This window comes from Leuresthes tenuis, unplaced genomic scaffold, assembly GCF_036924035.1.
Source record: "Leuresthes tenuis unplaced genomic scaffold, fLeuTen1.0.hap1 SCAF_5, whole genome shotgun sequence".
Lineage (NCBI taxonomy): Eukaryota > Metazoa > Chordata > Actinopteri > Atheriniformes > Atherinopsidae > Leuresthes > Leuresthes tenuis.
The window spans coordinates 12343602-12455159 of NW_027325359.1; the positions used below are offsets into that span (position 1 = coordinate 12343602).

Genomic DNA, 111558 nt, shown 5'->3' on the forward strand with positions numbered 1-111558 from the left:
AAACAACTCATTAAACAGCACTCTCTACCGCCGTCATTAAAGAACCAAATGAGGGAACATTGTTTGGGCGAATAGTGTTCCACCTATAGAGTTGAGTTACAGAGGTGTGTAGAATATAAGCCAAAGAGTGCTCTGACATTTCAGGATGTTCAGGTAGCACAGGGTGACCCAACATCTTACTGAGACACTTTGTGTTCAAAGTAATGAAATGTTATGTAATATATATCGCTGATATCACATATATTCTTTAAGTTGCCAGTGTCATTCTATTTACAAAGTTGATTGCAAGCAGTTGGTTCAATGGTCTCATGGCAGAGATGGTTACAAAATGTGTATTGAAAGTCTGGGATAGTTTCTTTTTTACTTTTAGTGAGATTGTGTGTAGTTCTTATAAGTAGTCTGTGTCTCACTTGCAGTACACAACAGTCAGAACACTCTTTATTTGGAGAATCAGAATTCCTCATGGTCAAGTTAAAGCTGAAGGCTGCTCATAAGGAAGCCAATTCAGCATGAGACAGTTTACACTTTCTCAACCACAGAAAGTCCTTGTAGCAACATGGTCATGTTCCGTTCCAAAACGGCCCAAGCTGAAGCACCCTGTGGCAACGTGGACTGTCTTATGTGGGCTGAGTCTGTGTAAATGTGCGATGCAGAACTAACATGGTGTAAAAATCCATGGCCTAGCTCTCACTTGGACATATTTTGAATGTTTTAAGTTTGAGTTGTTTGAGATGGCAAGAGATTCACTCTTCTCATGCTCCCTCTGAGTAGCTTTTAGCTTTAGCTTCCCTATCAGGAACCCTTCTGATTCTTCAAACTGAGAGCGCTCTGACTGCGGTCTTTGCAGGTACTTCACTAACTGCTTGTTGGTTGGAGGTGTGATGGTGAAACACGGCTGTCATTCTTACAACTTAAGTTTATTCTAATAAATTTCTCTTTATTCTAATCATTTTCAGTTCACTTTTGCTTTCGTTTGCTGTTCACTTTCACTTGTCTTCACTCTTTGATGAGTTTTGGTCATTTAAAACAACTTGGTTCGGTTGACCAAAATAGAATGGCTTGCTGAAGAATGAATCTTTTACCATGAATTAGATGGCCTCTCTCTCTTGTTTCGGAGGGGGAGAAGCCTCACTCCATCTTTGAGCAACAAATGCTTCTTTCAGGCAAGAAAGAAACCTCCAACTAAAATAAATTACTTGGGAAGGCAGTTTTGTGTAGCCTCTGCCAGGCAGACAATGCAGCCAAGCACTGATTTAGCAAAGCATCCCCTTTGAAATGTTGAATCATGGGTTTCACATTTTATCATCTGGGTAGTTTCAACACATAAGATACAGTAGGTTTACACATGAGCTTTAGAAGAGCTGGTAGATGGTTTGTATTTGCACTGGACTGAGGATGCAGGCTAGTTGTTCAGCTATTTTTTTACTTACTGTTTTCTGTTTGTTAACAATCTATAGACAGATCTGAGAATAGTGTTGATTTCTTCATTTAAATCTCTTCAATCAAATAAGTGTATTGCTCAAAAATGTGGATCCATTTCTTTAACTTTAGCCTCCTCTTAGGCCTTTGTAGATCAAGCTGTTATGAAACATTGGTTACAGAATCCTGGTGAGACCCAAATGCAAGTATCAAGATGGTCCAAAAAAGTTTGGTAAGAGTTTTTTTAACTAAAAAAAAAATTAAAAAAAAATCTCCGGACCCCAAAACAGAGCATTTGGCTTAAATAAAAGTGTTGTACTCTTTATGCACTGCTCTACGGGGAGTTCATTGAGTTTAATAAGACTAAAGTGGGAAGGAGGGCAGGTCTCATCTCACAACACTCTCACACAACACACTGGCACACAGAGGCCCTCGGCATCAGCCAAGTAGCCTGCGTTCCATTGGCCGGAGTCTCCTCTCTGTTGCCCTGCAGCCTGAGCTTTGCCAGAGCCCTGCGTTGACTTGCACAGCACCCTCAGTAGAACTCAATAAAGCCATGAGCCTCTTGTGTCATCCCTACCAGTTGTACACAAGGCTGAGAGTGTAGTGTTGCATATGTGTGCCGAGGCAGGCCTGTTTTATCTCCAGTGCCCATGTTACAGCCATCCCGTATGGGTAAACCTAAAAACATCCAGCTGTGTGAGCTTGGAAATCAAGAAGGCTTTCTGAGGATGAAACCGCAGCAGCTTGCAGCTTGTTTTTATCAAACAGCTTGCTCCACTGAAACAACCACTACAAATCGAGCTCACTGTGCTGCAGTATGCAGAGTGGGCAGCAGATGGCAGTTCTTACTCAAGTGAGAAAAAAATTCAGCGCGAGATTGTATGTGATGAACAACTGACAAGCATATTAAGGGGAAGCTGGTTTTCATATGGATGCCAGTTCACAAGAATAATTAGAACTGAACTGAAAGTGACAAGAGCTATATTCAAAGCACTATAGACATGACTGAGAATTCAACGACACCTACAAAGGAAGATGTGGTCAGACAATTATACGCAACACCACAATGATTAATCACAGCCCAGCCTGTCAGCGTCAAACCCATCTGAAAAAATGAGTCAAGTGCTATTGATCATGCCCGTTTTGGGTTTAACTTGCACTCACAGTTTATCAGATGGAGCTAATTGGGAACATATTCAGTCTGAGGTCCTGAGAGATCTGTCTGTCAGGAGTCACATTCCTCCTCCGATTTTCTGATAGCCCATAGCGCCTGCAGTCTGGATGGAGGACAGGCTGTGGGAGTAGATTTTGGAGGGTGGGGTTGTGGGGGTTTGGTATGGCAGCTCATTCAGATCTGGATAGGTGAGTAATAAGCATGTATCCTTAAACTCTCGCCGGGCATGTCGCTCTGACTGGATTAAAGATGTGCTGAGGATTTATTAGGCAGAAAACCTCTGGGGCCCTAGAAAAACTCCATGACTGAGCTGCCTCCATCTTGACTTTTCTCCCAGCTAATATTTTCTCTTTAATATCACGCAATGCACTATTCCATCCATTTTTACTCTTAGTATTTCAAGTTTTCCACCCTTTCATTGTCCACTCCACCATGTATATATGTTTTTAGATTAAGTTTGTGAGTATGATGTTCACTGCTTTGGCCTTGAGGATATAGATTAAGGATATAGCACAGTGGAGAACAAAATGAGCTATTCAAAAACTCAAAAACAATCCCATACTATATACTACATACTATATATAACATTCAAGTGAAAGGATGTGTCTGATCAAGTTGTACGACTGTATGACTGTAAAAGACCCCCTGAAGAATGATAAGTGTAATTTTTGTAGTTGGGCAGATGCAATTTTACATATTATTTGATGGGAATTTCCATGAAAAGTTAACATTTTCATAAGTATATCTTTGTTGTTGTTGTTAATTAGATATCTTTGTAATTCATTATTGAGAAATTTTATCAATCAAATTAGTAAAAGTTCAGGATTTCTCCCGAGACTGTGGTACAGTGGAAATGTAAATGTAAATTTAAAATGTTAATTGAATCTACAAGTACCGCTTGTTTAGAATAGATAAAATATGATAATATTTGCTTGCTGGATGATACAATGCTTGCATGAGTAGCAGACGAGCTTAGTTTAGAACAAAGACTTGAGGAGGGGGTAAACCGTTATCCTGTTTGTCCAAAGTAATAATAAACAAAGAAACAAAGAAATCTCATCCTGTCAATTTTTCTAAAGTTTAGATTACCATCTTATATTATCTTGCTTAATTTGTTGTTGTAAAAATGAGAATTTAGTGCTTTATCGGCATATAATTTCTTCTTGTCCGAGTTAAGCTAAGCTAGCCAGCTGCTGGCTGAGGCCTCTCTTTGGGCCTTATATAAACGAGAAAGATTTATCAACCATTTCCCTTATCTCTAACGCTAAATCTAATAAAGCGGATAAGAGAATTTCCAATATGTTAAAACATCCCTTTAAGCATGGAATATAAGTCAGGATACTTTGTTATATTCCTTCGCAGCTTCTCACAGTTTTCCTTTTCCAAAATCTGTTCTCCTGGTTTGTGATGAATCTTTTCTGCTATATGTCAACATTTGGGAATGTTTGGCACAGATTTGTATCACAAATGCACATAGAGATATTCCCTGTCTTTTTTAAATGTTATCTTTTTAAGTAATATCATTGTATTGATTGATTATGATATCCTACAGACTCAATTTGAAGTTTGTCATGGCTAAGATTCTTCAGATCTGTGATGCTGGTACAATAAATCTGTTTGGAGACAAGCTACGGTATGTTTTTTTGTTTCTTTGGCAATAAGTCATTTTCCCCTCTAAAATGATCTCCATATGTTTAGCGTTCCTGGCTTCTGATGAACCAACAACACATTGCACACGAGGCTCTAGGAATGGATTAGACATGCAGGAATATTGTGGATTTTTTTTTAATGTAGTTGCATGCTGAGATCACATAAAATGGATTAGATTGAACAATCGCAAGAATGATGTGTTTTATAACTCCAGAACCTCTGACTTGTGTTTTCATGGATGAATGGTCAAGAAAATGAAGCAACATGACACATGAAAACAGTTTAGACAGTTCAGTGCAATCATGAGTGAGTGGATATGGTTATACAGGTCAAAGATGATGGGAGAGTGGATTGTTATAAAGAGTAAACTCGATAAAAAGACTATTTTCATAAGTAAGAAACTTGTGATTTATGCTTTTTTACAAGTGGATACTTCGGTAATCTTGCAGTTATTAACATTTTAGTGATTGATTGCTGTGATTTCTTCTCAGTCAGCCAACAGTCTTCATTTTCTCATTAAAACACAACAGCAGCACGTTTGATATGTCCCTCTAGACCCAATATTGCCTTGACAGTAGGTGACCCCTTGCACTGAGTATCATGGAGACCCCATAAGTTCAGACTATTCAGATGAGCATAAAAAGGAACTCCTGGTGTAAATCTAAATCTGACACATAACTCCTTCTCATCAGACATCAGTGAAAAGCCAGACCTTTACCAGGAAGCAGACCGTGGCGGTACATTTCTCTTTCAAGCAATCAGTGATGGAAACTCCAATTAAGGTAGTGGAAAAAGGTGGCTACTGCTTTTAAAACATCAGTGCAGATGTTCAGGTAAGTGACCATGCGGCAAACCTTGGCTACACAAGGCTACTGCCTCAGTGCAATTTCCGTCTCTAATTGGACTTCCCACGCGATGCCTGCTTCCAATCACTGCAGAGAGCCAACGTATGCAGACACACTGGCAGGACGGTGGACCACAGACGAACAGACTCTGGAGAACTTAAAGAGAGAAAATTGACCAGAGATGGATTTTAAATGATTAATTTACAGGCTGCTTTTGTCAGTGGTCAAAAGATTAAAAATATTCCACAGCAAGTAAAAGTCCTGCATTCATGATCTTACTGAATTATTAGTACAGGAGTATTGCCAGCAGCATACTTGTAACCATTATTTTCATATAGAAGCCGGCCAGGATGTGATCAAATAAGAATGCCGACTTTGTGTCTTGGGTAGCTTAATCTATAATAATGCGCCTTTTAAATAACCTAATTTTGTTTAATCGACTACTTTTATCAATCATTTCTCCATTTGTTTTGATTACTTATTAATTGTTTGAAGGGGAGTAAAGAAAACTTTTGATGATACCATTTCCTAGGTGTGACTACATAAGCTGTATGTATTGGTTTTACCTTACAGTCAGTTGAATATTTGGGGATAGTGGCACGTGATTGGCCGAAAAATGATCCATTCAATCACTCCATTATCACTCTGTCCTATCTATTACACGCAAAATGATTAGCAGTCAAAACGTGTAATTTGCAAAGCGAGTAAAGGTTCTCACTTTACGGTATGCTGTGGGAAAAAGGCAATGTGACGTGTTGTGAAAATGAAGTATAAAGTAGCATACGAAGGACGAACTTGAGCTAACTGTATATTCACGTGAATAAATGCCCATTGGCTTTTCACCACCAACTTTGATCTATATAAAGAATGGATTAAATGATAAAAAGACACTTTTCTGAACAGTGTCTATGGTGATATCACCCACTATAACGTACAATATTTGAGACTCATCAATTGTCTACACCTGCTGTTCCACATCTTGCTCTAATGTAGAAATTCTGGCATTGCCATCCTTAGTTCAGAATTTCTCTCTTCCTTTGGATTCCTTCTCTTTGGGAGCTTGCCTCACCTGGAACCAATCTGTAACACAATCAAAGTGTCCTAACATGAAAGCTCAGTTCCTTCCTTTGATAGTCCATTTCTCTCCACACTTGTTCCTTTCTCCCCTCCCTGGTTGCGCCAACAGCCACGTCTGGAAAAAATTCTGCTTAAAATAGAGACTCAGTCACTAAGGATTATGCAAATTTCCTTGAAACAATTCACTGGTGCTCTGCTTTTTGCTTCTACAGACAACAGAATGGTTTCTTTGTCTAAAAATAAGCTGTGCATAAAGGAAAAAAAACGAAAAAAAAACACAGCCTCGCTTGTTGAGAAATTGAAAACACTGCTGTGAAGGCCTTAAGAAAACTAAGGTGATAAAATTGAACTTGGAGAACAATAAACTTGCACTAACCATTCCAGTGTCGTTTACAACTGTGATCTTGTGACTTCGCAAATGAACTGTATTCATCAAAACAAAAAGGATGCATGAAAAGTGGACACAATTGTGTAATTATCTTCTTTTTTAATGGTTGTTTTTGCTACTTAGTTCTTGGATTGCACTCTTCCACTCAAAGCTTTATTTGCAGCTTCTAGATGAGTTGATATTTACAGTTTGCATGCTGCCTCCTCATCAGCCATCCCTCTCCGCTCCACAGTGCGTCCAGGATCGCAGCATGATTAAACTCTAATAGCAGCCTTTTGAGAAGTCCGGGGGGATTTACTCCTGAGTCAACATGCCAGACCCCATTTCCTCCTCACTCACAGCTGCTTCTCAACACCCTCACAGCTCAAGCAATGGCAGCTCTCCACATGGAACTTGTATAGATTGAGAAAAACCCTGGGAGTGACCCAGCATAATGCCTTAGATACACATGGGAAACTGTGCCAATAAATGCCGTCCTTCTAAGTAATATCAAATAATCAATCAAATAAGTCAATGGCAGTTTCATCAGTAGAAAATGGAGAACAAAAAACACATGATCTCAAGGATTTAGTTTGATTCTTCAAGCCAAAAATGTCAAAAACAAATGGATGAATATAAAAATATCATATGAAAATATGTGTGGCTAATTTGAATGTTCACCCCTTATTCATATCACTGCTACTCTCGAAAGCTAAGAAAAGATTCTTATTTCAAAAGAATCAATTCAATTCTTTAATATTCTAAGCACTTTTACAGTTTCCAAATAACAAAAAGGAAAAGGGCCTAAAACAAATGGTTAATCATCTTGCTTGGAGATAGATGATTACATAGTGACATTATGGAGAAAGTTTGTCAAAGTTTTGTAAAGGATTTGTAGAAGAGTCTTTTGGCCCTGTGATGGACTGGCGACCTGTCCAGGGTGTACGCCGCCTCTCGCCCAATGATCGCTGGGATAGGCTCCAGCCCCCCCCGCGACCCGACCGACGGATGAAGCGGGTATAGAAAATGGATGGATGGATGATTCTTTTAGCTTTTCTGGCTTCTACCTCTGTTAGATTTTTGGGGCATCCTTCATACACTGCTTCTTACAGGTGAGGCAACAGATTTTCAGTGATGTTTTGGTCAACCTCCAGCTTGCAACTATTGAAAAGGGATTTTGATCAATTTTGTTTGGTATCATTATCCTCTTGTAGAAAAAAAAAAGCTTTTCATCTTCAGCTTTTCTAAAATGGTCTGATGTTTACTGTCAGAATTAATGGTATTTAACTGAATTCATTATTCTGTTCACAAGTTGAAGTTCCCCATAATTAAATTAACATTAGGGTAAGACAGTGGCATTGTTGTGTATTCTGAATTAACTCCATTAACTCCGTCTTTTGTATACTGTCTTGGCAGCTGATTAGCTGCAGCATGGGGAGGATAATTCTAGTTCTGACATTTTTGTTTCTGTTGTTCCGATTATCTTTCTCATTAATTAGATCCATGAAATATTCCAAAAGGCAAATTGTGTTGCTTTTTTTTTTAGGAAACCTAAAAAGGCATATAAGCCACAGGTGACTTGAGTGGGGGATGACAAAAACTATGTTACCCTTCCACTAATCAATCATTATAACTCATGCCTAATCATATCATAACCTATCTATGGAGAGAAATACTATGAGGTACTGGAAGGGACTTCCTCATTAAAGGAAAGGGGAAAGAGATGACATATACATGCATAACTACACACATACAAGCACACAAGTGGATATACACCTAAGAAAAAACACATCTGAAGCGATAAAGAAATAAGAACAGCTGAAATATTTTTCTGGTTATACTCCAGACATCTGATGACACCCTGCATTACACTGCGTGAGCATTGCCCTAAAAAGTTACTTAAGGTCTGAGATCTTTGGGAAAGGTCTCTATTATTGTTTTTACACAGTAGCATGTTTAAACTTTTCTTTTAGTCACAGGTAAACCTGCTAAAACAAACCAATTCAACCCCCTATCATTTACAAAAGAAGTGTGTTTACCCTCAATGCTCTCAGGGCTACAATGGACACAGAACTAGAGTTATGTCCAGTAGCTACTATTGCCTTCTACAGGGTAAGACAAAGCCACAAGATGAGAGTATGGGATTTCATTGTATCCTACATGATGTGTTGGACCATAGTTTCTAATTAAAATCGTATTCTCAGATAATTGGGCTTGTTTATCATTTTTGCTGGACATCAGAGTCAGCCCCCACACAGCGAACTGAGAGTGAGCTGTCTGCTGTCTTGCAAAGATATAACTGATAACATGATCTCTCTCTTTCATTTATTTTTCTGAGAGTCGCTGTTGTCAGTTTTAGAGCCTAAACGTAAAACACTGAGACTGTGCTCTGCCATGGGGCATCTGTTCAAGCCAAAATTAACTATAGCTCTAACCAAGTAGTTCAGATTTCTAATCCTAGTTTGGTTATAATGGCATATGTGGATGATGATGCTCTGAAGCACTCATTTGAGATGTATGTCCCTCGTGTTCTTTGCAGGAAAATTTCTTTGTTGTGGGTCATATTCATGGATAAGAGTGAACAACCTATGATTGTGTCATATGTGTTTCTGTCAAAAAAATCAAATAAAATCAACTATGATCCTATTCCAGCCACAAGTGCAGTCAGGAAAATTAGTGTTTTCATTCATTGTGTTCCCATTAGCGCCAATCAGAGCTGGACCCAATAAACACTACTACAGATTGATTCTAAACACGATTGAATGCTGATTAAATACTTTCCCATTACACTCAAAAGCCAAGAGCTTCAATATACTTGAGATTCTAACCTTCAGCATGATGCTCCTTTTCCCTTTAAAACTTTACAGAACAAAAATAGTACACCAGTCTTACTTAGATTTTTTTAAAGAACCTTTCCCCTTCAACTTCATTACTTTTGAAGATCAGTTCATTTTCAAAGATATTGATAATTTAACAGGTATTAGTGCTTTGCATGTTAGATCGAGCTCTTTGCTTTGAAAAAAGGTTTCAACAAGGTAATGGAAATATATTGAATCAATCCAAAGGCTTGTACTGCATGTGCCAACCTCTGATCCTTGCATCCAATTGTCATGTTGCCAGAAAGATGTGATTCAGCTGACCTCAAAAGATTTTCATATTCTTCAGTTACTTTGTATTGTTGTACTGTCATATCACACAGGATCTTTTGCAGCTTTTGCTCACACACATCAAAGTAAAAAGTAAAAAATATCTTCTGCACTCTCCCGTTGTACTGATATGGGGATTATTCCTTGAGTGCAATATTCATTAGCATGATTTTGCATGAATGAGCAGGGGAAAATTAAGGTGTTTGATCCAGATTCAGGATGGTGCTTTCCCAAGCTGAAGCTGAGAACTAAGACGCCTGTCATAGTGCTAACATTTCAGACATCTTGTTTTGAAACTTCCCACGAACAACAACACAGCAACCGTTATCCACCATCCAGTGGTCCGGACAATGTATGCTTCTCCTCCATGTGACTTTAATTGAATGATTAGATGTAACTCAATAAGCAATCGAAGGGCAGTGCGCGTGAGTTTGAGGCGTAAAGCAAAAGAGCACTGCTGAGTGGCCCCTTTGTCCATGACCCTCCATCATCGCTGTTACCTTTCAGCCTGAATCACGAGGGCTGATCGGCCTTTGGCCAGCACCTCCGTATGGACCCCTCCACTCTAATTTTCTTGGCCACCAATTTCAGGAACCACGCAGTTTACAGGTTTAGAGCTTGGGCTTGCCATGTCTTGTGTTTGCCATGTGAGTCACTATCTTTAGACAGGAATTAGCCACACAAAAACATCCCAATCATTATTGTCTGCGAGCAAAACTTCCACAAATCCCAATACATCAAGTTTCAGGGCTTTCTTCCATCAGCTAAGGCATCCCACTTCACTAAATGTTTTCAACAAGTCTAAGAAAAAAAACTTTGAATAATAAAAAAAAAACATCAGTTATACAAGATTGTGCAATCAATCTGAATTGTAACATTTCATCCCAGCGTAAAATGCAACCAGTACCAGTGGGCCCATTATCCCCCACGTTCACACAGCTGTTTATTATCAGTCTGCAACAGTTCACATTTGACTGCAAATGGTTGGCATAATAATAAAGAAAATTGAAATGTCACATTCCAGAGCTTGACTATGAGGCAATGAAATACTTCCATAAATTACCTAAAATCTGCTAATTCTCAAAGTAAATCAAAATCTCCACAGCTGAAGTCTGTAAAAGATGGCTCATTACAAAACTAAAGAGATGAGAGCCCTCATTTGGATTAGAAAGTCCAGGCTGACAATATGAATATAAAAGAAAATCTTTTGTTCGAAAATTGTTGGCACCTTTGAGAAGCTGAACTGAGGAGGCAATCTTGGCAACTTTGCTGTCAAGCTTTGTAAATATAATTGCGACAGACTCCTGGATGCAATGATGACTACTGCAGACTAATAAGACTCCATCTGAACCCAAAAATCACAGGTCAGGCACAATATGATATATTTTATTACTAATACTGTAAATTTATTAACTTATGTGTATATATTTATATATAATGCACAGATTGTCAAAAAGTCACTCAAGTAGAATATTCTCAGTAATGTGGTATTATATCTAATACTCAAATTACATATCTTCACAACATAAAAATAAATTGTATGGAAATATCATTTTATAGGAAAGTAGGGGAATAAATGATAAAGAAATCCTTTGTCAGTGCATATCTTTGGTTTCAACACTAGCACATCCCTGATTAAGTTATTCTTGCAGATCTATAACTTCACTTTGTTTTTTTTCACAGACCTTCAAACCATGAGCAAATAATCAAACCGGCACAACGGACAAAGATAAGTCTTTGTTTGAGGTGGCAGTGATCGGATGTATCATTACAGAGATGGTGACATGGGCCAGGCTGTGAACTAACATTGTCCTGTGGCGCTTCTGCAGGGATGAGTGGGACTCTGAGTCTCTGCAGCTGTTTGAAAGAGGACAAGGCGGCTGTTCAACAAGTGTCCTCCGAAATTAAGTGAGGAGCATGACTCTGATTAGATACCATGTGAAAGACCCTCTTTCTTGTCTCAATGAGAACATTCTTGACAATTAGGAGGATGAGTACAGCTCTGTTTGTCTCTCGGAGGCGACCTTGTCTGTTGGGTCAGAGACTACCTGGGAGTCTGAGATGCACAACAACCATGTGACACATCTGGATGTGGCTCTGCAGTGCCAATATTAACAAATGGCAGGTGGGGAGCCACTGAAAGAGTTTAATCAGGTTACTAATCATAAAATGTAAAAGAGTACAACAACTACAGAGAATACTATTGTTACTGTTTAATCCAGTTACAAATGATGAGCGGCAAAGAACTAGAAAAGTTCAGATTGTTTCTTGCAGGAAGAAACCTTTTGGATTATTATTTCTTACTTCCTCGGGACAGAAATGTTTGGTGGGCTAGTGTAGCTTCAAATATAGTTTGAGTTTGGGGCTTTACGCTCAGCTAGAGACCAAATCAAGAACATAAACGGGAACATCTTTTATGGTACAACCACAAAACCAAATCCGGATATTGCCTCTTGGGATGCTAAGCATTTCGAAACGCCAAACTCTGGCAAAACAAGTGAAAGAATCAGAGAGAATGCAAGCAAAGGAATGTCAACCACAAGGGCTGCAAGCACAACTCGAGGCCAGTGATAATTTATAGTTAGGAAAGCGATAGAAAAAAATCTGCATTTCTGATCAAATTCATAAGATCATCTCATCATACCATCTTAGTGGGACCTCCCCGTTTACACTTCAGGGTCTTTAGCTTTGGCATTGCTGGTGCATCTGTCCAGTCTGAAATAGCTCAACTATTTTAACTACAGCTGGCATTATCGTGTATCATGTTTTTGGCCCCTACTGGATGCATCAGCGCCATGATTCAGTTCTCATGTTTTGCAGGTGTAATGTCTAATGGATAGACTGATCCACTGAAAGTATCACTTTCCCAATCATCAGGTGAAAATGTTTTTCAAAGCCATTTATAAAAAAGCTGGAGACAGAAAATAGAATTAAATAAATAGATATGCAATATACATGGAAATATTTTTTTCATTTTACATAATATTTAACATAAAGTCTAAACTCTTTTTTGAAAAGCTCGAGTTGTAATATATCCAGTACTTTTTTATGTGACTGAATTAAAAGCAAACTGCTAAATTCACTGCATTTACCCTTTGAGGAGCACCGACTGAAAAACTTGGAAGTTTCAACCCTTGAGTGTTATTGGGGGCTATTACAAGACAATTGTCCTTTTTTTTACTTTTCACTTTGGATTTTTTTAACTTAGAGAAAGTTTGACTGCTTCTGGCTCATCCCTGATTGGTCAGAGCCGCTGACATCACCTAATGTGAAGTAGCCTGACTCTTGCTGACTGGCTGGACTTGCTCACGTGACTTTATTCTATTGCAATGGCATGTGGGGGTGTGCAAGTGATCAAACATGGTAACTTACACTACAAAGAGTAAAGTATTAATTAGTACATTTCAGATCGTAACAAGCACAATTATCTTTCACCATCATCTTGATGAACCTGGACACATCAACAATAATGTGTTCCACACATATTCCCACAATATTCATCTTTCAGTGATGAATATGATAAATATACCTCTTTAACATCACCATGTTACAATCACTGCACAGCATCACAGAGCTCCTAGCATGGCTTTAGACTCTCAGACCCAGTTCTTATAGGTAACGACAATGATCGGGTCAAGTTATAGAGGGTCATGCTGGAGGAGGTGGCTGGATTGGTCTCTCAGTCAACAACATTGTCCTCCTGATCAACCTCCTTTAAAGCGAGCTCTCTATTGGATTAAAGATGGCCTGAGGGGAGAATGGGCAGAGGTAATCTGAACAGAGAGGAGAGGGGGGTCATCCAACTGTTTCAAGTGAAAGTGGAATTTTCGGGCATCTGTGTTTGTTTGTAATTGGGTATGTTTGGGCCTGAGTCTAACATCCTGAAGGCCCTTAGGGGTAGGGCAGAGGTTAGTCATCGCAGCCCCAGTGTGCACTCTGCTCATGTCTAAAATCGGCCTGTGTTCATTCTGCTGTTGTTGAGCATCCTTATATTACAAAAGTAGTACCATCAGGCTTGAGTATAATGTAGTTTCCCTGACTCTCTCCTCCTGTAATCCCTTGGATGAGTATTCAAAGCCTGTTGGGTGTGAAGATGTCAGCACAGTGTTGCTTGCAGAGATAAAAGGAACAAAAAGGTTTCTGATGACAGTTTCTCTTCTCGCCTTCTTACAGAGATTGGATTTGGTGAAGCTGGCCCTCCATTTTGCTTAGACATGTCAGGCTCTCCTCAGCAACTTGGAAGTAAAATGTGGACATCATGCTGCCTGTGCAATATGCTAAAATTCCATAACTGCGATTTGAAATAAAAAACATACGATTTTCAACCGATATTAAAATCTCAAACAATGTTTTGAAATAAAACACTGAAAGCAGATCTCCAGATTTATTGAAATTTCAGTATGCCGCAGACTGACACCGAATAGCACGGCGCTCCAGGAAGTGCCTCCTATGGTCCACCTCTGAAACTTGTTGGGTGAAAGGTTATTCCTGAGACAGTGCCAGCTCATCTGAGGGTCTCTCTTTTCCCCTAAAAGCAAAACACCCGAGGGTAGAAAGGTGGGCTAGTCTGGCCACCCCGAGCCGACTCCCCAGGATCTTGGCAGGGAGGCATAAAGCCCAGGATCAAGGCTCCCCCCGTGCACAAATACAGACGGGGTCGTGGGTCATCTTGGGAGCTCACACAAGGCTTTCATCCCATAGAAGCTCATTTCAAGGGAATGTGGCTCTTTCTCTATCTAGATAGGAGTCCTCCCTGAGCCCCGTGTGGCGGCACTGAACCCAGGATTGACAGACTTGTTCTCGCAGACCCATTTGTTTTGTTTTGACCCTGCATCTCTGTGCACATCGCTTTGGCTGCTCCAGACATTGCTGTGGGAAGATCAGGCTGGGTCAGCACACACATGGTATTGTGTTACAATCCAAACACTTGCTAAAACTGTATCAAAGAGGCAGAAAAAGGAAGAACGGGAAGAAAAAAAATCAGTGTTGCATTATTTTTAGCTATTACCTTGGATGGTCTTGAAATGGCAGCAGTAGCCGATATATGTAGATACATGACTTTATTAAAAAATGAAGATAACTCTTACACAAAGATGACTAAAGTATATTTATAATGAGCTGGAGCTCTTGGTGGAGTACAATTCCTGGTGTTTTTTTTTCTTTGCCTCTATAAACACATGCCATATGTAATTACGTAATAACATTGTGTAGATACATTGCAAGCTATGCTACATCTAATTAAATAAACTCCCCTCTTTTCTTGCGCAAATAAGATACAACCACATAGTCAAAATGGATACTCTTGTTACACTCAATTATAACAATTTAGACTGATCTGAAAGAGAGGAAGTGTAATGAGTCTTCAGGGTAAAAGCACAAAAGAGTCAGCCTGTTCAAGAGTGCCTGAGCTACATGAAAAAATTAAAACAAGCACATGGAAATGCAATAGGTGCTATTTTCAGACCCAAAGCATTTGACTTGCATTAGGGTGGCCTTGAGTATGAGTCACTGAATGAAACAGTCAGGAGGGACATGAAGCAGCTAGAATCCACTGCTAAATGTGTGCTGAAATAGTTTAGAAGCAGATATGAACACAGTAGTTTGAGTATTGAGGTTGTAAATTGTGGTATAAGAAATATTTGTGGCCGTCTTTCATAATGATTTGTTAATGAAGCACATCTCCAGACTAACATCAAAATAATAGGCATCAGTTCAATCGCTGAACTCATGGCCAAGATGACCACTAGCTGTCACCAAATAGTGGGCAATATAAGGATATGAACAGTAATGCAGGGATGTCTCTTTCTTTCTTCTTTCGGGGTATATCAGTATCCCGTGTTTGTGTTTGAGACAGTGCCAGGTTTTTGGTGCCACTTGCAGCACGTGTCCAAAAGTGTTCAACCTCGTTCTTTGAAGTCTTCCATATGTCTTGCATTGGAACAATCAAAACAAACTGCTTCAATTTTGCGTTATTAGAGTGGGACACCTCCCTGAATATGTTAACCCTGCAGGGCGATGAATAAGTTCCACATTCAAGTTTCCAAATGTAAAGTGTGAGTTCTACTGCAAGTCCAATTCTCTGTAATATTGATGTTTTTTTTTTTCGTCTATCGTATCCATCGAGCAGTTTTGTTTTTAAGGGTCTGGGATTGGATTGCGAGGCAGCCATGGCTCAGCTGGTAGATCGGTTGTCCTCCAGCCATATGACAAAAAAAATTAAACATCATAATGAAAGCAATTATTCGAAGCCTACCAGGTCTTAGAATTGGGTAAATATAAGCTCAGCTGAATAAAGAGACGTACATAATTATTTGGAATATTGAACAAAAACTATGCTAAAATCTAGGAGTGTGTAAGAGACTATGTGAGTACACATGATTAAGAAGTGTGTGGAACCACCCTCAGCAGCAGTAACATGAAGTGACTCTTTTCCACATGGCATTATCAGTCTCTCACATTGCTGTGAAGGAATTCTGACCCAGTCTTCTTTAAAACATCGCTTTAGTTCATTGAGGTGTGTGGACATGCGTTTATACACATCTCTCTGTGGGTCCCACCACGGCATTTCTATCAGTTTGAGGTCTGAACTTCTGGGCCATTGCAACACCTTGATTCTTCTATTTTTTTAGACATTCTGTCATAGATTTCCTGATTTGTTTGGGATCATTGTCCTTTAGCATGAACCAGTTTCAACAAAGTTTTAGCTGTCAGACAGATGGCCTCACACTTGACTCTAGAATATTTGGGTATACAGAGGAGTTTATGGTCTACTCAGAGACTGCAAGGTGCCCAGGGCCTGTGGCTGCAAAACAAGCCCAGAATAATCACCCCTTCACCACCGTACTTGACAGTTTGTGTGAGGTGTCTGTGCTGATGTTCTGTGCTTGGTTTTCACTAAAGGTGGTTCATTATGACTAAAGATATCCAGTTTGATCAACTGTCTGTCATTGTTCCAGGTGTTATGGCTTGTTCAGAAGCGACTTAAACTTAAGCTGTGCTGCTATGTTCCTTTTGTAGAAAATTGTTTTTTTTTTGTTGATGTTTTTGGTAATTTCTCTGTCTGAGTATCCCAGGATTTGACTGTGGAGTGAACTTGCTGGAATGTCCACTTATGGGAAAGTTGTCAACTGTTGTAAATGTTTTCCACTTGTGATTATTCTTCCTCCCTGTAGAATGATCGACTCATAATGGTTATGAAATGGCCTTTATAACCCTTCCCAGATTGATGGGCAGCAACAATTGCTTCTCTAAGCTGCTGATGTCTTTTCTCCTTGGTGTCTGAATGCTCCAGACCAGAAAGCTGCCAAAACGTCAGCTTATATATAGTTTTTAAGACGTGCTGACACCTGCTTATGATCAATTAAGTTAATTTGATTAGCAGCCCCTGGCTGCTACTTACCCTCCTTATTTCTATGGAAACATTAAGGCTTTTCTGCACATTGGCTTAATTCTTGCTTAACACATAATGACATGGTCTAATTTGTCATGTGTTGTTCATCTGAGGTTGCATCTACCTAATTTTAAGAACCTGTAAGAACCAGGGGATTTTTTTTCATCATGCCCTGATACATGAAAAATAGAACGAGAGCATGTTTTTTTTTAATTGTTTTTCATTACTTAAATGATCATTTGACCACAAAATATTTCTTGGGCAGCTGTGTGTCATTTTAACATTTAGTTCTTCCATGCTCAAAAGAGCTCACATGGCTCAGAGCTGACGGAGAGTTTAGATAAAAGGGAAGTTCTCTGTCATATTAAAGGTTAGGATTTGGTCATGCAAGTGAGGAAAATGATTATATGGCTTATATCAAATCAAAGGTAGTCCAAAATGGGAAAACAAGCAAGTGAAACCATTAGGAGCACGTCTAAGCAGAAAATCGAATGCATGATTAGAAAAAAAACATTTTGTGGCTCACAACAAATCAGGAATGCTCTGCAGCATGCAGATGTGTAAGCTTCGGTCAACGATAAAAAAAAAACAGGACTTCATAACACGAAACTCTGATGATTCACCACAAGATGCACAGTGCACTGCGGAGCTTCAGAGACATAAAGGTTGTAGTTCGATGAGTTTAGTGAAGCCACAGGAACATTCTGCTCACATAGTCATACAAACACATCAAAACTCAACAGCAAACAATCCTAAACACACGGTCGGATCAAGTAAGAGTCTTTCAGGGTGAAGATGAAAAATGTCCACATCTGTCAGAGTCAATCAGTTTATCTTAATCCACTCGAGCTGCAGTCATCCTGTTGAGGCCAGACTACAGGCAGAAGGACCTCCCAACATGTAGGAGGTGGCTGCAATGAACCTAAATCCTAAAGTCGGGATGCAATATGTTAAAAGAGTTTTACCCTCCACACATTTCTTCATATGTAGAAAAATACAAAGTTTCTCTGGGTCTAAATGTTTTTCTCTGAATGTTTAAATCATAAATGTAGGTCACTGTTGTATTCCACTGAAACAGAGAAGCAGCCTCAATCTTCTGTTTCTTGACTCTGACGTAAGTAGAACTTTCATATGTTGTGTTCTTGTTAATTATTGACAAGAATAAGCTGCAACGGTAGCAAAGAAAGCTATGATTATTTACTAATATGAACAGTATTTCTGTCAATCGTCTGGTAATTTGTTTGTCTATAAATGGCAGAAAATTATGAAAATACTAAGAACACATGATGACATCTTCAAATTGAACTTACTCTCTGACAGAAAGTCCAATACCCCAAAACATCAATCTAATTACACCAAAAAAAACACAACTACTTACTGATTTTTAGCCAAAGATTTTAACAGTTGTTTTTGCAATGACTTTTCCAAAAAATTAAGAATCTCCCAAAGCCCACTAATATGTCTTCAAGTGGCTTGTTAGCTGTCCTACATAAAAAAAGTGCTGATCATTATGCTGGAGCTGATGGATATTCTTTTTTTTCCTTGGCAAATTGCTGAAACTATAACTTTGGTGACAAGTGAGTATTTAAGTCATCAGTTTGTCATTTGACCTGGAGATGATGAATGGGTAATGAATAATGGTAACCTTTTATCTTTAGCACCCAGCACCGCACACTTGACAAGTCCTCGGTTACACAGACAACCACATGCTCAAAGCCATTTCTAATTGCATCATTGTTTTCATTAACAGAAACTCAAACTGCCAAATACTCCAAGTGACGTCTAAGGGTGCAACTATCTAAAATTACTGAATAAAAAGTCTGGGATTTTTGTTATGAAATTGAAAAAAAAAAAATCTTTTTACAGCTCAACGAGTCTAAATGTTTCAGATCATGAAAGAAAGTGCTTTCAATATAGATATAAAATGGTTTCCTTATGCCGATTAAGAACATCAACTGTATGTGTCTGCGTTACGTGTTGACTGCCGCAGCAATGATGGATGGAGCTTTTCTCCATGAGCTTTACTGCATGTCTCCACTCGTGGGTTAACTATCCAGATATAGAGCTGAGAGATGAAGGCACAGCATCCCCTCTGTCTGCTCCAACTTGGTCCTGTTTATTGAATTATACATCAGTACAACCGCTGCCTCTTTTTTCTCTCCCCTCATCTCTGCTTAATTTGATCAGAGAATCTGCTGATGCAGTGTGTGCCCGGCTCATGTGAAACCAATTTAAAACTACACATAAAAATCTGTCCTTTTTGCTCTTGAACACACACACAAAGGGCATGATGCGCCGTTTGTAAGATATCAGAGACCCCTCTCTTGTAAAAATGTGCTTGTACAAATCTCAGCATGGAACAGCAGCTGTCCCCTCATCCAAGGGCTGAGAGTCCTCTCAGATTCAGCCGAGCGGCGCGCAGGGCAATGCGACACTGGTTGTGAGTCACTTTTGTAAAATGCGTGTGCTTTAAAAGAGCCTGCATATGTATACACTTGCAAATAAATATTGTGGCAGCATCACCAAGTCTCATCATCTTGTCACCGTGGCAACACATCAACAGTTTTGTGGATTGAACAAGCACCTCGAAAATTACAACCACAGTTGTAACAGATGTGGTGCAGTGCATCTCATTAACATGGGAAAGCGACTCTGCATTAAACAAAAATTTCATTTTCTTCAAAGAAATGTACCCACTCTTGTGTGATGGATTCTTCAAACACTGATTTGTCTTGACACGCAGAATCAATCTCGTTTGAAAACTGGAACGATTCGATTCGCCTGATGCATTCCTTACAAAATACATCTTCTACCTAACTGGAAGATCAAAAAATCTCAGATATGGAAATGTACAAGTTCTGAATAAAGATATCTTCTGCTCCACTGCAAAGTCTGTCTGGAAACACAAAGTTTCAACATCATGCTGGACGCTTATTGGCTTTGCCATTGATTGCCAGTAATGGAAGAAGTGATCAGAATCTTTAAAGTATGAGCGGCTCAGTTCCTCTGGTTATTGTACAACATTTCTAGATTATGAAAACCGAAGCATCGTTATGTAAACCGGATTTTAATTGTGTAGCTGCTGCGGCTGATTTGAACTATACTTAATATACAATTTTAGAAACAAGTACAGCAGACAAATCGCAGTAATTAGAAGAACCATTCTAACGCACAAAAACTATTTCAGTTTGCTGAGATCCTTTGAACGTTTAATGTAAGGAAATCATGTGAGAACTTTAGAGGGAAAATAAATCACTGTTTGCGTGATTTTGCATGAAGTCAAATGTGACCCTGTTCACTAACAGCTTGATGTCATAAGCCAGAGAAAAAAGTGCTTTAATCTTAACTTAAAAAAAAATTTGGCTTGAAAATAACTCGCAAATTTCTCTTAAAATGAAAGGAGTTCGAGTATAAAGATTTAAAATGGATTTATTCAAGTATAATGAAAGTACAATTGTACTTAAAGGTTTTCCTTGAGTAAATATCCCTTTTCACTGTTGTTACCAAGCAATAAGGAAAAAATAACAAACGCTGTCTCCTGTGTACATTTCACACTCAGGTATCAGGCGAGCACAGAGAGGCTTTGTGTGAATGCCTGCATGCACATCTCTGCAAAGTTAATTTCAAACATCTGAGGGTGAAAAAAAAAACAAGCAAAATACACTTTTGAGCAGAAAGGGATTTTAGTCTCCAGTCAGGGAAGACAAGAGAAGAAAAAGTTACTGTGGCCATAAGACGCAGAGAAATGCCACCCCTAAATGACTGACTGAATAACAGCAGAAGACAAGATCCTCAGCTGTGATATGCCAGGCTTGACTGTGTTTTCTCAGCTGGATTATGAATTCCCAACATTCCTCTAATTACTACAAAATCCCAACCAGGAGGTATCAGAAGAAACACGCGCATTCAAGTCAAACTACGCTCTCAGTTAACCAAGTTGTTGTTCTGGCTGCTGTCACGTGTACCTGCCAGTAGAGTCATACAGCAATCTGCGCCAGAAAACCTTTCCACAAACACGAGCTTAAAAAGAAAAAGCAACACACGCACACACACACACGCACACATCCACCCACTCACCCACCCACACACACACAAAACAATCAAGTTCCCAATAAGTGCAACAACACTTTGCGGGTTACATTTTTCCCATCGCTCTTTCCCAGCATTCCCACAGTCAAACTTAATATGCCACTGAGGCACAGCAGTCCAACCTAAAGCCTTTTCTGCAGACCTTTACCACCCTGCCACGCCTGCACAGGAGCTAAAGAAGCTTTCAGTGCCAACATGAACCCCAGAGGCTCTGAGCTGCAGCATCAGCGCAGCCCCTCAGCAGTGAATACCTGGTCATGGTTCCCGCTGGAAATTAAACAGACGAGTCACCATTTAGTGGAGTGTACTTCGAATGGGTGATGAATATCTGCGACATCCGAGGCTTTAGCCCGTGGCAGTGGAGTAGTTTACATTAAGGGAGGCTCCAAAGTGCATTGCTCTGAATGAGAACTCATTCCTTTTGTTCAGCTGCGTGACAGCTTTTAAGTTTCAGTTACTTTATCGTGACACCAGTATCTTAGAGCATTTTCAATGGAAGCATTAAAAAGAATTAAAAAGAAAACAAAGTTTAGAACAAAAGGTTGCCAAACACCTTCAACTTCGCTGTCTCACTTCTGTTCTTGTGTCTGACACATTCACAACAATCTTTGCACTTTCTTTCCTTCACACCTTCAAAGGCTAAAAATGGCAGGATAACGTCTGGCATTAAAAACTGAAACTATTACACAGGGAAATTATTCAGGAGTCAAACAAACTTTTTTGAAAACAAACTGAGCATAAATGGGGTTAAATGCTGAATCAATTAAAAACCCATCTGTCAGCTACAGATCTGGGAAGCTTTGTCTGCCTGATGTATCAGTCAGATACTGACAATAATACTCATAGGCAGATAATTGCTGCTATTAGTTCAAATACTTGTTAACTGCTGATAATCATGTCCTCTTAGCTTTATTCAAAATAAAAAATGCAAAGCTGCGCTGAGACATCCAGTGTACAACATTAAGGAGGGTTTTAATTCCACCTCCAATTAAAAGCCACAGCATAAACAAAAATGATTTAATGACTGAAGAAAAAAAACAAAACAAAAGAGAACAAGATGGAAAACCAAAGTCAGACTTAAAAACGTCATGCTGGAAATAGCTTTTCTTTTTTTTTCTTCAACTGGAGACGTTTTACCAATAAACCAATAAAAGATGGAGTCATGAGTCTCGTTAACGAATACCTGCACAGCCAGGGAGGTGCCCCAGGTACAAGAGACTGCACCAAAAAGGCTGCGCGTGCGTTTTCGAACACGCTCCAATATGTCAAAATGTTGCTGGAAGATTAGGCCAATTGCTTTACTTATTTATTTTTCTTCCTTTTTAAGGTCTTTATTGGACGGGCCCGATCCACAATAACAGTCCACACCTCAAAACGCAGCTTGTTCATTTCATCCCGCCTGGCTGTCTCATTGTTATCTGTCGAATTTTGCACGAAATATAATCCTCCTCGTGGCTGAGGTGGGCTGCAGTGGCCGTCGTCACGCTGAGTAAACCAGACACGAGCTACGTCTATGTCTCGTGCTCTAATTAATGCTCAGTTTTAGAAAGACAGAACGAAAGAAATAACGAAAGAAAGAAAAAGACAGAAAGAAAGATTCAAACTCTAAGGAATTTTGTTCGATCAATTAAAAATAAAATTGAGTCAAATAATACATATTAAAATTATTATTATTATTGTTGTTGTTGGTCTCATTAACCAGTCTTCTATTGGCAAATAAGTATGCACATTAGGGGTAAGATTCAACAGGGATTCAAGATTTATTTCCCTCATTTAGCAATTTGAACTGTTAATTGATATTAAGCCATTATCTCCAAATTTCAGTAATGTCCTAAAAAATTAGTCTATACACGGGCGTGATTTGATACAACTTATCCAATTTGACCACCGACCGACATGAAGGCCTATCTTGTTTCCTGTAAAAGCTTTTCACCGCTTAAATCCATGGCATTAATGCCAAGAAAGGGGCGAATTGCCGGCCGATTTGCAGCAGAGTAAGAGGCCAAGTTTTTCAGCGAGCATTATGGGCTTAATGGTTTATTATTGATTCAATATTGAGAAGGGAAAGTTGAATGAAGCGCTGCCACTGTAAGAGGACACCATGCCCACCCCGACAGACTCTTCACATCAGGTTCTGGTCAGGCGGTTAGTGTTTGGTTTAATACAGTCTTTAAAGTAAATACACATACAAAATATTTGAAGAATATTCAAGCTCAGTGTCGACCGACTTTGGGCGCTATTGCTCCGGGTTTCTGGATTGATCCTCATATTTACGTGTACTTTCTCTGCACATAGGCTACAGGGATCAAAGATAACAGAAATGCGATTTTACACAAATACCGTGTAATGGCCAAGCGTGGTCCCCTTTGGCAGAGTGGGGAACAATGCTTTAAAGCTTGAAATGACGAATAACCGTCTCTCCAAAAGTCAGAGGTTAGGGTCTTAAGCCATGTAACAGTAGGTATCAAAGCCGTTATATTCATCCTCTAATTACATTAATGTCATGTGTTGTGTCTCCCGCGTGTTTACCAAAAAAGCTTTCCCCCCTTCTGAGCTTGACCTCCCATTTCTACTGGCTGCATAATAGCGCAGGCTGAAGCTCGGTGTGGGCCTACTTCAGACGTGCGTAGAGCCTGAAGGTCGGAGTGCTGCGTGTGCGTGTGTCAGATACACTGTAGGCTTCTGAGGCGGCATCAGATTCAGCAAGGCATTTCTCTTTACCCCGACAAACCTTCAGGGGGCTTTTAGCATTTGTTCGGTCTGAGGTCTCTGGAAAACATCTGATTCATTTTTTAACCAGTCCCAGATGCAGCAGTGTTGAGAGTGTGTGCGCCTGAGCGCGGCACCGTGGTTCTGTCAGTGCATGAGAATTAGGGGAGAATATCTGCTGTCTCGGCTAGGGGAGGGAAAGAAGAAGCGTGTGGATTTTTTTATAATAACTTTTTAGGTATGAACGCAGATACGTGCGTCTCATACTGCGATATGACATCGATGGATTCTTATTATAGTGCATCTACTGCGCAGGGTAGAGATCACCAAGCGAGCCCTTTCAGGACTTTCCCGAGCACTGAAACGAAATACAGCCCCACTTTCATTCCGGGTAAAGGGCAGGCATACGGAGAGAAGTGTCGGAGTCCTTTCCAGCCCGAGTGCCAGTCATTGGATGGCGCTGAGGAGAGCACATTTAACAAATACCAGCTCTTCATGCAGCGACCGACCTGCAAAACTCCACCCGAAGGCAGCAAGCTGCACCCGGACAGCGGACACAACGGGACGCTCATTCCCTGCTACGGTGAGTGCGCACAAAGACTGCAAAAGCCAGAGTATAGGCCGTAGGTTTCAGGGAAAGACACGCGAGACATTTGCAAGCAGTGATGGGAATTTAGAATACTGCGTAATTTATGATGTGAGAGTTAGTGATCTGTCAACGAAGAGAGGCGAAAGCATCAGGACCGGCGCGGCAGCTCAGCGGACTTTTCCGGCTTAAATTAATTTGTGATGTAACACTGTGTGGTAGGTCAGCGTGACGTGGGACGGGGAAAAAGACATTGGTCCGATAAGATCCAGTTATTTTCACACTCAGAAAGAGTTTCCCAACCGAGAACATGTCATTCTCTTAAAACTCCGAATTTTTTTAGAAAAATAAAACCATCAGAAGTTTTTAGTTAATTATTGGTGGGCAGCGTTTTATTTTCACTTATTATCACATTGCTTCATGTGCGCAATCTGATTGGAATGGATTCATAAGGCTATTTTAGGATGTCTAAAAAAAGGATGTCTGACCACTTGTGTTTACTGTCATATTGTGTTAAACTGAAGCATTGTTTTCTTTTTTTCCCATTGCACGATACATTTAGACTTCAAATTAATCCCCGATGAAGCCGCTGCATCATCACACTGACACTGCTGCAGCCTTTTTTTTTTTCTCTCATCATTTGAGCTCTCCATCACTGATGAATAACATTTTGTGGAGAGTGATTTTATTTTCTAAACGTCGCGTGTCACTGGGGCTCGTCGCCGCGCAGACACAAGGAAAGCAAGACCTAAAATCAGAAAAGTACCCAAAGGATGTTCCAGGCGTCGCGCTAATTATCTTTCTGGAATTTACATTCTCTTTGAGCAAGGATATAGGGAAAAGTGAGACTAATTCATCGTGTATTAGAGAATCCTCTTGAATTTATTGCGCAAAGCCTCACAGGCCAAAACAAATGACAATTTATGGGCCGTAAAAGTCTACACTGGTCAATTAAACAGGCCAACTGAATGTGAAATTTCAGAGACTGTCTGAAAGACCCCGTTTAAAAAAGAAAGCTTTCAAGATTTGCAGACTCTTGACAAAGAGATGGACTAGTGTGTAACACGAAGTCGTTTTAAGAAAACATTTTATTTAGTTATCTCCCTTATATGAAGCGGGGCTTTAAAATGAAAGACAAAACCTTCTTATAAAACAGACGAAAGACGATTCAAGTGACCTTTTTTGGTGCATTTATTATGAGAAAAGGTCGAAAGGGCAAATGGGACTTAAAATACACTACTTGTACACTACTTAGAAACTGCATCAAATCGCCTAATTATATATGCATATACGTTTTAATTTTTTTGCCGTTGGTGACCTGATTCAATTCTAGATGTTTATCATGATCTTACAGACGAAATCGTCTGCTGTGCTGAAATTGTACATAATTGTAACGTAGCGTTTGATATACATTCATTTGGCCATTTGTACAGATAGCCTTAAAAAAATGCTTGACATAAACAAGCGGAAATACAAAAAGAACGTCGTGTATCTAAGAAGGTACTATTTAAAAGGCTGCACATTGCAACAAAAGACATAGAGTGCAAGTGATTTTTGTGCAGTAGCCAGTCCCAAAGTCAGCCAAAATACATGAAGTGCTAAGTACTTTGTTTTCTGAGAAACAACTGTACTCGCTCTTTGTTTCGCTCTGAGCTGCCACTTTCTGCGCCTCCAACACATACAGCACCCCTGCGCTCAAGTGGGTCGATTTGGCAAGTGCATTGACAGAACCGTTTAAACACCATCATTAAATGCAACATGCCTCCCTTGAGGAAGAGCTGTGCAATGTTATTATTGAAAATGTTGCAGCCAGATGAAGGCATCGTGGCTCTAGGGAGGATGCTTTGGGGTCCTGCCAAAGCCTCAGGCGTCAACAGGGTTGTGCTGTTATGTGTGGTCCTCAATGGGAGATATATTGCTTAATGCTGATGCTTTATCTCCATCACGATGACAAAAGTCATCTCATGCCCGCAGGGGAATTTTTCTGTGGCAAGCTACAACTACAATGGTGTTCACATGGCAACCCAACATGTTGTTGCATTTCACTCCAGTATACTGCATGAAAAAGTGTTCTCATAGAAAAAATAATAATAAAAAAAAAATTGTGAACACTCATATTAAAGGTATATTATGGTGAAAAAAAAAAAGCCAAGTTTAAGATGTAGATTTACTGCACAGAATCCTTTAAGGTTCTCTATTATGTCATAAGATACATTTATAAAAGGTTGCATGAGTTGAATAAGCTCAATTCCACACTTCTAAAGCAGGGCACTTAGAAAATGTCCAACGCAACTCAGTATGATTCACTTAACAAAATTTCATCATTTAACACCTGAAATTTTGTGTCTTGAACAGTGTTTCGCTGCTTTGAGTTGATACAATTCATTCTCAGTTTCCTGTAGAAAGTTTATCAAAAACTTGCCTCAGAAAGCTTAAATCAACTCATTGTTGCTCATCTGTGGTTCAGACTGGTGGTTAAGTGCATTTAGATGCATGTTAATTTATCTGACGGTCCCACAAATGAGACAAGGACAGGGCTGTCTACCTGCGCACGCAGCATGGAATGAAATAAATGCCCCTGGAGCTGATCAAGAGCGAAGGAATGCAGGTCAGCACTGCAGGAGAGGTCTAGATTAATGTAAGGCAGATGTGCATTACTGGCTCCTATGGTTATTATTCATACTCCCCAAACATCAGATCTCCGAAGCTACAGAGTCCCCGAGATGACAAAGTGGGACTGGTTTACATAACCTCGTCTCAACAATACCTTGTACAAATAAGCGGGGAGTCAGAAATGGACAACGAGATTGGGAAATGATTTGAGAGACTCCGGAGAAATGAAACGGTTTCTGGGAAAGCCTCACATGTGCGACTATGACTGTTTATGTGCAAGTTCTTTACTGAACTCACTGCCGAATCTTAGTTCGTTTTCTATTGTGAACTTTGATCCTGACTGAGTGGTGCAGCTTGCAGACTATGTAAGAGCAGAATTCTCTAAATTCAAGAGCACAAACGGCAAAGTACAGGTTAAACGCTGGCTGCAATGTATCCTTTTCATCTTCTCACAAAATAACCACAGCAGATTATACATTCAGAAAATACAACAACCAAGTGTCAATCTTTGAGCTTTCAAACAACCCCTCCCTCCTCAGCGGGATATTGAGCATCCTGTGATATGTTAAACATTTTCTCAGCCTACGAAAACCAAAACACAACCTCAAAAAGTCCTGGCAGTGCTTTAAAAAGCCTCCTGTCAAAATATAGTGCTATAAGTACATGTTAAAAAGCTTAGGGAAGTGATGTCACAAGATATGCATGTGCTGATGACTAACACATTGTGTAGATGTTAACAAAAGCAATGTGGTGACACCTGTGATCATACCAGTGTGTGTCTGTGAATCAGAATAAATTAGAATATGCAATGTGTGCATGCTTCAAAGGGGAAATTCCTCACTTGTTTTCAAAAGATGAGGTTGGTGTAAACGTGTGGCTCATGGGGTAAAATAAAAATAAACATTCTGTTCATATGTGTCCCTGTACTCTCTTTAGCTGTTTTTGTCAGGGCTTCTACTTTCAGACACCTCTGTTGGAGGGGAACGTGACTACCTGACATCTGCAAAAGGAGCAGAATGTTGATTTAAACTTTTTAACCAGTCGGCACGCATTTTGACTGGTGCCTTTGGTGTTGTGGGCGGTTCTGCAGCGTTACCTTTATATTTTCTTTGGTGCTTATTGGTAGACCATCGGCTAAATCTGACCTCAAGAGTCTGTGCAAACATGTGGCCACATGGTACTCCGTTTGATCGAAAAGGGATAAAAGCTTGGAAACTACCGGACAAGGCAAAGATACGGTGGTCACTTTTAGGACAATGATTAACAACCGTTCCTTTTCTCTTTTCAGCTTGTTTTAAGCACAGGGACATAACTCATTTTACTTGAAATATATCATATGTCAAATGAAAGCCTCACAGATTTTCTTTAGCTCTGTCTATGACTTCAAATGTGATTCCAATCTGACTTGGACAGTACAAATTAATTTGAGGCAACTGAAAGCTATGGAGAGGTTATTTCTGTTTCATTACATCATAAGTTTATATTCTACACCAGCACTTTATTTCGTTCCTTACTCTTTGTCGCAATTAAAAACTCTTTTTTAAATCTATAATTTTTCAAAATAATAAAGAGCGTAAGATATTGATATATGAAATACAATCACTGCATTAAAAACATTTGCCTTACAAATTCTCTCAATCCTGATATTGTGAAGTTAATGCTTTAAACATGGACTATTTCTCGATTGATATACGATGACATGAATACTATTTTATCGAGATGTTCTACATTTTTCCCTCAAGGAAAAAAAAAGAAGCTTCCTCCCCAAAAAAACCCATAACCCAACCAGAACTATTTTTGTGCACTTTGATATGAGACAGCCGCAGCCCAAGGTATTATGACAGTAGTGAGGTCATGATCGTGTCAATTTCTCAGGAGCTGAGGCTGAGCAGAAAGATTTTTCTGTTTCCCAGGAAATCTGCATTCTTGCATGAGCCGTTGGCATAGATCTCACCTCAGGAACATCTGGGAGCCTCCCTTCCACTGAGGAAACAACAGTCAACATCAGGTCTTAGACCGAGCTGCGAAAAATATGCTACAGCTCAAAGCATATCTGTGCACCAAAACTGAGTGTACATTAATTGTACAATTAATTAACCTGTTGACAACCAAACCTAATGGAATATTTGCCCTTAATTTACTCCATATAAGGCGCGATGCATGAAGAGAAATTGTGGCATTCGGTTGTCGGCTTAAAGTGTCTTGAGAAAAAATTTCAGAGCACTCTGTTTAAAAGCATTCCCTTCCCTATTTAGTGTTTGGTCATTAACCCTTCCCCAGGTTACTAATTTATAGTGTTTCTTTTATTTGGCTTCACTTGACCCTCCCCGTCCTATTCCATAAAAACCGAGAGGGTGCCCTGTTGCTTTACAACCAGTTAAATTACACTTTGATGTTTTCTCTCTGTTTTCAGCAGTGATTAAATTGCTGACCCTAGTAAACATCTGACCCCGGCTAACTGAAGCGGTCTGCAGCTTGTCACAGGGAAGCTGGCAGATTACAGGATAAGTTGGTCATATTTGGTACGCTGATGAATGCTGAAACAAGAACAACTGTCAAAAACACATTCCTCTGAATGCCAAAAAAATTCAGAGCCAACGCAGTGGAATCTTGGCTCCCAAAAGAAAGCAGTGTGTGAAGGCTGTGTTTTCCAGAGCAGCATGCAGAAAAGACAGCTCAGCATGCGGGAAAATTTTAAGATGTTTGTGGCAAACTAATCTGTGTGGTTAGAGTGACAGAGAGAAGAAAGATGAGTTTTGAATAGACAAAGAATGTTGAAATGTTGATAAGTGCAGATTCCAGTTTTAAATATGAAGATAAAGCCAGAGTAAAACTGAATACCTCAGGGGAAAAATGTACTTATTAGCTAACTTGCTAAATTGATACGTGTTTGACATATATAAGTTAAAGCCAGCAGCCAGTTACCTTAATATGAAGAACAGTAACATTAGCAATAGTTTAAACCCTAAAAACACTTTTTAAGGAGGACATGTTTTTTGTTGATTTTCGTCGTTTTTTCCCCTATGCTCTTCAGTGTACTAGATAGCTTTTTATGTATATGCTTAAGTTGCGAAGTCTACACTGAAAGGAGCTAGGCTACTATCTCCCACTAAAGAAATATCTCTTGAACCATCTGAAAGGCTATGTTTGTAGCCTGGGCTTTTCCAATGTTACGTCTCTATATCACCATGAAACACATCTGCACAATGCCTAGTTGGCGGCCACTTTAGGACACTTTTAAAAAAAGAATAAGTGGCTGATTCGCAGTCCACCATTTCTTACAACTAATCACAGCAGACTGGGCCTTTAAGGAGGGGGGCCCTAACGAGACTGGAGCTAAACTGGTGGGTTCCAGACAGAAGGTGACATGAGGTGTTGCAGCAATGTAAAGTATGGGAAAATAAGGGAGATTTTAAACAATAAATCATGTAAACTAGGTGTGTAAAGATTAATTGATACATATCAGGACCCAGTTTTTACATTAAAACACATAATAACATCGGTACACAGATCCTGAGTTTAAGAAAATGTACCATACATTGATCAATGGCCTGAGTCTACAGTTTAAAGTTGGTCATCTGAGATTTTGCTGTAGATCTTACACAGGACAATCACGCACTGTTACTGTACACACAATAAAAGTGCGTAATTGTGTGTGTATCCCTAATGCCCTCCTTACAGTGGTGAAAGTGTCTTTCACCACCGTCGTTGCTTGTGATGTAAAAACAAATACAATGCCCAATAACCAATGCTGAAACAGCTTAAAAGACACTAACAAATATAGTGTCTCGAAAATTATTTGGAATCTATAAAAGGGATGGTAGACTGGACAAAGGACTGTAGTGCCATGGCACGAGGAAGCCATACTTGCTAATACAGGTGGAACAGATAAAAAGAAAGCAGAGGGAAGAAAACCAACATAAGACATGAACACACACTTTTTTTGAGAGGGACGCTTTGGTGAGATGACACGCACAGACATTAAAGCTCTGGCAACTATACAAAACTAGACAGAATTTACCTGACAATTATATGCCAGACTTGTACATGGGAATCACATTTTTTTCCCTGTGCTATGAGATACCAGACATACTTTTAATTTACCGTTTTCTTTTTAAATTATGTATCAAATGTAAAATACTGAAAGTTAGAAAGATAACTGAATCCTTCTCTTAAACCAATGCTGTATAGTTCTGTTTAAAAATTTATCATCACATCAAATATATATATCAGATACATATGTAATCATGGTAAAAAGGGCAGATACGCACCCCTAATGTCAACCGATTACTGTAATTCTGGCAGAGCATCCAACAACAACCACTCTTCAAGGTATGAAGTAGAATGTGCAGTTTGCAAATTAAATTCATATATGTCTTTTAGTTACTAAAGTATATGTCTTGCAAGAGAACCAATAACAACAAATTTAGTGGTCTAAAGATTCCCCCTTCAAAGTTGCTGTTATTGGCCAGTGGCCTTTGAGCAGCACAATGAATTTAGTCTTTCTTTTTCTCAAGTCTTAAATTTTACTGTAAAGATAAAGCTATAGCAACCTTTAAGTAATAGATCAAATTTTATAATGATGCAGTTAAAGTAAACAATGATAAGAACTTATTTAGCATTGTTCCAATGTCCATTTCTAGAGTTTTTTTAACCGATGAGCACTGAGATGTCCCAGTTTTTGATACACAAGCTCTTCACAGTGTGTTCACATTTTTAAATATTGGATTTTCCACATATCTTATTGCTAATTCTTACCTTTGCAAGCATAAATCTATCATTACTATTAATGCTAAAGTTTATCAATTTTAGGGTGTAAAGTTTGATTGCATCTAATTTATTTACAAAGAAATTTACTATTAGTTAGCCACATAATTTGATTGATAACAAGACACCGAGGCCTAATCCACTAGTTAGGAAATACAAAAACCTTTGGTTATTGAAGAAACGAGTCACAATATGACAGAAATCTGCATTCAGTTTGATCAAGTGGTCAGTTACAGATGAATAATGAAAGCGGACTGATGATAAACAAATGTGGTTCATTAATCTTTACAACAAGAAGCAACTTAACTGTGAGCATGACAACAATGCATTTGCTGAGGTACCTAAACTAGTAGCACTACCCCCTTATGATATACAGCTCCTTACAGGTGAGTTTGTGCTAACCTGTTTCTTGGCAGGGACCAACGATATCCTGTAGTCTCCACAGGCTGCCTGACAGAGCAACGGTCCAGCACAAAACTATAAAGTTAAAGCTGTAAAAGTGAGAGTTCTTGGACTGTTCCCACTGTTTTCAGTCTTCAAAGTTACACTGAGCAAACCGGCTGCTCATAGATTCACATTTTCTACACTCACATGGGAGACGACAGACATGAGATCTTCTAATCTAAGTTCTCGTAAGAACTCAAATATGTGCATTTCCCAAAATGGTAAACTGTTGCAATCAGTGCAGACGACTGAATAAATGTTAACAACGAGAATGAGAATCTTAAACATTACAATGCACCATCCAGCTCTTTCCACAGCCTCTCATCTGTGCACCCATCTGCACCCTCAGACTCACAGGATATGTGCCTTGCTCAGGGGCATAACTGGATTTTCTCTCACAGATGCAAATGCCAGGCACGAACCTGAACTTGATCTGTCTTACTTTACGAACACTGCAGCCATGCTTCTGCCCAGGGGTGGACTGAAATTATTGCACAGTGCATGAGGATAAGAGGCCAGCTCAGGGGTTGGTGATTTCAGAACATCTGCCTGCGCTGAGACAGTAAAAAAACCTCTGACAGGTAGGCCACGTCGATATGAGGTCATGAACTCCAGCTGGGCGAGCTGTGTTGTTCCATTAGTGTCTCAGTTGGGGCAAGTGTGAGCCAGAGAGCAGGGGAGGGTTGCTACAGCTTTAAGAGAATGACTATTGACATTTCATTGAGGGACACTCTAGCCAACAGCGTACTAATCTATGAAAACAAACATGCATGTTGCAGACAGCCTCCGCCTAGCTTCATCACTCTCAAACTATTCAGCAATCAACCACTAAAAAACTTGGCCCAAAAACCTATAAATGCCAAAAAGTACAAGCTTTCTTTTCTTGGATGCCCTCAGAGAGAGACAAGAGGACATTACAGCATTAAGCAAAATAAAAATATAAAGTGACTAATTCGAATGCGTGCACATAAGTGCATGGCTGTCAAATTGATAATCCCAGAGTGTTAAAACTACAAGACAAATTTAGTGCAACTAAAGTAATGCCAGCGTTGCACAAGACTCTGCAATCTGTTTATGTGGAGGAGACCATTATGCTCTAGTTTTAGGCCAAATGCTTTTAGAGCAGGATGCTCTTCGTGCTCATTCGCATGAAAGGCAAACAGAGGCTGACCGAGCTCACTGTTCTCACTGGCCCGCGACCAGAGCCCCTCAGATTATTTATTCACACGGCTGTTTGTTTATTGAAGGAGAAAGGAACAGCTTTCTTCATCTCCACGGTAGAAACAAAAAAGACAGCATGCACACAGGAACAGAGCGAGGTCTGTCACAAAATGGACGCCCTCAAAATTGAAGGTGACAAACACAATGTTGTTTACATCTGAGGGGCAAGGCTGAGGGGTGAGAGTGGTCGCCCCTCCTATACACAAGACCCACGATACACGGCTCGAGATGGAGCAGATTTCGTGCTCAAATTTCAGGTGGCGTGATTGAGAGATGTTAGGGAGAGGGCTTTGCAGGTTGTGTCACAGGTCATACCAATGAGCTGTGACACATCTTTCAAACAAATGTTATTCCTGTGACTTTTAGACTTGCAACTCACACACAAGACTTAAGAGCCTTAAAATAAAACATTACAGAGATGACGTAAGCTCAAAGTAAATGCCATTTCATGGGGAGGTTGTAATGTGATGATGAGCAGACACCCTTCCTGACTTAAAAGTGAGGTACCACAGTTTTACTCAGACTCATTAAAAAAAAAAAGCATTGCTCTGCTGAGAGTGGTAACTATAAGTACAAGAGTACTATTGACAGCATGCCATGCTTTTTATTCAGCTCGGATTTGGTCAGAGAGTTAGATGGGATTTCTTCTTTGAAAATGATGTTAGTACAGTAAAAATATGACTTGTTTTATAAGTAAAGCCACACTCCAGCAAGGCTTGTCATGGTTTTTGCAAGCTTCATATGAAAATCACTTCGATACAACATATTTATTTTGTTAGGACCACTATGTTATATCTATTTTGTAGATCTGGAGCACTGTGTAGCTGGATTTACAGGAGTTTTCTGGAAACTCAACACTGTACTTTCAACTGTAGAGATACATCTAAAAATCCAAACTGATCCTATATTTGCAAAGCAAAATGGACTCATTCCTTTTAGTATACGCCAAACTCCAAAAGGCCTGGGTTATTGTTGTCATAGCATCTTCACTATGCTACCATTCTTCCAAACATCGCTCCTTATTTGTAATTCAGAGTTGGTTGAAAATTGAAGATCTAATGGAAAATAAACTGAACTTCAAACATGAACTTCGTATGGCTTCCCTTTTTATAGGAACTCACTTTGACTCCTAACCTTAAACACCTCTCCCTCCATCTTAATCCCATACACACAGGAAAAGACAGCCTGACTGAGTCTGAGTTGCCCTCAAGTGTAGACCCTCCTGGGATGGAAGGCAGCTACCTGAACCTAAAGGAACCTGGCGTGAAGGGGCCAAGCGAGCGTCCAGGGTCAGACCTTTCCAGCCCTCTGGACAAAAGTGAGGCTGAGAGCAACAAAGGCAAGAAGAGACGCAATCGTACCACATTCACCAGCTACCAGCTAGAGGAGCTGGAGAAAGTTTTCCAGAAGACACACTACCCAGATGTTTACGCCCGTGAGCAGCTGGCACTGAGGACAGATCTGACAGAGGCTCGTGTTCAGGTGAGAATATAGAAATCACACCAGGTTACAACTGAGATAGCACTGAGCCCAGTCACCGTGAATAAATGCAGCCACGTTTTATTTCTCTAGAAACCACCATCACGTGACATCTCAATGTTTCTCATGAAAAACAGCCTAATATCTCTTCAACCTCATCTCATGGTGACACCGAGAGCAGAACTCAGATTTTTTGAAAGACTGTATTTTACACCAAATGATGATCTATAACTAATTAAGCAGTTTTTTACCTTTAACATACTCAGTTTTTTTTATTTAAATGTGACTCAACAATGAGTGAGAATGAAAGTCTAATAAAAAAAAAAGTAAAAACAAAAGAAGTTAAAGAAACATTGATGTCACACAGAAATACAGTTTACTGGATGATGATCAATGATCACATCCATCTGCTAACTCTGCATGAGTTTAAGAATATTTTAGGATTAGACTCTAAACTCTCTAATAGACCGATCTAATCTCTAACAAGGTAAGTCATATCTTATGGGTTAAAATAAATAACTTGTTACAGTAGTTAGTAGGAGGCTCAGACTAGCTTTGTCATCATGCATACAATAACAAAAATGATTCTGATGATTCTGATCATGTCAAACTATGCTGGCTTGATGTTAAAATTAACCTTCACATGTTATAAATAGTTTGGTCCTGTTCTTCAAAGTAAAAATACATGTCTCATTATGACTCATTTGCCAAAAAAAAAAATGGTTTCATCATTTCTTCAGTGTTTGACAGTGCTTGTGTGCTCAGTTGTATTAGAACAATTGTTCAAGTTTGCATGCTAATAATCACTCGGGGACCAAACAGAAAAGGCTGGGGATAACACTAGCATATTGACAAAGACTGTTAGAAGAAGACAGCAAGGCCTATTGTTCTGAATCTCTCTTTCTGCGTGCCAGTTTTAGATCAGAGTGGGATGGGTGGGACTAAGGGAATACTCTGCTCTTAGCACTTACATGGTGCAGACTCTGCAAGAGGGTCAGAGGCCAAGGGTTTCTCTCCAGCACTACCATGTTTAAACTACTTCACCGCACAACTCTGGAGGCACGGAAGGAAAACACATGGAAAGCCATCAAAGCTATTTGGCATGGATATAAAAGACACTCTGAGATGCCACTTTCAATTTCCACGCATAGTCTGAGACATAGTCAGGGACAGAGAACCTGGCCTGGTCCTTGTGGTGGTACAGTAAAATAAGTACATTCATGGAGTGTTCACACAGACCCATCTATTCCCCAGATGAATATAATTAACTTTTTCAACTGACAAGCACACAGCAAAGTCACTGTGAGGTTTGACCCAAACTTCTAAAATTCAGACCCCAAATATGTGTGCAATCAAGACTGAACCCCACAACTTCATCTGAAGGTTCATCGAGACAAAGTCCAGGGATATCCCATTTTTGCATACTGAGGGGCACTTGAAGATTGAGCTATTGTAGAGTCCTTTTCATCTTCAAAAAAACAGCAACTGAAATCCAGGCTACAGATGTTTTCAGCTAAAATGCCAACATTAAGGTCTTACAGTTTAATTCTCAGTTTGATGATGAATGTCTTCATAAAGTCTGGCTGTAGCTGTCCATAATCGCACCAGTGACTTCTGTTGCCACTAGTTTATTTAGCACAATTAGCTCTTAGCCTCAGACTTGAACTTCGCCATGCTGCCTACTTTTTTATGGAAGAGGGGGTTGTGTGCGAGCGAGCCCGTCTATCAATCGCAGTGAACCTGGATGACAGAGATGAGGTGAGACGGCTGGACTTCAAAGCTGCTTTTGGAGCTATGGACTGTGCCCTCCCTCTCTCCCTCTTCCTCCTTCCATGCCTGCTGGCTCTGGAGCATAAATAAAGCTCTATAATGGCTCTGTAAGCTGCATTTTGCTGTCAGCGTCTTTAGCAATTACTGTATCACCGCCAAACGCTTTGAGCTACAAGAGCACTGAGCCACCTTCCTTGCAGATGTCTGCTAAATAATATAAACAAGAGTAATATGTGTTTGCAGTCTGTGAACTTCATCCTCTTGGACATCATGTGCACGATGGACCATTGTGGTTCATTATGAGAAATATAATAAATATCATTCTTGTAAATTGGAGATCTGCCTGTGCAAAGACACCAGTGGCCTTCCTTTCTCAAGTATGCATACATTTTATAAGTCAGGGAATAGGAGGCTCAGAGCAGCAAAGGACATGTCTGACTTCATAATTCCTCGAATTATCTCTCTGGCAAAGTATTTGGCTTGGGTCTCATTCTCACTGCTGTTCAAAGGAAAAGCTACGAAGAGCAGTGAAACATTACACACTATGTACTGAGAAACTAAGGCATGGGGAATATATGTGCTCAGACATGGTGTGCTTGTTTATAAAATGGTCCCAGTGAGTGTTTTTGAGGGTCCAGGGTTAAAATACGGCATTTGTTAGTGAGTGACTTTAAAATCTGTATATGATATTATAAATGTGTGTGTTTTCTGTGCATATCCTGTGTGTGTGTATGTGGACGCCCAGTCCGCTGCTCTCGTCTGCACGCCTTCAAAAGGTCAGAGGGGTTAGCTGCGGAAAGCCAAGGGCTTAGGCGTCAGGAAATTAAACATGAAATGAAAACAAGCTCCAGTTTGAACATTCTCCCATCTCACTTTCCAATATCCCCACTTCCCCTCACTGACTTAAAAGGGAGGTGGGAGGAGAGGGACACAGAGAGAGGGGTCGGCGTATGTAGGTGGGGGTGTTGAGGGACAGAAGAGGCTGAGCTTCAACAGAGGAGTGGGAGTATGACGCCGAGATTAAGATGAGAAGAGGAGCGAAGCTATCTTGATTCGTCACGATTAAGATGACTGCTCGGTTACTGATAGAAGTTTATATCTTAAAAGGAGAGGAGAGCTTTGAAATGCTTTTGACATCTGAGCCCTGAGACCAAACGATCATTGGACAGCACATACTGTTGTTTTGACTACATCCTCTCAACAAGTCTCACAAACATCTAAGTGAAGTTGTCACTGTATTTCCTGATCTAAGTGATCACAAATGCAACAGTGACACTTTATAAAAAATATTGGAAGCTATTGGAACATAGAGTTATATTGAATCACAATATTGTGGTGAAAAGCCAGAATATGCCAAAAAAAAAGTCTAATAGAGTTTTAAAGTTTGGTTGGTGATGCAGAAATTTAGCAAGAAAGTGTAACGTCCAGCTGCCATATGTTTGGCTTGGGAAACAGAGGCATTATATGGGTGAAGTGATGGGTGGGGGCGTTAATAACCTTTTTTACTATCATGCAGGAGATTAAAAATGTTTCATCCAGATGGTTTGCTGGATGGAGTCTGGAGGGCTTTAAGGAATTGTTGTTAAATTAAGTATTTTTCAAGGATTGCCAGACATTTTTGGTGCTGAATTCTGTTAATCAAATTATTCTTCATTTGAGGCCAAAGCTGGGTGAACACTAACCTCTCAGGTCTTCTAATCTTTTTGTAGCTAATTCTTGATCTATATTTAGATTTATTACTTAATGAAGCTTGAATATTGCCCCTCACTTATAAGTCGCTTTGAATAAAAGCTGCTGCTGCATGCGGACATGTAAATGTAACTCTAAGCAAGCTCAATTAATCCAATCAGGGCCTTAATGTTATAATTTGAAAACCTGTGATGTTATGAGCTCATGTAACCAAAGACCCACCAAAGGAAAGACAAGAAAAACCTTAAACAATAATAGACCCCCAAATCCTCAGAGGGAGCATAACATAGACTCAGAGTCCCCCTCTAAATATATGATATAATCCAAAGGGCAACAACCCTTCACCTTGACATTGGGGTCCAGCAACAGCCTCAGATATCAGTTTACCACTTTGCAAGGGTAAGCTGTCCTTTAATCTCACCAGCTGACCCGAGGAATGTCAGAGTCAGACGACGTCTCTTTACGTCAGCTTCTCGTAAACATAGGAGCAACAGCTATTTTAACAATAAATGGTCTTTTCTTTGAAAATGAACCAACTAGTAGTTTCAAGTGTCCACAGAAATATCAGCTTTGTGTGCGGACTGGAGCCTTCATTGCTGGTCTAGTCAATTTTGATAAAAATCCCCTGGCATAAGAAAACAATTTGAAAAAAATGAAGAATGGGGGTATTCCATCATGCGTATCTTACAAATTGACATATTTGGATGATACTACTACTCAATTCTGTTGCTAATCTTTACTGTGTTTATGGGAGAAATGGTGAGAGCAAGACGCAAGGGGCGAGGAGATTTGAAGGGAATGACTGAGGGGAAATTGCAAGCCAGGGACTGTGAAAACCACAAGCTGATTGGGCTGGGAATCAACCCACAATCCAAGTTCAAACCCCTGTGTCGAAGAGGGATCGCTCTCACTAGTCTCTTTGAAGAAGCTCCCCCCTTCTCTCTCCGGAGGATAAGATTCAGACAACCAACAAACAGATACAGATAAACATGTGGAGACTATCTACTTTTTTACTCTTGCATGGAGATGTGAAAAAATTCTCTGGAAAAAAAAAATGACTCTATTATAAGAGTTGGATCTTATTTCTAAAAATAAAAATAAAGAAACATAACAACCATTCTATTTAGGAATCACAGTTCTATTGTTTTTAAGTCTTGCGTAAGTTATTGTGCAACTCTGCTACAATTATTTCCTATCCTTACATCACTACTGTCTTGTGGACTACAGTTTCGAAGCCTTACGTTGGGCTTTTAGATTGAGAATTTCGGAGCCAGCTGTGTTTTGCAAGAGAACTCGTAGGTACCGAGTAAGTCCATTACATTCACCTGTCACTCATTGCCAATCATTAATATGAATTAAATGGGTGGATGTAGGAAATTTCCCCCACTATACAGTTGTCATTAAGAGACAGATGATTAGCTTCAGAGAGCAGACAACATGGGGGTCTGTGGGTACTAACTTGCTTTTTGGAGCCAACCTCTAGTGGCCAATCAAGGAACTGCAGTTTTTGGTTCTTGCTTGGAGCATGTTTGACCTTTACCATTTACAAACCACCTTGGTGTCCAAATATCAATATTAAACCATTTATACATCAATGAAGTATTTAGGGTAGAACTTAAACAAGAGTAATGGCTCTTGTTAGGGAAATTTTATTAACTAGATGTTAGTTGTTAAGGTAGAGAGATAGATATGTCGTGAGCACAGTGGACAGAAATGACGATATTATGCAGAAAATCCCAGATTTCTATAACACATATTACTAACAAGAATACCAGCATTTAGTGGGAAATCCTCTCTGGCTGTATACATTTCTGCTCATAGCACACTATTATTTCATAGCCTACCTTTCAGTCATGCTCTTCATAGTTAAGAACAAGTGAGTATATAGCGTAATATGGTGTATATGGTGTAAATAGCCTGCACTTGGTCTATCAGCAGGTCACTGAAAGCACCATCTCTGAAAAGCAGCCTGTCCATCCTCCTGATTTCATAAATATATATATATCTACATATATATCTTGGTCAAAAGTTCAACATTTGTTTCAGGGATTATGAAGAGGGATTCCCCTCTATGTCCCACTGTGCTGACATGTGGGAGAGAGCACACCTTTCTTAGAGTGATTTATGAATGGCTGCAGGCCCAGATGTGGATCTGTCGACGCTGGCAGCCCGAAGGGAGGCAGACGCCTTTGTATCAAAGGGAGGAGCTGAAACATGCAGCACCAGGGGAGACTCACCATTTTCACATCAATAGCTCAGTGTGGACGGCACTTTAAAGGCATGTCAAGTCTTAAAACTAGGGCCTTGAGTTTCATGTGGAGCAGAATTTATTTGCTTCGGTATCCTCAGTTTATATGGTTCAGTTTCTTACTTTGACTTGCTGAGCGAGAGGATGGCCCCCTTTTCTACAGAGTTCTTGGAGTTGCATGTGATATGAGGGCGGTGATAGCCATGTTTAGCGATTACGTTAAAGTTTTTTTCCATAAAGACTGGTCTGTACTATGAGGTATCCTTTCTTATGTACTGTTTTCTTTGCAGGTGTGGTTTCAGAATCGTAGAGCCAAGTGGAGAAAGAGAGAGCGTTTTGGCCAGATGCAACAGGTCCGCACGCACTTCTCAACTGCTTACGAACTGCCTCTACTCACTCGGCCTGAGAACTATGCACAGGTAAAGATTAAGTGGTAGTCTGGTCATTGGGTACTACAGGTGCTTGTGATCGGAAACATCGAATCATAAAATATTTATGTGCAGACATGGTGAAGTAGCCAAAAGGATTCATCATTAAACCCACGACTTCTGGTGTTGTTTTCTGCCACATCCGGCAGAAAACATAACATTTTATCACCTTCATTAGCCTTGTTTGCAACAGCTGCTTATTTCTGTATTCAGGGTTTATTGTACTTTGGAACTTTCATTTTTATCGGGTGTAATTTTTCAAGCCACCCAAAGAATGTAAATTTACCAATGCCTGAGGACTTATACCGCTCATTAGCTGCTGAATGTTCCAGAGTTCATCACTTTGTATTTAGCTGTCTGCCTTCCATGTGGTGCCGATTGAGGGGTTCTGAATCCATATTCAGGACTTTTGCTTTGTTCTGAACAGAGCAGCATAGGGTGGCTGAAAACACAGCTGACGTCAGTGAAAATGCCACAGAACAGTAGTATTGACGGTGTTGAACTGGCCAGCTTTGCATTTCTCACTACAATTATTCCAGCTAATATTTGTCTTTATCATGTTTTAAAATGTGTATCTACACTCGTGACTCTTCTGAACTTGTTACTATGCTGGGATTTTTACCTTAACTGGAGTGAAAAATGTTTGCTGACAAAGACAGGTGTCACCGTAAAAAAACAGATCTTTTAGAACAATCAATGTCTACTTTTTGTTGATGGGGACAACCATGTAACTAAAAACGTGTGTCTTATGGTCTACTGGGATCTGGTCCTCCATGCAACAAGTACCTTCTGTCTTTCACAGATCCTCTGTGATTTGGTGCTTGTTAGATACTCTTAAAAGTACTAAGTTTAGAGCCCTTCTGTACTAGAACAACAAGCTTCAAGTCACTGTAGATACAAGCACCCATGCAGAGAAGTTTTCATTTTGTTTTCAGGTTGTAAAGTGATAGAATTTAGAATGACAAAATCAGTTATTGTCACTTTAACTAGAATCCCTGTTCTTCTCCAGATCCAGAACCCTTCGTGGATTGGGAGCAGCAGCGGAGCATCTCCAGTGCCAGGCTGCGTTGTTCCTTGCGACTCCGTCCCCTCCTGCATGCCTCCTCACCCTCATGGTCCTGGAGGTGTCTCTGACTTCCTGGGTGTGCCCAGTCCAGGGAGCAGCCACATGGGACAGACACATATGGGCAGCCTGTTTGGGGGTGCTGGGATCAGCGGGGGAATCAATGGCTATGATCTCAATGTTGATCCAGACCGCAAGTCCTCCAGCATAGCTGCGCTGCGTATGAAGGCCAAGGAACACAGTGCAGCCATCTCCTGGGCTACATGATGTCCCAGCGCAGTTCCACCCTGCCCCCATTTGGCCCCATCTCTGCAGCGGCCATCAACAAGCACTGAGGGGGAGGAAGGGGTTTTCCCTGAGAGCACTAATGATAACACAGGTCAAATGAACAGGGAGAGACTGTAGAGATAAGAGAGGCCATAAGAGCGGCCAATGAAAGCAAGATAGCTGTGACTATGACAATCAGCAGATGCTGAAAGTGAGAAAAATACCGAGATGTGACTTAGATGAGGGTGTTACTTAGAAGTTCATCCTCGATTCCTTGATCTCTCAGGTCTCACTGAAAAGTGGGGTTTACACCCCAAGAAACTGGGTAACATTCAAAATGGTTAAAGTTTTCAGAAAAAAAAACAAAACACACACATATGGTTTACTAAATATCTTCAAAAGTGAATGTATCAATCCTGTGCCAAAACCACCCATTTCATAAAGAATCCTCATTCACAGCAATAAGCATGAATCACATCATTTTCATGCTCCATCACGTGTTCATGTCACCCATCCAGCCACACTCATATCATTATGTGACTGCCGCTCTCACTCTTCTCTCACACTGTATAACTCAGTTTAAATACCTTTGTAAACAATATTTGCATTTTGTAGGCGGTCTTAAAACAAGTCCACTTTCTGTGAGCAATCCCAGTCGCACACAAAGGGCTGAGAGTTTACTTTGTGTCAATTTCTATTGTGAACTACAGTTATGATAGAAAACAATCATTTTGTCCAAACCTGCTGTGGGTAGTTCATGTCCCTGCCAAGAAGGACAGAGGTATATTGCAATAAATGAAACTAATCTAGCGAAAACAGATATGGCGTACCAATTTGGTCTGGGTAGCTGACAGGCGGTAGATTGGCAGTAATTTCAAACCATCTTGTCACTTCCCCTCCTAGGGCTGCATCCACAGGTTTCCCAGCTAGGCTGAGGCTTCAGGTTACAGGAAACAGTGCCTCCAAGGGCAGACACGGTCCAGCAATGCACAGCAGCAACCTTCAACAGCAACTAACCATGCCAGCTTTAATCAACAACCAACAGGAGTAGACAAACTTAATTAGCATCAACGTGAGTCATCCTAACTTGTGAACAGCACAGTATATCATGGGGTACACGGTGAGAACATTCTGAGCACATGCTGAAATAATCAGTTCATCATTAGACGTTGGTCCAGCAGAGCATTTGTCGCTTGCTCACAGAATCTGCGGACGACTGCGGGCCAAATCAGTGGCCCTCTTAAACAGTGTGCTGTAATGTTTGAGTAATTTGAAGACATCCGAGTCGGACTACAGGAATTTGGTGAGCATGTCCTGTGATTGCAGGGGTATCTTTGTGTGTGTTACCCCCGCCTGCAGAGGTTTGTCACCAGAGCTGGGCTCCAGGCTGAGGCTAGAGACAGGCTTCATTAGTCTTTTGGCTGATCTTTCTATGACGCCTGCTGAACTACATATTAGTTTTCCTTCCTGTGTGTGGATGATGGCAGAAAAAAACAACCGTGATGTCTGCTAACATCTCATTGCCAAAAAAAATCCAAAGGCATTTAGTTTCTTGCAATATAAGATAACAACAACAACAACAAAAAAAACCCCAAAACAGCTACATTCATGGAGTGGAATTTTTCTTTGAGAAACTACTTCGATGAATGCTTATAAGGACAGCTAACCAGTTTTCTTTTCAGCCATTATCGTAGCTCTCTGGAATTAAAAAGTTCTTCACATTGAAACGATATAAGGTTTAATTGAAGTGCTTTCCAGGCGTTATGATTTCTTCGACACTTATAAGTTTACATAATCTACACGTGGGGTTTTACTGGCTGTGATCAAATGTTGGAAAATGAAAAGAAAAAGTCAAAGTCACAAAGTCACAAAAATGACCGAAGAGCCAAAACATCAACATAAAAATGTCCAATTAAAAACAGCATGTACGGCAAAATGAAGTAATGCCTTCAAGATTTCAAATGTGACTTCTTATTTTATCATGTTGACTGTGTGTCTCTGGTCTTTCCTCAGTACTCCTCTGCTCTGCAGCTCCATTTAAGTTGATACTACTGAAATAAAGCAATTTAAATTCCATGTGTATAATGCTATGTTGTATGAATGTGAACAATATCTATGATATTGTTCCTCTGCTTGTAAATTTGTTTAGCTTTTTATGTCAAATATTGGACCTCCGGAGATAAACCAATGTATTACAGTAATAATGAAAGAAATGTAAAGTTCTGTGTGCTATTTTCAAAAGTAGCTTTTGACTTTTACCAAGAAAATTGTTTTCTAATTTTCATTTTTATGGCTTTAAGCAGCTTTTTTGTATATTAATCAAGTACTTCTACTATTGATTGTGCCAAATCATGCAATAACTTATTGCACTTGTGTCTTTTGATATTTGCTGGGACAGCTGTCTCTTTCCTGAAGTCTCAGGTGGGGAAGCATTTAGTCCCAGTAGTCAAGAACTGTCTCCTATGTCCGTCCATATTTAGTATTGCGAACAGCATCAACGAGGTCTCCTCAGGTGTTGTACTTTGTTTATACAAAATTAACTTGTTGTTTGCATCGATGGTGGTTTTGAGTCGATTTTGAAATAAATGGATCTCCAGCGGTTGAATGAGTATGGATAATTTTGTTTTTGATGGGTCCAAACACTTATTTTCAAACTTATGGAATCTTATACGATTAGAGAGATTTCTGTCAAAGCATGAATATTTGGGTCCATTCTTCTTCCTGTTCTAAACTGGTTGGGCTCATGTGAAAAAACAATGGATTAGAAATATTTACAGTGACAGCTCGTTAGTAACTTATTCTGGGACAGTATCAATCAAATCTGATTAAAGCACACACGCAGTACTTTGACTACATCATAATGTACCACTGTGATCACTCACTGTACATTTCAACATCCAAGAATCAGTGTCATTTTGTCTTTTCACATTTCTAAGTGTCACACTGCCTAATTTCCACGATGAGTAGTGTATATGTAATGTAAACTAGTTTTTCTAGATAGATCTTTCACTGGATATTCTTTAAGACGTCTTACTTACATCTCGTTGACTTTCAAATAAATTAACAGCAGGTATGCATGAAATAAGGAGTGCTCTCAGATTAGGAAGCTTCTGCTGCTGGTCAAGAAAGAGTCTGCCACCTAAGCCCACGTAGAACCAAAAACGAGCAGTAAGAGGCAGATTATAGGCAGCCACTTATTTACAACCCGCTTTCCCGATATCTTATTCTCAACAGAACATGGAAAACATGTCAAATTTTAAAACACATCTAAAAACAGTTAGGAAGGGGCAAGCTTTACAACTGTGTAGAGAAGATTGTCTCTTTTAACGACAGTCTGGGAACTGAAGAGACCAGTAGTTGGACCTTTGGTACTAGAATGTTGTCTCATTCCTCTACCAAAGGTCTCAAAACAGAATTCTAGCAGCACAACAGTCCTGGTTGTCTTATTTTGCATATCACAATGCACCAAACATTTCTAGTTGGTGAAAGGCCTGGACTGCACCCATACTCATCTTATATTAAGCCATGCTGTTGTAATAGATCCTGGGGCACAGATCTTTTGATGATATTGTGTATTGTAGATGATAAAATATTCAAAGTGGTTATTTTGAAATTGCTCCACAATTTGTAGACACAGTTTTAGCAGGTTACTGACCCTCTGCTCATCTTTACTTCTGAAAGATTGCCCCTCTCCGAGGCCCTTTTTCTACACCCAGTCCTGTTGCTGACTTGTTGTCAATTATCTAATTGGTTGCAACATGTTCCTCCTGCTGTTTCTTTTTACTACCACCGACTTTTACAGCGTTTTGTCTAAACTTTTCTTTTTATACATGCCTCTGCCATTCAAATTCAAATCAAATATTTTTCAGGAAACTGTAGAATGTCTCACTTTCAACAGTTGACCTGTTTTCCATATTTTATTGTGATAAAAATATTGTTTTATGAAATTTTAACATTTAAAACAGCATCCCAACCTAGTTGGAATTGAGGTTATACTTTTCAAATAAGCTCATTCAAAAAGAGTAAGTATCTCGAATATATTATTTATAGAATTTTTCATTGGTTGTGTGGTAAAGAGAAAAGAAAAGGTGCTGATGATTATGGATGTGAACTATAACTTCAGATACAATCCGTCTGTGAACTGCTTACTAATAAAGACCAAAGAACATAGACGGGTGTTGTATCCAGATGTGGAGAGACTAATACAATTAAAGTATTCAAGCAAACTATATAAAACCCTTAGAATGATCATTTAATTGAGATGAAAGTGTGTGTGTACACATGGATGTAGGTATTAATATGTGAGTCCATTGTTTTTCTCATATCAGCAGCTTCAATGGGTTGCTCTGTCCTAGCTATTAGGCCCAAAGTTAGGCCTAACAATGCCATTACATACCTTTAGGTGGTCTTTGGGTAACAATGTGGCAGCACCTGGGTACCAGAAAACTCAGATGTAATACAGTCCACAAGTTGATTTCACACAGATGTTCTATGTTTTAACAATACACACTAGCAGAACAAAACAGCCCCTAGAAAAAAAACATTTCAATAAACATTTAAAAATCTCTTCCCCTACAGTGAAAAAACAGTCACTCCACCCCTTGTTTTATCCCCTACAGAAAGCACAGCCACATAGGATGGCTCATAGTTTAAGACAAAGAAAAGGCATGGCTAAGAATAAATAAGCTAATTCACATCATACCAGAAATGTCATCATGCAAACATTATTTTATGTTTTTCAACCATTTGTGCAGGCTCCAAGCAACAAATTGTCTTTCCCACAGTTGTGCAAGAGTTTAAGTGTAATTAATGATGACCGTAGGAGAATGACAAAGCTCTAAAGAAGTTGTTGTCACCTCCAGTTCAACTAGAAGAACAGAGGATTCTTTCAAGCAGGAATAACACGTCTCTGTATCAGATTTTGATGATGACACCTCTCATTCACTGAATGGGGTGAGCTCATGTGTTGCCAAACTCAACTGTGGGCCTTTTGCTTGGCTTTGCCAGTGAAGCCTGCTGTGGAAAGTGTAGAACAGTTTGGCTTTTCAAGTGACAGCCCAGGTGGCGGCCAAACAAATTCCCTGACTGATCATGTGACTTATTGTTGCCAAATGTCAGGGCTGCCAAAACATTGACTGTTATCACATCCCACTCATGTGAGTTCCGCCTTAAAGATGCAGTGTGTAACAAAAAGAAAGAGCTATGAGAAAGACATTTCATTTTATTAAAATCGGTTTCTATTTGTGTCCAACTGCTCTGCTAAATGAATCATGGTTTCATTACCTTGGAATAAACCCTATTTCCATTTGTACAGAGAGTTGTTGTACACAGGATGGCGGTCGTTTTTGTTAGTTTGTAGAAGAAGAGGACTGTTCAGAGGAAGACAAAGAACAAGAAAGTCAAGGAATCAGTCATTGTGGATGCTGTTTTGTGGAGATTGTAGATTGAATGTACAGATTTGTGATGGGAGGATCATAAAAGACATGATAATTAGATAATGAAAGAACAGTCAACAGTGCATGAATCAACCAACCATGTCAAAGTGAAAACATGAAGAGCTGGAGCAATTTAGGATATAGGCAAGGGCAGAAAAGAATAAACACTGATGTGGCTTTTCTTCGATTTAAATTGCTGATGAAAAACAAATGTCTTTGGCGTGAGACCAAAGTTGCTTGTTTTCTCCTCAACAGGGAATATAGCACACATATATACTGTATATATATATATATATATTTATATATATACGTATATACATAGATACAATTTGTTGCTACATCGTGGGTGTACAACATTCGGGATGGTTGCTATTTCCAACTTGACCGCTAGATGTCAGAAATTGTCACAGTTACTTTGAAAATACTGCGGGGACCAGTTGTTTTGAAAGTAATGTTTGAATCATTCTTGCTTGATGAAGGATTTCAGCTGTTAAACAGTTTGAATGCTACTTTGCCATAGTTTTCATTAGATAATAATAATGCACCATGAATTTTCAGCTTTTACAGGCCAGGACGGTATGCAGGGCAGTTTAGCGTTCCGTGTCTTTTACTATGGGAATACTACTGTGGCACATCCTGTCGTGTTACATGTTGCGATATGTGGTTTGGCCTCGTCTTGCTGAATTATGCATGACCCTTATCCTGTTTATTTCAGCAAATACCGATACCATGTGCACTTATTTTTAAAAATGAGGCTATGTAATAAAATTATATATAAACAGCACCATAACCATTAACAGTGTTTTGACAATACACAGTGTGCTGAAAAACTAGCAAACACTGGCAATGTTCTCTATTCACCCTATAAATCCAATCAAAAGTATTATTCAATAACGTTTTGAAGTGTACCCTCTGAAACTTTCTGATTATGCTGGCTTGTCTGACACTCAACCCTAGTTTGTTGGGTCCTTCTTAATATTTAGAAACAATCCCAATTATAATTTACACAATTCATTTTATTCTAAAAGGGGCAAAGTAAAAGTGTGACTACGAAACATTTTTAAGTTTCTGACAGTGAAAGAAAATCCGAGAGGACATTATTTTAGCTGACATGATAAAACACAAAGTTAATATTGGTTCTGGTCTTTTCAGAGGAGTTTTTCACAGTAAACAAATGCAAAATACCAACCAAGTCAACATTAATCTCATCAGTCTCTCATCTTGTTCCCTATTGGACCATCTCACTGATGCAGACTGAATCTGCTGGTCACTGATCTGATAAACCCAAGGATAAAACAGACTCACACCTAGTCTTGCCCCTGCAACTCCTTCTTGTCAAAAAAAAAGCTAGATGATAAATAAACAGAGAGGAAGAAGAGCAGCCCAGTGTGCCCTGGGCAGTACTCATTAAACCTAATGGGTCACGCTGCTCCAGCCAGGCTCCACTGACACCCCTAATAGAAGCCTGCATGGTTAAGGGACCATGAAGACCATTAGGGCACTTCAAAGTTCACCCCACTACATTAGGGTCCTGCTGATATGGCAAAAAGGGGACAGATCCAATTCCTCATTCGCTACTTTATTTTTCCATCAGTTGACCTGTCAATCAGTCTGCTCCATAAACAAGTAGATGCTTAAGCTGCTCATTAAGGGCCATCGTTAGCAAGGCCCAGGCTGTAAATCAGCCTATATATCAGCTTTCAGCAAAAATTTCTTATAGGTCATATTTTAGAGTTGGCACTTTAGCTTACAGTGTTAAATGATCCTTCTAAAAGAAAGCTGCTGCCTGCACTGTAAATCAAATTTCTGCACACACTTTTGGACCAATGAAAAGACTGTTAAGAACTGTAAAGGACTGGAGCCAAAGCAAAATTACACACATGCTGACAAGCAAAAAAGAAAGAAAGAAAGGACAAATTCATTCCTAACAGACTCGTCCATGTGAATGGTCATGTTGGCTTTTATAAAAACCAAAGTCCACCTCACTCATATAACTTCCAGTGACAAGTTCCCATAAATCAAAATACGCTTGATATAGTGATTCTGTCCAGTGGGACATCCAATGAAGATCAGTCTCCTGTTGTGGTCATAAGCCAGCACCACAACTCCTCTGCAGGGCCATGTGGAAAGGAGCGGGTGGCTGAAGAGGAAGGAACACATCATACATCACTTTGCCCAGTAAAACGTCCCTCTTAACAATCCCAGATTGCCAGTCAGCAAAGACAATTTAGTTATAGTTTTTGACTCACAAGAAACCAAAAGAGCATGAATAATGAACGATCTCAAAGCAGCGACATCTGTTTTTAGATGTCACATAGCAGTGAGGTGCAACTGAGAAACACCACGGGCAAGACACAGGGTGGTACTGTCGAGAATAAAAATGTTTTTCAAGTGCAACTTACTGGAACATCAAACAACAATTTAAGCAATTAACTCGAAATACCAAAAATAAACAATGAAGTGAATCATGTTTCTTCACAAGATTCGATAAGCCGTTGTGTTTTCAATAACATGTATGTGTAGGAATATCTTCCTGCCCTGAGCTCCTTCTAATGGGGTCTCTGGCTCTGGGCCAGCCTTTACTATTATATCATATCCTCTATTATATATTTTCTTAGTTTCATTTATTTAAATGCTCATACTGTTGTGTTTGGCATGTGCAACTGCGGTGGTCAAACCTGATCAAAAGTGTGAGAAAGATAAAGTTTGAGGGACTGGAGTGTTTGAAACAGAGGTTCCAAGTCCCTGGGACCCAACCCTCAACAACAACTTGGGAACAATCACTGTCTGACCGACCAGCAAACTATAATCTGTGAAACTGTTAAAGGCTGTTTTAGAACTTGGCAAAGTCACACAACACTCTTTTACATTACCAACAGCAACAGACATTAAGCATTAAATCTGTGAAATTTTGACCTAATTTTGTCTAAATCGCTGAACTCTGCAACTGACTGTAGCTGTTACGCTTCATATGTAATGCAGCAGCAGACTGTGCAAAGCCAGAATCAAACCTTAAAACAAGCCCAAGATAAGTCTATCAGAGCAAGCATGCTACAGTAGCTGTTCACATGTTTTGCTAATCTGCTGTCATTCTCTGGCCTTATGTTCCATTTTTCCCATCAGCTGACAGAGGCCACTAAACAGCTGATGGTCTGCCAGCTGCCTGACATGCATCTCTGTGGTCTATTGCCATAGTAACAGCCTCAAGACGGCTCACATCATACACTGACTCCCACTAATAAAACTTTTGTTTATTACAGTGTGGAAATGTCTGGTGTGGCTTTTTGACATGCCAACATAAACAGACAGTGAAGGAAAGGAAAGTTGCACTGGCACATGGGTGAAAACTTGGTCAGATTAAAACAGGTGAACAGAGAGAACGTAATCAATGAGTAGGTGGGTCAAATCGCAGTTTCAATAGATAGATATGATAGTGCATATTTGGGGGCCAAAGTTCCGCTTTTTACTCCACCTGTGAGCAGTCAAGGAGTCAACATGCAGTGAGCCTGTCTACTGGCTCCATTTTAACACCCTTCAGGTTTGTTCAGCCTGTGTTTTTAACCCTCAACCTCTTTGCTAGAGAGCATCTTTTTGTCCCTCCTCTCTGCAATATGCTTCTAATTATGAATCATGCGAATATGGGGACGGTGAAGCACCCCTCTGATTTATTGCGTACTCAAGTCTAGTCTTGTTCATTGCATTTGCACATGAAGGCCTCCTGCGGCAGAGCTCAAAGGTCAGACATACACAACACTTGACCTCTTGAGGACACATGTGCACTGTGTCACTCTGGAGGTGATTGACAGGCAGAGATGATGGCTCGACAGCAAAGGCCGCAGGGTGATAAAAGCTGGTGTGCAACGAGGAGTTAAGCACTGCATTAGCTTCCAGCTGCGAAGAAACTTTGAAACACAAACTCACGGGGTGTAACCTGGAAAATTGAAGAGGACTCAAACAGTCGTCACTCAGCTCATCGTTAGCCACTTAACATAACTCTTCTGCATTGTAACCAAAGAGCACTTTGTGGTCTTTTCACATGGGACAGCATGGGCCATCTAGTTATAGTCGTCAGCTATATTCGAGTCCTACAGACTGAAAACACATGCTCTACAAGTGAGTCACAGGGCACAAGAGATCTTTCTCAGTGGTGATGTTTGGCCTGAGAAACAGCTCATCCCTACAGATTAATTTCCTGGCTTTCCCAGCTCACTTCCTGCTTCACTATGGGTCATGGGCACCACACTGTGCGTCATGAAAACTGCCTGGTTGAGTCCAAAGCGACTAAATCTGTGGGACACTGCAGCTATGGGATGGCTCAAATGTTCTATACCACAAAAAGATTCCTGTTACAGAGAGCTGCAGCATTATTTTGGCTTGCTGTTTGTATAGTAAACTCTGCTGTTGATTGTATGCTTTAGCTTCTCACAGTTTCAGGATGGGTTTTGTGGTTTTGTGGCAGCAGATGTGAATAATCTGCCCCTGGAAGAGTTTCTGATAAATGGTCCACAGGGGCTTCTCCGGGCACTGCAACTCCCCAACGGACCTAACACCTTCCACACTGGATAAACACAAACTAAGTGGAAACCAAAGTTTTATCTTAAAAGGTTGGTTATTACATGCAGACAAAAAAAAGACTATCTAATTCCCGTGGGAGGCTAACCACTCATAAATCATTAAGCAATTAAAGTTTCCTCTCCAAAGAGAGGGCTAAAACAAACTGAGCACGGAAACCCCTGAGCCTCACATCTCCCCCATCCGTCACTCCTTCTCTTTTTCCTTGTAGGAATTTTTATGAGGAAAGAAGAGATGTGGTGGTGCAAGACTACATTCGAGCAAAGAGGTAAATACTTTGAAGCCTTTGCATTGACCCTTTACATCAAGAGCTTTTAGACTATCTCCTCCAGCAGCAAAGGGAAGAGAACATCCCACCCCAGTAACTCATAACATATTGAGCACAAAAGAGCATTCTCAAATCTAGGTTTTTTCAGCATTTGTTTCTTCTGTTAAGATCCGTTAACTACAGGGAGAATCCAAAAGTTTTTTCAAGGCTGTCCTGGCAGCAGCAATTAAAATAGAAAATAATCAAAGAAGTGCTGAAAGGCATTCTTCCAGAAACTGTCAATTCATATCACAAATTCACAGAGAAAAACGTTTCTTTCAGTAATCTTTGTCCTTTGAATAAAAGCCATCTTTAATGTATTTAGTGATTTTGTCAGGTTGATATTTGCCAGATTTTGAATTTCAGCTGCTTTCAGTTTAACTTCACTGGCCCAAATGTGAATCAAGCTTTAGAGGAAGAATGGCACTGTTATTACCAAATCACTGTCACAGCGCATTGCCTGCAACAGTGCTACCAAGGAGGCTGCTCTCTGCGGGGCTGCATTAACACATCATGATGTGACCTGAGCGTGCTGGAGATGATAAACCTCCAGGATCGAGAGCTACTCGTGGCGACCATCTGTAACACTTTGTAGCTGTTAAATCCTCACAGAGATCAATCTGAACGTTTTGAGTATGAAATAAAGGGAGGAGGCAATGTGACACACAGACCGCTACCAGTGTTTACTTTGTGATCGTGCAGGTCAAAGGGAAAGCGTGCCTTGAATAACACATTGTTTTAATTTGAGGAGCTGACATAAAAGTAGGGTCAAATGTAAGAGGTAAAACAAAACCGAATGAAATAAATCAAACCTCTTTAGAGTTTGACAATTGATAAAAGTTGTGTTTTGGTATGTTTTACCTTTGTTATTGATGAAATTCAAATTTACTTGAAAAGCTCTCCTCTTGAAATACGACAAACACATTACACATACTTTCAGTAATGAAAATACATGCTGAAATCCTTAAATCTCTGTCACAACCTTTACAGAAAAGCACCTACTTGTTGATCCTTAATAGTAGAAAGCATTTACAAGCAGTAGGTAGAAGAGTAGTAATGCTACTGCCCTCAGGTGGCAAATTAAATAGCTGCAGCCTGTTCAATTAAAGTGATGGAAAATCACATTTACTTTGCTTCAGTTTTCATCAATCACTTAACATTTAATCAGTTGTTTTTTAATCCTAAATAAATGGATGATAAATCAACATGTTTATATAAGAGCCACAAAGAGGACACTATGAAGCTTGTGTTCATTTCCACGTAGACCAAAATAATATCTTTGTGAGCTCTGACAAATTATAAAACCTGGATCATATGATTCGATTTAGCTAAATCTCACCCAACACCTCTGGTTATTGTTTGGTGACCATTACAGATTGCCCTTAGTGTATAAGGCCCGAGAAACAAAGCTGTACAGTTCTCTTTAATTCGAGGTGACTGTAATGAGCTACAGCATATGGTAATGAGGCAGGGAAACTAAAAGAAGTCAGATGGTCGTTGTTCACCTCACTTTTAGTTTAACAAGGATCCACACAAGTGTAGAAAAGTGTTTCTGAAAAGGCTTGTTAGGAAAATTGTGATCACATGTTGACATGCTGTCAACCGTTTCGGGAGGTTTGGGCACCGTTAACGAGCTGTTTTTTTAAAATAAAAGACAGACAAACATGTAATGAATGAATGTGTATTAAAGAAAACGTACAATATAATATACAGATGGAAAAAAAAAACAACAACACCATATTCTGATCAGCATTTGTATGAAACTGGTGCGATTTCCTTTCCCCTGAACTGACGGCTGCCGTCACCGTTTGAGCCATTAACATGAATATGACATCACAAAGGTGCCATCTTACCAGATCTGCATTTGGAATTTGCCTTAATTGAGCTAAAAAATTGTCAAGTTACATTAGAGGAAAAGAAACTAAACCAAACACGTGACATTTTGTTCTGCAGCTGGACACGTACATAAAGATGGGTGGAAAAGCTTCAGTAGAGGACAGTGAATGGGGGTAGATGGATGGAGCTAATCTTTCCTGTAAGTAGTCAGGACAAATTATGGAGGGCATGGAGACAAAGGGTGAATGAGTAATACCTTCTGTTTGTGACTGATGGATCCTTGTCCTGTCCAGTTACCCGAAGAATCCCTGCCACTTTGACATCTTTTGTCCAGGTACTGGGGGGGGAGATACTTATTGGATAAGTATTGTATTCTACACTCATAGGTGCCTTGACATGCTGCATAACAGTTTATATATAATATTATTCATAATACAATGAAAAGTCAGCTAGTTTTCTAATAAATGTAGTGGAGAAAAATCAAACATTTATTTTAGAATATAGTGAAATTCAAGTAGCACAATTTAAAATAGCATAAATAAATCCACATGTGCATCTATCAACTTTTAACACTTTTAGTTCTAAACTAAATAATTTAATCAGCCCAGCTGCAGACCACCAAACATGTGAAGTAAACTATATTCACTGATAAGAGTCTTGCTAATGTAAACCTTCTACTCGTTTAAACTTAAAATCAGATCAAATGTCTGAAAAAGGGCTTCCCCTTGGTCTCGATAACACTCGACTCCACTTTAAACTCTTGACTTGCTGTTTTATCGCAACAGATATGTATGAGTTGCTTTGATCTAGAAGCAGACATCCAGCACAAACACGACACCAGCCTAAACCAAACACACTTACCGTCGTGACGTAGGCCCTCATCTCGAAAACTAAACCGAGCTAAAAAGGCAACATGCATACAAACAGAAGTGGGATGCACACTGAAATTTATAGTAAACGCGAGGCTGTTCCTCTGTCTCACATGAATAAGGGATAAATTAGATGAACGAGTTAGCATGCGCACAGCTACCATCAACTCTTCTTCAAACTTCTCTGATGATGTCCTCTTGCGGTTGAATTAACACCGGTTTGCTTAACTTTAGAAGTCAACTTCTTTCTGGCTGTTGAGGATTATAAAAACTCTGGCCGTGTACGAAATATCTGATTACTGGTAACCTGCAAAACAGCTGATTGATGGCCGTGACTAACAGGAATGAGTGCGACACAGTAATCACTTCGGTGTAAAATTAGTCAACGTTTCTAAGTTGGATTTAGGCTATTTCCTCCTATCTCCTATAGTATACTTTATGAACAGGAATGGGAAAAGACATTAACAAAACTTAAACTGAAACAATTTTGGGTACACCTGCACTAAAATGACCCGTGAATATGAAAATTTATCTCTGGATCTGTGTCCATCTCGATGTCCGCATCATTGTTTAATGCAAAAACAATAAGAGTAAGTTAATAGAGAGTTATAGTTTCAATGCGTACAACACTGGACAATGTTGCCCCTCTGAAAAGGAAGGTAATCAGTCAGAAGAAGTTGGCTCCTTGGTATAATCCCCACAGATATGCGCGTTAAAGCAGACTGCAAGAACGCTGGAGAGACAGTGGCGTTCCTCTAATTTAGAAGACTCTCAATTAGTCTGGAAAGATAGTTTAATTAATAGCGTATAAGAAAGCCCTTTAAAGCTAGAACTGCCTATTATTCATCACTGATAGAAGAGAATAAGAACAATCCCAGGTTTCTTTTCAGCATTGTTGCCAGGCTGACAAAGAGTCCGAGCTCTGTTGAGCCATGCATTCCTTTAACTCTCAGCAGTGATGATTTCATGAGATTCTTTATCAATAAAATTGTTTCCATCAGAGAGAAGATTAATGGAATCCTTCCCACTATTATCACTGATGTATCACCAAGTAGAGCAGCTTTAGAAGTATTATTAGAACCTGATTTGTATTAGACGGTTTCTGCCCAGTTGATCTCTCTGAGCTAACAGCAGCAATAGTCTCTTCTAAACCATCAACTTGTATTTTAGAGCCAATCCCAAACAGACTGTTTAAGGAGGTTTTGCCCTTAATTGACACTTCCATATTGGATTTGATCAATCTGTCTTTGTTGACAGGATATGTACCTCAGACTGTTAAGGTTGCTGTAATTAAACCTTTACTTAAAAAACCTACTCTTGATTCAGAAGTGTTGGCTAATTATTGACCTATATCCAATCTCCCTTTTTTGTCTAAAGTTCTTGATCTTGACAAGGTTGGCACAAGAGGAATTCAAATCAGAAATTCAAGTCTAAAGATAATGGATCCTCTCACAATAAGAGAAGCTGACAAATGTCTCTGAAGAGTAGCAGAACATTTCTCCTTAAAGCAAAAATAAAACTAGATGAAGCAATACTGAAAAAATTGACATTAACTCAGATTAATATCTCAGATTTTTTTCATACTGAGCTCCTGTCAGTGGGGCCTTATCTTTTGATGTAGATTCTCAGTCATCCGGGTCATGGTAATCCTGACAGCTTGAATAAGGGCAACTGGACTTCGTCTTGGATCTTGAAGACATTTCACCTCTCATCTGAGGTGAACCGTCTCATTGGAATGCCTCTCTTCATTCATATCTAATCTTACAGCACATAATAGAGGGGAGTGTAGCCAACACAGCTTAATTTGCAAGATTCAAAATCATATTACCTCTTAATCATTTTATTACTTATATGTTTAATAAATGCTCTTGCCTGAGATTAGCTCTATAATCAAATAGTGCTCTTCCTTTCCATTCCAAATGATGTTTCAATGCTGTTTTAATGAGTGTTGCGTTAAAAGCTTTTCTTTGATGTGCCATATCACTGTTCACTGGACTTGTTGCAATGGATCAAGACATTTTGAAACTATGTATTTAGTTTTCAATCTCATTATGCTCAAACTTTTCATTGTTTTTTGTTTTTGCAATAAGAAGAAAAGAAAAATCAGTCCACTAAGGCTGTCAAGATGAGCATGATTTCACTAAAATGACAGCAAGCGCTTTACACTACTGGCATTGATTGTTCTTTGGCTCAACAACTGTCACCATGCGTCCTTTGTGTTTCAATATTTTATATGTTGAGAATGTGTTGTAGATGGGAATGGTGTGATAGAGAAATAGATCAATCTCCAGTGTAGGAAATATGTCAGGGTAATTTCTGCTAAATATCTCTGTTTCATAGTTTGATTAAAAAAAAAGTATTTTATAAAGATAAGAAAGGTAGAAGTACCATGAACACAGGTCAATAAGCTTTGTCTGTTAAACAATAACAATGAATAATGGATAACAATGAAATTGATTTTAGGTCAGGAGGATGGATATCAACATTATTTTTGCGAAACATTGCCCCAAACATACCACAAAGCATCATCATCATCATGAAAACCAGTATAAGAAACACACAAAAGCAGTCATTTAAAATGCCTTTTATGTCACTGACTTTTCAAGAATCTAATACAAATGCAAACACATACATGTCACCAGCTAAAACCACATTTAACCACTAATGCAATAAACAATCACCATACAAAACAGAAAAAGAATTAGATTTGTTGGCTTTTTAACTTGGGAGGGGTCAATGAGTGCGACAAGCTCTCATAGTCACAAAATTCATTTTCATAAAGCGCATACAGTACACACACTCGCGCACACACACACACACGCACACACACACACACAAACACAGAGGGAGAGCACACAGCTTATATCATACAGCATTTGACAGATGTGGCTGTAAAAAAGGCATGTTGAGGGAGGGGGTTAGTTCCAGTATACAGTATGAGAGGGGGACAGGTTACCAACCAGAATGTACATGAAATACTTTTTTCCTTTCTTTTCTTTTCTTTTTTTTTTCTTTACAGTTAAGCCAACTTTACTTAATATAAATATTCTTCATCCAAAAGTCAGTGCAGTGCCTTCTGCTCAGGCTTCCCCTGGTCCTCATCCCCAGTCAACATTATACCCAGTCTGTGCTAGACCTGGTCCAAAAAGTACTGTTTCCACTTTACACACAAATCTTTTTTTTTTCAGCTTTGTCTTTGATCTATGACTTTCTCAATGGGTTTTTAATGTCTTTTTTTCTTCTTCTTCTTTGCAACCCTGTACCTCAAAAGTCCAGCTGTGAAGTACGAGTTTGTTCTTGTTCTCTTTTTTTTTAACCAATTACACAATAGAAAAAGAGATCCACAAATTTACAAATGTCCATTTCATTCTTTTCTCCTGAATTCCCTTTCTTTGAAAAAAAAAAAAAAAAAAAGAGACGTTTACAGAAGGAGCACCTCTACTGGATTCCCCTGAAGAGACACATTGCGAAGACCATGGCAAAAAGCTGAGGGGAAAAAGAAAAGAAAAGGGAAGAAAATAAAATTATTAGTACCAAAGAGATAGACAGATCAAAATAATGACAAACTAAAACTAAGTTAAACCTGCAAAGAAAATGCACCCGGTGACAGCATTTTCAAATTTCCTGTGCATATACTGTCTCATTTCAAAATATTTATATGCAATTTAAAGTTAAACAAGTAAGTATTGTGATCATATACTTTACTAGCTTGATCTATATTGTGTGAATGCATGGCATTACAATGGGAGAGTAAAACACAGTGAACAAGACTAGCATATCTAATACAATATATGCAAACTATACTTTTATACTGTAATGGGGTCTTGATTGTAAAACTGCATGTAAAATAAATACGTATAAGTACGATCATCTTCTTGTGATACCAAACTTCACCACAAGATGGAGGTCTTGCCACACAAAGAGCTTTCAAATAACCCTGGAATATCTGATTAAGTAGCCTCAGTTTTATGCAGAATTACACATTTCTGAAATGGATACTCTGATCACTGGAGAGTTAAAGCAGCATACTTCAAAATTCCCTCATACCTCAATGGTTAGCACTACAATAGCCAGGGCTCCAGCCACATAGATGTACAGTTCAAAGTAGTCAACTACTGCAGAGTAACAGCCCTGTGGACACAAAGAGGACATGTTCAGCAGTGAATCAATAGGCTATAAATTTGCACAATTACAGAGAGAGTTAAAGGAACATCATAGCATCAATTGAGTGAGGCTTAGAACAAAGGCTTGGTTGAATGAGTGGGAAGCAGGCCCTAAAGCTTCACTGCCTTTTAATGAGTTCATTGTGTGAACGAACAGAGAGAGACGCACACTCTGGATATCTTTTCATTGTTCCAGTGACATGAAAAACAACAGGTGGAGAATGCTGTTCAAACCTCTTCCTATCTGCTTTCACTGTAATTACACTCAAAGCTTGCGTTACACACATCGAAGAAGGGATGTGGATGTGTGTAACTGTGAAGCACATCTAATTTTCACGTATTCACAAACTTATTAAGCTCTATTTTTGAGCATGTGTGCTCCACAAAAACTCCCATTTATCCACGTATACACACACACACCCACACACACACACAAACTGGTGTCTCTGTACTGTACCACATACAGAGGTGATCTGCCAGGAAACCCAAAACACAGAAAAGCACTAATCAGCCATGGCAGACTCAGCCAGTCCCTGGATGTCTCCTCTCAGCTGTTTTCTGGCCTAATTAAGCCTGGAGGAGGTTTAGAAGGAGCGTGAAAGGGAGCGGGAAAGAGGTTGGCAAAGCAGATGTCAGAAGTTACCTTGTTATTGCGGAACATCATATTTCCTGATAAGCACTGCTCCTGGCTGGTATAGGACAATTCACCGCTCTGACTGACACGCTGGCAGCAGGCTTCTGGCACCACATGATTCTGGTTGATTCGCCTGAACAGGCTGTCCTTAAAGTCCTCTGGGCTGTTCACTCCGCAGCAGTCAAACTGGAAGGAGAAGAGAGAATAGGAGAAGTTCTTATTGCTAAGTGCCTATTAGTGCACTGACCTCTGGTCCACTGTGTGTGTGCACTAAGCCAGCATGAATATTGACCTAAATATCTAGGATTTATGTATAAAATATAGCCCCCTGACACCTAGCTAATCCTTTATGTTTGTAGAGACTGTTGGTGGATGCTATAAAGTTGTTAAAAGCTACAGAACCTTAGCTATTTGCTATGTGTGCTTACCGTAGTCATGATGGCGTTCCATGTGGAGGTGAAGACATCACTGTTGTTGTAGCCCTGATAATGCCTCTTCAGCTCCTTGGTGAAGTACTCTCTGGTCAGCTAAAGCAACAGTCAATGAGAGCAGCGAATAATGTCAAGAAAGAGATAATATCAATAACTTAAGATAAGATCACTGGACCCTTGGGCTGGGTATTCATTTAGACTTCAGATCTCAACTCACTTGCAAACATAAACGAACAGCTGTTGACACTATGAACAAGTTTTTGCTTTTAATTTGCTGCTTTCCAGTCTGTGGGTGATGCCTTCTGTATGTGTGCAGAAGGTTGAAATCTTCCGTGACAAAACACTTTATTCTGGGCAGTTAACCCCAACAAATTCTTGCAAATGATATTTCGAATACACCTTTACAAACATATTGTAAAGATGAGGACCTCTTCACACTAACTCAATGTGCAGAGTGTCCCTTTGTGGTTGTGGCATGCAAACAAATTGCTTAGTCACAATGATTTTGAAGATAAATGGACAAAGAAGATTGAGTGAGCCCTCCTCTGATGAGATTTACTCTGACACCTTGTTCACCCTCACGTCATCAAATGAAAGTCTGTTTACTGGCTTCCCAAAAAAAACTGTGAAAAAAAATCTAATAAATTGCCAAAAAGTATGTTACTTCAGTAAGTTCACCAACCTGATACTCTGCACTTTGGACTACTGACTTGAGGTTACATTTACTGCTAAATCCCTGGAGTCGAGTTATATCAAGAGTAACGTAGTTATCAAGTTTTGGTGAAGTAAAAGCAAGCAGTGAATGACAGAGATGTTGCACCATATTTGATCCTTTCCCCTCCCTATCTGTCCTTTCGAAGTTTTACATTATTATGGGAAGAAGGTACAGTCATAAGACATGACACACAAGGACAATTCCTCAAAAAAAAAAATACTGGTGTGAATAATTAGGCAACTTACATGCTCCCGGAATATGAAGGCTAGGATGGCAGCAGCCAGCTCTGCTAAGAAGATGAGGAGGATGAGCATGAAGAACTGCAGTAAGACAAAAGAACAAAGTAGCAAAGAGTCAGAGAGAGTTTGACAAGGTGGGTGAATGTCAGAAAAAGTGCATGTCAGACTCTGAAAATCACACAGTCTGTGCCCACTACACTCAGCATTAAATATGCATTAGGCTTGAGGCACTACAGCAAATAGGTGGGTATTTTGCTCTTTTGGTTTTCTGTTTCAAGCACGGAAGTCTGAAGACTGACAGGGAGAATAATCAACACACTTGCACACAAGCAAGATCAGTAACAGAAATCCATTTCAAATTTGTCAGCGGACTTACAAAGAGGAGCAGACACTTGTTTTCGCGGATGGCTCCACAGCAGCCCAGGAAGCCCAGAAGAAATAGCATGCCACCCATACCCAGAATGATGTAGACACCAGTGAACAGTAAGGGATTGGCTGCTACAATTTCTCTGAACCCTGTGGGATCCACAAGCACCCACACTCCCACTCCAAGGAGGAAGGAACCCCCCAGCTGATGGAGAAAAGAAAAAGAGGTCACTTATTAAACAAGATAAAAAGTGCTGTTTTTTAAAACATTAATAAGAACTCAGGGGAGAACTGGGTATCTTCAGTGACAAAAAACTGTATTAATGGAAACATTTCTTCTATGACAATAATGTAGTAATTGTCTGAAAGGTTGAAAAGAGTTGAGGGTAAGAAAACTAAACAAATGCACCACACTGCAGTTTTCCATCCTTTCCCATCTCCCCTTTCTCTAAAACCCTATCTGCTGCCACTGTGGGGTGACTGGTGATTAAGAAAAGGAGATATTGAGGTTGGGGGAAGAAACCTAAGCCTCCAACATTCTGTCACAATCCCCTTCTTCCTGTCACTTGGAAAAACCTGGGCATACTCAAAATCATATCAGCTAAGAATGTCATGCGGAGGGGAGGCAGCCATTTTGAAAGCTTCTAGGTTTAGAATTTGAATTATACCACATGGGTGTGAAATGGTTAAATAGATGTTTTTGTGAAAAACAGTGGTGGGAAGTGATGATAACAAACAAGTTCATTCTTTGCTCCGCTGATTGTATTATTAACCCAGCCTTGAACAACTACATCTGAGTGGAGTCTCTAAACGGTTTGGTTGTGCCTAATAAAGCAGGAAAAGAGACAAACCTTCTTGCTCTGACCCCCCCCCCCCCCTTTTGTGGGCTCAGACTAACAGGATTACCCTTGATTGTCTGATCAAGACTGATAAACTAAGGTGCCAGTCAAAAACTCCACATGGCACACAGTGGCTCAGATGTGTGTCAGCACACTAAAATTTAATCAAAAGAGAATTTGATAGAATCAAGACTGCCTCATCTAATGAAATGCAAATGTGGCTCCATTAGCCAGTCGGGCAGGGAGCAGGCAGAAGCCCATCTTAAATCATTAGACTGACACTAACTTCAGAGGTAGCCAGATTAAGTGTCTTTGAGAAAGAGATGAAAAGTACTTACAAAAATGAGGAAATTGAAGACAAACATGAGGTACTTGATGCAGCTGAGACAGTCCCCCTCCATAGTTGTCCCCCGAGCTGAAGCCTCTCCCTGCCCCTGAAAGAAAACAACATAAAACACACGATTTCACAGGTGCTGCTAAATGCTCACAGTATTCCTGTTTTTGTCATCCTAAATTGGCTCTTTTTTAGTATTTTCATTTTAAGACTGAAACGAAAATCATACATTTTACATGACTTCTGTCAGTCACACGTAGATCACACATAAACACAGACCTGCCAGCTGATTTGACTCAAATTCAGATAAACATTTTTTTTTTGCATGTGTTACTGGCTACAATCTCTCAACAGTCCCTACCTAATTAAAAGTAGTGGCAACACAGTGTCAACCAATTTGGTGCAACATCATATCCAGGAGGACGAAGACATACTGTACTAAATTTTAGAGCTTGCGTTTAGAGGCAGATGGCCGGATTACCTATCAGCACTTCCTGGATCTAGACAAATGGTGTCCATAGGTTCAATGTGGCTTAAGAGGCTGTTTATCTTTGAGCATTTTAAGGATGAGAGTCCTCACTGAGGTTCCATGTGCATTAACCAACGGGGGATGGCCTTTGCTACAGAGCTTCTTTTTCTTCTTAATGTGATGGGAGGCAGACACCCTATGCTCCCGTCAGCTAACCCTCCATCTGACATAAACACACTTTACTTGATGAAACCGTGTCCTTGAAGCACTCCTGGTTAATGAAGAACACCTCGACTGCATTAAGAGACAACATGGGTGTCTCAGTATCTATGACCCTCCAAACAAAAGATATGCAGCTTCACACAAGTACGAATGCAAAACAAATAAATATGCAATGATTTGCAAATCATTTAAACCCAATTTTAAATTGAAAACAATATAAAGAAATAACATACAAGTATTTCTGTTTTTAAAATGTTTGGTTATTTTGAATATGAAGTCGGGAAAAACCTTTGAAAAACACTTGGAAAAGGAAATGTTTACTACCGTATTGCCTCATCTGATCTTTTAACAGTTTTTGGAAACTGAGGAGACCAACTGTAGTTTGAAAAACAAAATGTGGCCGCACTACTTGGTTGATATTAGATTTTAGCTGCTGAATCATTCAGGGGAATCTTTGGTTGTATTATTCACTTCATAATGAGTCTAATGGTTTCCGTGGGTGACGGGCTTGGACTGCAGGCAGACCATTTCAGTGTGCAAACCCTCCACTACAGAGTCAGCATTTACAGTACCTTACATTACAGTATATTTTAGATGTGCACTAAGTAATGATTGCTGTGCCATCCCAGATGCTGGCTGTCCCTCTTCTATTAAGCCTGATTAATCAGTATCCAAGATTTCTAAAAAGTGTTTACATTTTTGATTTGGCAGACCACAAAAAAATTCAACTGAGCTCAAACCCAGAGAATGTGGGAATGATCCTGTTTATATGTGTTTTTCCCTGTTTGCATGGTAAATTTCTAACTTCCATTTATGGATGCAGTGATGAGCTGTGTTCAGTGATAAAAGGTTAAAAGGTTTTCTATAATCCACAAAATCATGTCTGCAGAACAGATGCCAACTGAGGGCCTGAAGATTTGTACCTGTGCCAATTTTACACAGACAAATGTTATTCTTATGATGTTGTGCTTTTCGTCCTTCACAGAGTGGTGAATCAAATTCACAAAGAGCATACATTTCTTTAAAAAAAAGAGAAATGTATAATTCAACCTGGGTGGGAATTCAACTTTTTAAAATGTGGCCATGTACTAGCCCCTGATAAATTTCCCAGCTACTCATGATTTAATCATTACTTTGCTTTAAAATCTACCAACAGCTTCCGTATTTTACCAGCATTTGGCTGGTAGATGCTGATTGAATATTTGGTCTTTTTTACCATTTTCAATTAAATATGCGGTTTTAATAATTTTCAAAACAATGCATACTTATTTCTGTTTGTTTACATTTCAAACTGCATCCAAACTACTGTGCAAATGAGTTCTTATATTTGATAGACCACAAAGCCTTCACTGAAGCAAATTTTTAACCTTTCAAGCTGCAAATTAAACAAGATTTTTTTCCCCTGGGGGAGGACAGGAACTGTCTAAGGAATTATCTTTTCTTATACTGCAGAAACTGAAGTGGAAACAATCTGTGGGGCAGCTATAATTGCAGTCTCAGTGAGGGAAGAAAATTAATTATTTGGCAGAAACGAACTGGCAGTTTTTGCCTTGTACTACTGATTATTAATTTGCAGTCCCACAGCATGATAGTAATAGTCAGGATCGAGGCTGGGTGACAAGCAGATTAAGCAGCAATTTCTCATAGGGATAGTAAATAGGTTCTTACAATTACACACTGGCCCCCTCTAAATTAGAAAAGAAGTTAAAATACCTTCCTTGACTTCTTTTGTCTGTACTTTGCTGTATGTCCACCGGGCGTAATCTTCTAATCTCTGGGCAGTCTTTCTACTGCTTAACATGCTGCCAATGGACTGTTTTGTGCAATCTCCCCGGCTCTTCGGGTGCAACAATAAAAGCGGAGTTATGATCAATGCCAGGTTTGATTCTTGCCCTTCTTTAAGGGGGTTCTGCTATCGCTCAAATATAATTCTACCTTGATCCTTTCACCTCTACTATCCTGCATACAAGTGAATCAGACATGCACGTTAAATAAACCATTAACCCCCCCCCCAAAAAAAAATACAGCAGCAGTTATTTCATAAGTATAGAAATTGCGTGAGTAATTCAGCCAGAACAGATAACTTGTCTTTGTCTATATTCTTTTTTTTTTTTTTTTATCAGTGCATGCTGGCACTGTTTTTTTCTGCTTCGAATCTTAATGTGTTGTGAGCAACAGAGAGAGCTTTCGTGCCTCGCTGTTGTCTTGTGTAAGTTGCTGTGACAATGAAATTGAACAATACAAAAGAGATGAGGACCCTCATTGTCAGCAGTGGGAGTGAGTTAACCATTAATGAGAACTTTCCCTTTCTCCTACAAGCTGGATGCCCCACCCCCCTTTCCCTCCTTTCCTCTCAAGACCCAGGAAATTGATTTAGAGCTATGGTTAAACACTTTCTGTAAATCATAATGATATGCTTAGGTATTTATTACCATCCGAGTGGTACTCTTTGAGCTACCAACAGCCACATTGAGTGGGATGGGTTTTAATTACCCTCACCCTTTCGTAAACCCCACTGAAAAGCCTAATGAGGTCACAGTAGGTTTTAATTGAGATTTGCATACATTACAGTCTCACAGAAAAGCAAAAGAAATAGCCTGTTCTCATCCTTCAAGCTCTTTCACTGTCAATCCTGGACGCATATGAACACAAACTGTATTTACTGAAGCAGGGGATGAAGAGGCGGAATGAGGAGGAGGAGGAGGAGGAGGAGGATAGGGTCGGCTGGAAAAAATTCTCAGGGCACAGCTCACTTTTTATAACCCCAAACAAAATGTCTGATCTCTTTTCCAGCCTCACCCTTTCTCTCTGCACTTCCATCTCAGGGTCAAACCAGCTGTCAGAGGGGGAGCCAATTTTCTTTTGTGCATTAAAATTCATTGCTTAAAAATGAAATGGGCTATACTGTACTTGCCTAGCCAGGCTCCAAATAACAAGCCTATGGTGCAAACCAGCACTGTATAAATCAAAATGCCATAGAGACCCTGGAGAAAGTGCAGAGTAAACAATCTGGTCTTTCCCATGACTCCCACAGGGTTCAAAGTTCCTCATTGATCAGAGCCCAGCTGTAGAGATCAGACCACTAAGTCTGTGATTATTCTGCAGAGTATGTTATCTAGACAAGGGCAACGTGGTTCACACAACAGGAGATACGGCCTTGAAACAACTCTGACAGAGTGCTTCTAGATTTAAGGCAGGTCCTCTTCGGGTGTGCTGTTTTGCTAAGCAAACAATGTCGAAATATTAGGAGTTGTGTGGCATCATGCTTAAATAGAGTTGTAAAAAAAGCAACCATTCCAACTAAGACATGACACATAGCAGTAAGGAATATTGTACACATCATTTCAGAGGGAAAACTGTATATTGTCAATGTGATAATTTAACTGGCAGTCATTGCCCTGAGGCAGCCTAAACACAATCTGATTCTGATCTGATTCTACAGCTTCTCCTGTTACTGACATCATTAAAAGCCACACGGCACTAAGATTGCTTTGTTTACTTTTGGTGATCCCCAGCTAGCTTGGGCTGTGGAACTCAGCGTGGTGAAGTTTGATTGGTGGATTAATGAGAACTGATCTTAAATCAACTTCATGATACTAACAGAAGGCAGAGCTCTGTAATGAGGATACACCCATCTGACCTACATTCCTCTCAGTTTGAGCATTAGGAATTCTGAAACATTGCAAGAAGTCTTTTTTTGATGTTTCACTCAGAAAACCAGCGCTCTGTTTGGTCTGCATCGACACGATCAACCATTAAGGTTGTGTCAACTCACCCCAATTAAAAGATAAGAAAGACACAGATCCACACTGAGTGTCCTCCACATATAAATTGCCCACCTCTCAGTAGTTCCCCTGAAGATGTCACTTTCACCACAATTAATGAACTAAGTCCATATTGCTCTGCTCCATCAGCCACTCCAGACAAATAGATCACAATGACAAGGACGCTTTGTCTGCTCCTCGCCAAACTGTCTCCACCGCCCACATGACCAGCCAGTTTGCTTCATCTTAAACATGAACCTGCATAACAAATAATCATTATAACCCTCTTGAGATTGTAAGAGTTAAAACTTGACCTCTTTAAATGCCATTGACCCTCTAAATGATCACCTGTAATTGAACACTGGGGACCGCAATTTTGCCCAAAGGCTTCACAATGTGGCTGGAGCAGGTGTATATCGCTCTGAAGCTCTTCATGCATCCGCTAATATCCTCTGAAAATGACACAGAGGGACCACACACACGTGTCACATCACCCTTTATCTCAATTAAAAACCCATTTTCATGTTTCTCCATGCATTCCTAAATCAGCTGCACCAAGTAAACACCCCAAAATCCTCTAGCAATGAACAGTGTCCCCTTGAGGTGCTCCGTGTCCTTTAATGAACCTCCAATTAGGGGAGAATGAGCGCTATGCTGTGCTGTCACACTGAGGAGCTTTGAAGTGTACTAAATGCAAAGCAGCTATAGCACTGTATACTTGCAGAGGGCATACAGCTCGCAGACAACAAGGGCCAACCAGAGAAAGACAGTGTACAAAAGTAGCTCAAAGGGAACCCAGCTCACAAAGTGTGTGGGTGAGAGCAGAGAGAGCAGAAACACAGATGGGTTAGGAAGTTCAGGAAACCGCTAAGCTTGAGCAAAGGTCCTAATGTAGATTAAATGTGGACAAATAGTTTATCCTTAGGCAAGCTTAGCTTAATGAGTTTTCACAGTATGCACAGAATACGAGTGGTGAAACTTATCAGCCGCTGAACATTATGAGCAATGCAAGCTCAACACAAAAAGAGGACAGTCTCCGATGAAAAAGCTCCATCTTGCAAAGCCATTTATCATTTAATTCCGTTTTTCCAGTACGTGCTGTGAATATAAAGCAGTTCCTCTCAGAGCTTGTGAGCGGGACTCTCCTGAACTACTCACTTGGGAATGATATCATGTGAAACCCAGAGGGTAGAAGTCCTCTGACCAGGCAGCTGACAAACTCCTGAACAACAGGCTGATTAACTAGAGAAGAGTCCCAGAATTAACAAATGCACAGTCAGAAACAGACTGACCATGTGTTGTCAACATGACTGCAGGCCACATTCCTTACATCCCAACTGGGCATACATTCAGCTGTTAGTTCAACACAAACAGTTGTTCAGACTCCTTCAGAGACACCAGTTATCCTGCTCCTTAAAGGTTTGGATAAAGGAAGGACACTGATAAGTTCTTGACATTATATCTCTTGAGCAGAGGATCTGTGATGAAGATTGGTGTGAGTTTGGTCTGAACATGCGTGTGTGTGTGTGTGTGAGTGAGAGAGAGACCCTCACACCAGAGACTTTTACTTAATTGTTTCAGCACCTCTATCTGGCTGAGTGGAGATACAAACTGCCAGTATGAGAAGGATCAATACCAGGCACAAGCACACAGTCACTGATGCATTGATCCCCTGGAGTTCCAGCTCTTAGTCTGCTGGTTCTTTGGCAGTGAGGGCATGTGGCAGCGGCATACAATGAACACATAAACACTTCTGCACCGCAATTCTAAGACCTAGCAAGGGCTTTTCCCACACTGTGTTTTGGAGGATGACACATCGCCTTTGGGGCTTTCCACAAAAATGAGTTACAACTCAATTCTAAAACCTAATTCTTCATAATTACTGACAACAACAAGGATATTATTCCCCTGTACTTACTCTTCTGCTTTCTTGCCTTATTTTCCACAAGTTCTTGCAATATTGTCCTTCCCTTTGTATCAGCCATCTCCTATGAGTCTCTTTGCTGAACAAAAACAAAAAAAAATTGGCAACAATTGTATTTGAACCAATAGAAATGTTGGTAATGTTCCCACTGGACTTTATTTTAAAAGCCCGTTCAAGGGCAGGGCTGTTGTATGGTCAAATGCTTATGTGAAGACAGTTTACATCACAGATGGCCTCAGCAGAAGAAAACAATGGGAAATTTAGAGCAACAGCCTTCAAAAAAAAAAAAAAAGTAATCAAACCAAGACCAAAGCCGAGGATATAACAGAAACAAGAAAGAATCAGTTTTGAATTTCTTATTGGCTTGACTGAACATTTTTTTCAACTCTGAGAGTCTGTTTTTAGCACATGCCGGAATCTTTCCAGCTCTCTAAAAACAGGACGATGGTCTCTACGGCAACCCCGATATGGTGTGAGAATGGCCTTTGTTCGCAGAGGAGTGTTTGGCATCTCCACTTAGCACTAGTTCCTGATAGAAAACAAAGGGGAGCACAGCAGAGCACTTTACAACAGGAGGGGGGATAGTTTGGCCAGCCATTTGTCTAATGAGCAATCACACTCTCTTACAAGGCCATATGTTGGTTTGAATACAGCTAGCTCCCCTGTGTAGAAAGGGTAGAAGCTGTTTCATCACTTACTGATGGCTCCAAGTAGCGCACATGTATCCAAACATTCACAGAGTTAGTAAAGCTTCAACAAGATGAGGGGGAAAAAATAGCAAAAACAACAGCGTAACTTGCATTATGATTTCGCACAATATGGGCTTTAAAGTGCAACACAACGACCAACACAAATCCTTGAGCATGAAGCATTTAAATGTGTATTTTTGAACATGGTGAAGGAGATAACCAAATATGTTTTAGTTCCTATTGCAAAAAAAGTTAAGAAGAAAACCCAAAGTGAGTTAACGTGAGAGTAAACAGCGTTGAAGCAGCTTGTATTTGTATGGATATCAGTGTTTCTCTCTGATTATAAGGCAGTGTTATACTGGGGCAATCAGTTGTGATGAGAAATATTTAATGTGTTTGCCAAATTTATAGAATGACATCAATTTTGTTTTGTTTGTTAATACTTGGTAACACACTAAACACAGAGGCCTGGAGTAACATTGCAATACATCTCTCAGCATCGCTGTCGCTTTTTTTTTTTTTGTTGCTTTCAACGCTTGTAGGTCTATTATATTTGGTTGCAAAAGTATTTTGTTCAGCAATTGTTAATAAATCCCATAAATATCAAAACTGCACTGAGAGATTAGAAACATATACACTTCTCTAGAGATGTCAGGCAATTGTTTAATTGTATAACACAACTAAAGCTGGATATCAATAAGTGCTATGTGATGGACAAATACCCCTCATTTTTAGGCCTATTGTCTGCTTAATGTTTTACCTTTTTTCAAAAGGACCAACAACAAACTGTTTAGGATTGAATTTTCCAATTTGCCAAAATTTCATGAGAGATTGATTTTCTTTGAGAGGGAGTTTGTTGGAGGAAGACATGTTTTGGAGCCTGCCTATGACAAGCCTCAGTGGTCATTTTCTTTAGGGCACTGGCTTCAGAGCCTTTGGCTACATTCATATTTTATATACAGTCAACGGTGGCAGCTGCACATAAACATTTCCATTTCTCAGAGATAAGATTGTAATGACACCTACCACTCCTATACTACTCAATGGCCCTATGGGGGAGATGCATCAACTTGCAAAATGCCTCATTACATAAAAGTCTATGGAAAATGGTCTTTTCTCATTTAATTTGAAAACTTAGTGGGGAATTTCTTAATGTGGTTATGTCTTACTCGCTAGTTTCTATCTTACATACAGCATAGGTTAATCTTTTTTGATTAAAAAGTAGTGAATGCATTAACCGCTATCACAAGGGCTTGCATAGTCACTGTTCTCAATCAGATTCATTAATGTGTCGATTATTGTTCAAAAGTGTATAAACTCCATCTGTTGAGAAAGATTGAGTGATCAAGAATAGTTACTGAATGAACAGTATCCCTGCATGCACTCACTCGATAGGAGAATGACTATAATAAGAACAGGATTATGCTTTAGGTCAGTACTTACTTAATTTTACTTATACATGTAACACATCTTTATTTGTCTGGTTGACTGTTTTTATGTGCTATGACCAATTACAGATGATGTGTCTGGGTCTAAGGTACCCTTTAACCTCTCAGTCTATACATGTCTGCTGCTTAGTCATGCCTGGAATACTAATGTTACAAACGCCAATGCAAATGAAAGCCTAACAAAGACCAGTGCAAACCTGCTGCGATGGTTAAAGGACAAAAGCCCGTCTGCCTGTTCGGAGGACCAGATTCTCGCACTAGCTTTCCCTTCAGCACCCTGCCTCTTGTTAAAGGTAACAATGGCTTTGCGCCTGTGCTGTCAGCATCTCACTGAAAAGAATCTGTCAACAAGCTCTTTCTGCTGTGACTCTGTCATTTAGCATATGTGTGCTGAGGCAGAAACTGCTCGTGACAGCAGCAGCAAAAGTATGTTTCACACAGGTACATATATCTATATTCGGATACATAGGTGTGTGTGTGTGTCATGTGTGTTACATTTGAAGATAATGCATTACCATACCATGTGTATCTGCTTGTTGCTGTCTTTGTTCAGGTGAAGCTGATGACTCCTCTCGCTTTTCTCTCCTCTCCCCTTTTCATGGGCTGTTGGACAGAAGCACAGGAGAAGAAAGCACAGGTCAAGACTGAGCCACTGAGATGAACAAACAAAAGAACACCAGCAAGGAGAAATAGAAGTGGCACATTTGTCTTGTTATGTGAAATGCATTCAGCAGAATAAGACTTGAGACTTGAAAAACCCAGAAAATGAAATTCTAGGACACTTAAAATGACAGAGTTTTTCATTTATTATGTATGAAGTGCTCGATCCCAGCAGCGTGCTAATCTAAGACTGCAAAAGTGTTTTATCTGTGTGAATATTTCACTTCTCAGCTGTAAAGCAAAATGAACAGGAACAGAAAAAAATTATAGCAATGTTGCAGGCAGGTAATAACTATCTGCTTCAAGTTAATGGAGTCTACTTGAACCATCTAACTTGGTTAATTGTCCTTTATTAGAAAACCAAACATACCATTGTCTTCTCACACCTTGGTGGACCTGACCTTGAGGACCATCTGAACTTGTGCATTATTCACAGAAAGTAAAATACCTTGCTTTCTAACTACACATAGCTGGCTTTAACTGTCAGTGTAAGATATGTCCCCAACCAAGTGTGTCTAATGAGCATAAACGCTTTAAACTTTTTCCTGACTCCACATTGCTTTGGCACAGCTGTCTGCCAGCTGAAAATAATGATATAGCAATGAAGGCCAATTAAACTACTGATACTCCAGCCTCCATGTGCAAAAATAGTCAGTAGCATGATCTTGATTGACAATACTTTGGAGCCAGTTTCAAAGCTCTGGCACTGACAACTAGCACCAAAAATGGTGAGAGCTGCCTACGAAGACATGAGCAGCACGCAGCTCTTGCCACATTAGATGGTGCTATACGCAGACGGATATTCTCATTCTGACAAGGACTCAGGACGGAGAGAATCCCTGGAGTATTCCAGCTGATAGAGCCAGCCACATCATCCCGCCGACACACCATATTGCCAGCAGACATCACTTTCACCAGGACACAAAACCCAAGTGACAGTGGCAGCAGCACATCCTCCCCCATGCATACGGGACTCTGATTGCATCTGGGAAAGGCAATCAAAGCCTGAGTGAGGGAAAGGGACAAAACTGTAAAGTGGGGAGATGCACTGGAATGATACACTCCCTTATCTTGGAGGCTTGAACTGAGAAACTGCATAGCACACACTCAGACAATCAATAACAGTAACTACACGCACAGGGAGCCAAAAGATGCACATTTGTTGAAAACGTAATTTGCAAAATATTCAACACATGGTTTAGCATATTCCTCAGGCAATGCAACACAGTTATTCCTTTCCATTTTATCTAAGCATATTACAGCAGCCGCAGATGAGCAAGTGATTCTCATTATCATGGTCTGTAATGCCGCACTGGGTCGTTGAGTGGTCAAATTTTACCCTGAAGCCTGTTGCAAAAGTAGTCTCTTTTGAACCCCTGTTTAGAGATCTATTAGCTGGTGGAGAGCAACAGTGTTGAGAGTCTGAATTATTTTTGGTTTCCATGGAAACCTTTTCATGGGAAAGTGGAGCACCAATAGGATGCGGGAGCCTCATTGAATCCGTTATGGGGGTGCGAGGAGAGCTCAGCGCTTACGGCTGAGAAAGCACAACAATAGGACTAGCCCTCAAGGGGGACTAGAAAGGCCAGGCCACTGAGGGTCCAACAAAGCGTGGGACGACTCAACATAAGAGAAAAGGTTTCATCTACATCCGCTCAATGGCTTCCCTTCTAAAGAAACCACTCTTGCCAATTTGTCATTGACATTTAAGCTCACGAGCGCTGTGGCCAATTTAAACATAAAGGCAGTTAATTGATTAGCTTCCGCTGATAATTCAGGCTCTGACAACATTATTACATCATCAGTTTCTATCCTATCGAAAAAAGCAACTCGTTTTGAATTATATGCTTTCACATACAGTATCCACTGTACTTAGCCCTCAAAATTCAATTCACATTAGAGATGGCAGAGAAAACCGTAGCAGCAATAAAATAATACGAATATATTCCAACATATGTGCCTGCTGCAAACTGCCATCATCGAGCCTGTGGGACTTCTGTGATTTGTAAGACTGACGATCAAGTATCAATGGCAACTTTTCAGGACGTTAGAAAATTAGACTGAATTTTTGTAGGTGAACTTCAAACACACATACCTTGCAAAGCAACTGTATTCTTCCAAGATTTCCAAGATTATGATCAGGAGAGAATTCATCTTGCCATAGCAACAAGTTTTACATGTGTAGCCAATCCACATTTGCTCACAACAATCAGCACAGTTGCTGCGACCGTATGTTTGCAACTACAAGTTTTAGGGATGAAATAGAACAACAGCAGTTCCAAACAAGGTTAGCTTGTATTCTCTTTAAAAAAAAAATCAAGTTCACTCGTGATAGACAGATGGTTCATCCAATTACATCCAATTACCTACCAGGGTTTTTTCAAAGTACCTGCCATTTTACAAACAGTTTCCACTGAGTAATTCCCAGATGGCTCTGTGTAACCAACCATCTGGCACGTCAGCTTAACAATGTACCACCTACCAAGACACAACATATTTAAATGATACTGCAGCTCACACCTCTCTGTGATGACTGGGTTTCCATACATATAGTCACCAGCAAAATTGTTTAACCTCTCTCGCATTGATACGCTTTGATGAATTCACTGGTAACTGCATGCATGATCTTCTGTGATCAATTTGAAATGTTGTTCGGGGGATTTCAACATCTCCTTTTGTCATTGCTTAAACTAATACTTTTTGTTCACACATTAACAATGCCTGATAATAAGAAAATTCCAAAATCCTGCACGTTTAATCATCTATTTTATGATTGTCTGTGGCTTGTTTTTTACATTCCCATTGACTGTGGCCATTCAGCAATGATAGATTTTTGTCTTCAGATGTAACTGGACAACACACTGAATAAATGTGGTTGTTTGGAGCACAGCCAAGCCTATATGCATTACTGACAGTAGTCATTTGTGTTTTCTCTTGCCCTTCACCAGTCACCTCCTCTTTGACTGAAGCTTGGACTGAAATGTCAGAGGTCAGTGAACAGCAGGTAATTTGGTGAACGATATTTCCTCTGGGGACAGGAAATGGAGAGAAAAACAAGCAGGAAGTGGCAGATCTTCCATCTACACTTCCCAGCTGGGCCTGACATCAACCTCCCACTGGTGTTGACAAAAGCAAACTCTGAACTTAAGCGGCAACGTTAACAGATATGGACCTAATGGAAGGCTAATTTCTACAAACATGCCACTAAAAGGGAAAAATCTAGACCTCTGGATGTCATCTCTCCCAGGTGATCTCTGATCTCTCACCAACCTCTGACAGTCCATATACATCATGCTGTAAAGTTACAGAAATGTGAAAGAGGGCACTTGCCGGCAGCTATACATCTCCTGAATGTCTGATTCAATGAGAGCAGTACTGAGGTAGAATTATCACCTTACTCCATCTGAATTTATTGATTTAACAGTGTGAGTCAACCACCACAGATAAAGATAAACCGCCATGATGGAGAAACAATCTGCTCTCTGATCAGAGGGCACCACACAGCTAATCACTCATTTTTTCCTTGATGGTCACTGTTAACCTACTGTTTTCTTTGTTCTCTGCAGTACACGAGGTGATCTGGGGGGAGTTACACAATTATTCCAGCTGAAAGATGCAGGCTGAATTCATAAAGGACTCTCCTGCTTTCTCAGTGTTAATCGTTTGGGGCTAAATGGAAACCTGATGAGAATGCAGACCCTGGAAATGTGTTCTGATGGTGCTATTTTGATGCAGATGAAAGATGTCGACCTCTTTGTGACAAACATTAGCCAGACCTCTTCTCTGTGTAGCAGGTTTCTCAGGCAGCAGCTTGTTTCTCTCGTCTATGCAAAGACACTTTCATCAAAGCACAAAGTCTTACCAAGAGTCTTTCCAACACGTGCAACCTGTTTCTATAATTACAGAATTTGTCTCTTGTGACACCGTGATGAAGAACAGTAACTGAGCTACTTGCTGTTATTTTCTTTAACGTGTGCCGGTCTAACTTCACCAGGTGCCTCATTTACTACCACACTTTTCACCCTAATTCCCAGGCCCCCAGGTCTTGCCCAATGTCTCCGAAGAGCTCGGGGCCTGGGGGGCATCACTATGCCGCTTTGAAGTCAAACGATTAAAGAGGAAAGACCTGTCTACTCGGGGTGATGAGGCTAAGGTTGGGAGAGGAAGATCAGTGTGAGGGACAGGAAAAGCTGTGAATACTGAGCACTCAGGACCCTCGGGACACAATTAAGCACAGGGTTTTTTAGTAAGGGTTACAAAAACACTGCAAGGATATCAGCAGCACCGTCTTCCAAGCCACGGTAGAAGTTCGTTACTACGCACACAGAGGGGGCTGTTAAACCCAGTTTGTTCACCAACTCCTCATGCCACAGGCCTTGCAAGCTGTCGAACAGCCGCATGATAACCATTTCCATTCCAGTTAAATCCCGAAGCCAGTAAAGCTTGAGAATTGCACAGCGCTGAGCTCAGGGAGCTTCACCCCAGAGTGGAACTGGGATGAAGATCCGGGCTGTCTCCATAAAGAGGAAGTTTGCACAGTCTTCCCTGAGGATGTTTTCCTCAGCTAAACAATTTGAGTGCACAGTAGACATTACAACAGATTTGTAGTCAGTTAAAATTAGGTGACTGACAAAAGAGTGAAATCATGTGAAAAATGTTCTTGGAATGACTAGAGATGCAGCAAATAATAGGTCAGTTCACTGATTTGCCTTCAGATTACTTTGTCAGTAATTACATCTTTGCTTGAATTTAAACTTTCAATTTCTGCTGCATTCGCATTAAAAAAACATTACATTGTGACAATTTAGAAGAAATTCAGAAGAATTACAGTTCTAGTAATGTTGAACTGATGTCAGCTCAGATTTAACTTGACAACAAGTACATTTTACACCAGTAGAATACTTGCAGTTAACGTCATCCATGATATCTTTGGACACAGCAACAACTAAAAGATGGGAAAATATTGGAAATCAAATAATATGAGGTAAGCTGTATGACACTTTTCACAAGACATTGACTGTAGAGATATGGGGCCACTGCGATCCTGTAAGTCAAACCAGGCATTTAAACATGTGTAAAGAACACATCTGGTAACCATTTCAAGGCCTCATTTAAATTTTGCTAAAATACCGTGGAGCAGTAGGTTTTCCTGTATATGGAATAAGATTCTGCACCAAAGAGCAATCGAGCAATGATTATTACCAAACAGTGCAGGACAAAAAAAGCAGTCATTTACCTGTAATGTTAGGTGTAATTAATATATTTCCTTAATGTGCCCCCTAATTGACCCCCTGTCAGCCTGCAACTTATGAAGTCGTTTAGTGTGCTGACAAACAACTCAGTGAACATCACAATGCAGAAGATGCATGCGAAGTGGAAACAGATCATTTTGTGCAGTGCCACCAGATGCAACTTATTTTTCTAATTAAAACCAGTGATACTTTGAGGTTCAACTCCCGCACGAGCAAAAATTCCTCCTCTGAAAATGTTGGTGTGCTCAACAGGCAGTGCCAAAACAGTGATGTTTTGCATTCGCTGATCTGTGTATGCTCCATGGCCACTTTGTGGCAGCCTGCATAACACACCGCAGAGCAAATGAAAAGAAAAAGTTTGACGGGACTGACATTATTACAGAATATAAATCCCGTCACAAAGCGCATAACAATAACAAAGGGAGAAAAAAAGTGGGTTGAAGGACACTTGAGTGATAGAATTGTTGCTTTCAGCTGTGCTTAAATGAGATAAAGCACTGCTTTAAAGACTGGGCTGGAGGAACGAGCATATGCATGTGGTTGTTAACACACAAATATGTGGGCCTCATTACTTTGGAAAAAATACAGACATGGTGGAAAACAGCAGTTTATATTCAAGGCCAAGTGGGATTTTAGATTTCCCAATTCTGTCAAATCAACATCAGGAGAAGCTGGACTTGGTCGTTAGGACAGCACAACGTATTGTACAACGCATCTGTGTTTTATAGCAGAGGCAAACCACCACGATCGATACAAACATCACGCGATCGAAATAAACATTCCAACTGATGAGGCTCATAATGTTTGGATCTGAAAAAATACGAGCATGCTAAAATCTATTTCTTTTGCCAAATACATTGAGCAGTAAAAGTTTGATCTTTTTCTTCTTCTTTTTTTAACCCTCAAAAGTAAACAAAAGCAGAAGACATCCAACACAAACAGAGCTGGTAAATATTAGTAGCTTGTGTATTTCAAGCAAACACAGGCTAAAAGCAAATGTGTGGCCAGTAACCACAGAAGTAGTTGTTGATGGTCCATCGTAAAAACTGTCAGGCTAAATAAAAAGCAAAACAAAAACAATGAAACAACAAAAAAAAAGACAAAAAAAGCTTGACAGTCATGTGAGTAAGATAACACTATGTAAGATAAAAGTGTAACTTGTTTCTGTCACTGAAAAACTCAAAATTGTTTAGAATCATTTAGGTTATCATGGAGGTTTAACCCATCTTTACAAGACATTTTGGGAAAATGGTTAAAGTCACATTTAGTCCATTTCAGTATGATTACGTTTGGAAACACATTTCAAACTGCCATAAAGCATTAGCCTGGTGATGCAGCAGGATTATCATGAGATTTGCAAGATCACAGTCATGAAAGATTCATCTTGCCAGTTCCGCAAGCTGTTCGCTGGTGGCCAAAACACAAAAGTTTCGGACCAATCAGCCGTGCAGTCTAGAGGCCCGTTCAGGTTCAACTCTGGGTTTTCAGAATTACAAAGCTGGGAAACAGTGAATTCTCTTAGAAAATAAGCAAAGCCAAAAAAGGTGTCACTGTGTGAAAAGTGAGTCTCTCTCACTCACTGTTTGCCTTTTGCTGAGAAGCATCTTCAGAGAGATATCGACTAAGGAGAATGTTTGTAGCCTAAAACTGAGATCGATTACCACTCGTTTTTTTCCTCTTGACTTTTGAAGATTCAGAGCCAAGTTATTTATAAAAATAACTGAAATGTATAAGATTTTCTTGTGATTTTCATGCGAAAAATCTGTGTGAGAAAATGCGAGTAAAACATTTTTGATGAAAGCTAAGCAGTAATTCTAGTCAACTGAAACTTTAAAAGCTCAGAACTCCATGTGCTGCATAGAGGATCGACATGTAAACAGCACTTCAGAATATCTCTTTGTACAGTGAGATGTCTGTCTTTGTGGAATTTGCAGGGGGCTGCACAGGAGCAGCAGCACAGGTGTCCCACTGGGTTATAACAGCCAGAAGCTTTGCATCTGGATTGTTTCCTCGGTGTAGAGACTCCACGCTGGGACCTGCTCATAAAGCTGCACATATGCTGCAGAACTCCAAATCCCTCAGAATCCACCATTCATGTCAGACTGTATGTGGGGGCTCTGGTAACAAACAGCCAGTAACAAGCTATGACACAACATCACAGAAAGAGGGAGTAGTGAAAATAACTCTTGCTTTTTGTCCCTCACACTGTCGAACATGCCTGCACTAATGGCCAAAAAAGGCCGAAAATGTGTTTCAGTATGAAGCAAAGAAAACGATTTTATCACTCAAGCAACTTGAGACAGGATCAACTGTAAAGTGGAAGAATGATGAAATCCGGACAGAGCGGAACTCTAAACCATGAACTCTGCCCTTTCCAAAACCTCCTTAACATGCCTGCAAGCTCCAGGCCCTGCACTGGACAAAGAGCTGAAAGATTTTCTTTGAGGATATATCCTGCCACTAGTGAGTCCCAAGAGGAAGCCAAGCAGGGACTCAAATGTGGAAAAACAGGGTGGAAGGATGGAGGGGGGGTTCAGTCTCGTGAAAATGCAGGGGTGCTTTAAGAAACATTTGTTCAAAAGGCAGTGGGAGCCACAGGCGAGGAGATGTCAGGAGAAATCATGCTTGGCTCAACACAAAAAGCACTCAGAGAAATGAGATTTAATCTGCTGAGCTTAGAGCGTATTAGCTAGATGTAAACAGTTGGTGCCAGCTGTGAGAAAGTTAACTTCCACAGCCCTGCTGCTCAGAAAAACAATACATAAAACATCAAACATCTACAGTTAAAAGAAACTCTGCAAAACACAGATATCTACAGCCTGGAATCAAACGTTCCCAAACCAGGAACAACACAATTGTGGGAATCAAGGGGTTAAAGGTAGCTGGCCACACTGAAACACTTTCTCCCTGAGAATACTGTGCCTCCAGTCCTGAGCTGTGGGAAAGGGACTTTATGCAATTACATCACATTGATTTATGGGAGCGCAAGGAAGGATGGGGAGAGGATGGAAACTGAGCTGCTTGGAGAGGGTCCAAAATTAAGTCCCTGAAGAAACACAAGTCAATAGATTTACACCACAGAACATGATGGATCTGAGACAGTTCTGTGGTTATAGAAACACAGACAACACAATGAGTTCAAACTTCTCTTAAATAATTGGTTTTAAGGTTCGGAACTATGAAAACAATTATAGTGGCAACACAGAAGAGATTCCTGAACCTGCTTGTGGAACACGTGCAGATAACAAGGTCAGAAAAGCAAAAAGCATCACTGCGGATTTACTTTCAACTGTCTCAGCTGAGGGATTTGATGACAGTTGTCGTGCTTGAGCAGATGCTGCCTTGCGTATTAATTGGAGCGGTGATGAAATTGTGAGCAATGTGCCAAAGTTTGCATTAGAGAGTTAGTGGGGTAGCGTATCTCAATCAGCCTGCCACAACCTTAAAGTTATAAATAAACATACATTTAGTGCTCTGTGGCTCTGTAACAGGACCAGAGGGTGACCACAGCTGGGATATTTATGGTGAAACATGTTAGAGCACTCACTGCTTATTCATAGATTTGATTGTGACTTAAGTTTAAAACACGAATAGTTTTGCACTCGTCTTTCAGATGCAAATCCAACAGTCCTATATATATATATATATATATTCAGATTTTTGGGCTGCTTGGTCTCCTTGAGCAGTTCTAACTGTAAAAGTTCAACCATGAAATGCACATTCAAAAAATTATAATTGGTTTTTCAAGACAGGCTCGGCTGTATGCTGCAGTGATGTCATCTGAAGGAGAAACAGCAAAATAGCCATTAAGACAAAAGAAAAAAAAAATACTCTCACAGAATTGTATTCAAATAACAATGCGAATAACAATGAACAAGACTTCTGGCTTTTGAAAATTGCTCTTCCAAGTCTTGGCAATCAGGATGAAAAATAACACAAAAAAAAACATTCTAACCCACGCACATCAAAAGCTATTTACATTTTCTCCAGAGAGGTCCCTCCATTTTTCCAACCATTCTCAAAGCAGTTGCATAAGGCTCCATTTTCTCTATAACTTACTTGATTTGTCTTAATGGTCATTTATACAATTTCGTCATTACTGCAGTATATGTAAATATATATTTATAGCCCAGGCTGTCATGACAAAGAAAAACAAAAAAGACACATTCCTATATATTTATGCAGTAGCTTGATTGCAGATAACAGCGTTGAGGCAATAAAAGCATTATTACACAAGAGGCTGCCTTTCTTCTGACATCACTTCCAGATGATCCCATGTTAGGAGGCCAAATAAAATAAAAAATAAATACTATAGATCCATGCCTTACGACGCCGTTCAGAAATACAGGAATGCTACTGTATATGGTCGTTCATATAAGAGTAACACAGACCCAAACAACGCATGAACCAACACAACAGAGACAAAATGTTACTCATCAATTTTCACAGCATGAGACTCCAAATGGTGAAGATATGAATAGAGCGATCTAACGGATTATCATCGGTATAATGAGCAAGAGTGTTGCAGCTGAAGATGTTAAATGTTTTTTTTCTGTCCAAGTTTCAAAATCTCCAGCTGTCTGCAAAGTCTCAACGTTCCTGGAAGAACAACAGACCAATGGTTCAGGCCAGAAGTAACAGAATAAGTACACAGAAATAAAGAGTTGGCCAAATTTTGAAGTGGGTGTTTTGAAAGCTTGCTGTATAGACAGAATGGTTGCTGCAGACAAGGAAATGTAAGGAAGCTTAACCAAAGATATTTTGAGTCAGGAAGGGATACACATCTGTTCCTTATTGAATAAATAGAAGCTTGTCCATTTCCAAACTGCCTGCAGAGATAAGCAAAAGTAGTTTGGGTAATTGTTAACATTAGCTTTCTCCACCTTCATAGCTTCTTTTGTTCATGAGATTCTGTTCGGTTAGTGTCTGAGACTAAGTTTTAAGTATTAAATGCAGTCATCTGTGTTAAATCCTGTTTTGTCATCTCTCTAATTAAAACAGCAGTTTGGCGCCATGAGCGCAAGAGGTGGATGATTTTTTAATAGATTGCTTCACAGATATGATGCCAAAAGAGCCTCTTCTCGGTAAGGGATTTTTAAAAAAACACACACAAAATTACTTTGGCTTCAACATCAGCACCGAGACATTTCATATGGGATCTGCCTCCTGCCAAGCGTTATCGGGAAACATAATCTGGGTCTGTTTCTCTGGGGTGCACACTCTTGGAGAATTGCCTGAGCTGTCCGTTTTGTCCTCAAACACTTGTGAGCATCACAACCAGGTGGTCAAGATCACACTGGATGACTTTGAGGTTCGTCTGTCCTCCTGATGTGAGGCAGGTGACAAATCAGCAGGAAGGCGGCCAAGATCACCTGATGTTACACCAAAAAGCATCTGTCCAACTGTCTGCAGTCTCCCCCCCTCTTTTTTTGAACAGTTAAATCAATCAACAGAGCGGCCAATTTAATTTCACAAAATGGAGACACCTGCTGAGCCCTTGCATCCTCTGACAAACACATTTGAAGGCGATTCCTGGATTCAACTAGCCAAAATGTTGGGCTAAATTCATTTTCATGACAATATCAAATTCCTTTCATATACATCAAATTGTCAAGCAGTTGTTACATTTTCTTAGCAGTGGATTCTACTTTTTTCACTAAGCTTCAGGGAGAAGAGAATGCAGTGAATTGTATATTAAGGAAAAAAAGGAATAAGGCTTCATGGTTTGCCTGTGTTTACCCAAAAAAACTATTAGTAGGGAAATTAAACTTGGAGAAAATAACTCTTTAACCCAGAAAGACGAAGTTATTTTTGCTCTTCATTCCTAAAAAAAAATAAATTCCTTAAGAAAAGTTCAAAAATCCACAGAGTATAAGTAAAACGCAACACATTCCTTCCACACCAATGGCAAGGTTAGCTTGTGGCTGTAACACATCAGCTGGCGCTGACCGACCATTTGCCCAAAGGACAGAGACCGTGTTTTAGTGCAGTGACCCATGAATGCTGTGTCGAGTACCGTGCTTTTAAAGCAAGGTTGGGTTAAAAATTTCATAAGGCACCATCAAAAAGGCATGAGACTGTGTGTTGCTTCCTCTTTGCTGTCTAATTGTTTTCCCTTTCGAGGGGTGAAAATAATTGTCTTCAGCATGTACAACTCATCTGCTGTTAAAAGGCAAAGGGCACTATTCAGTCAGACTAGTGAATTCATCACTGTTAGCAGCATGTTGGAAGTTTGTCCAAAAATCCTTTTTGCAAACTTCATGTCAAACACTTCGAATCACTGGAGGATGCTGGTGCATTTGAGCGATCTCAAACATAAACCCTTTCAGCTTGTGTTTTCAACCACATGCTGTCTGATACTATGACTGTGGGCAATAAACAAGACAACGCTAAAGAAACTGACATCCTGCTAAAAGCACACCTGCATGACATTCTTAAGGTGTGTCCTTACCACAGATGGGTCAACCTTATCTCACAAGTACATCAAATCTCATGAGAGGCTTTCAATGTAAACAGAAAACAAGTGAGAGAGAGGTCCCTCGCCCACTCTGCTACTAGTTTATAAGCACTAAAGATTTTTAGTTCCTGTTCTTTAACAAGCTGAAGTCAAATGAAAGCACAAAGGCTTCTGATCCTGGCAGGAAAGTGATCATTAACTAGCCCTGCCCCCCAGTTTCTCCAGGTAGAAGCTGCTGCAGATTTTTTTAATCAACCTCTGTCCCTCTAATGCTGTGGAGGCCGACACAGAGCCCACATGTCTAATAGACCTGTGGCTAGTCTCACCCGTGGGAGGGACTGTAACTTTGCTGTTATCCCACAGGAGCTGCAGGGGGCCATGCTGTGGACAAGGTGTGTGGGCTGCAAAGCCAGCAAAAATACAGCAAGCCTAGAGGCAGGAAAATGTAGGGCCTTTTAAAGGTAGTAACTCTCACACCGGCATCACATGCGAATATAAATGCACATAATCAGTTAGTAAGAAAGAGAGAATGAGAATGAAATTAGCCCAATTACATCTGCTGAGGTTTACAAGTTTAAAAAACAGAAACTCTCTGCTTCGCTCTGGTCTTTTTTGGGTTGTCTTTATTGGCTGAACACAACTCACGTAACCTAGATTCAAAAATATATGAGATTCATACACTGTACAGGGCTGTGTGTGTGAGAAAGAGCTCTGTTGTACATTTCTGTTTAAGCATCAGAGCTTAGGATTGAAACTGCAAAGTGTTATTAACGGGTCGGGATGCAAACCCAAGTCATGCTGGAAATAAATCTCTTGGTGGCACTCTATAATTCAGCCACAGTGGAAAACCCCAGACAGCAAATAAGACTACGTCATGTACACCAAGCAACTGTCCTCCCTGTGTCTATAAATCCAAAGCAGCTGAGCCGTCTCAGATTCACATCATGACTTCAGATCATAAATAAATGTTTGTGAGAGAGTGAGTTAATGAGGAAACAGCCGGCTCCAACATGCATTTAATTTGCTCACAATGATAGCAGCCTCATTATCTGGGTCACCATTATTAAACTACCGTCCATCCCTACAGTAATCTGTGCATTCTAAATTGCCAAATCAATTTGTGGCACGAGAAAGTGTGTTTGCAGTTGTAACAATTATCATATCACATGCTGGTGTGTCACCCATCATCAGTGACTAAAATAAGCAGGATATTTAGAGGAGATCAGATCCCATGTAGGCAGAGGAAATAAATGCTCAGTGCTAAAAATGTATTAAAGTAGGATACATTTTAAATGCCTCTGATGACTAATAAGGGCATACTTGCAATAATATATACTGTTATTGTAAAAAAAAACAAAAAAAAAAAACGGATGGATGGAAAGAGCAGGAGTGCTTGGGGAGTAGAGCTTGAGAGAGGGACGGAGGGGAGAGCTGGGACACTGTTGCGGCTGAGGAAACAGTAAAATAGAAAGACCAGAAGCTGGAAGCGAGTCCCATTTCATCTGAAAAATGCCTGAGTCAGGAGATGAGAGAACCATTAGGCCCAGTGAGTCACATGGAGAGGCTGTAAGAACAGATCTGAACTGAGCGCAGCTCACAGCACTAGCCTCGAAAAAACAGCCAAAGAACCGCAGGATGCTGGCCCGAAATGAGCCATTAAGATTTTCATCCTCAGGGGTGTGTCTTCTCATCAGTGCATCTGCAAATGTTCATACAAACTACTCTGGAGTTCTATTCAGAAAACATGTCACTGCTATCGTCAGGGTTGGAAAAAAATTCATACTCTGACACTAATTAACAGCACTGATAGAAACAGAGCCATGTTCTCCTCCTCTAGTTGAAACACAACTTCACGCACGACCACTGTGCGCAAGCATCGTCTTTGATGTTATTTGTATGGTTCTAATCTTTATCAAATGTGTATGCCTCTTAGTTTTTTTATCATTATTTATCCTAACAGCTGCACTCAAAATGTCATTGACTGTCATACTGATTATTGGTACCGAGTTAGAAATTCTTGTATTGTGACAACCTTACATAAACCGTACATAAACTGCTCATGCATCCTCAGGCTGCTTAATTATTGAACTTTATTTTTTCTTGTTGCCTAAAATGTAAAAAACTGGGAAAAATACAGATTACAGCTTAGTAAAGCGAAATGTTGCAGACTTGCTTTGTCCCACAAACAACTAAATTTGACTTAATACACAGTAAGAAATACCAGATTCTTACTAACACAAAACTGCTTAAAATTTAACAGAACTCGGCAGATAAATAATCACAAAGTGGAAGCTTAGTTTCTCGTTGATTGACCGCTTGAACTAGATGTTTGTGCATGACACTTTTCCCAGAGGCATTGAAAGGAAAAAGACCTGCCCTCCAAAGAATCCTGAAGATGCCAACAGCCTGCTGAGCTGAGAAACATGTCCAGTCAGTCATGTTGCACTGATGCAAACACATATGAGGTTCTCAACAGTTCCTACTGTGAGGTGGAAGTGTGCCGACTGATGGGGACGTTGCCTCAAGTTAACATGAAAGAGGAGGATTTCATGCATAGGATTAAAATGTGAGCATTTGGAAATGATCATCCCATTAGGTTGTTGACTTTGGTTATAATGCCACAGCAACAGTGAAAGGGAAAAAAGTCTTTTAACCCCATTTTAAGCAGTTTATACCAAATTTGTTTGAGGATTTTATACATGCAATTTTTGTGACCACTGAAATATCAGTGAACATCCTTTGTCCATTTATTTGGATAAGGACCTCTTGTTAACTTGCCTGTGGTATTCCCTAAGGGGTTTGCCAAGTACCAAGACTAGATGGCACACATTTTAAGACCCAATGCTGTAGTCTATTCACACTATTTACTCCAATTAAAACAGACAAGGCTGGTATTCACTGTGCATCAGACTTTTTTTTGTTATCTCATTGATTCATACACAGTGTACAATCCTCCGTTTGTGTTGATAAATAAGTCATGTGATGAAGAAAACTAATTAATTCAAGCAAAAAAAACAAGGCAAGAACTGAATCTACAAAGTGCCCTGAAAAGCAAAGGCACAATGAAAGCTGAAAACAAGCTCCCAACCATAAAATGAGCTTTTCCTTCCTGGTGCTACTTCATTAGCACCGAACTACCTCAAGCCGAGAGAGCCAACGCCGAACTCAAACTGAGTCGGTCCAGCACCCTGATGTGAACTTCACCAAAGCGTCTTCAACAGTTCGCTACCAATAAGAAAACATCTCCCTCTGATCCACATGAATCATAGAGCTTTGACAGCAATGTGCTTAAAGTTCAGCATCATTCACTGTATCAGAGGTGTGCTCCACTCTCTGAAGCAAGGTAGGTAATCTGCCCCCAAGTTAGCCCTGTGTCACACATCGAGTCAATTGGCCAGTCTAAGCCCCTCTCTGAGCTTTGAATACATCTGGGGGATGAAAAGAGCACAAGGTGATGAAGAAACCTCCTGGCAGAAGGATAGGGATTTACTCAGCGTGCTCGTTCTGTGTAATGACCTCACCACCAGCCTTTAATGGACACCTGAGTAAAATGGTTTATTAGTTCTGAAAAACATTATGCACAGGGAAAGATGGCTGCGGGGGATTTTGAGATCATTTTGAACATCCTGAGACGGGGTTGAGTGTTCCCTCATCTAAGAGCCCAGCCGTAAGCCTATTGGAGGGCCTGCTATCTCCCGAGCCCAGCTTGTCAAATACATACCTTTTACCTCATTACCTGCTCAGCACAGCCATTATTGAGGGAAAGGGGGTGAATGCAAGATAAGCGCAAAGAATTCTTGGGTTGAGCACAAACAGCCGTCCTGCTTCCCCCTGATAAAAAAGGAAGAGAGGCCCCTCGGCTTCCTGCTCTCTGTGAACTCTGGAGCTGCCAGCTGCCCCATGTTTAGGTCACTCACTACATCCTGGCCCGTATGGAGACACGCAAGGGACAAAGGAATGCATGAAAGTGTGAAGAATATGTGATCATGAATAAACACGGCCGAGAGTTTATTTAACACAAGGGATACACACAGAATGCATTTCTGACTCCACCTTAGCATTTACAAACACGACACAAAGACGTAATGCATTTCATAACACCATAAAGTAGATGGGAGAGACTCTTCAGGGTTAGCTGTGTTTAATACTATTATTAGTACATGCTAACAATACCCCTATGAGGCATCCAAAACTAGAAGCTTGTTTAGAAACAGATTACAGATTGTAAAATATGTCTCATAGGGGATGCTATACTTGTTTGAAATGCAGCACATTAATAAACCCATGAAGATGAACACATCTGCTTTTAGTTATATCATAAAACCTTATTATTTTCTTAACTCCTGCTACAGTTTAGGAATGAGTGCAGCCTTTCGTCAGCAACACTAAAGGGAATTATCACATGTAATCAGGTCTCATCATGCTTTAATCACATTCTTCAGAGTATTAATGCTGTTGTCCTAATTTTCTCTCCTTCGATGACACAGAGAACTGACGGCTGCATGCAAAATATTTTTTGGTAGATCTGCATGAATAAGTTATTTGATAAGGGAAAGAGAACAGCCTGTTCTTGCTTGCTCCATATGGTCTTTACTCACAACAACGTACGCCATCATCAGAAATGTGATCTATGCAGATCGGGGGTCACATTTCTAAAACCTCCAAACATAGTTGCGCATGATCAAAAAGATCTTATCAAAATTCAAAATAATTGGGACGTTTTCCAAGAACTTCTCCTGAAAGTTTAAACTAGATCCTGGAAGAGATTAAAAAAAAGTTACTCGGAAAGCATTTGAACCGTTCACAGAGAAAATAAAAATGAAAATAAAAAAAATTCGGAGTGGGGAGGAGGACTAGCTTTGGTTTATAGTATATTTACATACCAAACTGTGATGAACAAACAAAAAAGCCACCCTGCAAATAGGCCCTTTGTTGGTGAACGTTTTGTAGGATACCTTTAAACCACTTGCTAGCGGAGCTGTTCATTATATATGATAGAAGTCATATGAAATTCTATAATTCTTCATTTTACTGTCTGTTCTATGCCTACTATCACTAAGAGTGATATTCTCATTTTTTAATTAACCTTTTAGAAGAATGTGTCATACCAGTAACAGCTGCCACAACACGCCCCCACTGAGGGAAAATGTTTAGTCCCTTACCTGCTCTCAGCCGCTCTGAGAATTATGTGATGCCCTGTTATTCATTCCATTTTCTCTTTGTGATTAACAAAGTCATTTTGTTGTTCAGTTTTAGATGTTAATTTGATTCAACTGAATTCCATTTTTTCACAAGTTTGTTTCCATTGCACTTAGCTTTTATTAATGCACCAACTTTTTTTTTTTTTTGCTGTCGTGGTGATCGTGTGGCTTGTACCCACACTGCCACAAAAAAATAAAGAACAAAAAAATCCAGTCCCGAGCAGATACAGCACCAGCAGAAAAAGCTTTGCTTTTACGAGCAAACTTTAAGGAAAGAAACTGCTTTCAGTTGATACCATCAGGTCACAGGCTGGACATTCGGCACACCCAAAATGCATTGCAGACATGTTGAATATAACAACGCGTGCTCTCATGGCTTTTAAACAGCTGATGAAAAATACGCCGTTCAGAAAGTAAATTATTTCTGCCTGCTGGAAAGCAAATTTCATTTTCTCATGTCTCCAGACAACAAAGATGCTGAACCCATTACAGGCTGTGGCGTGTGTATCACACACTTTAAATGAAGGGTCCTCTAGCAATCGAAAAAAGCAATTTTCTCATTGAGCCAATAGATACTCCATTTAGTTCCGGGCTCTCTACGGACCACTGCTGCCGTAGTGGGGCTGATACAGGTGAAAGCCAGTGTAGAGCGATGACCCAGCCTCGTTTTTCCCTGCGCTTCTGCTGCTCTGAACTCATCGATATGGATAGAGACGTGCTCTGTGGGCTGGATGACGGAGGCAGAATGATGAGGAAAGGATGGGAACGAGAGGAAGAAGGAATAATAGATCATATGATATTTGTAGGGAGACAGAAAGAGAGACTGTTGAAGGGAGGGTATGGTTGGAGATGAATCTGAAATGTAAACTGAGGAACAGAGCTCAAATGACTGGCCAAAGAGGCAGGAGCCTAATTTGCATGCATGTTAGCTGATATCAAGGAGGAAAGAGTGATAGTGTGAGTGTGAGAGGGAAACGGAGGGAAAAGACAGAAATCAGAGGCACCCAACCATGTGGAACCCCATACTGATTCATTTCAAGCCTTTAATGAGCAATGCTCTGCCAGGCCAGGCGGCATCAAGTCAGTCACCCCGTCTCTCTCAGCAGGAGCTGCAAAACGCTATAGTTCACACTGTCTTATCTGTGCCAAAAACCGGGTGACACGGGAGCAGTGAACTCACCACATCGTCTTTTCTTTTTAATGCCTCTGCGTTTTGTTTTATTGCTGGTAATATAAACGTGAGATCAAGAGCAACACAGGATTAAGGAAATAATGGTCTCGCACCAGGTGTTCTGTGTGTAGGTGGAATAAATACTCATTAGAATCTATCCTCCTACATCCAGTGAGCAGATGCACTCCTATAACCTTTATTCCATGTATCACCACGGGTTTGCAAAGCCTATTTTTATCATGGGTTTATCCTGAAATTATCACTGAGCTAAAAACTATTTCCACTTCTCAACATTCATGTGAATCAAGTAGAGGAGAGAAAGGCTTCAGACGGAGGTTAGTCATCCGTGCTGGCAGCTACTCCAAATGCATCTATACTACTGTTTCTTTTCCATTTTTTATTTTCTCAAATGTTCCCCCACAACATGGCGAACAAACATCTCTCTGATTCCAGTTTGTGAGCTTCTTTCTTTACCAACTTCCATTCATTTGGTTTGCGGGGAGAAATAATGATATTAAAAAAGAATAAAGAAGGCGGAACAAAGAGCAGAAAGAGAAGGAGAGAGAGCTCCACACATGATGCAGCACTGTGGTAAGCTCCTTCATCAGGATAGAAGCCGGTTTGTTAGTCTGCCCAAGCTGAATAGATGTGATATGATTCTCCTCTTTTCTGACACTGAACAAGCTTCAGGGAGGTGGGGCGCTGGCTCAACTTTAACTTGATGCACACTCACCTGGACACTGCTGTGTTAATGAGTCCCCTGGAGACAATCTCTCGAGGCAAAATGTGATTATATTCAGACTCCCAGGTGTTACTGTTACTAGACAAATACTCGAGTTGAGTGATAAAAAAGAAAAAAAATCCACTTTTCTTTGTTTTTGTTTTTTTTTTTGCTATTAATCAGCTCTTTTTAGCTGATGTTTGGTGTCCGATTTGAGCTGCAAACCATCAAAAAAAAATCACACTTTTTCTTGGACACTTGCAAAGTAACACGCACAGCGATTTATATCAGAGCGTTAACAGTGTTCACAAAGTATCGAGTTTTCCTTTTTGGAGTCACTGAATGCATCGTGTTCGCTCCAGTGGAGACCTGACAGGACAGATACGAGACAGAGGTAGTTTTGGGATGATACATCACTCTGATTAATGCAAACAGACACTGAATTTCTGCCCTACAGCAAAGGTAGAGCCGTCAGAGGCATCCATCTGGTGACCCGTACATCTCTGCAGACAGCCTACTCGATATTTGGCTGAGCCCCCGTGGGAAGGGTGCCAGCTTGGAGACTGACACACGTCGCTCCGGACTACCCCTGCAGTAAGGCTTCTCATTGTGTAATCCACCACTTAAGAAACTAGTTTAACTTCATATCGATATTGAATAGTCTGTAAATGGTAAACGTACGATAAAATTAATCTCTCATTCCTAAAGAAATAAAGAGGAATAAAGAAAGGAATAGCGACCTGAAATGGGGATTTCGCAAGCCTGCACCATGTATCAACATAACAGACGTTTTAAATAATCAACAACAGGTATTTTTTTCGAAAATAACTCTTCTATCGATGCTTTGTTTGTGTACCTCATGTGAGGAGGAAAATGCAACTTGCTCCAACAAAGTAGTAAAACCCAAACACTGCGCACAACAACACCCCATTAGACACAAGCTGCGCTGTAAATAATATGTCCCTGCGATGAGGCAGTCACGAAAACAGGCAAACGCTCTGAAGTGTGGCTATTTATCTCCCATTTCAACACACAACATTAAAGTTTTCAGCATTTCCGCAAAGCAAAGACCCGTTTCTTACCTTAAAGCGCAACTCAGTGCCGACACCTCTGTCAGTGACGACCTGTTTTTCTTGAGAAAATATCACCAGTCTATTTGGGAGCTTGGTACAAGTGGATGTGCGTATTCAGGTAGAGGAAGACAATGCCGATCAGTTTGGACGTCCACGGGAGTTTGTCGTGCCCTACACTGTTCAACTAATACAATCCACCGCTCCGAGATCTGCGATCCCAATTTAGACAAGCATGCAGTGCTGAGGGGAGACTGGTATGCAAACAGTTTGGTGAACTCACTGAGAGCTGAGCGGCTGATCCAGCTCTGCTCCGGAGGGCGGAGACTCCGACGACACACACGCCTCCGGTTTACCTTCATCCATTGTTGCTCATCGACCATATTTGAGCAGATTTTTCCCTCTTTATTTACATTTGGCCCTGAGTGAGATCAGTCTCAGATAGTAATGCGAGATCTGAAAATGACACAATTACTCTTTTAATTGACATGCATATATCAAATAGTGAATTAATTAAGAAATCTATTCTAGCAGTCATATTATAAGAATATGTATACATGTGCAAGATATTGACTTTATAACATTGTGGGGTTTTGAAGCTTGTCACACAAGGACTGTGGTCACAGTTCAGGCACAAATAGTCAACTCACAAAAGGGAGTCAGTTTTCAGATAGTGTTCCATGGCTACTGAGATGATGGCTTTACAAACATCTGAGTAGAACCTCTGTTTCCCAACAATTCCACTCATCAAAAAGACCAAACAGGTTGTTTCCATGGATCCTTGAATATGACCCACAGGCTCCTGTTTTCACATTAAGGGCATATTTGCAGTGAATGTTGTTTGATTCAAGACCCAGTTCCACAAAACACAGAACCAACGGAAACATGTTACAGTTTAATGCTTGTGTAACTCTAAGTTATGCAAACTCTGTGGAGTGAAGGTCTCTGCACAACCCGCTGTGATCTTTGGCCCGACTCATAGGAGGCTGGGGACTCCAAGTTGCGAACCATTGCTTTAAAATATCGCCCCTACAAGCAGCAGGAGGGAAATATAACTAATTTGAGGATAACTTAAATCTCAGGTGTTTCTGGTAAAAAGCTACAAAGTCCTCTTCAGGAGAATGGAGGGAGTTTTTTGCATGGAATGCAGCATCTGTTTTTTTCCGCCTCTGGGTTACTTTCAGTTAAGTACATGACAAAGTCTTTCCTAAAATGATTTAGTAATTTTTTGGTTGGGTTTACGAAAAAACATCACAAGGATAGTTATAGAACAAGGATACTTGGTTAAGGTTTGATAACTATTATGATTAAGGATGGAAAATGTTCCTTTTAAAATGCCACCATCCACTGAAAGGAGGCCATTTTGCCGGTTGTCTTAGTGACACGTCAGCCCATAACAACAACACTTTTGTCACTTCCTGGTTGGATTTAGACAACACCATCAATCTCTTGGAAATCTCAAAACTATCCAAGGTCCAGGTCTGGGATCGGGGAGTATGACGACTCCTCCGGGGCCTCTTCCCACCACACCAGGTGGTCAGGTACACACTAGCTCAGACATGAATGAAGAGGCCAACAAAGACGGGGAACATGGAAGTAGGGTTAAAAAAAACAACATAACGATTGTGACTTAATTACATCTGTTGCTTTGTGGCACCATCACATGAATGTACTACATTATTCTTACACTTCACATGCAATTGCTCCCATGACAACTACAAGTTGTACAAAAACACAAACGTTTCCGCCTGTTAAACCCTCCTCAGCTCAAGATATGTAAATGTATGTGAAAATGATTAATCAAACACTTGTTAATGATGACAATAATGGTTAGCTGTGGCATAATATCTTATCTTACTGCAGTTTGTGGTTGGAAGACAAAAGACTTGTGAGGTTTTCTTGAGAACAGCTGGACAAAATGAGCATGTATGCATGGTGGGAGTCAACATCTTAATAATGTGGATGAGAGACGATGTAGACATCCCTTTTTGGAGAAATGACAAAAAGGTTGTGCAGCACAGAGCAAATGACTGCTCTTGGGGAGTCATTTTTCACATGCAGTATTATCATCGATGTTAGAGTATTGCTTTATTGCCTCTGTTGACTCCTCCAACAGAAAAACGACAACTTTGAGATTTGGCAACTGCTAGTTATTGTTTGTCCCCTGTTAATTATTCATGCTGTGTGCCTCTCTCTTCAGCCAGAAAAACAAGAGAAGTGCTTTTGTTGTTTTTTGAGGGGTTTCGAAGTGTTTTCTCTCCCTCTGTGCTCCTGGTGTCACAAAATCTACTACAGATGGAGAGCAAGATAAGCGCTCCAGAGGCTGATCATTTTGCCTTCTTCTCTGAGGTCGTGACACTGACATTCTCACAGGCACATGTGATACGTCCAACCCCCAGTCTCCTTGTGTTCTCTCTTGATCACTTTCTCATTGGCCCCAGGAATCCTTAACAATTTTAAAGTGTAGTTTTAGAGTCAGGGGGGAAAAAAACAACTACAACCAGCATCTCAGAGCAAGGCTTAAAACAGGACAAAGAGCTTATGGAATTTTCAGATTCAAAATCTTGTCAAGGTTCAGGCAAAGGGCCTCTGCCTCAGTAAAGAAAAGTATCACAGGAATGGCTTGGCAGCAGAATGAACAGCTGTGAGGTATTTTCTTTTTGGCTCCTTGGGTATTTTCAGAGTGTAAAGAAAGGCTGAGGTGACTAAACAGTTCCCTCCCTTTTGAGCACTCACATGGATCACTGGTCTTTGGAGAAATCCTCGCCCAAGGCTCTGTCCCAATTCATTTTAAGGATTATTTGTTTTTTCTTAGCTAATCAGTGGTTGATCAACAAATGCTGGGATTTGTTACTGTGGCGATGCAGCATACGAATCAATAAACAGCTCCAAAACTTTATAATCTTAGGTTTTGACCGTTCAGTGACTGTCTTAAACCCTGTTGACAAAACTTAGGGACGCTGGGTTAAATGTAAATGAAAAGAGTGGGAAATTATTTGCAATTCAATTAAACTCTACATTTGAATGAAATGTAAAGACAACATTTGAACATATATATATATATATTCTAAATTCCTAATTTATCTTCAATTCGATGCCAGCTGTACCACGTATAATAAAGTCAGTAAAGCAGCAAGAAAGAGAGAAAACGTTAAAATTTAAAAATAAAAATCTTACTGTTGGTGGGTTTCAGAGCCCTATTCACCAGTTTTCAATGCACAGTGTACCCCTTTCCCATCACTTTCTGACTTACATAGACCTGCATACTGCTAGTTTTCCATCTGCGGTGGTAATTAAAGCACCATCTGCACCAATAGCAAACAGCAACAGGAAAATGTCGCTCTACTGTGTTGGCTTGGTCATGGTTATGCAAATGCTCTGTGTTGATGAGGACTTTGTGGCATGTCAAAGTAAACACTTCAAAATTGTGTTAGGTGTCAGCTTATGATATTTTTTTGCATTTGGGAGTATTTTCAACAGTCTAAGTGTTTTGTTTCTCAACATAATATTCTAAATATTTAGGTGATTTTTATCAAAACTTCTCTACCTTTACAAGATGGGCAATTACAAGCTGCACTAAATATCAGTATGAAATGTATAAACTTTGAGTTTCTTAAGTGGACATGGTTTAAGTGTATGGTGGGATGATAATTAATTTGGATTGTCATTTCACTCATTTGTTTGTTGTGGGCTTTTATTCACAGAGGCAAGTGGGCTGATGACTAAATATTGAATTTCACAGGCTTTCAGCTTCTGTTTACATAGTTTATTAATATCTGTGTTGCCAAATCATGTGGGTGTGCTCCTGAGACATAGACATGTCTTGAACAAAGTTAATACTCATTTGATCATTGGTCTGAAAATCCGTATTTAGTGTCAGAATGTTCGGAAGAACTGACTTCAGTATTGGTTTCAGAGATGAATGGCAGCAGCCATTAGCCTCTTGAAGGCAGAGTCAGTTGCTGAACCATGTCACAAATACACAGGAAGTGACTTTTCGGAGGGTAATCTAATTTCCGAACAGTCTCTTTCATCATCTACGATACAAAATTGATTAAACAAAAGTTTCAGAGAGGGACAAAGCTGAAAACAAATATTGAATAGATGTGATCTTCAGGCCCTCAGGCAGCGCTACATTAGGAACAGACAAGATTAAATGGTGATAATCAGTGCATGGGCTCAGCAGCAGCTCTAAAAAAGAGACACTTTCAGTGGAAATGATCCATTGTAAGTTAGAATTCTGCCATGGAAAGAAAAAAATATATATAAAGAAGACCCACAAGCATTGGCATCCTGTCTGAGCCTAAATTTATTTCTAAGTTAAGTGGAAAACTCTCGTGCAATCTGAAATTCTCTTTGAGATCACATATACTGTGTCCTTCGGGGTAACGAGAAGACATCCTGTTTATTACATGTGTAAAGGCACCATAAATGCTGCATGAAAAATACAAGCTTTGGAGCTAAATCTGCTGCCACCCAGAATACTTCTTTTTTCTGGGAAAACCCTTTGTGGGTGTGTCTAAACATTCTGCATGCTTCACAACAGCATGACTCCATATGAAAGAGTCAAGCTGCTAAACTGGCCTACATGCAGTCCAGATCAGCCATCCACTAAAAGCATTTGGTGCATTATAGAAATTTAAATTACAACGAGGGAGGACAAAAACTGTTGATCAGCTAAAATACTGAGTATCAGACAAGAATGGGGAAACATTTCACTTTCAACAATACAGCATTTGACCTCCTCAATACGAAAACACAAAAATTTGTTTTCAGCACACGACACAGTGTGTTGTCTTATATATGATAATGAATTTCTATCAAAAAGAAACCAAGGATATTTATTCTCCAGACTCTGACTCTTCGAGGTGGGTCAGATGATGTGATGGAACATTTTCCTGCAGCGAGGAACTAAAAAAAACATTTGTTTGTTTCCCTCTAGTGAAAGAGAATTTTGATTGCTCACCAAGTTCATTACATGTACAAAAGTAATACATTTGGATGTGCTTTGGTCTTCTTGCCCCCCCCCCCCCCCCCATTCAAACTGTGTATAAATAAAACGTAATCCTTTCTCCGTGTTAACCACACGAGAAACACACAAGCACACACTCACAGGGAGACTGCAGGCTGACAGACTGTTCTTCATATGCACATTCTTATGGCACACTAACCTATTTAATTCAATTTACACCGCAAGTGCCCCATTTTCACACACATAGCAACATACCACATGTTATCTCATTAAACAGGCCATGGTCATGCCTCACAGGTTCTCGCACAATAGGCCCTATTGTTATGTTCACACACACAGATGGACTCCGGGGAGACAGTCTTAAGGAATTTCCCCGGCAACAGCATCGGAATAATTTAATATAAAGTATTTTGTGGTGATGTGATACTGGATTGTTTGTCTTTAAATGCTTTTTAATGCGTAAATATGTGATCCCTGTAGGCAGAGGATGAAATGTGAATGTTCAAGAGAAAAAAAAGTCTCTTTTTCACAATGAAACAATATCACCCCGGATGTACGGCATTTATGCTAATGTGAAAAAACACAGAAGAGCAGAAATATTTGGAAAAGCAGGAACAAGTGAACATTCAAATTTTCTGCATGAAACTGACTGCATCAGCGCGTGAGTATATTATTCAACATGTGGTGTCACAGGTCCATATAAAAAGAGTACGTTTCCATTTAACTCAGTGTGCTTTCAAATACACGCCGGAGCACCTCGGTTAACCTATGGTACAAGATGCACTACAGCCAACAAAACACTCAGTCAAAGACAAATTCACCCAAAAAGAACTCGCAACAATAACAATTACTTTCACCAGCAATTTTACTGGGGGCTATGTCCAAAAAAACCAAGTAAATAAACAAAACTTAACTTAAGACACTGCAAACTGCAAAAATAAAGTGTGTCTTTGTGAATTTATCCTCCATTTTGGCATGAAGTTATTTCATGTTGCATTGCCAAAATAACAGTGCCAGATAATGTTAAACCATCAATACCATACCCGTATGCTACATGTTGTTTCACACTACAATGGTATTTTAATCTGGGAAAAAATTATGTCAATAAATAAACAAACTAAGTGTGCTGTGGCCCAGAGTAATGCTAGTTCTCTGTATAGTGATGGTCACAGTAGTCTACATACACCTACTGAATGGAAATAGACTGTATTTAAGTCAACATCTTTCATTTGCAGTTATGTACATTCAAAGTTAAACGTGACCTCATTTGTATAGAGGATGACAAATCAGCAGGATGATAAATGTGCTGAATTTTCTACCAGAATCTTTTTTTACATTAGCTCAAGAGAAGCGTTTCATTGGTATGTCAAGATCCGACACATTTCCATCTGTTCCACGGTCACGTCATTTCATTAGGTTTTCACATGAAAGCTAACTGTTTTAAATGGAGTGTCAAGTTCATTCTCAGTAAAATTGGTTCTACTTGTATAGAATGCTGCTAGTGGTGCACAATAACTGAGAGAGATACTCATGAATTTTGGAGGAAGAGGTAATTGAATGCATTTTGTGTCAAAGCAAAAGATGTTCAGCTTACATACTCTGCTCACCTTGAGAATGCGTTAAGAGTTTTTGTTACAGTGGAAATGCTATTGAGACAAGTGTTAAAACAATTGGAAGGGAAAAATCCTCTTCATGTGCCTGAGTGAGGTGTTGGGCCAACCCGTGCCACCAGAATAGCCTCATTGCTTCATGATATTTTCTCTAAAAAATCTTTGGAAGTCTCATTAGATGTTTTGATGCTGTCGGAAAGTACTGCCTAACACATCAGTCCAGCATGTCCCATGGGTGTTTAACTGGTTGAGATCTGATGACTGAGAGGGCAATAGCACATGATTTATACCATTTTCATACTTATCGACCTTCTCATTCAACCTTCGTGGCCTATTTAAGATGGCATCGACATCCTAGAAGGGACTAATCCAATCAGGATAGAAATGTTTTATCATGAGTGAGGGATCATCATTTAGAGCTTCTTTGTGCTGATTTGCAGCGATGTTCCTCTTCAAGGAGGCAAGTGAACACAGTCTGTGCCCACAAAATGCACCCACAACATAACAGATTCACCAGATATCGTCATGCCAGGGTTTGAGGTTTCAGATTCTTCCTTTAAATGGTCACCTGCTGGAGTGAGAAGGTGGTTAGGTTATCTTCTAAATCTGAAGCGAGGAACAACAGATGGCTTTGTAGAAACCATTTCAACCAACACTTTGTACATCAATTATTCGACAGGAACAAAATCTGACAGAAGTGGTTGTTTTTTTAAGATTTATTTTGGGGGACAGGTTATGCACTGCACCTACATCTCCTTGATGAAGACCATCTACAGAGACTCAGGTGTCATGTTGCTGTGAAATGCTGTGAAACCACCATTTCTCACATTTTTTAGTTAAATTTTTTAGCTCAGTTGCCTTTTTGAATTCACCCTTCCAGCAGGAATCAGACACAGGCTCTCTCACTCTCAGTAAAAAGCAATTAAGAAGTGATTTGGGAAGTTAGGAAAAACACAAACTGCCGAGCTCACAGAAGGACGATAAGTTGCAAAGCGCCTGTAATTTAGTTTTAACGACTAATACATTTTTCATCTAATTTACTTGAACAAACAAACAAAGCTGTCGAGGACTTGTTTCCAATTGCACAGTTTGCCTCCCATTATTTTGATTCTCATAGATCCTCAAAACACAGTTGAATAAACACACTCATAGAAAGTGAAAGCATCCTTCCAGCCTCAATCTGTCACGGAGCATCAACCAGCACTCAGGGGAGATGTGCCATGCACCTAGCTCCTCTATGACTCCAGATCAGGGAGATCAAACTGTAGGGGGTGTACATGGGCAAGACTCAACTTCTATTTGCCCTGTAGGGCGGTGTAAAACACATTCAATGAAACTGTAACTGATTAGGCTTTCTGTTTTAATTTTCCATTGTATGAGTCATAATCTGGTTTTCCACCCCGTAATTTCAGCATGTGTTTGTCTCAAGGGGAAACTTTTGGAAATGTTCCTTCTTAACCCGGATGATTTTCTGGCTGAAACTGGTCTCATGAAGCGAGTGGTAAACATCCATCCCAGAGGCTTTGTTAAGAGTCCATTTAAAAATCAGTGTGCTTTCACATGAAATTATGTGTGAATTCATGTAGCTCCATCTGGCCTTCTGAGCCTGACTGCATCTGTCACATTAACCAAGGATGGTTAGATGGAAGAAAGTGGCAGTATTGTGTACATGACAGTTTCACTTCTATCCAGGAGCTAGGATATCATCTTTACTCGGAAACACCTTCATCTTAACAAGCCTGCAACAACTGTACCTGTTGGTAGCCTAGCAACAAGCAACCAGTGCTGTTTAAAGTAGTAATTGGACAAATTCGTAGGAGGTAAAAAAAATGACAAAACAAAGTAATGATGTGCTAAATCTGGAATTAGAAAGCTTTCAGAGGATCCTTTAAGCATCCTTAAATGCTTTCTGTATTAAAGGTGTTCTGGATGGTGTTGTCTCTGCTTCTATGTGCATTCCTTTGCATTAAAAAACACCTGTGGGCAATCTAGTGTTAGGCTCTCCACCCTAATGATTACAGCCCTACCTGCTGAGGCTCATTCAGTGACAGGAGCCTGAGGATATGAGGGCGGGTGGTGGAGGATGATCAGGAGGGAAAGCAGAGAGGGTGAGTCGTGTGTTAATCTATCCAGATATATTATACACCTTCTCTATCAGGAATCCACACAACAGAAACATCTGCACGATCTCAACTTAGCCAAGCAAAAAAAGAAAAGAAATAAACACATTGCACCAGGGAACCAGGGTGAGAGTACATGGAGAGTGTGAAGATGGAAACAAGGAATGACCATACCTGGACCAGCTATCGTGTGCTGTCCCTCCCTGAGTGCAGCCACTTTAGTGGTGTCTTATGGTGGCAGGCCAAGCGTGACTGAACTCCCTCCATATACTGTACCCCCGGTGATCCCAGGAGGATGTACTAGCTGATGAATGGAAGAAAGTAGGCCAAGCAAGAACTGCATCCCCTCCTCCTCCTCCCCTCCTCCAGAAATTTGATTCACTGGGAGGAACCATCTATTTGTATGTCACAGCAAATTTCTCTACTCCTTCTTTTCACACAGGGGTTTCGTTTATCTCAGATAGAACATACACTTCCTCTGGCTTTTTGCTACACAATCTGTGTGTGTTTTGACAGGCGTCACTCAAATAAATTGATATGGTCGATCCTCTTCTGCAGATCACAGTGGTTGCATGTGCAGCTTGAGTACGGAGCTCTGCGGTTACTCTTCCAGCCCAGACACATTTTCTGGTCGAGGAGTTTGGACAAGGGAACTGTGGGCTATAAAAGAGTTTTTAAAATTTCATCATGATTTGTGTATTGAGGCGCTGTGGCCCTAAAACATGCTAGAACATTGCGAGCTGGTTAAAGTCAGTAAATTTAAAGATTTAAAGTGAAAGCGAAATGTAATAATTGTAATTCTCTGTATAACAGTTTACTTCTAGTCCATTAACTACATGCTCTGTTTACCCATATACAACTGTTTAGAGAAGGAAATGGAAATCTTATTCATGGAAATAAAGCACAATCATTTTCACAAAGCAATGTTCAAGAGTTTTATTTACAAACTGAATTAAGCATATTGATGTTATGTCATTACACACTGATGAACTTGCTGCTAGTCAGCTAATAAAATATTAATCTCTAACGTGCTGTCAGATAATACTGACTACGTGTAGTACTGTATTTATGTAGCAAACACAGCTGTGCAGGGGCTCAGTGCTGTTATCAGTGGTTAAACATATGCTAAACGTGTTTTTTTTAAACATGAGAACATGTTGGTGTTGTAATACTACAATATTGTGAAGCATTAGCTTAGTGGCTGATTCTGTAAAGCAATTGCAGTACAGAAACCGTAAATGAAATTACAGATGTCCCAGGATTTATGCTGGAAACAATTGGGATGATGAAAGTAGACAAGACAACAGTATATAAAACAGATCAAGTTATTAGAACCATGACTTGGACATTAATATAAGAAAATGTGTTGATTATGATAAGGTGCGTTATGATGTTTGACAATATTTGCAGAACATCCGCTGCAGTCTGTTTTAAACTGGAGAGCAATAATACTTCTTAATACTGACATGCTTATTATATGTAAGAATTAACAAATAATAATCATGCCAGCCACCTGAAGACCTTGTTGATTGAAATTAATTTGGAAACCTGATGATCCATTTGAATTAAGGACTTTCAGGACTACAACTCTTACCACTGTTTTATCCTACTACTGTTGTTCTCTGTTAATGTCCTGTGACCTGATAATGACATTCCCATAGTTTATTCTTGGTGTGCTACACTTAGCACTGCAATTTGTTTACTTTTCTTTTACAGATGTACTTTTACTATTTTTCCTCCCTCTCTTCGGAAATCTTGTATAAATAAATGTAATGTGGACAAAGCTCAAAATCAACTCCAGCGGCATCCAGTCTCTTGAATCAACTTTAAAGATGTTTGCCTGCCAACTTCTGCTTGGATACCAGCACTTCCTTGGCAACTGCATGGCCAGCAGCTCTATATGTGCATTAAATGCTGACAGGAGCTGCGGGGCTCAGCTGTTGATGGAGCACAGTTATCCTTTTTCTCATTACTGTCTGCTCTATGTAAGATTCACCAGGACTCGGGGAAACCATCAGGGACTTGCACGTTTGTTTGCACAGTGTGGCCAATAAGGAGAACAGGCCTCCTCCTTTGAAACACCTGTTTAATACTGTGAGCAGAAATTTGAACGGACAAACTGAGGATTTTTTTCTCCCCCTAGTTCACATACCAGATGTCTACAGATACGTCTGTAAAAACAACTCCCTGAGAGAAACTGCTCAGACATGTTCAAAGTGCTAGAACTCGCATGCATAATTTTATTTGAGATCCTAAAACACAAATTAGGTGCTCCTCCTGCGACAGTGATGTTTTCTTCCCTGTTTCTACATGCAGAGGAACCTCTGTGTCTGTGGTTAAATGAATAAAAATCTCATTATAGAGAAAAGGTGATGTCAGGCTTAATGAGACACCTTTACATTACATGTTTTATTTGGATGACTTTCCTCCCTCGACAACAAGCTGCAAAGCCTGTTGGAACAACTAAGTATAAAAAACTAAAATGTTAAAGAAACCTAAAATGTCACTAGAAATCTGCAGAAAAGAAAGCAATTGTTGTCTTATCACACACAGAAATGATAATATAATCACAATTGCTGCTCCTTAAATTATTAATTTCAGATCAGCATCTTGGTTCCATAACAGTCTTTTAAATTAAAATATAGAATCACTTGCACAGTCTGACCAAAATAGAACAAATAAATAAATAATAGAACAACCTTTAGATTAAACAAAGCCAACAAGTAAGAGCCTCCCATTGGAAAGCAGTGCAGTAATTAATTTTTCAGTTGGCAAATTAGTTTTTCTAATCTTATTGATATAGCTTCTAATTCTTTCAACAACAATGTTGCAACACACTTCCTTTGGCAATGGAAAAAAATGTTAATTTGTTTCAGAGGGATCAAATTATTGATCTGCACAAAGCAAACAAAATAACTAAAAAGATTGCTGAAACCAAAATTGGGTTAGGAACTGTCCAAGGCATTATAGCAACCTGGAAGGATAATGGTGAACCATCATCTTTGAGCAAGAACTATCCATTTTTAATAGGAAAAATAAGAGCACATCTCATGATATTGGGGCTAAACAGCTGTGTAGCCATAAGATACCTCGCTGTCAGGCTTTCATTTGCTAAAGAGTGCATAGATTGGACTGTGGAGCAATAGAAAAACATCACGTGGTTGGATGAGTCAAGACAAGTGACCTTGTTCCAAAGTAATGGCTGCAGCAGAATAAGAAGAGCAGCAGATGAAGCGCTGCACCCATCAAACCAAAGAACAGCTGTACAAGCCTGCGAGGGCAGCATTGTGATATATGGTATGTGAATTGGTCAGGTCTGGGAGGAGGTGGGGAGGTGATAATATGGAGATGTAGCATTTAAATGTGCTTATTGTTTGTTGCTGCCACGGCATCCAGGGTGCAAAAAAACAGAGTTACTACTGGATCTGCGGGAAAGTTGAGGAAATATAAGACTACCAAGTAAAATAAGGTTGGTTGAACTTTTCTGTTAGACATGGGCATACTGTGAGTGTAATGTGGTAGAAAGGTTGTCCCAAACATAAACATATGAGGAAAAAGAAATGAAAAGAAAGTAAAAGAAAAGAAAAAGCAACCATGGTGAAACATCCTCCAGAGAGAAATGGAGAGAACTCTTCTTCAGGAATGACTTTCATCTCTGGGATATTATTCCTTATAATACTGTGGACATTCATTAATACTGAACAGTATAGAATATAGTGCAGTGAGTTTGTTATTTGTCAGCCCAGCCCAGAAACACAGAGTGAGTGATGTAATATTGCATTTTACCTGGACAGAGCTTGTTTGCAAAACTGTTTCCATGCACCATGGAATATCACATTTTCGCAAAACCACCACAAGCAAGCAAATAAACTCTTTTGTGAATTAGTGGAAGTTTTATCAGTTTATTTGGTTTGCTAACTGCACATCAAAAACACAAATGAAAACCTGCCAACGGGATAATTAGGCTAATGACAAACTGGCTTAAGCATGCATCCTTTCAAATGGTCAGTCGGGAACAATTCCTCTAGTTACAAAACAAAGCCAGACTGTATATAAGTTTATATGAAAATAACTTCACTTCTTAATTGGTATAATAAACTGTTTTCAATGCAGTCTATGGTTTAAGCTGCTGGTTTCAAGTTTCAGTACAGCATGATTAATTTAGAATTAAGCTGACAAAGTGAAGCATAGAAACCTAATAATTAACAAGCTGTGATTCAAAGTATTATCTGCTGCTTGCTTGTCACGTCTGATTTAATTCAACTTTGTCAAAAAGATGGCAACAACCTAAATCCAGAGCTAAAGTCTTCGAAAAAAGATTCCACGAACCAACCTTGTGTCACAGAATAATGTGAAATAATCCCGACCTGTTTCACAACCCATTACACGATGAGGAAACAAGTATGTTGACATTAATAGAAAGTCCATTAGTGATTTGGTACTAGTGTACTAGTTTCTCAATTTTTCGTAGAATAAAATAGAATAGAAAAATACTTTATTCATGCCCCAGTGGGGGAAATTCAAGTGGTTTTGACGCCAAAAGCACGTTTGGCGTTAGGAAACTATATGATTTATACGGGGCGATGTCATGGGGAAAAACAATAGAATTAGATTTCCTCCCACCTGTAAATGATTTGATGCTTGGTGTTTTAAACAAAGAGGTGGTGTCATCGCCATAACAACCAAGCAGGCTGGTCTCACATGTAATCATTTCGAAACCTCTAAACACAATTTAGTCAACAGAGGAAAAAGCGCCTTGTGGTCTCAGCACATAATGTTAACGTAGAATGTGGTGCCACCACATGATGCATTAAGAAATTGTGTTCATTTCATACTATTCTGTCTGAACATCATGAACCAGTGGGTGAGGTGACGGTGGCTTATTCCATCTTATATTTATAATTCTTTTTTTTTATATATATTTAGAGCCATATTTAGCACTGTAGCATCCCCTCTCCTTTTAACAACCATTTGTAAACCTCTGGGAACTGTGGAGACCAGTTGCTGGACCTTTGGGGAAGGACTGTTGTCCGTATCTTCTGCTCAACAGTTCTGGTTCATCTTTCTGGTATTTTACATTTCACAATGAGCATAATCTTTAAAGTCTAAAAAGGTCTGGACCGTTGGAAGCAAGTCCAGCACCTGAACTGCTTTATTACCAAACCATGCTGTTGTAATAGATGACCTATGCAGTTTGGCACTTTTTGCGAAAATATGCAAAGCCCTCCCCGAAAGATGTCTGGATGGAAGCATATGTTGCCCAAAACCTGTGGATATCTTTCTGCACTGACGGTGCCTTTCCGGATGTGCAAGTTATCAGTTGCATAGGTACTAATGCGCCCCCAGACCATCAGAGATGCAGGCTTTTAAACTGATCGCAGATAACAAGCTGGATGGTCCCTCTCCTCTTTAGTTCATGATTTCCCAAAATATTTGATTCATTTGACCACACAACAGTTTTCCACGTCGGCTCAGTCTATTTTAAATGACAATGGAGAAGATGGAGCCGTTTCTGGGTCATGTTCACATACGGCTCCTTCTCCCCGTGATAGAGCTTTAACCTGCATTTGTCGATGGCACGGTGAAGTGTGTGCAGTGACATTTCTGGAGGTGTTCCCTACCTCATGCAGCCATTTCCATGACAAAATTGTGTCTGTTTTTAGTACAGTGCAGCTTGAGGGCCTGAAAGTCTCATGCATTCAAAGCTGATTTTCAGTCATGCTCCTTGCACAGAGATGTATCCAGGCTCTCTGAATCTTGATGATATTATGCGCTGTAGATGATGGAATATTAAATGTAATTTACATTGAGAAACATTTTCCGGCAATTTTCCGACAACCTACGGACTGCTGAGCCTCTGCTCCTTTTATACCCATTCAAGTTAGTGACCTATTACCAGTTAACCTTACCAGTTTCATCATGTTCCGTCTGCTTTTTCTTTTTCAGTACAACTCAGTTTTCCACTCTTTTGTTGACCCCGTGCCAACAAATTTAAGATGAGACCGTACCGTGTGTTTTCTATGCCCTGCTGCGAATTAAATGTATAATAAAATGTATAATATATGATAAAATATTATAAAATGTGTAAAATCACTGCATGTAGTTTTTATTTACATTTCACACAGCGTCCAAACATTTGGGGGAATTGGAGATGTAGATCAACCTAAGTGAAATGACCATACTGTCACCAGCTTCAGTTGGAAAGTCACAAAACCAACAAGACTACCAAAGACAGTGAGGAGCTAATCAAGAAATAGATAGTTATTTGTCCACCAGGGCATAGATGATCCCCTTTGGGTCAGACTGATGTGACACAATAATTTACTGATGTTGCAGGAATAATCCAGGATATTGACTGGAGCAGTCTATCATGAGATAGCGTCTCAGTGCAAATTTTTCCAGAAAAGGAGACAGCTAGGTGACAAGGGTACAGATAACCCTGATACACCATCAGTGGTGGTGACTGAAAACGCAGCCAATTATTTTATAGTATCAGCTGGGAAATGCCTTTTTATTAGAGCCGTTCCTCAAGACCCAGCTGTTGCAGCGTCAAAGAATAAATGACAAACACATCACACACATTATGTGATATGGAGGGTTAAATGAAAATAGAAAACAACTAAGGAATAGAAACAAGTGGGGGAAATCTACCCAAAATATTTGATGTCTTATTCAAATACCCTTTAGGATAATTATTGAGTTTGCTCTGACAGAAACATGAAACTTTAACAAGGGATTTGGATTTGTGGATGTGACGCACGCGGGGAAAACAAAAAGCAAGCCTCCGCAATCAGCTTTCATTGTTCTTTAGCTTTACGGGAAGACTTGTTGTAAATCACTTCCAGCCACTCACCTTGTGTCATGAGCTTCCAACTCAGCTACTTCCCATTACTTTAGTAAACTCTTATCCTGGACGAAAGTGCCTTGTTAATTTCTTCTAACAATACAGACATTTGGCGCCACAGGGCCTTGTTTAATAATGAATGCATTTTCCTGTCTCCTGGAGGGGATGTGACAAACTGCACACTGCTGATAAACTGGAAGAAATAACAGTATCCTTTCTTTTGGGATAGCATTGTTAAAATGATAGCATTCATATTCCAAAGATTCAAGTGAGATACTCTCACTAAAAGTGTCTTTAATTTAATGTTGTTTTTAGCAGGTGATAAAGACTAACACAGCATGTGCTCTCAGAGGACTAGTTGAAATAGAAGGAAGAATTGGTTATAATGAACTTGTTATTCAGCATAAATGAGTTAATGTCTTTCTTTGAGCTCCAGAACCAATCTGCACTGTGTTAAACTAATTTAAAACTTAAGAAGGCTGAACAGCAGTTTAACAAAGAAATACTTCAACGTTTTGGGCAAGCTCCAAGCGATCCGACCCTCATTATTGCCACTGTCAGCAACCACGATCTGAGTTGCGTGAGCCTTTTTCTGTTGCCATCTTGGTGCTTTACCCAGCTGTAACTGAAGAGCTATTAGCGCGCCTGGGAAGTTCAGAAATTTCTTTGCAGCTTTACAAAAATGCTCAGCCGAGACACCCAGTTCAATTCACACTGGATTCGCTTAATGTTTTAAAAGCACAGCCTTGCCTATCAGAAGAGTCAATAATCTAAATGCCTCCATAAGTAAATATCAGCCATATCAGATGAGCTTCAGCAGCATAAAAACGAGTCTCTGCTGGATATCATAACATATGCAAATGATGCAAACATGTTTCAGAGTTACCTAAGGCAGGTAACACTGGGGCAACACAACTCAAAGATAGTAAAAGTAGGAATAAAGTTGACTTATTCTGGAAATAATCTACATTTCTTTTATTTTGGTATTTACCAAAACATCTTTATGTTACTTTTCTGAGGATCTAAGAAAAAGAGTTGCTGGCACGTATCAAGAAGAAAAAGTTATAAAACAACCTCTGAAGAGTCTGCACTCCACCAATACTCCAACAGGAAGGTTCTGCACAAGTGGAGGAAATTAAAGACCTTTGTTACTCTGCCAAGGAGCGGTCGCCCAACAGAGATTTCTCCAACAGAGATTTCTCCAAGAGCAAAGTGTGTAATTATCTACAAGGTTACAAAGGAGCATATAGGGTATATCCAAGAAGCACAAGGCCACTCACACAGAATGTAATATTAATGTTCATGTGGCCACAATAAGTAGAAGATGGAAGTGTTTGACAGGGCTGCAAGTAAAGAAACACTTTTTTAAAGAGAACACTGTTGTCCATTTATAACTTATCAAAGACTGAAGGTTAGCAGCAATGCTGCTGTTACAAAATATGTGTTGCTAATGGAGGAGAGCAAAATAGAAGTTGTTTTTTTATGAGAGATATTTACAGAAAGAAAATTACTGCATTCCACAAAACCATGTCTATGAATCATGGTGGTGGTTACATCATGGTTTTGACTTACTTTGCTCATCTCATTCAGTGTGGTTCATTACAAGCTAAGGAACAATAGATACTACATGTCGAAGTGTCCTTGGGCAAGACACTGAACCCCACATCGCCTATCAAAGCGTCCATCAGTGTGTGACAGTGTGTGATAGGGAAAAAAAGCATTGTGAAGCCTGTAAAATTGTATAAGACTAAAATATGCCGTACCAATAAGTGTGAATGGGTGAATGTGCCTTTGAGTGGTCAACTAGACTAGAAAAGCGCTATACAAGTACAGCTTCACAAACTTTCAAGCACCACTTTTAAAATCAATAAACAAGACCATTTGCATGTTCATTTTAGGATTTTGTCTGCTGACCTTGGCTCAGCTAAAAACAATGAAATACCCATCCAGGCTTTGTTTGTCGACGAAAAGCATACTCCTGCCCTTGCTTCTATTTTTGTGTGAAAAAAACAGGAAAGATTTTTTATTTTATGTTGTTGTTTTATGAACTGAATGTAATATAGAGGCGAAAAAGCTGTTGACACATGCTTGTCTTGATTCCTCATCACATGAAGGCTCATGGTCCAAAGTGCTGCACATAATTGCACCATCCATCACCACCTTATGAAGACTTTGTGGCTTGTTAAAGGAAACACTTAAGAACAATGTCTGTTCTTTTAGAGATATGTAGGATACCTCTGTGAGTGATCTTTTGGACGAAATATATGAGCCATATATTTGCGCCCAGTTTGGATATCCACAGGTTTGAAGAGCTTTTTTGGAGTGCAGATGTTCCTTTTATTTTACCTCATCCTTAGTTAGGTACACTCTCAGTCTGGTGATTTAGCGTTCTGATGACAGCCAGTTTGTGTTGTTGTGGATGATGTGAGTCAAAAAGCAGGTATTGCCCTGTCTGTATGGATTTCCTTTGTTGAGACTTCCATCTTCTTCAATGTCCACAGCACAGTCTAAAAAACTTGTGGTCTTTTGCATCCTCCCTTGTGAACTTGATATTGCTGTCCACAGATATGATGTACTCCGTGAAAGCCTCCACCTCTTGAGTTCTGGTCTTGACCCAGGTGTCGTCCACATATCTGAATCAGTGGCTTGGTGTTGTTCCTTTGTATGAGCTCAGTACTTTGCTTTCCACTTCCTCCACATCCCATGGCACAGCCATGCTTCTGTCTGTAGAATCAGTTACTGTACTTGAAGTAGGAAGTGGAGAGGCAATGGTTCCGCAGGACACAGATCTGGTCAGGATTTAAGCTGGTTCTGTCATTCAGTGAGTCAACTTGCTGCAGCCGTTCCCTGACAGTATCCACCGCTGCTGAAATAGCTGTACAAGTAAAAAGTGAGGTGACATCAAGGGATGTTTTCACTTGGAGACAATTTCAGATGCTGGATCTTCTTCATAAAATCTGTGGAGTTCTCTATATGATGCAGAGTGTTTCCTACCAGGGCGCTAAGATAGTGGCAAGATGTTTAGCAATGTTATAGGTACTGAGCTGATGCTGCTGATATTGGCTCTGACTGGGACTCCCTCCTTGTGTATCTTTGGATAGTCCATGGATGTACTATAAGAGGTATCAGCAGTTAGATGACAATAATTTGACTGGCAGTAGTGGATAATAGTCAGTATTTTGGTCAAAATGTACAGTTTAAGAGAAATTTGTCTTGACTGAAAGGAGACCCCTTTTTAATCCAGTTTTTATAAGGATTTTAGGAAAGTTGATCAAATAGTTTAAAGCATGTCTACTTTCTAAATTGGGAAATATCTACAGCCGAAATGAAACACATCTAACCAAAAAATATCTAGTAAATGTCATCCTGAAAAAGGTTAAAGGACTCACCGCAGACATGAACAGGTATGCACAATACTGAGATATTGATTAGTGAGAGTGAACAAAGGCAGGATCCAGCTCTGATTGATAAAACTAAATGCGAACTCTTTTTATTTGACGTGTATTTTAAGTCAACGAGACTGACTTTCCACAGAGTGAGAGGCTAGACAGGAAAGAGACCAGCCTCAGCTGTCTCATGAACCCTCCTCTAATGGCTGTTTAATTCACAGTACTAACGGATTATCAAAGCCATTTAAATTAGTCATTACAGAGTGTGTATATTGTGAGACAGTCATGAGATGTGAACCACGTTAACCAAAAGGCCTGGAGGAAAGATGAGAAAAGCATGCAAATGAAATATAAAAGGGATGACTTTTCTTCCCTCCCTGTAGATTCCATG

General features: G+C 39.9%; 2 protein-coding genes across 2 annotated transcripts; one reads left to right on the top strand and one right to left on the bottom strand.

Annotated features, from left to right (window-relative positions):
* Window positions 1-24062: 24062 nt before the first annotated feature.
* On the top strand, window positions 24063-43963 carry alx4b (ALX homeobox 4b). The gene is made up of 4 exons (XM_072385234.1): window positions 24063-24456; window positions 25440-25456; window positions 40999-41105; window positions 42124-43963. Exons 1-4 carry the CDS (start codon window positions 24110-24112, stop codon window positions 42442-42444), a joined length of 792 nt encoding a protein of 263 aa, XP_072241335.1. The 5' UTR covers window positions 24063-24109; the 3' UTR covers window positions 42445-43963.
* A 14068-nt stretch (window positions 43964-58031) lies between these two features.
* Window positions 58032-92518, bottom strand: tspan18b (tetraspanin 18b). The gene is made up of 9 exons (XM_072386084.1): window positions 92245-92518; window positions 72221-72303; window positions 63189-63284; window positions 62022-62216; window positions 61652-61726; window positions 60689-60787; window positions 60270-60446; window positions 59511-59594; window positions 58032-58949 (listed from the first exon to the last, which is right to left on the bottom strand). The coding sequence occupies exons 2-9, from the start codon at window positions 72221-72223 to the stop codon at window positions 58902-58904; spliced, it is 777 nt and encodes a 258-aa protein (XP_072242185.1). The 5' UTR covers window positions 72224-72303; window positions 92245-92518; the 3' UTR covers window positions 58032-58901.
* Window positions 92519-111558: the final 19040 nt, after the last annotated feature.

What these genes read in the sequence shown, in the direction of transcription:
- alx4b (XM_072385234.1), top strand. Translation starts at nt 24,110, where the DNA reads ATGAACGCAGATACGTGCGTCTCATACTGCGATATGACATCGATGGAT. An exon ending in GGCCTGAGAACTATGCACAG is followed by an intron (nt 41,106 to 42,123) that starts GTAAAGATTAAG and finishes GTTCTTCTCCAG; the next exon opens with ATCCAGAACCCTTCGTGGAT.
- tspan18b (XM_072386084.1), bottom strand. An exon ending in ACAAGTGTCTGCTCCTCTTT is followed by an intron (nt 61,727 to 62,021) that starts GTAAGTCCGCTG and finishes GTCTTACTGCAG; the next exon opens with TTCTTCATGCTCATCCTCCT. An exon ending in TGATGTTCCGCAATAACAAG is followed by an intron (nt 59,595 to 60,269) that starts GTAACTTCTGAC and finishes TTGTGTCCACAG; the next exon opens with GGCTGTTACTCTGCAGTAGT.